General features: G+C 45.6%; 1 protein-coding gene and 1 long non-coding RNA gene across 11 annotated transcripts; one reads left to right on the top strand and one right to left on the bottom strand.

Annotated features, from left to right (window-relative positions):
- The first annotated feature begins 84,710 nt into the window (after nt 1-84,710).
- Nucleotides 84,711-142,489, top strand: HPCAL1 (hippocalcin like 1). 8 transcript variants are annotated; one of them, XM_035542932.2, is made up of 5 exons: nt 84,711-84,961; nt 99,611-99,657; nt 138,163-138,565; nt 139,765-139,870; nt 141,274-142,489. In XM_035542932.2, the coding sequence occupies exons 3-5, from the start codon at nt 138,188-138,190 to the stop codon at nt 141,369-141,371; spliced, it is 582 nt and encodes a 193-aa protein (XP_035398825.1). In that variant the 5' UTR covers nt 84,711-84,961; nt 99,611-99,657; nt 138,163-138,187; the 3' UTR covers nt 141,372-142,489. The 8 variants fall into 8 exon arrangements, with proteins under 8 accessions (XP_035398825.1, XP_035398822.1, XP_035398827.1 ...); XM_035542929.2 differs by having other exon boundaries at nt 84,803-84,961; nt 138,097-138,565; XM_035542934.2 differs by lacking the exons at nt 84,711-84,961; nt 99,611-99,657 and adding an exon at nt 112,778-112,992.
- On the bottom strand, nt 101,819-112,612 carry LOC118246122 (uncharacterized). Of its 3 annotated transcripts, none has more exons than XR_007707975.1 (4): nt 112,050-112,612; nt 111,291-111,473; nt 105,839-106,058; nt 101,819-102,983 (listed from the first exon to the last, which is right to left on the bottom strand). It is a non-coding gene; the product is annotated as an uncharacterized LOC118246122 (long non-coding RNA). The 3 variants fall into 3 exon arrangements; XR_007707976.1 differs by having other exon boundaries at nt 111,291-111,453; nt 112,050-112,611; XR_004778082.2 differs by having other exon boundaries at nt 111,291-112,607.
- Nucleotides 142,490-143,042: the final 553 nt, after the last annotated feature.

Here is a 143,042-nt window from a genome sequence, read left to right as displayed (position 1 = left end):
TCCTTTGGAAAACTAGCCCAAAGTACTGCAGACATCTAAGTATGAAAATGTGTTGTCTTGGTATCCTTAATACAAAAACACTCTGAGCTGAGGGCAGGGATTGAGTCCATATCCTCAGTGATGCCACCAGAGCTGAAGGAACATGTTCAACAAAGCAGTCCTGGCACCTGAAGTTGTCCAATAGCAGCTAACTCATTTGTGTGAAAAATAATCATCTAAGGCTTGTATTTGTCAGCCAGCTCCAGTCTTCAAGGACATGGTTCTTAAAGACACCTGAATTGATTAGTTATCCACGTAAATAGGATTTAAATTCCAGATGTGCTCCTTTATTCAAATGACACAAGGCCATTATGTTGCCAGAATTATTATTATGTCCCCTGTATAGGTAAGGCCTCCAAGTGAAGCAACAGAATACGGATCACATTTCTAAGAAAATCTGTTCCTATAAGCTCCTGCTGATTTAAAGCCACCTGTGATTGTCAGGGATCCAGATTGTCTGAATTACAATCCTACACCTAAGTGAAGACGTGCAAACTTCCAGCCTTGCCAGCAGACAGTTACATTTATATTTTATATACAATATTCTTCCTTGCCTCGGATTTGTTTTCACCTTTGCCACTGCAGGTTCATTGCCGTAAGATACGTGTCCGCGATGGGCCTGAGTTCAGAGGACAGAACTCCAAGCAAACCCAGAGCATTGTAGGATGTAGCAATGTTTTTCTCAACGGGCAAATCTTTCAACACAGATACTGAGTTTTAATAGGGGGGAATGTTTTGCTGCATCCTGTGCATTTCTGATGAGCTGGAGAACTAAATTCTGACTAGCTGTGGCTGTAAATGATCCCATGATGTTTCTGCAAATATCCTCTGCTAATGCAGCTTTCTGCTCAAGGTCCAGCTCATGAATCTTATTCTGCCGTAGCACTTGCAATTGCAGGTGTAAAGAAGATTATTCATTTACTGCTCTCACTTGCTATGTAGGGCTATCAGTCTTGTTAAATCACTGCTTAATATTTCTAAGTGCACATTCAAGCAAATTGCACCTGCATAATCCCTACACAGGTTTCACCACTCATCTTTATCAATGCCCTGGGCTTTAACAATACTTTTTTTTTCCTTTTTTGTTTTTCTTTTCTAGCCATTGCTAAAATTCTTTGAGCATATGTGGCCTGGGTATTTGGATAACACCCTGAAACTCATTTTCCCGTGTGACCTTTTGGACTGGAACACATCTTGCTGAAAAGAAAAATTAATTCATGCCTGAACCTCCAACATATTTTCTGTGACACAAAAGTATATTATTGAGTTGATTTTCTTGACCTCTTTTCAAAGGTATATTTCAGAAAAGCATGACACTGTGACGGTGTAATTTTCCTTTTGCCACATCAAACCTGTGACCGAATTCTGTTGCTTTTATCTATTGCTCTTGTTTTCCTTGCTATTTCACTCCTGGTCTCTTTGGGGAGACAGGGCTAGGAATAGAAGTTGCAGTTTGCAATGACAAAAGCTTGGAGGCAAAGACTGAAAACATGGCTAAACTTTTGACTCAATATTGCATCCTGAGGCTTGCAGATTTATCGGTTATATCCACTAAGGACAACTTGACCTGCAAGGCCAATACATTAACGTGTTGTCATCACAACTGCTTTACTCAATTCTAAAGAGACCCTACTGCCAGCATTGACTTTTAGCCAATTTCCCCTTGCTTTTGAATCCCCAAACCCTTATGGTCTTATTTATTCCTTTCTGATAGGTAGAGTGGGAGAGAGATGAAAAAAAATATATTCCAGAATAGTGTACAGTAGGTGTCCCATGATGAATCATCCTTCCTGCCTATCTACCTCTCCTAAAGTGAGTCATTAGAAGAAGAACACGAGCCCTCTTAAGGGTTAGGCTTTTCTTAGCAAGACAATCATTTGCTGTATTCTCATGTATAAGAAGATCCATTCTATTTAAGCTATTATTGTGCCAACATGAAATAATTGCTCAGATATTTTAGGTATTTGTCTAGTGCAAATATAAGAAGAATCCATAATGTCGGTGCTCTGAGAAAAGGGGAGTTTATGCTTTAGTAAAATACCTTCAACGTATTCAACAGTCCAAGCTTCAGTTGGTTGTTTATTTGTTAAGAAGCTGAAGAGTTCTATCCTATACACAGTTGAACAATGAATAGTGGAAAATAGCAGACAACCAGCCCTTTCTTGAGATCCCACTAGGGCTTCAAGCTGGAGACGACATCTGACCACACTGAGAGCTTCCTAATAGCATTTGTGTCCAAATAAAAAGGCAGAGGGCATTGTACCTGTCTGTGAGTGGCACAATCACATGTACTTTTGTACTGCTTTTTTTGTTACTCAGAAAAATCTAGAGTTGTGTTCACGTCCTGGGAGGGCCTGGCTGTGCCACCACAGTTGCTAGTGATGTGGTATTGAGTGCAATGAAACTTCCAGCCCATTTTAGATGCTGGACTCCCAAATCCTTGCATGACCAATGGAGAGAAAGTGTCATGCTGTAGATTTGTTTCCTTGTTTCTTTTAGTGGCTCTTGTAGAAGTCAGTGATCCCCCTGCTGTCCTTTTGTCTCCTTCATAATACAATTATTGACATACGGTATCTTGAAAAATATTTTGAGCAGGGGAATGTTTACACTGCAAAGAGCATCAGCTTTAAATAAACTAACCATTGTGAAATACCGGAGTTGAAAGTTAAGAAATAACCTTGCATAAGGTGTAGTACTGCGTGGTGGCACCTATCAAAGTCTCTGTCTTCCCTTTCTTCCTTTCTCTAGCTGCTACAGTAATCAGAAGCTAAATCCATATTCATAAATGCACCATGGTGTCATGTGCAATGAATTCATTACAGTGAAATACTCTTGAAGGAACTCAGACGAGAAATGAGAATTCTTAACGAGCTGAACCCTTTCAATCCACAAGTCCCAGCCACAATGGCTGTGAGCATTGTGGCATGGCTGCAGGAGATCACAACTGCACAAGTGAGCTAGCAAGGCTGAAGGCCTGGGTTAAATTTATCTTCAAGCCTTAAACTCGTAATTCCCCCACCAGCCTCCTGTTTAACTTTGTTCTCTTTCAACGTAAAGCTGAAATGCACAGCTGAATGGTGAAGTTCAGCTACAACAATTGTATGATGTTGGCATTCTCTAGCAAGTAAAATGGGAAGCTTTCAATGTGTTTATTGAGCTTTCTGGGATAAAGGTATCTGATGCATCCTAAAATTGTTTTACCTCTTCACCCTTCTTCAAGATAATCTAACTGAACATTAAAGAAAATTGCATGACATTTATTTTTTGTCAAGTTGCTGTGGTACTACTGCATGCTACTGCAGCAGGCAGTGAGGGGAATATTAAAATCTTTTGCCAATCCATTCCCCAAAAACTTCCCAGAGGTATTGCCAGCTTTTGGCAGACTAGGGGTAGTCACCAAAAGCCATGTACCTCCCGCCTACAGTTGTAGAGCTCTGGGAAAGGAGTCTGAAGGTCAGGGAGCGCTCTTGTGGAGGAGCAGGTATGGTTCAAGGTTTGCTTACCGTGGTCAATCCCCAGCTCCACCATCACCATTTGAAGCATGAGCCAGAGCCCAACTCTCCAGGATTTTTCTCCTCCTCCACATCAACCCATGCTGGCTCCTCTACATTTCTCTCTCTACAGAAGGAACAGTGCATTCTTACTTACCATCTCTTCCATAAGACAGCAGATCTCAGTTTTGCCTGGTCTTGCAAGAACCTGCAAGTTGGCCCTGGCCCAAAGCCTAGTTTGTGTTCGTACTGCAGCCCTGTTTCATTTGCCTGGCTTTCACACTCCCATGACCTGCCTGCAGCAACAGAGCAGTACCAACGAGCCTCCTGGTTATTAAGAAGCATATTGTAGAAGTATATCCACATTTTCCAAAGTTTTCTTACTTGTGTTTTTTTTCCAGAGAAATATGAAAAGAAAACAACAACAAAATCTAATAGGAACATGCATCTGCAGACCTAGCCCTCTTAGTCTATGATTATTCTGTGTATAGGACTGATTGTGAAATATTCCCTTGAATATAGTCTCAAAGACAATTAAATTTGAAGTAAAGAAAGGTTTTAATTAAAAAATATTGAAATGCCTCTTGAAAATGTTTTCAACTCTTTTGTTGTCCAAAATCCCTCTTTTTTTTTTTTTCTTTTCTTTTTTTTCTTTTTCTCCCTCTGTGGAGGAAAATGTTGCTATCTGCACTTTTGGAATATCAAAATCTTGTTGATTTCATTTTAAAACCAAAATAATTGTATGTCTGATATGCCAGTAATTAAAAAAAAAAAAAAAATCAGGCAGCTCTCTGTATTTGTCACCATAGCACCAGTAGTCCTGGCAGGGGTCGGGGATTTTTACAGTATGTGCTGTACAAGCAGAGCCTTCAAGGAGGATCTCCTTTAGAGCTTGATTCTCTACTACTGCAACCCACTTTTATGCCATATTCACAGTGAGAAATGATGAGTTACGGAGACAGCTCTCACCATGCAACAAGTGAAGACCAGTCGTAAATCACCAGCTGAAGGCTTGTCTTGTCTGGTTGCAGTAAGGTAAAGCCAACAGAATCTTCTTTCTGCTGGGATTATATGTGGAGATAGGATGGTACCCTGAAGATAGCTGCTGATGTTATCCTTTCTGAAGGAAAAACACATCCTTTCTGAAGTACAGATGTAGGAGCAATGTGATTCCTTAGAAGAACTATTGTCATGCAAAGTTGAACCAGTCAGTGGAAGCTTGGGGAACAAGAGATGACAACAGCAAGAAAGGAGATTAAATCAGTTTGTGGGAGGAAAAGGGAGTTCATTGTTAAGATTCATAGGGAGAACATAGCAGATCTGCTTTTGAACTCTTTCCACTTATCCAGATCTCCCACAAGATTCGCTGTAAAAAGAGAAAGATGCTATGAACCTAGTACTTGAGCATCTTGGATGTGAGCTTGTATAAGCGCACAGGGGAGCACACCCAGTGGGCATGCTGGTGCCCGCCTTTGTCCCAGCTAGACTTCTCACAACCAGTCAATAAAATACCAGAGATTAATCCCTTGATGCCAGAAAAGAGTGCAAGAAGAAGTCGTCGTGGTGTTGTTTGATGCTTCATTTTACCTGACTGCCACGGTTTGCTTCTCTCCCTGCAAGTCTTAAAAACCTCAACAAGCACACGAAGGGCAAATTGGACCATCTCCTTTTCTTCTTTTTCCCTATTGTTGAGGCCTGATTTTTAACACAACGACTCTGAGAACTTCCATTGTCAGGCTCCCTGTTTGGCATTACTAACATCTTTTCATTTGGGTTAATTTAGTCGGTGTTTAACTTTGCTTTCTATGCTTAAGTAACAAGCCGAGCAGAACGTTTGTTACCTTGGGCAACTGGCTGCCAGTAATTTGTTTTTATTCGTTAGCATTTTGTTCCTAAACAGAGCTGAGCAAACAATCAGTAGTAAACAATTCACTCATTTAATTTAGTTCCCCCCCCCTTTTTTTTTTCCTTTCTATTTTCAGATTCCTTTTTATCCAGGCTTGGATCAGATTCTCAGTTGATCTAAATTACCGTTATGGTGCTGCTGCTGCCGTGGTAACTATACAGGTTTATTTCATCCAGACTAGACTTCTTTTTATTAATATGTGAATTACCTATACAAGTTCATATCCACAAAAGCAAACACCTGTAGCTGTTCTCTGGTTAGGATTTCTTCTTTCCATGAACGATTTTGAGCTGTGACTGCTCCTTATTTTCTCACGTTGCATGCGAACGGTCACCTAAATCATGCGGCAGTGTTTCTGCTCCTGACTGAATACCTGCAGCTATGTAAATAGACGGTTGACCCTTCTGGTGTAAGTTGTAGTAGATGTACGTGTTTTTTTGTTTTTTTTTTTGCATGTACAAGTATGCGTACGTAAGCCTGGGTGTTGAAAATGCCTGTATACCTTTCACGCCAACACCACCTCACTTACAATTATTTTTATGGAAAAGTAGGCAAGTATCGCAGAAAACTCAGCCAAGATGCTTGTACTCACATCCAGCCACCACATCCAAAAGCACCATCGCATTGACTTGCATGAGGAAACATTATAAACAGGGAAACATTATAAATTACATAAATTTATGGCATATGTGGTTTACTCTAATCATCTGATGTCCTCAGGAACTCAAAGCCTATCTCTGGCTTCATTCTGTAACCTACCAAAGTTGATTTTGTGCAGGGGTATGTGTTTGGGCTCTGGTACTGCTCCTCCTGCAGAGAATGCTGTGGCATCAGGCAAATTTAATACTCAGACCATTTCTCCATCATCTCCCAAGAACATGCAGCTCAATGCATGTCTGAAGAACGTTTTCAGAGATTTTAGTTGATGGTGTTTAGTAGTGAAATTGGCAACCTGGTAAGTGAAACTGGTAAGGTGGAGAGACGAGTCTATTTATTCCTAGTGACGTAGAGCTGCAGTTTTTAGAAATGCTTTTTTTTTTTTTTTTCTTTCTCTGAAATAATCCAATATTACTCTTATTGTTAACCAGCTCTTTCTTTCTCCCTTTGTCTCCCTTGGCCAGACGTGTCTTGACTCTGCACCAGTCCTGTTTTTAATTATGATTTATTTGTCATTCTCCTTTTCCTTGCACTCACCAACCATTGGGATATGCTTACTTAACAAAACACAAAGAAATAGAAATGCAGCTAGGAGAAAATTTAAGCTCAGGTTCAAATGTTCAACTAGCCTCTATTTATTTAAAAAAAAAATAAAAAATTAAAAGCCTATTTACCTAAATACCCTACATCTATTTCAGAACTGCCAGTCATTAACTATTTACCTGGGACTTAACAACGCTATTTACTAATCAATAGTGAGAACCATGGCAACCCTGGCACTACAGAGCCTGCTATCTTATGGGAACAGTGCTAAAGAAACACAAACTCTCAGTCCTTAATACCTGGTTCTTTTCTGCCAGGTTTCAGAGGAAGGTAAATTTTCCATTTTCCAACTTAATCTTCTTCTTTAAAGAATAAATCTGCTCTTGGCTACTGCTTTTTTTTTTTTTTTTAATCTCTCTTTTAACAACACTATTGTGGCAAGATGGGCATGCTATAGAGGGACCAGGAGAGGAATAATGCAAGGTGAGTGTCTATAGGTTCTTCAGGCTGCATCCGAATCTCTGTAGCATTATGGACTGGGGATCCAACCCTGTAGGGTGTAAAAGCACTACATGGATAACATTTATTTTTCCAGCAGCCTATAGGTTCTCCACAAAACTATTTATTTTCTAGGAAAAAGAATAGAAAAATAAATAAATTTTAAAAAAAGAATCAGATCCTCTGCCACCCTAGGAAAATATCTGCAAGAAAATGTGTTTGGTGCTTCTCCACACCATTGGAAATGGCTTTAGAGGCATTTGCCTTTCTTTCAATGAAAATGTCTGTGAAAAAGAGGCACTTATCATAATGTCTATGAGTCATAGACCAGTTTTCATTAACTGAGAGTTTTGATGGAAAATTTTGAACCAGCCTTAATCATACCTACCAGCAGGTCTGCAAGGATCTCCCTGAGCGTTCGTGCCAGACCCTCATTTTAATACCAGGAAACTGACTGAAATGCTAACTAAAAATAGAATAATAAAATGTTCAAGTACAAATGCCATAAGGACTAGGCAGAAAGGCTTTTGCAAAGAAAATCATGCTTTAGTAGTCTATCTAAAATTCCATCAGCATATTAATAAAATCAGAGCTGAAGCAGGACTGGGTGATGTCATTTATTTGGGGGTCCAAAACCCATTTGATAAAATCTTTCATGTTTTTTGCAATTAAAATTACAGGCAGTTAGAATAACATCAACTGAAATTTAAATAGCAGGAGTACAAAGTTGAATATTACTGTGCAACACACACACGCAAAAAAAACTTAGCAAAATGTAAGAAAAAATGTATTACAGACAGTGATACACTATGGATGATGTTATCTTGACATGTCTATTAATAAAGAGGAGAATGGGGATGAAAGTATTTCCTGGGGCTTCTCCCACTGCTCAGCCTGGAGGGCAGCTCCAAGAGATTGGGCTACAGACTAAATGAAGAATGTTTTGGCTGGAATTACAAAGTTTTAACTGAGATTAATTGTTTCAATTTCCTAATTGTCTTAGGTGAAATGCAATTACAAAAGCAATGGGCTGCCTCTTGCTCCAAGGTTTATCAAGAAAGTGGATGTCTGGTAGAAGGCCACCTGACAGGAGTCATTATCCCTCTCTGGATCCCCTGGCAGGAGATGTGCTCATGTGGGCAACAGGGGTTGGGAAGGATGTGACTGGGGAGAAACTACTGCTCAGGCACAGGGTTTGGGGATTTTCTTCTCCTTACACCCCAGTTTAGGTGAAGGGAAGTTGCTGTAGATGCCTGATGAGGCAGAAGGAAACCTGATCTTAATGCAGGTGAAACCTCGTGGCAGCTTAATTGGGGGGGAGGAGAGTGGGCATGCTGTATGACCTGATACACCTGCAAGGAGCTGGGGAATTCTGATTAAGATCTGAGGCCTTATATTTTACTAAGGAGCAGCAAATATAAAATGGAAGTCCAATGAGATCCAACAAGTTGGATCGATAGCTACAATAGCTATAGATTAAAATGTTAAATAATCTTTATCCTAAGATTTAAAGTACAATAAATTGTAAAATGGGCTCAACAACGCTCTTTCTCACAGGTGGGTGAGCATGTGGAAGCTGCTGGCTCCATGTGTAGCTGGGCTTAAATGTTGTCAAAGCATGCCTATGAATAATAACATACAATCACATGGCCAAGTAAAGTCTTATGGAGACACAAGTAATTCCATGGGTCTAGGAGGTGAGGTCTTGTGCCATAAAATAACCTTCAGAAATGGAGATAAGGAACAAAATTTAATTCTGGCTTAATTCCTGCAGCATTTCTTTTCAGCATTTGGGTACTGATATTAACCTTCAGAAACTAGCTGGAGGGAGCTGGAGTTTTGATCCATTATGGAAATTATCTGTCTTTGTGGGCTAGTATTTGCATAGTGAGGTGCATACCCATTTCTCACCAGCCTACTATCATCTTTTCCTGTGAGCTTAGTGCAAATGGTAAGATATGCTGATAGGGAAAAGGGCCAGCAAGATTGAGGTGTCTAATTTCAGGGTCACAAGTCAAATGTGTTTCCAAATCCAGAAGGCAGACACATATTGCAGGCTAGTTATCACAAAGGAGGCTGTACCTCCTGACTTTCGGTAACTCAAGGAGTGTACAGGCCCGAGCTTCTGCCCACGTGCAAGGAGAGTGAAATACCTACAAGACTGATACGCAGAGACCTGCCACTTGAGCCAGCCAGAAGTAGAGCCCAGGAACAGGCACTTATTATGTGCTATCACAGTACGGGGAACCAACATTTTTTTAACTGAATTATTTGTGTCTTAGCTCCAAGTGAGGCACTTATATCAGCTGCAGAGTTTGGGTGGGAGTGAGGCTGCTTGCCCAATAATGCACTGATTTCTGTCCTCGGTCAAGACCTTAAAGACCCATGGACACCCTCTTGTCTGCGTGATGGGATGTAAACTCTCATTGTCAAGGTCAGTAGTGTATTTCTACAGAAGAGTAAAATAAGGCTGGGGAAACCTGTATATTGTATTGGCAAGCGTGACTTAATGGGCTGTGTGTTTACACAGGAGAGATGGATACCCACCTCCAACTTAAATAGAAATATCTTCTTATGCAAGAGAAATGTCTGAAGGCCCCATTTCAAAATGCATATAACCCAAGGTTAGGGCTTGATGTAAGCAAGACAGGTGGAGGGGAAACCTGAAGCTAGGTTTCATATAACCCTGGTAAATAGCCTAGTAAATGCCTGGCAAGGCACAGTGTTGGTCAAGAGAAGGCCTTCCAAATTTCTGAGAGGCCATAACTTGACCCAAGCACTAAGCTCCAAAGCCAGGATTTTTGCTCTGAATGTGGGTCAAATGGAGATGCCTGGCCAGGGGAAGGGAACTTGACTGTCCCCTTCAGTCATCTTCTGCTAGTACCATGTCTGGCAGTTTCTGCAACCTTGTTCTCTGGATCCTAACTCTCCACATCCATTGCACAGAGGATCTCTAGTTCCTGTTGTGGTGGAAAAGTGTCAAACACTGGCATTTCAGCTCAGTAAATATAACCCAAAAGAACTTTTTCTCTGGTCCAGTGACTAAAGAGTTACCTTCTTGCCTTCCCAATGAGCTAGCTGATTAACATTGGTAAAATGCTCTGGAATTAAGTTCTAAATGTTGGTATATTTATTCATAATGTAGCTCATTTTGCTGCCAAATATTGCTAGTGATGTTTGGCAATGGTCTGGGTGTCTAGAAAAACTTGAATTTTTCATTAAAGGAAACAAGCAGTAATTTTCGAGTCTTGGGCTAATGTTTCTAATGCAAACTCAAAATGGACACATAAAAGAAGTAGGGTTTTTGCAACCAATCATCTTACAAATGAAATTAATATTTTTGAAAGTGTTTTTTTGTTTTCTTTCAACCACTCCTAATAGTCTATCAACAAGTATGAGCTAATTATCAAAAGTCATCTCATCCTACAAAAGCAGGATGAGAAAGTAAATTAGAAATGCCATTGAAACTACAGTAACAAAGGAATTTGATGGAGTAAAAACCTGAAAGGCAGGGAACATTTTATTGTGTTGGTAAACCAGGAGTCTTGGTGTTATATATGCTTTTGAATATTTAACAGCAGTATGAACTTTTATTACTTTTAATATGCCATAGTTAGACTTTTGCCAGATAATGAATCTGCTCTCTCAGCTCAAGCTAAAATACTTATCTCCCACAGCACATGATTTACCAATAGTTTACATTACCACTTACTGCTGAATTTAAACAGAGCCGTAATGCAAACTATGCTCGTAGATGAACATACAGGATATGCTGTGATCTTTCTGAATATTTAGAAGTAATTATTTTCTCTCTACCTGACGCTTGCTGTTTCCAATGCTCTGCTGTCTATGTGACATTCATGGACTAACAGAGGATAACTCAACCTCAAATGTAATTTTTAATGGAACATTGAAAAAATATGGCTGGATGTATGATTGAACTGTATTTGATAAGTAAAACAACAACGACAATGAAAAAATATGTTAAATAATTGATTGAAATGATATGTCATTAATTTGGGTGTCAAAAGATGTTAGATTCCATAAATGCAAGGTGTGTGCTATGGGGATATGACAGGATGGAGCAAGAATCCTGAATCCCTTCCCTCTAGGAAATTCAGTAACGACTGGAGCCCATTATCCTGTAGAAGAAGAGTTTCCAAAAACCCAAAACTCAGATTTGCTGTCTGAGTGCTTGGTCAGCTATCTGTTTTCAGGTGCCCACTGTGATTTTTCAGAAATGCCCATTTGCCTGTCTTCCCCTCCAACGCTGACTTCAGGGTTGTCTAGACTCCTAGACATGTTGAAAATCTGCGAGGTACCTAGGTACCTTTGGACACTTATGTAATTTCAAATTTGTCCTTTCCTGTTGGTGTCTCAGCTCTTGCTGTAGCAAAGAAACACATTTTCTATTCTCTTTCATAAAATCAGTCCATTTGCATTCTGGAAAGATCAAAATTTTGGTTTGGTTTCAACACCCCTCTAAGGGTGGATAAATACTCTTTGATGCAGTGACATATAGAAACACCTGAATTCAGTTCTGTTACTTGAAGATGCAAATGCATTCACCAAGATATAGCTGTGTGGTTTTGTCTACTTTTTCAAGCAGGCACAGATTTGTAAAATAAAATAAAATAAAATAAAAATCATCTGCTTGTTTCATTTCTTTCATTTTTAGAAAAGCTAGGAAGTTTAACTTTCTGACTTGCAGCCCCCACACATAGCAATGATCTGCAAGATGAACAGAGATGAAATGGTTGATCAGTATGCTCTTGTTATAAAAATTCAGAAATGTGGGATAAATAAATGTTTAGTAAAAACAGTGAAATGTTGAAGAAAGAGGAAAAACAGCATGGATCTCAACTGATACAAAAAAGCAGAGCACAATAATGCTCATTTTTTAAAGCCATGATTGATGTCTTTAAAATTTGTGTGATGCTAGGATGCAATAACAAATTCTCATGAGGTAAATTTTCATGTAATCGTGGGCAAAATTCCTAGTTTATGTTGTTCATCCTTAAAATTTTGTTCAGAGCTTCGTTGACGTACCATGTGTCTGAGAAATTGTGTCTGAGAAATTGGTAGCTGTTGGGTCTTTTTGGCTGTGAGGGAGAATCTCCAAGGTGATTCTGATTTAATTAACATTGCAGATATTACCATAATGTCTAAGCATTAACTGAACCTTTCATAGGTTCATCCACAGAAGCAGCACATTTTGGTAGAACTTGCATTCGCTTTTGCCTTCGTTCTAGAGCTTTTGCTTGCAGGATTTGTTGTCTGTACAACATTAATAGTTTCCAGTTCCTCTATTGAAGAAAAGATGTGGTGGATGCGTGGGCAATGGCAAAATTCCCACTGACTTTGATGGGGCCAGGATTTCACTGAGGAAGTTTTGGCCCCCATCCATTTTAGATTAATGGTTTGTTTCCAGTAAATAAATGCAAACTGGAAGTCATCTCTTAAAACGAGCCTCTATTACGTCCTGGGTCCAAGTGAGTCTCTGATATTAGAAAAACATACTCCCTTGGTAACCTTCGAGCACTTAGTGGGCATACATCCGAGATATAAAAGCCATAAAAAAAAGGCAGAAAGAAAGGAGCTGTGTCCTGTTTACACATGTACATGTATGACAAGTTGATGGCTGACTGCTATCTTATTTAGTGTGCCATGGCACCGTTGGCTTAGCAAGTGTGTGGCTGCTGTCCTGTGTGAGGTCTAACACAACCACACAGGGAACCCTGGCTTGTCTGGGGATGGCAGGGGCCAGGCTGGGTAGGTCTGTGCACCTGGAGGTGTAAAAGGAGAAATGAGCCCAGGCTTTTGAGACATGAGTGCTGGGGAAGACCCTCACAAGCACCTGTGTTGTGTGATGGGATGTGGTTAGAGCCCACAGTGCCAGGTTCTGGGTACATCCCCCAACAACACTGCTACCCAAATCCTCATCAAGAGAGAAAGCTGGCCACAGAAAAGGGTGCTTATATATATATATACATACATAAATATATATATATATTTCACCTTAAAGTATTTATCCTCACTCTATCTTACCATTTCCTCCACTTTTGCTGTGAAACAGATCTGATATTGTAGAACAAGAAGAATCCAACAAACAAGAAGAATCCAACAAAAGTCAGAGTGCTCTATTCCTCCCAGGCACTGTTTTTTAAGGACCTAGGAAGGAGGAAATATATTCTGCCAGTCATCAGAGAGTCGGTGTTGGAGCTTGTACTGACAGGTGCTGGCTTTTGGAAGGGAGCAGATGGCAGAGAGACATCCAGCAGGTCTAATTAAGCCATGAGGCACTACAGTAACAATGAAGAAAATGTAAGTCCAGCCCTTTCACACTTGAAAGAAGTTCTGCAAGGGTTCCTTGGAGTTTTGTGGGGAAAAAAAAAAAGTGCATTATTATTATTTATTTAATCAATTCTAGGTCTTCTCGGGTGTATTAATAAAGACATTAGCTGCTCCAACGTACACTCATCTTTGACATCTCATTGGTTCAGATTGGGCAGGTTTTGTTGCCAGCAGCAGCTGGTAGGAATTCAGGAGGTACCAGTGTGAAGGGTGCAGCAGGCATCAGAAGCAAGTTGCTAAACTGTGCCATCCTGGATAGCAGGATGCCTTATGCATGGTTATGCTTCATCCTCTCCTCTCCTCTCCTCTCCTCTCCTCTTCTCTCCTCTCCTCTCCTCTCCTCTCCTCTCCTCTCCTCTCCTCTCCTCTCCTCTCCTCTCCTCTCCTCTCCTCTCCTCTCCTCTCCTCTCCTCTCCTCTCCTCTCCTCAGCTTCAGCCACATGTGGTCAACAGGTTACTGTCTCTGCTCTTTCTCTGCATTATGAAAGCAAAAGATTCAAATTGTTTAAAAGTCTCATTTTCCAAGTTCCACACTGTGAATGCTTGGAAAATGCTAATTATTACATGATAAAAAGAGTTTGCATAAATTATGTGATTTTTTTTTTTTTCCGTCCCAGGAGAATCTAGCTTTTGTTCAAATCTTCTTTATTTTCTTTGAAGCTGCAAACCATTAGGCGCTCTATTCGGATAGTGCATAGCCAGATATTATACTTATAACCAAAATATAATGATTAAAACACCACTTACTAAACAAAGCTCGAAGCTTTCTGTATAAAAACCATTAGGATCACACACATGCACAAGTACCAATTCACAACGTGGTAGGATAATGAGCAATCTAAGGCACACACTAAAGTGTAGATAATGAGACTCCTACTTATTCACATTTCATTAGCAGTATAAAGGATCTAAATCAGCTCTGTCGCTACTCATTCCATAAAGCATTGTCATCACTTTCGTTTAAAAAAACCAGATCTTAGTTCGCTATAATTGCTGCATAGAAGCCCTAGATATTGTTTCCAACAGATCAGGTTTACTTCCCTGAACAAAAATGGGTTTGGACATCATAATGAGCTACGTATCAGCTAGACAGGTTAATTCACCCCCAGAATGGCTCATCTTACTCTGAAAATAAAGGAACTGCTGGCTGACCTTGTGTTTCGGAGTTCACGGGCAGGGAGCCTCCTTCGCAGCGTGGCTGGACTCCACCTCAGAGCTACAGCAGCAGCTGTTAGCTTCAGACAAAATACAGCCACTCAGGTCAAAGTCCCCATGTCTCAGCAGTTCCTGGGGACTGTGAAGTAATGAAGGTGTGAGGAAGAGGAGGTCCTCGCCCCCCCCCAGGACGTCACCACAGGGCCATGAGGCTGTGCCGGTGTTGCAACACCCACACCCTGCAGGTGCATCACTGCATCACTAGCATCCTCCCCAGGCCTCTTGGCTGCGTTACACCAGCAAGGCTCCGTGTCAGGAGGTCTCAGCAGCACGAGGTGCCATCAGGAGCAATGAAGCCAACGCTGACAGCTTGGCACCTCCTGGGAATTAACTGGCCAGGGCTCATGGTCAGCACATGGCCCGTGCACCTAACCAGTAACACCAATCAGGGTGCCACAGGTAAGGGAGTGGTTATCACCTCACGTGCATTTTTAATTGATGAAGTACTTAATGGGTCAAGCACACAGCCATGAGCAGCGTTGTGTGTTCAGTTCATGCTGTGTATATTCAAGATCTTTGAAGGTCCCTTCCAGCTGAGCTATTCTATTGAGTTTTGAGCTGTCAAGGATGAAATATTGATCGCTGTATCCTCCCTGTGCAGTAACCCAAACATCTTCTGTCAACTTGTATTAATTCCTTGGTGGATTACGGACATATGCTGCTCTTTGGGACAATTATCTATTGTGTAGCCCTTCTTGCCACACTCCCTACACCTACATCAACTACCTAGATGAAAAAATAAAATAAAAAATGAGACCTCCCACATTTAGGTTTGCAGAGAAAAAGTGTTGTCCTGTCTCTGGCATGCATTTCCCTTTTGCTCGGGGAAGTCATTTAGCCATGCTGGTTTTATCATTGCAAAGTAGAAAGCAGAAACAATCTGTAAGAAATTCACCTCTCAGGGCTGTGAGGATGAAATAGCTGCTGTGTGAGATGCTCTAAGGTTCTCAGCGTGTCACTGAAGGAAGGAGTGGCCTTCTGTGAAGGCACCAGGTCAGAATCTAGGAGCTCCATGTCCTGCATAATTTCTCTTACAATGCTGAATGGGTCACATTAGTTTTGAGTGATTGTTACACTGAGTCTCATAGTATCTAATGCAACAAATATCTGTACCTTATTTCTGGACAATTACGCTGGCCCCTGTCCTGACTGTTTTCTGCTCTGAGTACTGTTGGTTTGTCCCAATAGCGTGTTCTTGCTAACTTGTGATTCCTTATCTTCAATTTAAGGCACTGTAATACTTACATAAACGTAACCTTATTGTTTCCATCCTTCATCAAACCCATAGCTCTCAAATCTTTTGAGTATAAAAATCTAGAGCAGAGCCTTCTGAGCACTGCCAACCTGACATTTAATAACTTTTATGTACTTTCCTGGCTAGATGTGCTCTACTTAAAAGCAGGATATCTCTTACTTATTCCCATTCAGCATGGTAGTCAATTAACATTTGCTTCACTGATGCTCTTCATCCTCAACCTGCAACTCATAACAGGCATGAATTATTAAGCCCCACTGTATCTATGTAAGAGACATACCTGAAGTGTAGCAACTTTACTTTTGCATGAAGGTCACTCAACATAATGAGTGAAGGACAGGGTTGCCAATTGTCTCCCAGCAGGGTTTTGGCCATGTCCTCTGTCAAACCAGGGAATCTCCAGCTTCAGGCAGAAAACACTGTCCTGGGCTTTTTTTGTGGAGCTCTGTGTGACCGTGTAGGATTAAGGAGGCTACACATTTGTGACATGACTTAATTCAAAATTCATCCTTGTGTCACTGCATCTGAGTAGAGCATGAAAATGCTTGGGTCATGATCATTAGGTGATATGGACTGAAATACCTTCACAGGCTTCACCTGCACTACCACGGCTTGCACCAGTCGGATGACCTGGTAGCTGTGGTTAAGGAAGCTTTGGTAAAAAAACAAAACAAAACAAAACAACAAAACTGAAACTATTGATTCATCAAAATACAGCTGCTGTGCACAGGACTGATAGTTGGAGTCCTGCTTATTAAAGGAAACAGATGAAAGATCACATATATTTTTAGAGAGATGAGCCTGTAAGAGAGTTTTAAAACCTTTTATGAGCACACTTTTTGGATCTTGAACAGCTAGACCTAAACATGTCTATTTTTTTTTCAAGGTGGAAAAAAAAGGAACTATTCCTCCCATACTTTGAAATTTAACCCTTTAAAACTGTCCGAAACCAGGTACAAAATGCTGCTGGGTCTGCATGGGAGGTTTTTTTCCCTCCCGCTTTGTACCAGTGATAATGGCTTCTGGAAATGTTGTCATTAGTAGACCTGTTGTATGTTCCTATCTTCAATGGCAAGTTTCAATAATGAAACAAATGTTGGTGTCCAATTAAATAAGGGAAAGGGGGATTTTGCAGTGATGTTTCCTTTTAACTTACATCAACATTCAGTGCAATTTGAGCAATTTCCAACAGCAGCATGCCAGACAGAGTTTTCTTTTTCCAAACTGAAGGCTGGTCAGGCCAGTAGGGATGTGGTAAGGGGCTTTCAGAGGGGCAGATGATCACTGCTATCCCCCCTCCCTGTGGGCTGTGATGGCTCCTAGCCCCCCTAGTCAAACCTGGATATTCACTCATTTTTGACACCCCAGGACTGCATACTGCCAATGTATGTGTCACGCTGGAATCAAACCGACTCGTACGGTACAGATATGCCTCGACTTCATGCATATCTATGCTGGGAAGTGGTTTCAGCTGATAGGAATGGACTGTGCTGCAAATGATGCTGGTGATCCTGGTCTGCACTAAATGCATCTCAGTATGGGCTTACTCTATCCTGGTCCTGCACACTAAACGCTCTCAGGAGCTGCAATGCTGCTTCCAGTTTAGTTTTGTCCAAAACTGATCCAGCTTGGGCGATCCAGACTATGCTGTAATATGAATTACAGCGCAGTCAGTGGGACTGGGAAACTCCCTTCAGAAGCACGCATGATCCAAACTAAAACATCACAGCTCAGTGCACAGATGTGGGCAGAAATTTCAAGGGGGAAAATCCTGGCCCAAGGGAGAGTGATGGCAAAAAATGCTGATGGCTCCAGAAGACCCAGAATTTCACTGAGGCTTGTCTTGAGAAGGAAGAAAGGAATAACTCCAGGCCAGGGATGTAACAGAGAGTAAACGGTGAAATTTCTAAGAGGTAAATGGATAATAACAGCAAAACCGAGGGGAGAAGAAAAAGAGCAGGCATTTAAGTACATGAGCATTAAAGCTCCTGAGCTCTTATAGCATGTTTAGAAATAGCTTTCCAAATCATAACGTGTTTAATTTCCATACCAACATCATAATGTCAGCCTTAGAAAATATCTATTCTGCTTGATGTCCTGAAATATTGTTAATTGCTTTCTGAATTCTCACCACAATTCACCTTTGTGGAGACAGAGCAATGTATTATTCTGAGACTCCCAGTCAAGCCACATAAACGTGAACCAAATGCTTTTGTAAGGAATTTCTACAACAGGCATGGGAGAGGGCTTAATTTTTATTTTATTTTATTTTTTTTTCCTGGGAAGATATTAAGCAATTGTCCCTTTTACTGTGCAGGATTGTGTTTGGGTCAGAATCTGAACTAAATTTCCATGCTCGTTGTTATTCTGACTGCTTCCACAGTTCAGTAGAGAGTGAATTAAAAAACATAATTACATAACTTCCATTGTTACAATTTAAAGATAGTGACAATACTTCTACCATATTTAGCTTATTCTACTTATTGCCTATTAATCTCTGCCTTTCATAGTAAGTTATAATTGCTCTTTGTAAATCCTTTCCTTCTTATCAGCTAGTTTTTAAGAGTGAGTTATGCTGGCAAGGTTAGATTCCAGCAATTTCTTTACTCTGAGCTGCTTTCAATTCTGCTTATGATTTTTTTTTTTTTTTATGATAGATTGATGATTATGCTTGCATGCCTAGAGAAAGCTTTAAAGCCTGCTGTTTCTTTCTGAAATAAAATACAAACAGAAATACCCCAAACAAACAATAAATAAAATCATTCATTCCTATCCTGTGCCTCTCACTTGATCTTTCTTGCTTATGCTAAATAATGCTTTTTATACCATGAGGTAGGAAAATTGGCACTTTATTCTTCTCCAGGTCTGAATGTAGTCTTTTCTAGTCACCTGATGACTCCACTTCTGAAATCTTTAAATACATCTTAATCCTAAAAGGTACACTGATTGGAGTGCTCCTTCTTTTGTTTGCAATCAGCCTGTGTTTTGTTCCCTGAACTTCAAAGAGCTGATTCCATTGTGTCCTGGCTTCTTCTGGGTCTGCGTTTTGATCCTGCTGATAATGGTGTAAATAGGAAAAACTCGCTTGAAATCATCTGTGTCCTGTCAACAAAAACAAGGTCTGACTTGGATCTTATTAGAAGAGAACTATATTTACTTCATGCTTCACACTCCAATTCTCCATCAGTTTTCTGTCTGCCTCCAGATCCCCTTGCAGAGTATTCATCTAGCATACCAACTGGCCACGAGCTCTAAAGCTTAGCTTTAAGTCATATTTTTCACATTTCTAACTCCTGTTTTTGGTGCTGTTGCCTTGGGCTTGCTCTAGCACCTCTCCATGCCTCCGCAGGTTCTTCACTATCACTTCTTCTCATTTGTCCCTGCATGAGAGATTTGTCCTCTCTCTGTCCTGAGCTACTTAGCTACTTCTGCTGTTTCATCCTCTAAAAATGACTCCAAATCCCATCCATCTTTCTCTTGTAATGCTGAATCTTCTTGCTGTGACTAATCAGGACATTATCTGTCACATGAAATGATGGCTTGCAATCTTACCTGTGGGTCACAACGGTGGCCAAATAATATTCCACAGGCGGTGTTAGACTTCCCTCTTGTTTGCTCCACTTTTATCTTTTCGACACCCTGCAGGGAGAATTGATGCCAGGGTTTTTGTGAAGACAAAATGATCCTTGCTATGGTCCACAGGCAACACAAAGCGAGATAATTTAGATTTCGAAGCCTTTCTCCCGGTGTTATTTTGTGTTTGTGAATTTTGTACCCATAAACACTATGTGACCGGCTTATATCATGGGACTTAGGTGCTTATGTGAATGTGTTCTCCTCACCTGCTCCATGGGAGATTCCAGCCTGTAATACTAACAGACCTCTGATGTGTTTGACAGAGTCTTATCTTTGGTCATTCGCTGAGCTCAATGGGATTTGGGTGAGATTTTTTTAACCCTCCGGAGAAAAAAATATTTCTCCTGTGAATCTTTATTTGTCACAACAGTAACCAAATGTTCATCTCCTGCACAGCACTTTGTTACATCTCTTTTCCAAGAGCCCAGGTGTCAAAACTCCCCGCACCAAGTGGGCTGCAGCCACCTTCACCCCATCTCACAGCCCTCCTGCTCACCGCCCGCCAGCACGGCTGACTTGGTTCTCGCCAGCCACTGCAAGCACTTGTGTGGAAAGCCTACAGCAGGAGGCAATCATATTTTTTTGTTGCCTCTTAATGGCATTTGGCAGCTGAAAATGAGAAGGAGTAGCTAGCACCACGAGGCTAACTGGGGAGAGGAAGAGACCGGTTGAGAACCATTAGAGAACCTCAGCACGGAGCGGGGCAAACTATTTATTTCCTGGAGATGCTTCTCTAATGGAAAAACATTATGAGAAAAAATTCCATCATCTATTGAGAATCAGAAAGCATTCAGAGAAAATGGAGTAATGCAATTTTCCTATGCCTTTTAAAAAGAAGCAAGCGGTAGAAATATTTCATTATTTCCATGAGAGACTCAAATGCATTTGTGTGTGCTGTGGGGATAATGGCATTTCCTGGGTCCCTGAAGGTACGTGGCCTCATCCCATGCCTGGCTATTCAGTGAAAGCTTTCAATTATCCAAGCACAAGGAAAAGGTTTGTTTAAATAATAAGGAGTAACACGAGGCCAGTTCTGCGGAGTTTCTTAGAGTGTTGTCTTGCAAGACCTTTCATGTCTTAATGGTATTCAGCTTTGGTGCTCAGAGGTCAGCCTTGTGAGGCAGCAAACATGTCTGGGACCTGCATTCACCTGGAGCTGCTGGAGAGGATAGAGGGCTTTTGGGGGAAACTGGCAGCTGTGTGTTTTGAAGGTTTGCAGGTATGCTGAATGTTATCCTGTGCAGCTTGAATGTTCAAAGAAAACCCAAAGATGCTATCCTTACTGATCGATGGGGCTGTATTTACCAGGTTTGTGTTCTCCCATCTCCCTAGAAGAACGACAGTAAGATGTTCTCGGAAAAATCTAGGGGAAGTTCTAGCCCTACTGAAGGAAATGGGAGTCCTCCCAGTGGATTCATCTTTATAGTGGGACGGCATCTGCCCAACTGTGGTCTGAAAGCCTGGTGCCTGGTCCTGTGGTCCCCCAGGACCTACCCTAGATGTCTCCCTGCAGCAGGGGCTGGGTGCCCCATGGAGGCGCACATCCTCCCACCGACTGCAGAGGGCCAGCTCAGACCAGACTCCTCACATCTCAATGGCACATGGGTGAGCGGAGTTCTGCTTCCACCAGCTGGGGCCAGATCTTCAAAACAAATTTCACCCTTAAAGGCTCTGCCTAGGGGATCTTCACACCACTCAGCAGGTTAAAAGCCTGTATTCTTTGAAGAACCTATGGAGCTGCTTTTGAAAATTCTCTGCTTTCCAGTCAGCACTATATGCATCTACCAGTTTCCTTTCTTCTTTCTTCCTTCTTTCTTTCTTTTCTTTACTTTTTTGTTTGTTTTAAAATCTGGTTTTAAATCATTTTTCCATCCATGAAGCAGAGAGCAGTATTTCACCTCAAAAAATCCATCCCCAACTCCATTGATGCTAATACTTTCTCCACATGGTCATTTGCCTCACTATGAGCTTCTCTCTGATGGTACTGATAGATTTTGGCTGGGAAGCATAAAATAAATCACAGAAAATTCTAAAGGGAACTAATGTTTGATTTTGTTGGAGAAGGGGGGAGAACTCCCCGTGCTTGTTCGTACATGTGTTGTCAGATTAACTTGACACTGAAGACACTTCCCACAACAAAATAAAAACAAAACAAAACAAAACAAAAAAAATCACCAAACACCCAAACCTCCAGAAACATAAAATCTGAAACTATTATAAATGGTGGCCACCTGCTTCTACACTGTGTCTGTCAGTATGTGTACTGACAGACTTTTTGCACTAATTTCTTTTGTTTGGCATCTCAGCCATAAACTGCACAGATATGAAAAGGAGATGTTCCTGACTTCCCCCAGCAGCGGAGGATGCAGGCAGGGTCTGCACAGCGTTTAGTACAGAGACAAATATTGTATCAAATCACCTGGAGCTTTCTAAACAAGGCCATGAAAGATTTGTGTGAGGGGACACTGATTCACGTTACTCAAAGCTGTTGTCCATAATTTGTTACCTGGCACTCACTGACCAACACAGTATTGCAATAAGGCGTTGGCGAACAGAGGGCAACTCATCCAGACTTTTGTGATGCAGAAATATGAGGAGTTTCACTGGTTTTTGCTAACGATTAGGTTCTAAGGCTGCAGTCTCCGTAATATGAGAGGAGTACCGTGTAAATGTTCATGTCTGGACATTTACTCAGTCCTGATTTTCCTCCAGCAACCCAAAAGGGAGCAGCCATTTCTTAGCATAAGAGTGATCTGATCTATTTAAGGATCTTACCTTCTGAGAGAAACCACTCTAAAAGTATGATTTCTATTGCTGATTATAGTATCCCTGTAGATAACCAGGATGTAGAGATCCACATTTTGTCATATTCAGATAACAGATCCCTGAATATCTTGGATTTTTTGGAAAATGTTGACTTAAGGGATGTAGGAATATGTGGGAGATACAGTTTGGGGAGGAAAGGAGGAAGACTTTCCCATAACTGTTCCTAACTATATCTATCTTATAAATTAAATGAAGTCTTTCCACCAATCCCTTCTATATTTATTTATTTATGTATATATATATATTTTTGTGAACAGTAGACGATTTTCAAACATTGAGGCATTAGTATTGAAAACTGTGGAAGACAAATGTGTTGTGTTTTTTTTTTTAAAAAGTCTTTTTTTTTTTTTGGTAACTGAGAAATACTGAGTCAATGCCAGTCATATGCTAGTCCAAAACCATCCCTCTTTTCTTCTTGTTTCATTTGGAAAAGATGAGCATGTAGTCTCCTCACTTTACTGGAGCTGGCATTGGTGTGGTCTGGAGGCTGGATGAGGATCACAGCTCTCCTGTTCCTCTGGCGGGGTGAGAAAGGGAGCAGCCCACAGGGCAGGCTCAGGCTTCCCCAGTGGTGATAGCAAATTCAGAGACACACAGAGTGGTGAAAGCAAAATTTCTGGTAGCAGTTAACTTAGCTTCCATAATAAAATTTAAGAATATTGGTGACATCCAAAAGAGATGTCAGAGGAATTTGTGGGTGTTGGTTTGGGGTATTTTGATCCTGCTCCTTACTTTAATTCTGCTCTAGAAGAGCAGCCCTGACCTCGCTGTCTGTCCCACAGCCCTGGAGGAAGGAAGATGCTGGACAGCAGGAGCAGCCCGTCCCCACCTGCCCAGGCACGCACAGAGCAGGCAGTCCGAGAGCTGAGCCAAAGCTTTGGTGGAATCATTTGCCTGGGCAATGATTTTTGGTGTGGCACACAAGCAGCATGGCTGGGCAGATGGCTTTGTTCTTTATAATGGAGTTTTTCTTAGCAGACAACCTCACCCAGACTCCCTAAAAGCACCTGGGATGCTGAGGATGAGAACACAGCATTAGCTCAGTGCCTACTGGCTCATGGAAGACCCCCACCAGAGCCAACGGGGTTATTTTTATGAGCAGTGAGCCTCTTGGCAAGGCTTTGCTCTATGGGACAGATGGGTCAGAACAATCTCCAGTCCCACCACCAGCCCTGGCCTTGGTCCCAGGCTGGCTTCTGGAGGACTACAAAACTGCTTATGCAGGTTTGCTTAGCTTGGGAAGTAGTTTTCGGTGTTGCTCTAACTGTTTCTGAGTGTACAGCCTTAATGGTTATTTGTGTTGTAAGAGTGCCTCCAGGTTCATGGAGCCACAAGGGCCTCCCTCCGGTAGGCTCTGCTTGTGCAGCTACTAGGAGATCATCGCCGCCCCGAGAGCTGCCAGAACGAGGACAAATGGGTTGTTATGTGAGCTGTGCAGTTAATGAAGCCTACGTGCAGACAGATTTGAAGCCTGTATGTCGATCCTTTTCCATAGCGTTCTCCCACCAGCCAAACCCTTATGATCCGTTCTTGTTCTTTCTATGGGAGCACCAATTTCTCCTTGCAGGGGCCTCTTCTCCTTCTCTCAACCCCAGCCACAGGTCGGGCTAGAGGCAGCAGATACCCTGGCTGCTTCAGAGCTGTGTGCGTGGTTTGGTCAATTGGTGTGCACATGTTTAATGCCTAGCCATGGGCCATGCTGGGCAGGTAGCTCTAACATTTTCACTAGAGCTTGTCTCCAGTGGAGGCACTCGTTTGGCTTGCTTTTCTGAAGCTGACAGAAAAACAAGACAAACAGCCCTAACGATCAGCTAGATACCTGTTTAAACCATCTTCAGGCCTTTGCCCAACTTTTGTAGCAAACAATCCTTCTCTGCCTTTGGCTTTCTAATTTGCAACTACTCCAGACCCTTAAGAGGAACTCTTTATTGCAGGGAAATGCAGCAGTCCTAAGCTGTGGAAGACTTGTAGTGTAAAAATATCCCTTCCAACTCTGTTTATTGTCATATATCTAGTCACCTTCTCTGTTACTGCTGCAGAGATATTGTACTCCCTTAAAACCACAAGTTAAACAGTCCACAGATTGCTCTGTTACACAGATTTAACACGCTGATGAAGAGGATTTCAGGTGCATCATTTTTCTTACAGTATACGTCTGAGTCCATCACCAAGCCGTGGTGAGGAAAGACACTATGGTGGGATCTCCTTGGTCATCACCAGAGCTGTCATGAGCACAGACTCCATCTCCATGACATTGCCTGCATTCAGCCATGCAGTAGTCTGAGAGTCAAGCAGCATGCTCGGCCCCAGCAGGGACACCTGAAGTCCATGTACGTGTAGGTCAAGCTCTTTGTGGTCTCTGAAGGCATGAGACAGCGTAGTCTGATGCAGAAAGTTGAGTTTAAGAGCCAGTTCGTCTTTGATTCCTACTGGATCTTCTCTGACTTCACTCAGTGTCTTCGAGTTTCAATATTTTTCTGCCTGTCTGCAGGTGCTGCCTGGTAATAAGCAGATTTCCTCATCTTCCTGAGTAGTTACTGAAGACAGAAAAGACCTGGCTCTCCATCTGAAACTGCTTGTCTTCTGTTGTCTCTGTCGTGAGCCCACAGCTTCTGCAAAACTAGTTTACCAACTTAAACACCACATCGGATATACTTAGACTTGACTTTCATTCTCTGTTTGGTTACAGCATTTCACCTCTAAGGAACAAAACATCTCGCTGCGCTACAGGGCTAATTCTGTAGCGCATCCTTTAGGAGGAGAAGAAAGGGAGAGGAGACCAACAGCGATCAGAAAATGAAAACAGAAAGCAGAAAAACAACTTCCCCTCTCCATCGAGGGGTGTCCATGCACCATGTCCTCCCTGCCCACTCATTTCTGCATCACTGTCTGGGGAGCAGTTCCCCCTGCTTTTTTTTTTCTGTTTTCTTTTCTGTTTTTTTTTTTTCTTTCTTTCTTTTTCATTTTCCAGTAGGGCTATAGAAATGAATCCAAGTAAGAAAAGGAAGAGAGCTAACAAAATGATGAAGAGACACTGGCAACAGTCAGGGGGTGGGAGAGAAAGTGTGGGTGTGAATGCTAGAATGAGAAAAAGGGAGAGCTTGCCTTTTGAAAACAGGAAAGAGCTGATAAATAACCCTGCATAAGGCCATGAGAAAAGGAAAGAACAGTGTAGAGATGGATAGCGCAGATCAAAAGTGGAAGGAAATCAATGCAAATGAAGAACGAATAAGAAGAGTAAGGCAAGAAAACTGAGTTTGGATAAGCTGATTTTATTCATACTCATTTTAAACATAAAGAAGACGTTCCCAGGAGACATCGTACATCACAGTTTAAAAAAAAAAAAAAAAAAGTGATGTTGGTCAGACAAGGATGACAACTTGTGCTGCCTGCCTTCAGTCCTCCAGAGAGACATATGCAAACATCTGTACGCCTGAAAATCCTGCTGCAGAAACCCACTCCTGCCACGAGTCCTGCAGGTGCAGCAGCGAGGCTACAGCACCGAAAAACACCTCATCCAGGCATGCCAGGCATGTTTCCCACTTCTGTATCCCACTTCACCTCATGCCACTTGCCTCCTGGTGCAGGCAGACCTACAAAAATGGTTCGGATGACGAGGGAAGATGCACACAACAAACAATTCCTTTAAGAGAAGTCCCTGGCTTATGGCTAAGTGTGTTTATCTCAGCTCCCCGGGGTTTCACACAGATCTTTCCTTCCCCTGTTCCAGCCCTGTCACGCTGCTGCTCTTCCTTGAATGAGCGTGAAGTTACTGCTATGGATCTTTTTAAACACTGACATGAAGCATCCTGCCTGTTGCCTAGTTTATGCTTTTCCTAGGACCCTTTGAATTAGCAGAGCAGGACCGGCTGGGGTTTAGTGGCAATTACTCTGAGGGAAGGAGTGATTGCTTCCCCAGTCTGCCGTCATGCCAAATCAAGCTGGGCAGGGGGAAGAGAGGCTATTTTCTCATCAGGTAACAGTGTTTGACTGAAGATAAGTGGAAACAATCAAAACTAAGCTATAGCTTTTCTGTTTCATGAAGAGAAAGTGGCCTTTCCAACCAATTTTTGCTAAGCTGCAGGAGTTCTGCTCCACACAATTATCTCCTTAATTACTTGCTCCAGACAGGCTGTGGGCATCTGCAGAGCCCATGGAAAAAAAAAAAAAAGAAAATAACATCAGGGAAGGGGGAAGGAACTGACACCCTCTTTCTTCTGGAGGAGTAAAGAGAATGGACAGAATTTTGCAACTATTGGTGAGATGTTGTAGGAAAGAGGAAAACTGAATACTACCCATAAAAGTAAGCAAGACAAGTGTAGAAGCAGAAATTTGTAGTTGAATGGCCCTGATCCTGACAACAGCTTCTCATTAAATGGTGTTTAGCTTGAGAAAAGCTGCAGGGAGTCTAAAATAGAAGGATAAGCCAATCCAGAAGACATACAGTATCTCTTCTGATAACGGCAGGAGATGAGCTGCTCTTAGGTGTGTCCCTATAAGCTTACCTATAGCAATGAGCTGATGCTCATGGAAGTCCAGATAGGTGTTTTTGTGCAGCCTGGTGGTAATGTGCTAAAGCCCCTGACTGTGGCAGGGGAACTCTGCTGTCCTCCTTGTCAGCGACTGCCGGGCCTCTCCTGGGTAAGGAGCATGCAGCAGAGGCTAGGTAGGATGTCTCCTGCTCTTCATGGTGAAGATTTTCTCTAGGCAGTGGCTACAGAATCTGGGTAGCAGATTTTCAGAGCAGTGGCTCTGAATGTGTGCTAACATGCTCCCTGCATGCTGCTGCTAGCTGGGAAGATGTTGGCTAGGACAAGTCGCCATCCAGATTTTTGTTGACTTCAGCGTGTGCCCATCCTTGCAGCATGTTAAATAGTGTGTCTCCTGGGAATTAAAAACCAAGCCCCCAAAAGGCTCATGTTTAACCACTAGGTCCTCCCCCTTCTTGTATTTTAGCAGTCTATTTAAGAGAACATCTGTACATCTTCTGACGTAGTCTGGTGAGCTGAATTTGGGAAGAGCATGTCTCCTAACTATAATTGTTTGGGTTGGTGTCACTGATCAATGCCTTTTCAAAACAATGGGAAGCTGAGATTAGTTGTGTGTGTGATATGAATGGGAGCATATTGACAACATCTTTGTGCTTGGCTTCAGTCCTGTTTTCTGCAGCAGTTACACACGTTAGTCACGTTGCTGTTAAGACTCCCCTCATAGAGCTGGAGGCTCAGGGTCCTGGATTTGGGCAGATGTGCTCAGCATAGGCAAACCGCTCAGAGAGGATGGTCCGTAGGTCGTTGTGAAATAAAGTGTGAAATCAAACAAGTGCCAGCACTAAGACTAGTGGGAGTCCACTATTCTGGAATTCCCAGACGCTCATTTTGTGGCCGGCGTCCTCTGAAAAAATCCTCGCAGGTCCATGTTGATGCCACATGGATGCAGGCAGGAAGGACTCTGCCATTTAGCTCTACATATCAGATGGTGTTGTAGGTTACAGAGTCCAGGTAGACAGCCACGCTTTTATTTTGTTCTTTTTCTTTTTTCTGCACTTATGAAAGACGACTCTTTACCTGGCTTAGCTGCAGTTACCCCTTTTGCTTTTCACCACCCCCTGTATATTGTGCCTTTCCTTATAAGAAAAAAATGAAGATAAGCAGCTAACATTGCCTTTTAATTTCATGAGCTGCAATATTTTCTTGTCTTCATCTACTTCTTTGGATTGTGCTGCAGAAATTTTGCTTTTATGCCACATTTCTTCCTTTCCTTGTGATTCGTCTATTCTTTATATTTGTCCTCCTCAGTCTTTCTGCTGAGGTGTGTCTGGTTTCGTGCTGCACCAAGGTCCTTTGCGAGAGCCCCTACTTTCATATCGTTTTAACATGTATGCTATTTAGCTGACTTCTCTCCGAATTGCAGTTTGTGCTGCCTTCCTCCACGTTGCTGGATTGTGCGTGCAGATAAGGAGCACATTCTTCTAGATACCAAATATCATCGTTTTCCTGACCACAGATGGCTGACTGGGAGATTTCCTTAGAGATTGCTTCAGCAAACTTTGAATGTGGTCTGTGGTGACACTGCATAAGATGCAGATGACATAATGAGCTCTAACAGTGTTGCTGCAGCCTCCACTACTGCAATTATTAAGTAGTCTTGGCCTGTTAGTTACTGTAAACAGGGTAAGCTTGGTGTGGATGAGACCAAAGCAAGTGTAACTGCTAATTGGTTCGCTAAAGTGCACCTAGGATCTTACCATACATTCTGTAATTACCATTTAGGAGCAATCAAAGCTGCTGACAGTGAACCTAATCAACTGAACCCCAATAACTGTGGATGGGGATGTAGCTAGATATTATAAATGCTGGCCTCAGAGACGATACTGAAAGCTGAGCTGCAAAGCCCTGAGCTTTTGAAAATAGTCTGTGATATGAGACTGGCAATAAAGGAGTGAATTCAGAGCTCCTGAAGGTAGGTGGCAATTGGTATGTGATACTAGCCTCAATCTCCTAAATTACAACCTACAGAAATACTATATCCAAACCCGTTCTGTAAGGCCTGTCTTTGCTGGTACATAGAAATAGTCTGTGTCTGACTGCTGAGGCACTCACAGCCTTCTCCTGTCAGCAGACCAGCACGTCTCTACCTGTACTGGGAACTTACCTACGTCCAGACTAAGGAGTGGCTGAGTGGCTGCACAACCTCAGCTTCTCATGGAGAGCTCTGTCATTCTCATGACCCTGCATACCCATCAGGTGGTTGTTTGCCCACTGAAATGCCAGCCGTACCACTGGGGCAAGTCCCTGGGGAGATGGTCCTGTCTGTGCTCTGCTCTGCCACCAACGCCACTTCAAAGAGGGATGTGCACATGCAAAGAGGAGCATCCCTGCCCAGGTATGGAGCTCCTCTCGTTGAGGTCTGACAAACCAAGGGATGGAAAACCCATGATGTTTTTCTTTGTGGAGGGCAGGAAAATCCACTCCTAAGAAACTGAAGAAAGGGGAATAATAGTAATAAGAGCAAGCAAGTGAAACAGATGCTTACAAAACAAGAACTCTTTACCCTATGCCGTCGGAAGAACCAATCGTTTTCTGTATCATAAAGCAATGACAAACTGGCCCTGGTAGGAAATCAGGTTGTGTTCCCTCCATTGTTTCTTGTCATGGGGATGGAGAGAGGGATGTGCGGGGTAAGATGAAGAAGGAGAAGAGCTTAGGTGTGGTCTGGCACCAGCTGGAGAGAAGATCCTAAGCCCACGAAGGATGGTGGTTTAACAGCCTTTTGGTTATTAAAGACAGTATCACTATCTGCCTCCACATGGCATTTGGGTTCTCAACAATTGAAAGCTGAAGTTGAAGTACCAAAAAAGGCTGTGTAAAAATATCAAGCTGCTGTGCTGGCTAATCCCAGGTACTTAAATCAGCGCAGGTATTTCTGCTGCCATGGTCTGCTGGATGGGGGTTTGCCTGGTGCAATGCAGGTTGTAAAAAAAAGCAAGAGTATAGCTTGCTAATGTAGAAATCAGAGGAAGTGTTGGGCTGGCTTTCTCTGGGACAGGAGTGACTAGCTGAAATTAATTGTGCAATGCCAAAGACCACCAGAGCTGGCAGGTTCAAATAATAAGGCAGAAGAGGGGAAACAGCTGGTAGCCACAGGAGTAATCACTACGGTATGATTAACATCATAAGAAGGGGCTGACCCTGTGGGTAGGCTGGATGGAGTTGCTTTCTGCAGTCGCTCGCAGATGAGTGACTTAGGGTATGGCCACGTGTGTGTTGGGACTGTGTGGGTGCAGCTACTGTGCATTGTTTGGTTCTGCCACCATGCATCTCTAAAGCTAACAGCAGATTAACAAAGAATGACAAAATGTGTCTGGCATATCTCCAAATCCCTCCCTCCACCTGTAACTCATTGTGGCTGTATTTTGGGCCAATATTTCCTTCTGGTTGAAAAATTGCCCTGCTGTTTGCTTTACTTCTTTGACCTTTGACCTATGACTTAAAAGGCAGGATCCTTTCCACACTCCTTGTTTGTATGAGCCCTGGCACTTGATGAAGAGCTCTCCAAACAAAACTCTTATGCCTTCATAGATAAATGATATGAGACCAAATAAATCACTTTCTGCTGCACCTTTTTCACCTTTTTTTTTTTGACAAAGTTTATGTAAAATGTAAGATTTATTTATTAAAATGTACCAGGTGTTTTTCTCTTTTATTTATTTATCTTTTTTCTGGAGGCATTCTGCAAGTCTTGCTACAGAGTGTTCTTGTCTGCTGAGTTCCTCTTCATACATTGTTGGAATTTTTCACCCTTTCTGTGCCCTAGATTGCTGCACTCTCCAGCAACTGTTTCATTTCACTCCAGGTGGTTGCAACAAGTGTCTGAAAGCCCATGCAAAAATATATTTGTGCTTCAGTGAACTTGATTGCTATTCAAACATCAACCAACTGTGCTGTTTGTTTTAAGACACTATTGTTAACATGACCCCATTAACTACAAATTTGCTTGTTATGTTCTTAGAAATGTGAACAAGTAACAAGCAAGGGCCATGAACTCTGGGAAAATTCATCTTCTTTGCGTGGAATAGGGAAAGAAAACTGATCTGGCAGGAAGGCCCATGCTACTACAGGTGACTTCCATTTTCTGGAAATCTTCTTTGTGAGATGTTATAACTTTCTTTCTAGGAAACTGGAAAAAATCAGTTTTCATAAAAAAAAAAAACAACAACCAAACAACAAAAAAAAAAACAACATCTATAATGCAAAAGAGAGATAAAGGGAAAAAATGGGAGAAGGAATAAAAGGAATTGATGAGGAAACAAGGAAAAAATCCTGTCTTAAAATATAAGAAGAAAAGATGGTATCAGGGGTCCTAGCTTGTGAAATTTTAGCTGTAAATGGTTAAAGGCAGGAAGGAAAAAAATGTCTTTGTTCCTTTTCTTTACTGAAAACAGTCATAGAGTGAGCTAGTGAACTTGACTGAGAAACGTAGCAATGCTTTCCATGAAAACCTTTTTTATTATAAATTAGGTTTCTGAAAATTCTACTGACCTGTCATGTACAGTTGGTGGGTGGTGGAAAACCAGAAACGTTTCTCCCCATCCTCACAAAATGCTATGTAATACCCTCAAAATTTCACAATAGTGGCAGTGGTGTCATTGTGGTAACTCACACCACCCAGAGGGGCCTTTCTAAACACATTTACAGTGCATCATCACTGAAGCCATCACACATGTTCTTGCTCTGCTCTAGAAATGTTCATATGCAGCAGCTCCTCACAATAAGCACATGCTATTTGGGATTGTGTTAAGTGATGGAACTGATGTTCATCACACATTGTTGGCTCTTCTGTTCTTTTCCATGGTGGGATACTTTGAGAGCAGGAGGTTTTGCATATACATGTAACAAGAGGCTGTTGGAAAGCCTTTGACAGGCTGAACTGTGGCATGAGTGATTAGGGTTTCTTTTTTCCTTTTTTTTTTTTTTTTTTTGTCCAGCAAATACAGTAGACTAAATGAAATTCCATTGCAGTCCTGGCTACAGCAAAAAATAACTGTGCTGTAGACACTGTTGAAAACCATCCTTAGCTTGACTACAACAAAACACATGGATAAATCTACCCAGATTATCTACTGAGATACTGTGCAGCCTCAAAAAGAGATTTCTTACAATCTTTCAGAATCATTCCTCTTTATTTGGGTTGTCTCAATTCTTTACAGTCTTGCAGTTTTCCGTCTGCTGTTGTATATATCAGTATAAACCGCTACACCATGGAGTGCCTGGGATGATAGTGTCATGAATAAATTAGCATAGTTTTCATGAAAATATGAGGAAAGGTTTTTATGGTGAACTTGCCTTGCACTGACCAAAAATAACATGGATCACAATACTAGCTGGAGGTAGCAAGATGCTGGTAATATAGCCAGCAAGACCAGTGTAGAACAGATTTTTTCTTGGGTAGGAAAGGTAAATCATAAAAATGGTTTGGCTTGGCAATATGCATGGTCATAATTTGGATCCTTGTTAGGCCTATCACTGTTCTACGTAAAGGCATTTCTTCCTACCACTCAAACTTTGTCAAACATGACAAATCTAGAGCTAAGTACAATCTGCAGAATTTGTGCGTCTTTTCTATGCAGCCACAGATTTCATCCTCTCAACATAAATACAATATAGATTAAACTTCATGTTGGAAATATATAATCTGTATATCTTAAAGACCCCTTTCTTCTTTTCAGGACCAAATGTCACTTCTGATTACACTTTTCTTTCACTTCCTCACTAAGGACATCACTGTAACAGTCTGAAGGAGATGATGTTCTCGCTTCTAGCCAAATATACAACATATTTAACCCACTTTTGACTTCAGTAGAACACCCATATCTTATAATATTGACATTGCATTACTGTGAGGCTACTGCTGTAAATAACATGGTATGGAAATTTCTATATTTCTTGCTTGAAGACTTCTATCCTGAACTCTGTATCTGGCTAGTAGCTGATGAACAATTATTAGTCGTATGGGATCAGGTGGAAAGAGTCTAACTGATACATCTGATCTTCTTAGCTCACCTCAATAGTTAAAGCTACCTTTCTGATCTGCCGCATTTAAAGGATTTTCACAGTCAACTTCTTCTAAGCATGGCCAGTCCTTTTTCTTATCTTTATACAACAGTAGTAATAAACTGTACAAGTCAGATCAATAAAAGGGGATTTTGAAGAAAGGTGAAAATAAATGTCATACTTCATAATTTCTTTCAAGACATCACTATCTTTATTATTTTCATGCCTACACCTTGCTAAAAATAAGCAGAGGTTAGAAGCCAGAGTTGAATTCATTTTCCGAAATGTCCTTTTCAGGTGTTCTCAAAAAATATACTCAAGAGTGATATGCACCACTGCTGTGCCAAATTGTATATCTTTGGAATCTCAAAGATAAGTCTTCTCCAGACTTCTACCCTAAAGGGTTCGTGACATTGTCACTCACTGTAAAAACCTCTGTAAGCCTTTCACAGACTCAAATCCTCTCGGCAGAGGAACAGTTGTCTGATTCTTAATTTTGGTTGTAAAATTGCTAGTGGCTCCAATCGATTTCCATCTGTATAAACACCTACGGGGGAGGAAGAGGGGAGTAAAGAGGGAGCTAGACTCTTTTCAGTAGGGCCCAGTGACGGGACAAGAAGCAACAGGCACAAGTTAAAACACATGAAATTCCATCTGAACACAAGAAATCACACACACACACACAAACACTCAATGTGATGAGAACCCTTCCAGGCTCATCCATTTTGTGAGTCTCTGATTTCACACACTGGACTCTAGGAGATGCATAGATCTTGCAGGTTGCCTCAGAACATTGAAACAGATAGTGCATTTCAGCATCCCTAAAGTTGCATTATTGCTGTCCTGGAAGAAAGTTTCCTATATGCCTGGGAGTCTCCTTTCACTCGTTCATAGAAATTTTCTTCCTTTGGGAGATGTGTATATACCTCAACACTCACATGGCTCACACTTGAATGGACAAATATAAAAGATAGGAGGGAAGAGGACATCTTGCTGGGCTGCAAGCCTTATTGTGAGCTATAGTCTCCTGTGGTGGTCAATGAAAGTAGAGGGAAGCTTCTTCCTGTTATCAATTACCAGGTCGAATCCTTCATCTGTAAAGAATAAAGTTGTTGAGAGAACCTGCAGAGGTTATATGAGAGTTATGGATTGGAATCCCTCTTGTGACAGCTTGATATCTTTCAATTTACAGGGGCAGCTTATTTATTACATCAGGATTACATTCCTGGAATGGTCTTTGTGATCCAGCTGTTGTGGTGTATTGCAAATGTGTGCTTAAAAACATTGTATGAAAGATCTCAGCTCATTTAAGTGATTTCTTAGCAGTTGCCCTGTCTTTTAGGGAGTATAGGTTACTGTAGGTATATGGATAGTTTTGTTTTAAAAGTGCCTTAGTTATACCTTTATTACAGGCAATTTTATGTGTGATGGGGCAAATTAAAGTTTAGTCAGTCTGAAGGAGAAATGAATGCTATAGAAGCAGCACTTACTGGTGCCTCCTTCATGGACTGCAGTCTGGGATACTGCTGTGTTCAACAGGTTCAGGGGGCTGTTCCCAAAGCAGATGCTGCTTGTGCAAGTACCGGGACTGTGGGGATGTGGAAATTGTCCCCTGCAATGCAAGGGAAGACTTCGAAATGCCTAGGGAGCTCTCCCTTTTTAAGCTTTAGCAGTCATCTGTCTCTGCCCCAACTGAGCCACTCTCTGGTGCATATACAGCATCCTCATGTAGCCCTACAAGCATTCTTCCCTGGACTCGGGGGCGAGGAGCTCCTGCCAGGGCTGGGCCAGCTGAACTTTATTGCTGAGCTTGTAGTAGTGCTAATGCCCTATACCCCCCACTGTAATGGGAATTTCTGCATTTTTCATACATCAAACACTTATTTCAGGTCTTCTAAACCTTGCATGTGACAGGCCGTCAAAACCAGCCTTTAAATAACATCATCAGACAACCTGTGTAACTTTTTTTTTTTTCCTTGTTGAGAAAATCTAATACAGGAGGGCTGCTAAAAAAATAAATAAAATAAAAGAAGTCAGAGACAGGGGATGTGGGGGAGGCTTCAGAGACAGAGTGACTACAGGGAGAAGATGGCTCCAAAGTAAACCTATGTCACTCGTGCTGCCAAAATTTGTGTTTTAAGGTGAAGCTGAAGTTCAGCATGGATGAAGGTGCAATACTCCTGTCCACCTCAACAAAGAACACTGCTATGTCAGAGAGAGGAACTTGGAAGGAATTCAGCAGGTAGCAAGCCCACGAAATGGTCTGAAAATAAAACCTGGTTGAAGAAGCAAAGAGAGCTGGAGCCAACCAGACCAGAGTGGGCTTAAATAAGAATGTCTGAACAGAGATGTGATACCTACAGGGATACAACAGACACAGGAAAGTCAGGAAAAGGGGCAGGGGTATCAGCAGGAGGGAAGGGAGGAGGTAGAAGTTAGGAAGGGCGACCACAGGAGGTGAGTGGTGGGAGATGGACCACATCCAGCCTGCAGCAGCCCAGAATCGGGGCAATTCCTGTTTGCATCCAGCCATTGCAATGGTCAGGCAGTGTAACGTGAAGGCATCTACTGGGCAAGTGAAAATGCCAGGGCTGGTGGTGCTTACAGCATAGCTGGGCACGGCTGGGCAGCCCTGGGCATGGCCTGTGATGGCACCATTTTCCAGCTGCCCACTGTCTCATGCTCCAAAGGAGGGACGTGGGAGGTCAGAGGAAAGTGCTCAGAGTGCTCCCTGGAAGGTGCTTTTCCTCTTGGCCACTTTAGCTGTTTAGGCTTACACTTTCCAAAAGCTTGTTTGCAGCTTCAATAACACTTTCTGTAGCAAGCAATCTTGTCTCACCATTAAACACATCCATTTCTTTAAATGGAGATGCATACTGCTTAGCTCCAGTGCCCCATGTCCTCTGTCGGTAACCATTTATCAGACTACCCCCTTTAAACTATGAAATATTTGTCCTTCTGTTTATGCCTTGTCCTGTGATTTGTTTAGAAGTGCAATTGTATTCCTTCTCACCCATGGTTAGTAAAACAAGCTACCTGAATTCACTCTTGTGTGTGACAAGTTGCAGTTACCTGCCCACCCCAGTTAGCCTCCCTTTACAACTGCCCTGCTTTTAATCCCTCTCTCTTATGTGCAGTGGGCAGAACTGAGCATGTAATTGCAGATTAAGTCTCATTTTCTGGTAATACTGTTTCCTCACCCTTGCAGAAAATGTCCAATGGCTTCCTAGATGTCCTTTGGACTCGTTGTTGAGGCTGATGGGGGCACGTGAAGAGGTCTCATTAGTCTAACTTGAACAGCATAAAAACTTGAGGACAGGTTTTGAAGAAAAGAAGAATTAAAAAGATAGAATAAGGTATGAAGTAAGGGTGGATCATGCTAGATTAATCCAGTCCATCCTTGGTAAATGAGGCCAAGTACCACTGTACTGTGAATATGTGAAATTGTGTTGCAGGGAAAATTGTTAGGGAAGCAGAGGAGTTGGTGCTGCTTCAGGGACTGCACAGCCTGAGAGGAACTGGCTCACGGGAAGGCAGCTGTACTGAGGATGAAAGGTTTGGCAGCAGGCACTTGCTAGAAGAGTTTCCCAAGGTCTTTTCCTCTGGGAAATCACACGGTAATGTTTTCGTTAACAACCCTGGCACAAAAATGAGCGTGCTAATGAACTGTTTTTTTGGCACCGCTAATAAATAAGAATGAAAGATCGTAGAAGAGTAGACCCTAAGAATGAATAAGGTAGGTGGATGAAACAGGGCCATACAAAGGTCAGGATCACACTTTTGGGAGCTATGTAAATATTAATGGAAAGGAACAGAACCTAGAGCTATTGGGGGTCTCACTCTACCAACAGAGCAAGGCAGCAGGAAGGTAACTGGAAGCTCGAATGGGGAGTCTCAGTGGCAGCTAGCAGTGTGTCTGCCTCTGGTTGTAACACTTCACCTTTCCTGCCTTTAAAAGAACTGTTCCTTCTTGGGACGGTACTCCTCCCTGCTAATATATCTCAGCAAGGTGTTATCTGGTCTTTATTTTAAGTCATTCTCAGGATTGTGCATCAATCTAACTACATTCAGGGTATGGTTTTAGGTGGGAAGCATTACTGGGGAGGGGAGGAGTGTAAAACATTTTCTGGCATGTGCATGTGTTTTTTTTTTTTTGTTTGTTTGTTTACTGGATTAAGGGGAAGGAAACTATTAAAGAGGGCCATTAATGGCTGTGCAAACAACAAAGACTTGCTACCAGTGGCTGTTAACATTCTCATTGCAAAGATTTAGTGGGTGCTATGTGTAGGGCAGGACTTGGAGTAAAGGTGGGCACCTAGGGCCTACTGGTAGGGCCAGGCCTTTCGGCAGAGGCTGTAGTGGGGCTGCAGAAACTTTCATCCCGGCTGAGCTGTCCACGGACACGGAGGTGGCTGAGACGTTACTGACTGTTGCAGCTGAGGGGATTGCAGCAGGAGGGTGGTGTGGCCTTGAGATGGAGCCCCCAGTGACCAGGGAGAAGGGAGATGAAAGGCTTATAACCCAAATGAAAACCAAGACACCGCAGGGAAGAGATCCTGGCAGAGCTCCACCAAGGCCGCTGCTGGAAGGCTGAGGAATGTGATCAGGCTCAGGTAAAGACCGGGGACTGACTGATATGCCTCTGGGAGAAGAAATGCTCATTCCTGAATGACTCAGCCTGAAATGTTGTTGCCCATGGCTGCTTTGTTTCCTCAAACAATGGTTTGTGTTTGCACAAAAGTGCATTTAAAATCAGCTGTATGCAGAGGTGATTTTAACAGCCACTAAAAGGCAGAAGGATACACCTAAATTTTTTTTTCCAGTGTGAGTCATCTGCCTAACATTTTATAGCTGAAATGACTGTAACCATTTGATATCTGAATGTGTTATTGACTCACAAACTTGTACCACATCCTCGTTGCTAGCTACATGTGGGACAGCCTCCAGGACCTCCTGGCCTGGAATGAAGAGGGTGCAGAACAGAGAGAGCAATTATAGTCTAGGCTGGAAACTAAGTGTAATTTATACAGACTTAGTCAATAAAATCACAGCCACGCCTAGGTGATGGCCATGAAAATAGTTGTTTCAGCATATGAAGATACGCTTCCTGAAAGAAGAGTTTTACCCTCTTCAGTGAGTTGAGAAATCTTGTAGAGACGTGTAGAAACAGGAATAATTTTCCTGTTTAAGTTCATGCAAATTTTACATACTAATTTCCTCATTATAGGCTGTCAAATGTAAAAGAACGCAACAGGGACACATGATGAGTCTGTTATCTTCTAAGAACTAAACTCTTAAACCTTTTTGCCAAGAAATGTAGAAGTACAAAACTAATGACTTGCAGAAACAATGAAAGGATGCCACAGATTGTTCCACTTTTTTTTATATAGGTCATTTGGTTGTGACAGTAAATTTGAAATAGGTTTTCCTATATTCACCACAGCTCAAGTCACATATAGCAGGACAAAAGCCTCAGAAGAGAATTCATTTTGTCAGTACTTGATCATGTAGAAATGTTAAAGCATGTCCACTTGAAACGTTGTTAAATATTTTCTATCAAAATAGTTTCAGATGAAGCTTACTCACAGCAATATTCATTTTTTCAAAGATTTTCCACCTTCCCTAACCACATCCAAATCCATAGGGATGATGAACAGACACTTTATTACTGAGTACTATTAGCTTTTTCACAATATCCTGAGTGCATTCCTGTTATCATGTTAAATACGGAAAAAAAGAATCACATGCTGAAATTTGACATGAAAAATAAATTGAATCAAAAACTACTGGAAAAATAATCGTTTGATGAGGCACTCATTAGCTTTCATATACTGACTTAACGTTTTCATTTCAACAGTGTTCATATGTTTCAGAAATCTCTGGGTTGGAAGTGATTTGGCATTTTTATCTTCAGCTTCTAGCTGTCTCCGCTTCTTAGAGCTAATAGAAGTTGATGCTTTCATTTCTGTTTGAAAATCAGCAGTTGAGAGACTTTTGTGAATGTGTGTGTTAACAGACTTGGACAGATTATATAAACCTGTAAAATATTGATTCTGCGAATGCTGAGTGTCAAATTGGTTTGAATTATCCCCTTAAAGAGCTTAGGCACTGATTAAATATACTAAATGCCATTTTAAATAATAAATTGATGCTTTGGATAATTGTATATTTTAATATAACTGCATATTTGATGGCGGTAGAGAAGCATGCATGGCAGTAAAAATGCATGCTCTCTTTGCAGCAGTTGCTCTTTAAACAGCTGTTAAGAGCAGTTCCTTGTTCCCACCTTGGAGATGTAAAGCTGTTAGTAGTGAATGATCCATTTAAATGTTTTGGGCAGGAAAAAGTCAGGCAGTCCGAGCCCTCACTCAGCGTAGGGCTGCAGCTGCGTAGCTCTCCTCGCCTATGCCTTGACCCCTTTCTGTGCAGGTCCCCACAGCTGCAGAGGGCTGCCCACCTGGACTCCTTGGAAGGGCAGGGTCCTTTCCATAAAACAGTAAGAAAAACTTCCATATATGCCACGGATTTATCTTGCTGATGCAGCATGAAGACACAGCTGCCTACAAACGCCTCGAGTAGCCGGGCTGGGGTATACCCACCTGTCCCGTGGTGTGAGTGTACGCAGTTGGCTGCCCCAGTTTGGGTTGTAGCAGGGGTGTTGGGGTACTCCTTTCACCACAGCTGAGCTGGAGAGAGCGGCTGGCACCTTTTGGGGATGGGGACAGGCTTTGTTTTCCAGCATGAGGTCATGTGTGCTGCATTTTTAAAGCGCTCTGCTTGCAGGTGTGGACACATAGCATCAATGTTTCCCTGGTCTGTGCAGATGGCGTAGTGCTCATGCAGGAGGCTCTGCATCAGGTCTCAGGTCTCAGTGGGTCCGGCTTCTGGCTGTCCATACACTACTCAAACCCCCCTCCTGTGCTCTGTGCAAGACCTCGTGCTTCCTACTGAAATATCTGGCAGGAGGGAAACCGAGGAGGACCAAGGACAGGAGGCTGAGTTACCTTACAGGTAGCTCTGTAATTAAGTCCAGGGCAAGCTGCAAGCATGAATGCCATGTGATGGGTTTTTATTCAAGCCAGCAGAGCATATCCTGTTACTAGAAAGTTCTGTCGCAATAGATTGCAATGAAAAGATGTTAATCTCTGGTGTTGCCCCTCTGTAGAGCTGTTCCTCTTTTATGATCACGATGTGTGCTTCTGCAATGGCTTCCTGTATGATGCTGAGGTCTCTGTGCTCTTTAAAGTTCTTTAGTGGGTCTTTATAAACAGGAACAGATGTTAAATGTTCCCCTGACTTGGCTTGTTAGCTGTGTTCATGGGTCAGGGGAAAAAATGTCTTTACCACTGGAGTTTTGCCACCGACTTTTCTGTCTTGTGTAGAGCTGCTGGGACATAAGCACATTGGCTGGTCTGACACACAACAGTGGTGCTCTGGTCTGAAACAGAGTGCTGGTACAGGATGTCCTGTCAAATTGGGGTGGAGGGGATGGATTTAGATAACATGGAAATCTTCACAAAAATACACCTGCCTTGTGTTAAACACTTTCTTTCACTTTTTTTTTTTTAATTGTTAGAACAGATTCTTTCATTTCTAGCCCTTGCCTCTTTTTCTATCTACTAAAACATTGTTCCTTAAGCAAATACAAAGAGTTAACGAAGTGATATCCCAGAGTATTTCCTTTCCTTCTGAAGGCCAATTGGAATTTTCTTATACAATCCATATTATCAGGGCCAAAATACCCCTCTGAGTCCCTTCACATATGATATGTTGAAACAATACCAAGCTCATGGCACGTAAGATGTTCCTTTGAGTCACTACTAGAGTCGAGTGAAGGAGATAAAATAAATTATTCAGTGCAATTCAGATTTACTCATGCAAGTAAGTAAGCTCAAAGCTCTTGATTCAGGGCTCTGAAGTGCAGCAGCATTTAGAGGTTCTGCTGCCAGCCTTTCCCTCCTTAAATCACTATGTTGCTCCTCCCTGTATCCAATGTTGCATATAATGTGTACTGGCTGGCAATTAAACATGCAAGGCTGGAAGTAGAGCACCATGTGCACTAAAGTGCTTACCATGCACTTAAGGAGATCTGTAGGGGAGCACTTAGATTCCCTCCTCTTGGAGATGGTCTGTGAGAACTGTGTGTTCAAATCCCACATATCCTCTCTCAGAGGACCTTTGAAGAGACTTATGCTCAGTCCTATTAATGCTGTTTGGCTTTTTTTCCAAGTGATAGATTCTGGAGGCAGGAAAAATTAGGTCTGTGGATCTCAGTAGAGCTGGAGACACCTGCAGGGAGTAGAGATCACCTTCCTGGAGTCCAGGCTTGAAACAAATATAAGGCAGTGAAATAGGTCTTAATTAGAACTTAGAGCAGAGAAAAAGCCAAAGTTCTTTCTCCCATGTGGATTCCAAGGAATTTGTTTTAGAAATCCCCCAAGATGAGGGATAGAGTAGGATTTCAGAGTTAAAGCAGAGATCCAGTAGAAGCTGAAAATGTAATCCAGCATTAAGCAGTTGGCTTACTCTTGCTGAAGAGTGAAGAGATGCATCCTCTGATTTGATCAGAAGAGTCAGCCATTTTCAGGAGCGCTGGGATGAAGCCCTCCAAGATGAGGGGCCTGAAGTGCCTGGAGATCTATGGCTGGTGAGGGAGGCAGCAGCTTAAATGAGGAGGAAAATGAGATATGGAGCTTTGGATTCAAAGACATTAAAGCAGTTATGCCATCATGAATTCCCAAACCTCATACTGACAGCGTTTGCTGAGAATTTAATCACTGAAAACAAAGTTAGTTGAGTAACTACATATCTTCTGAAGATGTAGGCCAAAGACTTTATTACCTCTCTACTGCCTCGTGTGGATGACGTTCTAGTTTAATTCCAGTCTCATTCCAATTTAAGAGGTACAGAATCACGGCTGTAACTGCTGACATTTACTCTTCTTCACAGAGAAGCCAACTACAAGGACCTAATTCAGCGTAGCAGTTAAGTCCAAAGTTTGTCCTCTGCAGAAGTTTGCCGAGCCTGAAGATAACTATGTGTGTGTAGGCTGTGAGAAAGGGAGGTTTCAATTAAGCATTTAATCATGAACCAGAGAGAGGATGAGCACTTGACTTCCACCCCGGGTTAACTGGTCTGAGGCATGCCAGTTTAGTGATGCTGAGAGACATATGGCAGCTTGGCACCCTCTTTAGAAAAGAAGGCATCTTCAGTCTCCAGGGGTGGTGCCTCGGTACTTTTTGCAACATTTAAAGAATTTTTTAAGTACTTTAAGAATTTACAGTAAGCCCTTGAGTTCTTCCACAGGCCACAAATTAATTAGCTTGCTCCGTAAATTCCAGCAAGCTAAGTGGAAATGCTGCAGAGGTTCCTTCCCTGAAAAATGTAAAACATCCTTTGATTAACTCCCCACTTCATGATAATGATGGTCTGGGTTATTTTAAAGAGCTTAATGTGATTTGTAAATTTATTTAAGTATAAGAGTAGGCTTCCAGTTAGTGTTGGAGATTAAACTAGTACTCTACCCAAAGTTAGGGGGGAAAGAAATGAGTTGGCCACCAACAAGGAGAGACCCTTCTGCCATGAGAGACGGAGCGTCCAGCTCTGCCATCTGACTGAGGTGGTCGAGGCAGTCTCCAATAACGAGCAATGTACTCCTTCAGGCTGCAAATGGGGAAGAACCAGAGGCTGGGGCTACCAGCCCTGTGGGTCCCTGGTATTGGCCCCAGGTGTTAGGAATTGTTCTCATTCCTGCCCGTGTTTGTCATGGGTATGGAAAATGAACTCATCAGAGCTCAAGGGTATTCAGAAGAGACCTGCAAACTCTCCCTCCAGACCAGGCCACAGAAGAGTCCTACCAAAGCGTGGCTTGCATTGCCCTGCTGACCAGCCAGCCCTCTTCCTTGCATTTATCTCTGGAAATTTTTTCATCTCCTCCTTTTGCCTTTCCCTTAGTGTATGAACGAGCACTTGTGCATTTTTTCCAACTGCTCTCATTCCCTCAAAGACAGCACTGTTTTTCTTTGGCTTTTGTTTCTAAGGTATGTTCTGCTTCTTGGATCCTCTGGCTCAGGCTGACAGATTTGAAGTGAGATCTCCTTATAGATGACAGTAAAGGAAAATAAATCAATTGCTTAGGTAGCTGCTAAATGCAAAGTTCAGATGAAATCTCAAGGGATTTGAGAGGCTGCAGTGAGAGAACATGATCCTTGGAGCTGCTGAAAACCTTAAATTGCCCAGTCCTGGAGCAAAGAAATCATAATGTCATTCACCTGGAGACAAAATAGTCAGAGGGGAGGTGGGATTTTTTGCAGAGGGCCTAGTTCCAACTGACCAGCAGGGGTGAGTTTGTTGCCAGCTCCTGGGAGTAGGTCCTGTGGTGTGTGGACATTGTGTCTACAGAAATGGACAAGGAGGATGTTTCCCAAGTCCTGATGCCAAAATCTCTTCAGACACGATCTGGAACAACTCCGTGAGGGTGCATTGCAGCAGAGAATTGCCAGCAGGTGCAGATCTGGCATGTCTGTGCCAAAATACACAGCTTCACTGTGAAACAGGCAGCTGAGAGCCATATCTGATCCTCTTGCCAGGGAGTGGCTTCACACAGGATCTGGAGGAGCTGGCACACCTGGTGCAGTTCAAAAATCAACTTTTCCCTATTACAACACAGAATTTCCTGCTCTTGGATTCTCTCTTCAGTGAGAGTCAGAACTGGGGAGAAAACCCCATGGCCTACAATGTCTGTGAACACTTAAAAACTGATATCCCAAGTCCTGGGGTTCCCGGTGCACTCTAACTCAGTTCTGGACATTAAAAGTCTCCCACTGATGTGACAGACATTTTTGCTTTGTATATCCTGAAATCCTTCACGACTGAGAAATATTACACCTTCTTGTGTTGGTGTTTATGTTATGTTGGCACCTGTAAGACCCGATTGTAGGTGATGAAACCGCAGAGGTGGGTGTTGTACAACTAAAGACCAGCTAGCTGAACTTGGGAAATAATGGACTGCAGTTCTTTAAATACTTAATATTTCTGCTTCCCCACAGGATACAAATACACAAGTGCCCCTGTGACTTGAGAAGGCTTGTGCCAGCTGTCTGAACAGCATTTGCATCCTAATCCATCACTGTTCATTTCTCAGCAGGGTCCAGAGTGAGATGTTCCTTTCTCCTCCCTGCCTTTCCTCACCCCGATTCTGGTTTTCTCTCTGTGTGCAGCTGCAGGGATGGCTCAGGCCCAAATCCGTGCCAGCTCACTGAGATTTTGTATTTGCCTGAGGTTCCCAATCTTGGCAATAGTTTTCCACATTTCAAACAATGGGTGGACCCTCAACAGTAAATCTTAGCTGCCTGGCAATAACCTTGTTTTACTTTGTTACCTTGTTTAGTTTAGGCAAAGCAAATCTTGGTCTTGGCTTATTATCCATTTATGATTTTTTTTTTCACTGTGTATAGTGTGCAAGAACCTCTGCAAATTCTGCTGCTGGTTGTGTTTTTAACGTACAAGTCTTCGAAGTGTGATTGCTAAAAATGCTGTGTTGTTTTATGTCACTGGCTGCTTGAGCAATGTTGCTTGCAATGTCTTATTTCTGCATTGGGGTAAATTGGTTGTTTAGCTTTTTTACTTAATCAAACTTCAACTAAAATGGCTTTATATTTACTTCATATGCCACAGTATTAATGATTTACTGATAATCTGGCTCATCGGGGATGAAAGCCGTGTGAGGGAAAAACAATTCTACGTGATCTTTGTTAATAGCTGTGTAACACTTTGTTTTGTTTTTCCAGGGGAAGAAAAGTATACAGCTGTCAAGGGTGAAACATTTGGGCAGAAAGGAGTTGAAGGGAAGGATGAAAGTGTAATCAACTGAAGCCTAATGAAAAGGTGTTCCTAGAGGGTAAACAGAACAATTGCTTTGGCAGCAGGTCATGAAAGTCTGGGAAGGATGACCAGCCCAGCAAAACACTTTATTTTAATGGGATGGTTGTTTCTGTATTACAGTTATTTCATAGAATCACAGGCCTGGTTGGGTTGGGAGAGGCCTTAAAGATCATCTAGTTCCAACCCCCTGCCATGGGCAGGGACACCTCCCACCAGCCTAGGTTGCCCAAAGCCCCATCCAGCCTGGCCTTGAACACCTCCGCGGATGGGGCATCCACAGCTTCTCTGGGCAGCCTGCACCAGTGCCTCACCACCCTCTGAGTGAAGAATTTCTTCATAATATTTAATCTAAATCTACCCTCTTCTAGTATAAAGCCATTAGTCATTGTCCTATCACTATATGCCATTATAAAAAGTCCCTCCCCAGCTTTTCTGTAGCCCCCTTTAGGTGCTGGAAGGCCTCTATAAGGTCTCCTTGTATCCTTCTCTTCTCTAGGCTGAAACCCAACTCCCTCAGCCTGGCTTCATAGGAGAGGTGCTCCAGCCGTCTGAGCATCTTTGTGGCCGTCCTCTGGACTCATTCTAACACATGCGTGTCCTTCTTGTGCTGGAGGCCCCAGACCTGAATGCAGGGCTCCAGGTGGGGTCTCACAAGAGCAGAGCAGAGGGGGAGAATCACCTCCCTCGCCCTGATGGCCACTCTGCTTTTGATGCAGCCCAGGGTATGGTTGGCTTTCTGGGTTGCAAGTGCATGTGGCCGGCTCATGTTGAGCTTCTTATCAACCAACACCCTCAGGTCCTTCTCCTCAGGGCTGCTCTCAAATTTAAATGTTCTCATCCATTATCCAAGTAAAAATAATGTAAAAACTCATATTATTGTAAAAATGTGCTGTTATATTTTTCCTTCAATGAAGACATCGTGGAAAGTTATGAAGCAGAAAACATTGCTTTGTTGCTTCAGGAGAAGCAAGTTCCTCTCCTTCTAATGGCAATTTTACACTCTAATATGTCTGTTTTTCTGTATCAGTTCCTCTTTCTTTGCAACATAGGGCAGTATATGGATTGTGTAGCTCAATGAGTTTATTATCTATGGAGATAACAAGACCCAAAGTAGCTGAAAGCAAACTACTCAACCTCTTTATAAAAGGAAAACTCACAGTGAGTGAGTATGTTGCAAGAAAAGGTGGTTGTACAGTCTCAGAAAGTAGGTTAGGATACCCAAGAGACAATTTAAATGAGCTAGTAAGGAGAAACAGATCTGGAACTATTGTAAGACATTCCTCTCCGTTAGTATTGTAGGAATGAGTAAATCCAAGGGAGAAAAAAAATCACACCTCATATATACTGTTTCATGTTGTGCTGATTTTTTAACACCCCCAATGAATCATCTATAGCTAAACTCTGCGGGAGGAGAGGGTGCCAGGAGGAGACTAACATGTGTGATCCAGTGTAATAGCATTATGTTCAAATTTATGAGGGAAGACTGGATTTTGTTTTCCATGAGTAAATGTAGGGTAATATTTGGGGGGGCTTTGTTTTTGTCATGCATTTTATGTATCCATGCTAAGCTGTTATTTTTGCTGTCAACAAGCAAGAATAAAAGTCTAACCTGACTGGGATGCCACTGTTTAGCAATATATACAACAGGAGTTAACATGATTAATTGGGATGTTGACAGACAGGAGTGAATCATGATGGCACAAGTGATATGAGGACTATGAACAGCAGCTCTTGGGCTGGGAAAGGCCAAGAACCTGCCCTGGGCATTGTACCTGGGGCTTCTGCAGTGGTGCCTGATGCAGAAGCTCACACGGAGCAAATAGCAAGTGGTGCACTGCAAAATGTAAGCTGCCAGTTTGGGCTCTTGCTAGTCAATGGCAAATCTTATGCCTGAGGCTGCTAATAGAAGGGGCTGCAGTCAGCTCCTGCTGTGGTTAACATGGCTCTGAGCACATTGGGAGGGTCTGGCTTCCTGGATGCTCTCATTTTACCATCCCATAAAGAGTATGCAACAGGGTCAAGCCTCAAATCTCTTCAATCTGCAAGCTGGTAACTTTCTTTCCTAGTGTAGAAGGGATTCTCCATTTTAAGCACACTAAATTACTGAGAGGCAGAATATCCATTGGACTTAGCGGAGCTTTTATGCCTTTGTTCAGTTACGCTCCAGTTGTTCCTTCAGCTGAGAACTTGCCATAGGGGAAAATACCACTTACGCCCTGTCCTTATACCTTCTTAGCACCCCCAGGTGAACAATGCAGTTAAAATATATTCGCTATTACCTTCTATCTTCTTTATGACATGGGTCACTCACCTGAAAATAAAACCTTATTCTTTGGTAAAATTAGAAACCTCCGTGTGAAGTCAAAATTATTTCAATAGCGGTTTGTAGCTATACTTTACTTAGTTCATTTGGGATTCAATTCTGCAATCTCCAAAGCCGTAACTGTGAACGCTAGCGAACCTTATGCAGCAGAACTGCAATTCTAACCCCATTACAGTCTATAGTGAAACCACCAGGGACTTGGCTGGAACCAGGATTACAACACTGGAGTAGCAACAATATACAGATTTTCCCCCAGATGTTTCCAGTTCAAATCGTCTTGTAACATCACTACAGCAGAAGAAAGGCTGTAACCATACAAGTTGGCTTGAAAATGTCTGTACAGATACAGAAAATAGTACTCCAAAATCCAAATAAAAATCTTGAGAAAAAAAAAGGGATTAAAGAATAGAGGAGAAGCCCTGCTCATCAGCAATGGAAGACAATCAGCCTAACCTTTCATCCCTCAGGATTTCCAGAATCAAGTGCTGTTCATATTTCTACTATAAGAAGAGAAAAAAATGAACAAACTAGCAACCAAACAAAAAAAATAGACAGTTTTGTGTGTTCTGATGGAGCCCGGTTTCTTGTGGATTTGTCTCCTCATTGACAGTTGACACCAATAACTGCCTTCTTCCTAGGGAACAGAGGGACCTCATAAAACGGCTCACGTAGTCGGTGTTGATTGTGTGAACTTGGGCTACTGCTTTTCTGTTCATCAAGGCAGTACTCTTTCTGTCCACACTACTCTCTCAGTCCCCTGTGCTCATGAAGCTTGAGGAACTAGATTACCTCTGAGTCTTGCTCTTCTTCTGCCAACTTATGGTTGGGATGAGCCAAAGGCTTTGGAAGTTAGTAGGAGGAGATGAGAAGGCAGTGTGACTTCTTTAAGCCTTGTTCCCATAGAAACATGTCTAAAAAGTGTGTTAATCTTCAAATGGCAGGAGCAGAGAGCTGCAGGGGATGGCTCCCTGTTCCTGAGAGCTTGGCTGTGGGCAGAGTGGGATGTGGTTGACGTTCAGTTTGTAGCTTCTTGTGTTTGATCCTGTGCTTTGTCAGAAGTTCATAGCTGGGCAACAGGGAGGAAGACTCCTTGGTTGCCTTCTGGATTCTGATCCTGGGTGAGATGGAAAGATTTTTTGGGAAAAGGCACATGGTAGCAAGGCACATCATGATTCTATGATTCTGTGTGCACCCATGGAAGGCATGTGTTCAACACAGCCTCCCAGAGAGCCAGGAAGCCCATCAAAGACACTGAGAAACTCTTGAGAAAAGCATGATCCTAGCTGGACTTCACAAAAAAAGGGAAAGTCAGAGTTTTCCTTAGGGCTCAGAAGGACTGTACAGGGCTGGCTGCAAACTAGAAGCCCTATTGAATTGACCAAAGGTCAACCCAGGAGCTGGGATCTGCCCTGCAAATCTAAGGATGTCAAGGAAGAGATCTGTTTCCATCCATTTCATTTTATTTTGTCTGACATAGTTGAGATTCTCTACATAAAAGCTTATTTTTTTCAAGTAAAGCATAGCCTTAGAGAGGTGAGGCTCTCTTAGTGTTTTTGAGTGTTTACATTGGATCCACCTCTTAGTTTTCACCATTTCATGGTGAACCAACTGTCACATCATCAATGGCTTGCTACCATGTGGTTTCACTGCAGCACACAGGTTTGCTATAGCAAAAGTTGTGTAGCAGCAGAGAAGAGCTGCTCTGAGCTGAGAGGGGATGATTTCACTGCGTCTCAGTGACAAGGACCAAGCAGGATGCTACAGCATGGGAATGCAACTTTTGAAGCCAAGGTCCTCCCGGGTTAGTTCTCCGTGCCACACACAAAACGTCCTGAAGCATCTTGACTTGCTTTGCATGCTAAGGGTGTTCAAACTCCTGACCAGCTGCATGTCCTGGGTCACCAGGCAAACTGACAGCGTGATGGTGAACTCTTGAGGACGTGGGTTGTCAATTCAGTGGGCAAGACCCTACTGGGTTTGCAGAAAAAGTACCTTCTGCAAAATCTGTGCAGCATCTTCCCTGAGCATTGGTCATGGGGTTGAGGAAGAAAGGAGAAAAAAATAAAAAATAAAAAAAATAACAGACAAAATCCCCACTAGGAACACCCTATTTGGGGCTAAATCCATTGCTTTTGCTGAATAGTTCTTTCCAAGTAGTTACTAAACCATTCTGGGACCACATCCTGCTCAGTAGAGCTCCTCTTTTTGACTTTTTTTTTTTTTCTCACTGCGACTGTGTTGCAGCCTGGTGATGATCCAAGCTGGCAGGGTTGAAATGCCAGCCATTCCTAACCTTCTTATTGTAATGCTGCACCCAAAATGATGAAAAGGTCTTCTGTATATGTATGTGGAGTAGTGGCTGAGTGGTGAGGAGTCAGCGTTCTGGTAAAGGCCTGATAATGCTGAGCCAATTAGAGATAATTCAGGATACTTAGATTCTGATTCAGTAACTGCAGGCTAAGAACAGCCTTTTCAGAAAATGAATACATTCTCCTCCTCAGCTGTTCAGTTTTCAGAGAGTTTTGTTTTATATTTTAGGCAACTTTCTTAAGCATTGATCTTTTTTTCCTTCATGTCACTTGAATCTGGTAGCTGCACGCTTACTTGGGTAACACAAGCTAAGGGCAATTATTTCTTCTTTAAGTTGAAGTACCTATGTCATAACTTATTTTCCGTTGGTCTCCTTGAAATTGAATTTGTTTGTTTGTTTGTTTTTGTAACACACCTAAACTTGAGGATCTGGTGAAGATGAGCAAATTAAATGTGCTTGGAGGAGGACTGGGTCAAAATTTTGACCTAAAATGTGCAGCTGCTTTTTTTTTTAGCTTATTTCCCTTTGTTATGTCTTCTGAAAGATTGGAATGGAAATCTTCAGGCTTTCAGAATGGCATTTTATATGCACAATGCTTTTTTAAACGTCAACAGTTGTTTGTGGGTGTAGCTCGCAGATTTTGGAAAACTAGCTCCCTGTCTTCCATCAGAAAATGTCTTTATTATTACATATGTTGAATTCAGTAAATTGCACCTTCCATGATAATGTAGGCCGATGTGAGATCTTTCCTAGACTACACCCAACCACCTTTCTACATAAGGCTTGGTTGTTTCACTTTTGACAAATGTACTTTCTCTCCTTCTCTCCTGTGCTTCCAAAATTACATATATACACATGTAGACATTTTACAGAGTTCACTTCTTTTTTTTCTTTTCTCTCCATGTTAGTATTTTGGGTTCACCATAATGCTCTTCACCGAATGAATGCTCTTAGTTACCTGAACAAGTTTTTTGCAACTGAACATCCCTTCTAAATATATATATATATTCATATATATATATAGGTAAGCTTTGTCTACACCGACTTTTCTAAATAGTGTCAATCCCTAACCAGCCCTGCAGGAATCAGTGGTTTGCCTATCTCTTGCTCTGGTTGGTTTTTATTTCCACCCATCAGAGAGAAGCAGGTTCTGTGGGTGCCCAGAGCCATGGCATTGCTGTTGCATGTGCTCCAAAAGCAGATCCAAGGCAGTTGTTGAAGGGGACAGGGTTGAAGGCAAAACCAGGCATGAGGTCACCTTTGATGCAGAAACCCAAGGACACCTGCTGTTGGCCAGCATTTCTGTTTAGAGGCTGAATTTCACAGAAAGTTTGGACCTCAAGGTTCCCCAAACTGTATCAGCACAGCTGTCACTTTATTAGAAAATCCCTTCATGTAATCCTCCTCTGCTTTGGACTCATATCCAATTTAATAAACACTCACTATCAAGAAAGGAAGGTCTTGAACTGTATAAGACTTCCTTGCACTTCATTTACATGCACTCATTGGAATTACCTCTGAATGATCACTCAATAAAGTGCAAACCTGGATGAACAACAATTCCTGCATTTACAAGGACCACCTCATGCTGACAATCTGTTGCCCGTGCTAAAACAGGGCAGGAACAAGATGTTCTCTGCTCCACAGAACAAATGTTTTGGAGAAACCACATGGCTTCCACCGTATACTTTTTGGAGAACTAAGCCAAAGGTCAGTAAGTGAAATTTTGGGCTATGGGAAACCTGCACTGGAAACTTGAAAATGCTGCTGATACGACTTCTCTAGAAAATAACAAATACTTAAAATATCGATTTTAAAAGCCAGGCCAGTGAAAAAAGCTCTGGATACTTTCGTATCCATAAAGAACCCATGAAGAATAAATCCCTGCTCTCCACAAACAGCTGTTTCAGTTTTAAAGGAAAACGACAATTCTCTAACATTTTAACAATGGAAAGATTCAGGGTACCATTGAGGAAGCTTTAAACTCTCTTAACCCCCAAATTTTGCTTCTGTGAAGATGAGAACAGGATGTAAAAGGTATAAATACTTTTTGTTGTTTTTAGAAGAAATTTTAGCTTGCTGTAGTGGTCAGTTTTCTTGTTCTTTTCCATTTCCATTTCATTTTCTCCCTTCATAACAAATGAAGCATTTATAGAGGTACAGAATAAGCTTAGAAAATGAAGGCTGATTTAATTAGCTCCTGTATTTGTTAGATTGTAGGTGCTTGACCAGCATATCTCAGGGTCTGCTTACCTCACTGCAATTGTTCCGTTTCTCACTTTCTTATATAAAGAGGAATGAGAAGAAAGCACTTTCTTCCATTGCTGCCACAGTGAATAATTTTTGAGGGAAAGAGCAATAAAAGCTTCAAAGAAATAGATGGCAGAAATATCTTAGTTCTGCAAATGTATACAACACTGTGTTATTCTTATTCCTGAAACAAATTCAGGCACTAAATTTGTGAGGTCCAGGGGTGGTGTTCCCTGACTTCTAGCAGTAAAAATTTGAAAGCATCATAAATTATCTGATGGGAATGAGAGAAGAAAAGCATCTTAGAGATGGGTTAGCGAGGAAATAGCAGAAAGCTATAGAAAGCTGGGGCCTGAGGGGGGAAGATAGGCTTGCAATTAGGCAGCATGTTGAGACTCCAGTCTCAAATCAGTGCCTGGCTCTGTCACAGTCTTTTTTTAAGCTTGGGAAAATTAATTGGTTTCCATCCCTCAATTTCCAGTCCATAAAATGTCCCCAGAATATTTGGCAGGAACTCAGGCACTATTGTTACAGGCTCTCTGTAAAAACCGAGGTATTTGAGGTTTAGGCTGAGTTTTTGACAATGCAGGAATCTTACCCAATCCATGTTTCTTACAGTACTGTTACTTCAAAAGGTGCCAGAAAACAGCCTCATCTTTTCCTGTAAACTTCAGGAATTTAATTTGGATGCCCCTTCATCAATGAGAACTAACAAAGGCCAGAATTTAAAGTTCTAATTTTAGTTCATCCCTACTACAAAGTCAAGGTTTTCTGTTTTTTTTTTTCTTTATTTTTTTTCCTTTATTTTGTTTTTAATGGAAATTCTTCCCAAGATATGTCAGTGATGAAGGGAGTCGGATGCAATGCACAGCACGGAGGATGCGATAGCAGCTGCTCTCAGCCCAGGCAGAAATGCTCACTTCCCCCAGTAGCTGGTTGCTGCAGAGCGATTAATAAACCCCAAGAGCAACTGGCTGGGCTGAGGGAGAGCATGATGCGGTGGTAACACAACCATGTCATATCAATAAATAAATAAATAAATAAATGTAGAAAGAAAAAAAAAAAACAGCAGCTTTCTTGTTTTCCTTCAGGCACAATCCCACAGCAGTTTGTGCTTGGGGTGTCTGTTTTTCTTCTGCGTGGAACTTGGATTAAAAGAGATGCTGCAAAACATAATTTTTACAGTTTGCAATGGATTGGAGTGCAAAGAGAGGGGAAAAAATGCAAAGACTGAACTGATGGACTGCTGAAATGGCATGGTTTAGTTCTGCCCATGGTATGGGAGATTAGTGTGTTATAGATTTCACTTCATGTATGCACAATAAAAATTTATCACCAAGCATTCACTGAGCGATAAACCTCCCCACACTCCAGACAACCCAGGATTTGAGCTTTTCCGTCCTTTCTCTGGAGTTCTTTGCGTGAGTCATCTGTTAGGAACAGGTATCTGAATCCCAGATAATTAATCTCTTGTGATTATGGTGGTCTCATTGCATCTTCATCCGTCTCTCATGTAAAAAAAATCATTGCTTATTAAAGTAACCAACAGAAGAGATGAGGCTGGGGGCAATGGGACCAAGAACCAGAGGAGTGAATTAAAGTTTTGTATATATATAAAAAAACACATATATACGTGTATTTATGTAGATAGACTGTTAGTTATCAAGCAAGTGCAGTGCCTTTGAATACAGAAAAAGCCTAGATTAGACTTTGGCATCGTGTTAGTGATCAGCCACAGCAGAGTTAGGAGGGATGCAAGGGAGGCTATGTGAGCAGGGTTCAGATTTCAAGGGCTAACAAGGATTTCAGTTTCTTTAAAAAAAAGTAAAAAAGAGAGGTAGGCTGTTATGAAAAAGCACGGTCTGCCTTCCTCTGCACTTTTCCCTAATGAGTTTGCTGTTATTCTGAGATGTCAGGCACAGGAACTGAACTTTCCTTTTTCCTTCCCTTTTTTCTATTTTCAGTGGCTTTTTGCCTTTTGTACCTGAAGTTCTCTTTTTCAATCATAGGTAAAGCTTTCTTGGCCTGTGGTGTGAGCAGCTGGCAGGGAGCGATGGGGTAAGAGGAATACGTGTCCCAGTGATGGGTCAAGGCCAAGCACTAAAGTGATTACAGCCATCACTTCTGCTCAGCGCTCCCGTGAGTGGCAGCAAGTTGCAAAATCCGGAAAGTCCTGTCCTCCTCCTCTCCCTAAAGTCACAACGGCAACAGCAGACTGAACGTAGAGGTTTTTTGAAGAGACAGGAGTTGTGGATTGCAGGTGATGCTATCAAGTGAAGACAGCTGGCTTGGGTGTAACGTGGAGCCTGCGTAACTGCTGACGTGTTGGAGTACTGTCAGTCTCTGTCATCCCCTATCACCTGGAAAAGCTCCTCGTGCAATTCGGCTGTAGCTCGTGCCAAGCACTTTATAGTCATTACCAAAATGATGATCTGTTGGCTTCGGTTTCCTCATGTAATGAAATGCAAGGCGAATACTGGGGAGGAAACTCTTGTACAGTGTGATGGGGTCGCCTGTGGTTGTGCTATCAGTTGCAGATCTGGGACCAGTCCTGGGGTCTAGAGGGTCCAACCAAGGCAGCTCAGTCCCTTTCCTAGCTTAAAATGACTGCTTTCAACCCCAGTTTCCAGCTGGAAAAAAAAAAAAGTTTCTGTTTCTATCCTGGCGTGCTTCCTGGGATAGTGGCAACCTTGCAGGGCTGAGGACAATGCCCCGTGAATGCAAAGTTTGTGTCATTTACTGGCACATTAAGCAGTTTTCCTGTTAAGGGGTTTGCTGTGTGATCCATGCATTTCTGACTGAATATAGCCCAGGACACAGAGTATAAGCATTTCTACCCACAAACATCTTCAGTCTCCGCTTAGAAATGGGAACTATTTAAAAACAGGCTGTGAATACAGATTCAGTGATGTTGTTGTAATTACTGTACTAGATGAGATGGCTCATTTTAGGATGGGGAAAGTAGTAGTTACTAATACAGCATCTCGTAAAAGAGACTTTAATTAAGTCAAGAGGCAAAATATAACAACAGTCTGCTTATAGTAGGCATACTGTATCAAAGATCCCCAGACTGAGGGGAGGATTAAGCTGGTTTTGGTTCCCCTATCAGCATAATTCTTGATTTCAGCACTTGCCAAAATAAAGCCTGCATCATAAAATAGGTGAGTTCCCATACAGCAACCTGTGGAAAGTTTTCAGCATTTTTTTTTTAATTGAGATGAAAGAGTTACATTTAGATTGAATGGGTTAATGCCATGTGCATTTGTATAATGAGAGATAGAAGATCCTTAAAATAATGGAAATGACCCAGATTCTACTTCAGTTCTTCCCAATACAATTAAGTGCTGGGCACTTTTATACATATATAGAGTGCTATTCATTTATACAGTGCTGTTCATATTTGTCATTCCTGGCAGCAGTTTCAGTGGCTTTTCCCCTGTCCCGTCGAGTCCCTCAGTGGTGGCCCTGTGAGGCTGCTCCCCAGTAAAACCCTCTGATGACCTTCCCCAAGCTCCCCAGCCCTTGTGCCTCCCTGGGGCTGGCTCTGCTCCCTACCCCAGCTTGTCCATGCTTGCAAACTTCTCCTGCAAGGAGAGAAGGGGTGACCTTCTAAGTCATCCCAGGATGACCCCTCGACCTATTCTCCGTCCCTTCAAGGCACCAGGCCGTTTTTTCAGGCTGGCCTTCAGCTCTGGGATGCAGCATGTCAAATACTTTTCGTGACCTTCTTCTCTGAGTAAACAGCAGCTTCCCTGTGCAGGCGATGCAGCCCTTCTCAGGCGCACTGAAATCACATATCAAACGAAAATTGGCAGGGACACTAATAACGAAATGGCAAAGCAGAGGGTGAACAGTTATAGCCGAAATGTAATGGGTCTGAAGATATGCATTCAAAGGATTCTTTTTGTTCTTTTGAATAATGCAAACATATTGGCTTTTGGATTAGAGAAGTGCTCAAATAGATTAACTTGCAGTCCAATTAGTAGTCATGTATATTAATTTAAACTAGCATTTCTGAGTATATCGATTTCAGTCTCTAACTCCCTTGAGCGTTTTTCACTTTAGGAAAAGGATGTTTTTTTATTGCTGACTGTTGTTCTGCTGTAAAACCAAAGTGTGAGAATTTTTTTACAGTTTGAGGGGAAGGGTTAGTGACTTGGTATCCATAACAAGGGGATTCCCCATAAGCATGGGAACTTTCAGGTTTATGTTTTGTAATGAGTAAGGGCCCAATATCAGCTGCTGAGATTTCCTTGTTCGTGATGTAGAAGAGACACGATCAGTTCAAAAGCTGTGGTTAACAGTAATGGTTTTATGGCATTTTGGCTCTACTGTGTGCTCTCCTCACTGCGTTTCATCCACTGACTGTCTCAGCTACTGGAAGCCATCACTGTTCTGTTTGCAGTACCCCCCATCCATGTAAGGTGCAACCAATCTGTGCCCAGTTTGGAAAGCTGGGGTGTGCTGGCTTGATCCCTAGTGCTGCACTTGGAGCAGATGGTCCATCTGGGCTTGTTCATGGACATCCCCTCTGCTTCCATGCCATGACTGAAGCCCCTGGTTTATCCTGCATCAGGTGGGAACATCAGGGGCTAATGCTTAAACTTGTACCACGGGCTTTGAAGGAAAGGGTGGGTTTTTCTGACCACATAAACATCAGGTACCTCTGTGGGCCTGTGCTGCTGAGTACTTAAGACCTTAGACTGAAATCAAAGAGGCATCAGTTCCTATATCTGCCGTAGATTTTTCTTTCCAACTCAGGTAGGTCCATGCCAGTAAATAAAATTTTAAGAGCTTGACTCCACTTGGAATGTTATTTATTTCTGTTTTACTTCAGTGTGACTTAAGCACTTGGATTTAGATCTTCTCTATTTCTGGAATGTGGATCCTTTGTCCCTTATTTGCTGAGCCTGGTAAGTCTGCTCCCCAAAGAGGTAACTCTGTGTACATTAAATACTTAGTATAATGGGACAAGGCTATGAACAGTCATAAAACTATTAATTTTCAGTAAAACTGTGGCACAGAAGTAGTAAACAAGAGTTGAAGATCCCCTTCTGCTTATACAACTTCATTGGAACTTTAAAGCGGGGAGCAGAGCAAGAATATGGTGGCATAGACTAGACTGTAACTCCTGATAATTTTGTTTATAATGGTCCTTTTGAATGAAAGATATTTTGTGAATGTTATTTGTAATCATTCAATACTTCAGAGCTACCCTGCTATTCCTGTCATTAATGGGAAAAAAAGAAGACTTTTTGGAATTCAAATGAGATGCAGAGAGCATCATTCAGTGGGCTGACTCCACTTTTGTTGGCAATCTATCAAATACGCTGCCAGTGGGAGTCCGATTCTGCAAGATGAAGAAGAGTCAAATCCCCTGGCCCTGCTGCAGCCCATGCTGGTTTTCAGCCAGGTTTGGAGACGAGTTACTAAACATCCATTCTCAGCCACAGCTGGTGGTGGGGCTGATCGTGGCTGCCTGAAATTCTCTCCAAGGTGGGAATGTTTCACTGGTGACAGGAGAGCCACTGAAGGCTCCTGGACCAGTGTCTGCAACATCATCAGCATTTTAATCAAAAAGATCCTCAGAAAAATATTGCTTCTACCTGTAACATTTTTGTAGCCTTGCAGCCTGTGTGGTTTTTTGTTTTTTACTTATACTTTTCTTTTCTTTTTCTTTTTTTTTTTTTTCCTCAGGCTTATTGCCAGTTTTTAATAATGACACAAATGTCATCTGTTTGCATTCACACTATATGCATGTACATTCTTGGGGTCAAGTAACCCTGTCTGGTTTGCTGTTTTCTTCCATCCTCTTTATCTTTCACCTAACTAGGAAACTGCAGGGTATTGGCTTGTTTTGGGGCCAGAAAGCAGTTTCCCAGGGCCAAGGTTATCTGCCCATGCGTTCGGGTCTGCTGCCTGGGCACAGTCCCACAGGTGGGGATGCTCTATAGGGACATCCAGACAAAGCTGCTATAGCTTTTATGGTCCTACTCTTTAATGCAAAGGCTGCTCAGAAGCACTCCATCCTGGGCTGCCTGAGAGATCCCTCCTCATTTTGACTGCTCTGCATCTTTCAGAGGCATCCCTCAGATGCTTGGCTTCAGTTCTGGTACTGGGCACACCAACAGCATCAGTCTCCTGCCCTCCTCGGGAGCCCACAGGCTCCAGCTTTGTATTTCACTGCTGTCCCAGGGCTCCCTGCCTTCCTGCTCGTGCTTTCGTTGTGAGCATAATTCCTATCCCCAGCTGAGGTTTTCAACACAGAATAGGAAGAGAACAGGATAGAGGCTAGTTCCTGGAGCTAAGAGTTCATTCTTCTTCCGCCTTTGAAGATAAAGCGATGAGAGGACCACGAGGGATGGATGAGGAAGCCCGGGGGCCTGCAGATATACCAAAGAGAAAGTGAAGGAAATGACTTACAGATGAGTCAGCTGAAGGTACCTTCCCCCCACCCAAGTGCCAGGGGAACAACAGACTGCTGGAAAGCACCTGGAAGGGCTGCAGGAGACAGGTAGCGGCAGATACATTCTGTTCTTAAAAACTCCCGTGTACTTTCTTTTATAGTCCGGTAAAAGCCAATGTGCCCAAGGGAAAAAAATAGGTATCAGAAATACTGTCCCCAGATTTTGGAGTGCTGTGTCTGACCAGGAAGGGTTGAACCTGGAAGGGGAATGGTAAGGGTTCACTTCAAAATGAAATGAAGTTTTTACTTGGGCATTACTGCACCCATCCTGGACAGGGTTTTGCTCTTGTGTTCTTCAGTGACCACCTGGATGACAGGAGCAAGGCGGTCTGAGCTTGTTAATTTGCAGACAAGACACAAGCAGTATTAGCTGCAAGTGCTTCAGGGGGGAGGGTGAGACTTCAGAATAACCTTAAAGAAAGGAAAAAAAAAGGAAAAAAAAGGAAAAAAAAAAACACAACAACATACTAAATCCATAGGAGGTGAGTCAACGACAGCAAGGATGGGGGAAGATGAGGACCCTGAGTGTGGGTGGCAGCCCTGCGTCAAGGGAGGGCTGGCAGAGGCACAGGCTCAGGGTGACCCCTGGCATGAGGCTGCTGGGGGAGGTGGAAAAGAAAGGAGAAATCAGTTCTTGGTGGATAAGATGAGGAGTTTAAATTTGTAGGAAAAAAATTGAGGTTACACATTAGAAAGAAACTCCCAAACCACTGGGAAAGCAAGGTTGTGGCAAAGCAGGAGGAGGAAATATTTTCATTTTTTATGTCTCCATTCTGTCAACCACCAAATTATTAACAGCTGAACTATTTCCGATGGTGGACGGTCTTGTTCATCCGAATTGGTTTCAGGCGAGCGTCTCTTGTTTTTCAGAACAAAGGGCAGAGATCAGCGCTGTCTGTCTCCATGACAGCAAAACACTTATTTTGTGGGGAGGGGAACAGTCGGGGAGATCTAAATCAGGAACCTTTCGGCTCTTGGAGCCTTGTGGATAAACACTGTTTTTGCTCCTGGCAGATGTCCTTAGCACTGCCCTTAAAGAAAACGAGATGCATGTTGGGCTGTAAGTGAGTGCAGGGGCGGTGCAGGGTGATGCACTGGGTGATGCGGTCCCAAAAAGGGGTTGGAGGAGAGGTGACTGCCTCTCCTTGCAAAGTGCTTGAGGACTAATGAAAACAAGGGCTAAATAAGAACCTGGTGCTGGTGTTAGTGTTATAAATGCACCTGGTGTGCATTAAAAGGAGTGTGGCCAGCAGGTCAAGGGAGGTGATCCTCCCCCTCTACTCTGCCCTGGTCAGGCCTCACCTGGAGTACTGTGTCCAGTTCTGGGCTCCCCGGTACAAAAAAGACAGGGAACTCCTGGAAAGAGTCCAGCGGAGGGCCACAAAGATGATACGGGGCCTGGAGCATCTTCCCTATGAGGAAAGGCTGAGAGACCTGGGTCTGTTCAGCCTGGAGAAGAGAAGACTGAGAGGGGATCTCATCAATGTGTATAAATACCTGAGGTATGGGAGACAGTGGGATTTGGCCAACCTCTTTCCAGTGGTTTGTGGGGACAGGACAAGGGGCAATGGCCACAAAATGGAGCACAGGAAGTTCCGCACCAACATGAGAAAGAACTTCTTCACGGTGAGGGTGACGGAGCACTGGGACAGGCTGCCCAGGAAGGTTGTGGGGTCTCCTTCTCTGGAGATATTCAAGGCCCGTCTGGACACCTACCTGGGCAGCCTGCTCTAGGGAACCTGCTTTGGCAGGGGGGTTGGACCTTGGTGGTCTCTGGAGGTCCCTTCCAACTCCTATAGTTCTGTGATTCTGTGTGATTCTGTGATAAATGAGATGTTAAGCCAGAAAAATAGAGAAACTGAGTCATTCCTCATCCCTTACCCTCTACTTGCCATCCTGAGCTTGTTCTGCTCATCATGCCCACCCCTCACATCCAGCCACATCCTGTAACAAGTGTCTGCTGGGGGTGCATTCCCAAGGGGCCCTTCAGGTACAGTGAATGCCTGGCGAGGTGAAAGGCAGTGTTGGGTTTCTGTTGTTTTACATTCATTCAAAGTTTCTGTGAAATTGGAGATTTAAATAAGACATGTGGGTGGATTTCCAGTCAAGTTGTAGAGGTGCCATCTGAATGCTAAGTGTCAGGGTTGAAGTCTGGGCCTCAGAGATGCTGAAATGCGTTTTGTGAGATGGAGTCAGCCAGTGGTCAAGTACACTTGAATCTTTTATGACTTGTTTGATAAATGAGTCTTCCATTGCTATTCTCGTAATCAGGCTAATAGATTGAGTTTTTGGATTGCTTTCCAATATCAGTTAGCAATTCCAAATGTCCAAGCTCAGGTTCTGTTACTCACAACACCAGAATTAAATATCTCAAACAGAAATGTAAATCTTGCTTGCTTCTCCATGAGAAGCATTTCCTATTTAATTTCCGAGATGTTACCAGTATCTACGTGATTGTTCAGGTGCATATCCCTGCCTTTATGATGATACAGCCCTTCCCAGAAATACTGTGATTTGAGGAGTCGTAGAGGAGTGAGGGAACAGTGAGCATGTGGCAACATGTTCCCACCTTCCTCACGCTGTAACCAGTAGCAAGGAGCTCCAGAGATATTTCATAGTCAGATATTTTCTGCATGCTCACCATTTCATCCAGTACAAGAGCTGGAGAGCATTAAACCTGCTAGGAGACAGCTTCAACAACAGTCACCTCATTTACCCAATTCTACTTTGTGGCTCTCAGCTTCACTGTCCTCCTCTGCATCTCTCCCAGCTCCAATCTAGGCTGCTGGAGTTGGAGGACCCTTGACCCATGTGCCAGGAGATATTTCCTGCATGGCTCCAGTCATGCCAGGGCAATTCCTTTTGTGTTCTTTGCTTCTCTCCTTAATTTTATGTTTCTATTTGTAACAGCTGCTGTGCTGATTGTTTCTCAAAAACTCCCATCTATTAAACATATGGAAAAAGATCATTTAAAATTCATTGTTGATTCATTGTAGGATTTGGATTTTTTTTCCATGTGTGTCACTTCAAATTTATCCATAAATTAACTACCAACTTGCTGCCCAGGTGCTGCTGTGAGGTCCTCCCAAAACTCCTCTGTTGTCTTCCAATTTTTCTGTTCTAAATAACTCTGTATCATCAGCAACATTTTTCACACCATTAATCAAACTCTTTACAGCTCATTACATTTATTATAATTTTAGGATTTTTTTCCTCAGTGGTAATGGTTTGTTCAGAAACCACTATAACAGAAGTAAAGCAAGAACAGTTCTTCTCATGTTTATTTATTCACAGTGAATTTAATTTTTCATTATAGAAAATCATGTTGCTTTAAAAAACAGAAGATATTTAAAACAGATTTTGTTCAGAAACAAACTTAAAATTAAACTACAATAATGAAACTGATGATCTGTTTTAAGACATGAAAGGATGACAAGTGTGTTGAGGCCATAATATCTGAAAATTTAAGTAGACATAAATAAAACATAATATTTAAGAATGACATTGCTTATTTCCAAAGTTTGAAAAAGAAAGAGCATTAAGCTCATAAAAGTAATCATACAAACATCTAAAACAAGCTTTTTGTCACAATAATAATACAGTTTTACAGCTATTTCATCTCAGCAGGAATTCAGTGGAGTTTTTGTTTCAGCACGTTGATCTAGTTCCACTCAATGACGAGTTAATTGAAAGCTGAAAATCTGTTTGGAAATAGGAAAAGCAAAGTGATTTTCTGCACTAACACAGAAGTAAAAGCGAGATGTTAGGAGACTATCTCTACTGGTTTTAATGTCTTAAATGACCTTGTTATTAGTACTGACCAGGCCAGTTCATGGAGTTATAGAATGGCTTCAATTTGGTCCAATGGTTTCTATTCAGTTCAGTTCTCTCACTTTAGAAAAATATGTGTGCTAATAAATGAGACACTTTTTAATAGCAATTGCTATTTAAGATTTAAATCATTTCATATTTAAATAATATACAATGAAAATAATCACATTTTAAATGTTGTTTTGTGCTTTCTATCTATTTTTAGCCAAATACTGCTTGACCTAATTTACCCAGAAAAAAAGTCACAAGCAAATAGAAAATCTTTAACTTACACTTTATAACAGGAAATTATGAACTACAGAAAAAAACTGGCACTCTGGATGTCCAAATGCAGTCTACCCTCCAATCCTCAGAAAGCACCATGTGTATCTGCATCTTTTATTACGTTGCAAAATGTTGTATCATCATGGGTGAGAGATAATAGGATTATTTTTTTTTTTAAGTTCGAGTAAAATATGCAAAGTATGATTGAAATTGATTTGTTTCTATCTGCAATTGGCAGAACTAGTTGAAATGGTGAAAATTGCAGGTGGTCAGTCAGCTCTTTAAGGAGAACTGTTGCTGTATGCATACTTCAGAGTCTCAGCCAGGGCAAATTTGTGTAGCCCCAGTGGCTTCAAAGGAGCAGCCGTGGGCTTGGTCTTGTTTATGCACATACATGTCTTTTAACTCTGATATAAAGGAAATGTAGTAATTGTTCCTGTTGATAATGGCCTCCCTCCTTCACCTGCCCCCTCCGAGGTATGAATTAGCTTTCTTCCTTCTTCTCTGATGAGCTAAACAGGGTGGCCCTCTCAAAGGAGGATTCAATTAACATGCAAATATCAGATTGTGCAGAGAATAGCTGACACCTCTGTCTAGACCTTGGTGAACTCAATTCACAAAGCATTGTAAGCAAAATAATTGCTTCTTTTCGGAGGCAGTAATAGCTGAGCACATTATGCTCCATGTTCAGGAAGAAATTATCACTGCGCTATCAGACAAAAAAATCAGAAATTAATGAGAAACACACAATTTTATGTCAAGGAAATACAAAACAAGGTCATGTAATTTCTGCACATAATTGTAATAATGTAAGGCCTAATTCTGCAGGACCATGAAATTCACTCACTGAAAAGGAGTCCTGATCATGAGGGCAATTCAGGAGTGGGCTCCTATTAAAATAACAGTAGTGAATAACACTCCTAACTAGATTTAAGTTGGGGTAACAAAACACTGCAGTAAGCATTTAGATAACACACACATTAGATTCAATCATAAGATGCACATGTGGATAATGACATTTAAAAGTTTCAGGGAGCCAGCAGACTGGATTTTATCAGGTGTAGCTTTTTAAAGCTAACTATAAAAGTCATCCTGATCAGGGGAATAGCATCTCAGATGCTGATTTGAGGCAGAGTTTTAGAGTAGGTACTCTCACTCCAAATCAGTGGTCTGCTACAATCAGGCAGATTTCTTTTGACTATGCTATTTTTGTGGATGGATGAGATCAAGGAGACAGAGCTAGTCTAAAGGCAGACAAAAATGTAGCAAATAAATAAATAAATAAATAAATAAATTGCTTCTTAGCAAAGAAGATATGTTAGAAAGGGAGGATGTCAGATGCTAAAATACATACTAAACTTGTCTGAACAAAATGTCTGCAATAGGGTTATCAGTGCCAAAACAAAGCTTACATCAGTAGCGTGGTGCTGTGAGCTGGTGCTCTGTTCCTGGGGCAGCTTAAGCAGATTGCTAACAAAGCTAATCCTTCAAAACGTAAGGAGAGGAGGAAAAAAATGTCTCTTAGCATGTTAATGGCATGCGGTATAAAACAAGAGACAAAGCTGAGCATCGTTGCTGCATGCTGCCTGCCCTCAGGGCTCAGAGCAAGTCACCATGCTCTTCTTTTTGGGAGGCTGGCAGGACAGGGCAGGGCTCGCTCGTCATGCTCTGCCCTGGGTGATGACAAGGTGAGGTGCTTGGCAAGGGTGGACGAGGGTTCTGCATGTCCCCATCCATGCCACAGAAGTCAGTCTGCAACAGCAGCTGAGAGCCAGCAGCTAGTGTGACCTGGTGTCCTGTACTAAGCCCCCTGTTGTAGTGCAAAAACACGCTTCTGTCCACGTGTGAAGCACAGAAGTGTTCTGGCTGCATTCATTTTGAAAGGAGGTAGTAAGGCCTCCATACCCACTCTCTGTTAATGCACCTCAGTGATGTTGATGGAAGTGTGCAGGGGCTTGCCGTGCGCTGGGTGAGGGAGTACGCAAGCTCTGACACAACTGCTGTGCAACGGGATGAGTTTTTCTTTGCTATGAGACTAATGTAGTTATGCTCGCTTGTGCCTGGCATTTCTAGGTGCATTCAAATGAAGGAAAGGAGTTCTCCATTCCTAGGATCCACTTACTGCCTTGCTCTTCCCTGCCCTCCACTCTTTGTTGGTGTCCAGGCTGAGCAGCCCCAACCTTTGTCAGCTAAATCTGCAGCTTCTCACACCACGGGACCCCAGGTCAGGGCATCTGGGTGCTACCATAGGGTAAACAACAGCATACAGGTGGTAGTTTGTTACATCAGCTATGGGAGAAAGAGATGTCAATATGATTATGAGACACTGACCATTACAGTCCTGAATTTCAGAAATGAATGTCTTCTTCATATGCATGCCACTCTGTACCTGGGATTACTGGCAGAATTTTAATTTATATGTTAAATACAATGCATTCAGAGTGATGGTGTGATATTGCAGCAATCTTCTTATCTTTCCTGATCAACATCAGAAACAAAGAATACATTATGCTGGCATCTTCATTATTTATAAGATGTTTTCCTTATTCATCACAATAATTTAATTTCTTCTCCCCTTCCACGTGCATATGCAACATATCAGCAGGGTTTCACTATTTTCTCTCTTATTGTTCAAGATTAAATTTCTTAGAATTCTATTTTCTCTACCAAATAAGACTGACCATGCAGTCTGATATTGCTTCTTTTCTGAGAGTATTAGATTTCTCAACAGATAAAATATGGATGCTATTAGATGGCATTGACTTTTTTAAAGCTGTAAGTAGTAACTGATACAATCAGTAACACAGACCATTTTAAGCAACCTTTCATCTTGTTCTGATATTCCTAATAATTCTTTAGCTCAGTCTGATACGGAAATTAATTTTACATAATGGGTAAAGACATATTTATGGAGTCTTGAAAGAGCATAGCTTCTTCTGAGTTATTGAGGAGAGTAGCTCTATTTTCTTCTTGAAGTTTGTGTCATTCTTTCTGGTAAATGACTAATGGTGCTATTCGGCTCCATGTGTTAACATTTTGTGCCGTGGAAGATCTGGACAATATGAAGAATAGTTATTACAGTCACTCTGTGCAAAGTTTCTATCTCCGTGAAGGTCTGGAAGAGGAAATATCCAGTCCTTCACCGGGCCTGTGACAGCAACCGTAGGAAGGGTGTGTGGCTGGGGATGAGGATGGTGTGATGAAGAAGTCTTGCCTGGCAGCTGGCTTGTCTAGATAGGTTCAGAGTCAACTTGAGCACACGCATTTGGGGTTGTTCCGGTAGCTTGATATCTGTAAGGAGAAAGGTTCATGTGAAGACCTAAAACACCCCCAAACCAGAGGCACCATTTTTTCCTCCCTTACCATAGGGAGAACAGATCCCCAAGGCCAGGTTAACTAGTGCCAGAGGCTCCTGCAAAAAGGATCCGCAGATGCTCCCCTTGTTCAGAGGTGAATATCTATGTCTGCATGTGGGAAAGAGGAGGTGTGGAGGTAGAAGAATGGCTGGTGGGAAAACTGTGCTGGTAATAGAGGTGTAATGCTGTTGATTCATAATGCTGTAACACTCAAAGGGCAAAGCTTGGGGCTCTGCTGCGTTGAGTGCTAGGTAAACACGTAATTGCCGTGACCAAATGAGAGCAAATGTCAGCTTTGTTTTGAGGTGAGAACCCCTTTCTAATTAAGAGTAAACTAAAACCTTTGACAGGCCCAAATTACTTGGAAATGTCATGTTCTGAAGCCTGGTTCAGGGTAACATAGAGATCTACTTTTGGGGTAATAGAGAAAGGGATTCCTGAGTTATAATGTACAGTCATGAAAGGTGTTCTTTCATCTTGTAACTCAATCTTGCATTTTTTGTCTTTCAGAAGCTTGAACTGAGGATTTAGGAGGCACTCTAAACGTTCACTGGCAACAAAACTTGACATTTTTCTGGCACTTAATGTAGATAAAGCTTGTATAGTCTTTAATTTTATGTTACCAAATATGAAAACTATTAGAGAGAACCTGTATTTCATCAAGGTTTGTATTTTCTCTGTGCCTCCAGATTCTTAAAAGAGAAGGACATTTAAAGTACTGCAGCCATGTAGACTTAGAGTTACTCAATAATTTCCATTCTCAAGTTTGGCTTTCAGCTGCTTGTGCCTTGTCAAAGGAGATTGGATCCAAGTGGATTAGGTATTACATTGCCTATTCTCAGAGCTGGTTAATTTGCAAGTTTCAGCAAATCTGATCTAGCAAATTTGGAAAAAGTCTGACACAAACAAGTTTAATTTCCTTAAGTCAGAATTCTTGGAGCTCTTGTGCCCAAACTGTAGTGCCTCATTTTTGAGCAGGAATTGAAGCTCAGAAGGAGGATCTGATTCAAGACTGGATCAGTTATCAGTTTTCCCTCTCACCTAAGTCTGGCGAAGATACAAACCTCTGAAAAACACACTGCTTCATGTACCCTTTAGATATCTGGTGGAGTGGGTAAGTTCTTGGATGATTTCATCTCCAAACCCAAGGCTCCAGCCCAGTTTAATCTCGGGAGTTCTTCCTCTGTAACTGAGCACTGAAGCCAAGAGCAAAGAAATGCTATGCTTGCAGCAGAAGCATATGGATGCATGAAGAAGAGCTGTGAAGAGCAGACAAAGACTAGGCAGACTAGTGAGTGGGGAACGGATGTAAAGGTCACAGGGGTGACCTGGCTGGTAGGAACAAGGGCAGAGAAAAAACACAGGGAAGACCTGGGACTTGAGCCATGAGAAGGTGGTGGGCAGGCAGGTAGGTCTGTAACCATTGGGGCATATGACCTTCCAAGATCTAGTTCAGGGCGAACGGGTTTCTTAGCATCCTCCTCAACAAATGGACTGGAAATAACAAGCAAAACATGAATATCTTCCTGCAAGGTGAGAGTCTGCTGTAACTGCTCCACCAGGTTAATTTGAGGGGATCCACGGATCAAAACAGTCCAGTTTGGGTAAGAACTAATGAAAGGCACCTGTGGTGCCCCATAAATGCATGTAACAATAGGCCATTACCTCAGAGGGAAGCAGAAAAGTTTTGAGACATTTCATAGGAAAGCCTCCTCGGTCACTGCTGCTGGACAAGGCCACCTCGGACAAACATGGCTGCAGCATTAGGCAGACAAGTCTCCAGTGACAGCGTTTAAGCAACGCTATCAAATTGCTGGCAGGCGTGTTTAAGAGCACTCTAATATCTTATATAATACCAGCCAAGGACTGAATTGCTTTGCCAAGCTTCATCATCGCAACTGGGACAGATTGGCAGAGCACATCACACCGCAGCGTGCGTGATACTTCACGAGAGAAAGGTGCAGGAGGGAAGAGATGTTGAACTTCATAACTTCTGCATCAACGCCAGCTACAGAAAATGGAGAGCTCTGCACGGTTCAAAGCCCAGTCTGAAGGAGTCCATTTGCCATCCTGTGGTGAACCTTTCCGCTTACTTGCTGTCTAGGTTAAGGGCTTATGACAGAGAGGAGAGACAACTTGGGTCTCAAAGAAAGGGCTGCAAAGGGTTGTCAGCGTTTGCATCCCCACAGTGACTCTGCTCGGTGAAAAGCCTAGGACCCAGCAGACAATAAACTAGTGGGTAGCCGAGGGGCACAGATCACAGGGAAGCATCAGTCCCACAGCTTGAGCACGGGCCGGGTGTGAAAACCTTCGCCGAGAGGGGAAGGCTGGGGAAGAGGCGGGGGCTGCCGCTGAGTCACGAAGGGAGGAGGACGGGGTGCGGGGGGTGCTTTGTGCTCCCATTCAGAGCCGGGGAGCTGTGAGCAACAGCACTGCCGTTGTGAATGACTGATGTGGGCTTGTTTTGAAGAAGCAGCCTGATGCCTCTGCGACACATTTGTTGCTTGTAACGTTAGCAAGAGGAATGCGTTTCCAATGTGAGCTTAGTGGTCTTGGGATGTCTTGCCGTGCAGAGAGCCCAAGGGTGCACCCTCATGGGGTGTGGGGGCTGTGAGAGCACCCGGCAGCCTGGGCAGAGCCCCTGAGGAGCAGCACAAGGGGATGTGGCTCTCAGAGCTGTCTGAGTGCTGCCGTGACACTGATACCTATGGGGGACCTGCCTCTGTTCCCCAAGTTTGGCCACCGTGATGGGCTGCCATGCCAATGGTACCACGGTTGTCAAGTCTGTAGAGCTGCTAGAAAATAGTAATGGATTTGCAAGAGTAAACTCAAATAATTGAATTTATTCATTTGGAAAATTTTTCTGAAGCCTTTTTTGACTTCTGCACACTTTTAACATATGCATATACTGTAAGTGCTAGGAGATACTCTCTATGCAGGTCATGAAACAGACCTTTGGATGGCTTCTCAGGGAAATGTGGGGATATTTAAAACAAGGCTGAAAAAGTACTCCTCTGGGGCATTGCTTTTCTGGCAGAGAGATGGTTTAAATGGCTTTTTTGACCACCATATCAACATGAAAAAGTGTTTCAGAGTCTTACTTTTAAAGCAGGATAGACTTAAAAACTCTCAAATATTGAATTTAGCAGAAATATATCATTTAACAATATAATGTAAGTAATATATTAGCATACATTTCATTTTGAGGGCTGCTTCATCCACACTTTGAGTCCAAAATGAGGGACGGGTTTGTGGTCCAGTCGCCTGCAGCCTTGATTCACCAAAGGGAAGAGTGGGCCCCTACCCTGGTCCATGGACCTGAGTAATGTTTGGGTTCCTCTACATCAAACAGAACCTATCAAGCATTGCACGCATCACAGAAGGCTTTTTCTAGCTTTACAAAAGTCCACATAATAGAAGTTAGCCTTGAGACACTTTCAGCAGAGAAAGGATGTGCTTAGCACGCATGGGGAGCTTCAGCTGCATGCATAAAATTTCCTGGAAACACATTTTTAATGGGACAGCCTTTTCAGTCAGTGCTAATGATTTACCTTGGAAATATGACTCTATAACTCTACTCAAGTTCTTTGTATATGTAACAAAAGATAAATTACGAGCTTCAGAGTGAGTCAGTGCCGGCTGGTGGTGTCTGAGAGGGTCTGCAAACCAGTTCCAGCGGTGACTGCATCATATTTCTATAAAGGCTGGATCCAGTGCTGATGCTGCCAACATCATACGTGCCCATTACAGCAGCAATCTGTATCCACAATTAAAAACAAAAGCAGGAGCTTGAAGCTGAATTTGGTTTTCCTCTTCTTTTAAGCTCATTATTTTTTTATCTTGTTGAATTCTCAGGTCACCACTCAGGAGCTCCTGTGGGATGTTTTGTCTCCTCCTCCTCCTGGGAGGAAGGTTATACCAGGAGTTTCCAGCTGTGCTCAAATGCTGTGCAAATATAAACTTTAAAAAAAAAATCCATCTTTTTAAAAGGTGAGAGCCAGGCATCTGTGCACAGAGCTGCAGGAAACGATGGATGAAGTTGGGAAGCTTGCTACAAACACGAGTGGTTCTGCAACTCAATCTATTTGTTTTGCGCTTAATTGTGGCTTAGTTTTTAATGAAGCTAAATGCCAGCACTGTCAGTCTAGCACAGAAACGGTGCAAAACATGGAAATCTGGCTGTGAAATTCACGTCGCTCAAGGCAACCTGCATTTGTAGTCGGAGGGAAAGGCATCCCATCTCGCTGCCCCTGCAACACACACAGTCAGCTGTTGGGGTGATGTATATGCTGCTGTCTACTGTAAGTGCTGGTGATACTTCCCATGTAGAAAATTCCATCAGTGTGACATATATCCTCTGCCAACACATCGAAAAGGAAAGCCTGCTGCAATCCTAATAGAAATATCCTCGGAGACTCTCAGCTCTGTTGAATTAAGGAAGGAAGAATAGATCAAATGTTTTTTTCTAAGCCCGGTTAACTCCACCAGAACAGGACACAGCTGTGAATCCCTTGAAGGCAGCACACATTGTCTGCCAAGTTAGAAGGCAAGTATTCTTCATAAATCTGTCTTTTTAAATTCAAGTGGATCGATTGCCTCGTCTATCCTTTCCCTGTGCGAGCACCCGGAAAGGCTCTTTGGACACCACCTCCGACAAAGTACCCCGCTTATCAGAGAGCCACACCACGGAGGCAATGACAGCCCCATCAGCCCTGCCTATCCCTTTATAACCATGGATATTAAGGTACGTTCGGGTTTGAAAGGTTTTAACCAAGAAATTTCTGTGCTGTTTTTAAACATTATCTTGGCTCTGGGTATCTGACCTCCATGCAAAGAAATAGGACACTCCTACCAATTTATTTTCTAGCTAATAGGCAGAAAAGTGTTGCAAGGAAGCAGGAGAGTCTCCTTGCACATGCTGTCATGGTTGCATCAGCGTAGGGCTCCTGGAGTTGTGCTAACTTGGCTCGGTTACAAGACAGTCATCATCTAATAGCCCTGTTTTGCCACATCACCCTGGCTCTGAGTGTCAAAATGGTTTCTGCCCTGCCACTGCCGGGCATTCAGCAGGCAGAGAGAAGGAAAAATGGCCTGGTGCAGATGTGAGCAATGCCTGCGTTAAAACATGGGGAAGGCTTGCGAGGCTGGGTGTGTTCAGGGCTTCAAGGCGCTCACTGTGATTTGAGTAAGACACTAGTCTTGATGTTTTCCCCCTTTTTGTTCAGGTAGGGATGATGTCTTGCAGTCTTTGTAAGGTGCTTTTTGGGGCCGTGCTGATGACACCCACTACTGCTGTGGTGTGTCTTCTCTGGCTGCCATTCGGTGGATTTACTAAGGCCCTGAAAAATCAATAAACACTATGAGAATGGGAGAGGAATTAGCATAAATTGTCCTCTCCCACGCTGCAGAGGGACAGCGATGAAAGAAAGGACGTTCATTTATCTTTTTTTTTTTCTTTTTCCTAAGACCATATCAGTATATGTACCCTATTTGCATTCCACTGTAATGAAACAAGGCAGGTAAATGAGATGTTTGTCTTTATCGAGCAGCCTGGAGCTTAGCAGCAGAGATGAGCCAAGGATGTGGTGTGCAATAGACTCAGCAGCAAGCCCTGGGCTGGCTGCTTGGGGGCACTGGGTAGGACTGGGGCAGCCTGGGGACAAATGCCAATTGTTGCACACTTTTTCAAGGGAAAGCGTGTTTTAGGCATTAAGAAGTATGGGAAATTCTTCTGTTGCTTGGGAAACTCCTGTTTTACCTCTGTTTTCATTGTAGAAAGGTCCTCTGGGGTCTTAGAGCCACCCCTGATCCCAGTACAGCTGACCTCAAAGCTAGGAGAGGTTGCCCAGGGTCAGTGCCAGTAAGGTTTGAAACGCCAGGATGGAGATACCGCAGATTCTCTTGGCAACATTTTCTAGTGCTTGACCCTTGTGATGGAAATATTTCCCTAGTTTCTATTCAGAATTTCCTTTGCTGCATCTGTGACCTCTGTCCCTCATCCTCTTGTGCACCTGTGTGAAAAGAAAACCTAGATGAAGAAACCTAGATGCACAACAACAAAGCTGAACTGAAATACTACTCTGATTTTGACCGTCTGTAATTTTTTGCTGATATTTTATGTGTGATGCCTTTACAGCTCCTGAGGAGATTGGAGCACAGCGTGCTGGGGACTTGGTGTGGGTTTTGCTCCACCTGGATGTCCCCTGGTGTAGGCAGGAGTGTCTCCGTTTCCTCCCAGCATCTTCACTGCGGGGCTGGCCAGCTGAGCTGCGTTTTAAACCCTAAATGTGGGAAACTCTAGCTGTGAATCCTCTGATAAATCATAGAAAAAACAAGGCTGGAAAGATTCGCAGGGGCTCATTTAATCTTTTCTCCGGCCTCAAGGCAGGTTGTGCTGCTTTATCATCTCTAACCACCACTTGTCTGACCTGTTGGTAGCGTGATGGAAATTTCAATCCCCCCCCAGCCGTCCAGTCTGGCCGTTTTCTGCCCTTACCTGCCGATATTTCTTTCCCCACACAACACAGGCATCCCCCTCCACTTAAGACAACACGTTACACAGCTGGAGGATGATGTTTCCCTCCAGGTTTTGCATCCTGAGGCTGCCAGCCCCCGCTCACATCCTGCAGCCAGGCTCAGTGCAAATGCCACTCCACGAGCCCTGGTGCAAAACCCTGACTGGTGTGGAAGGGTAATTTCATGTTTTATAGGCTCTTGCTCCTCCTTTATGTGCCCTGAAACATCTGGCATTTCCACAGCAACAGTGACACTGTTGATTCATGCTCCATGTGCAATCCACAGCTGCCCTCTCAGACCTTTTTTTTTTTTTGGCAGAGCTGCTGCAGCTGAACCCAGTCTGTGTTTGCACAGCTGCTCGTCCCTGTCTACCTTGCATGCATCTTCAGGGAGCTTCTCCCTTTTCTCCAAGCCTTTTCCCCAACTTGGCAGTATTGCTTTTGGTTGTCATTGAGCCCTCCCCTGTGCTCCCACTTGCTTGATGTCGCCTAAAAGGTAGTAAGGATAGGCTCCATCTTCATCATCTGTACCCATCTGTACCCTGACCACATGCTCATCTTTTCAACTGGCCCTAATGGGGCAGAGCAGGATGCGTTTCTGGCTGGCACCCCAATCCTTGCTTCCTCCCTTCGGTTGCTGTGTGTCGTGACAAACGGCTGCCGCGCTTGGAAGTGATGGAGACAATAGCTGCTCGCACCACGTGCCTTCTCTTAAGCACTTCTTAAGTTCAAGGAGTGACATGAGCTTACAGGAGAGCCCTTTACCTTGGAGGATGCCTGTGCTCTTAATAAACAAAGTATATAGGAGATCGTTGCTCACCACTATGGAAACAGCACTTGTTTAGCAGTGTGCTGTGACTGTGCCCAATAACTTCACATGGGGAATGAATAATGCTGTAACAGAGGTCATGGAAATGTGAGCTAACACAGGACAAGAGAGTTAATGAAGGCTGCCCATCATAGAACTGTTGTGGGATCTTTAATTAACACAGGTGATTCCCATTTGCCTCAAAGTCTTCTTGCCTTGTGAATCCATGCAACCTAAAAACAATCTGCAGATCAGCCAGCAGCCAGGCAGGAAGGTAATGGTCTTTTTCTAGATGTAACTCATAGAATCCCAGAACCATACGACAGCCCAAGTTGGAAGGGACCTGGAAAGGTCATCAGGTCCAAGCTTTCATGGGAAAAGAGAGCCTGGGTGAGATTGCCTTGCGCCCTGTCCAGTTGCATCCTAAAAACCTCCAGTGATGGGGATTCTGCCACATCCCTGGGGAGGTTATTCTGGTGAGTGAGTGTTCTCACTGTTAAAAATGTCTTTCTTATATCAAGATGAAACCTCTCCTGATGCAGGTTGTACCCATTGTCCTTTGTCTTCCCCCCTTGAGAAGAGAGAGCCTCCGTCCTGTTTGTAGCTGCCCTGTAAGAACTGGAATACTGTGATGAGGTCTCCTTGAGCCTTCTCTTCTTCTGGGTGAAAATACCTAACTCCTTCAATCTTTATTCATGGTTCTCCAGCCCTCTGGTCATCTTCATGGCCTCCTTTGGACCCTCTCCAAGCTATCCATGCCTTTTTGAACTGTGGGACCAGAACTGGGCGCAGCACTCCAGGTGCAGCCTGACAAATGCAGTGGGATGATCACACCTCTGTCTCTGCCAGAAATGCCCAGTTACCTGTGTTTGTTGTGTAGCACGAGCTGTGTACTCAGGAAACACTTTAGGGAGCATGAACTGGCACATCAAGTCCTTCCTTAATTTGCTGGATTTATTGCATGAGGCCATAAGCTTCAGGGGAGCACCAGTGCTCCCCTGTAATGGGGTTTTTTGCACTATCTGGGTGCTCTTTGGAGTCAGGCAGGCCCTTCTGCCACTCAGCACGTGCCTTTGACCAGGAGGTAAAGGACCCAGCACCTCGAATTGGACACTACAAAGCAATGACTTGCTTAAAAACTGGAAATCTGGAAGAAAACGTGCATTTGCTTGCTGGTGACACAGTGCTCGGTGTTAATGTTTTCAAACTTCCCATGCGAAATACGGACCAGAAACATAGCCGCTATGAAAAGTGAAGGTCTGCTTTCTCCAGCAACATGTGAGTTCCAGCATCTGGAGTTCGGAGAGCCCCGAAGTGACAAGGTCTGCAAACAAACTGGGATTTTATAGGGCCAGTTGTAATGCAGTAGGTGTGATAATACGGGATGGGGGGCAGGGGCACTTAAAGCAGTGTCATAACAAAATATTTTGGAAAATATCCCTCCCCATTTACACCCAGGGCATGAATGCTAACCTGAAATAATTTCCCTCGTTTCAATGTCTTCTATATTAAGAAGTGGTATTTTAGATTTCTACTCACTTCGTCTATCCAAGTGCAGGGGCTGCTTTGGCTCCCCAGGCTGAGTCTGTCTCGGAAGAGCTCTGCAGAAGGCTCTGCAGTGCTGCCGAGCATGAATTTGACCCACTGCGCTCAGCTGTCCTACTAATACATCTGTCTTGGGTCCAAGTGTTCTCCCGATTTGTGCTATAATTATCCTAAAACTAGATTTTTCTAAATTCCATTCCCTCGTAGCTTTTTATAGCTCTGGGAGTTAATTATTCAGAGCCGTGGAAGTTCTCAGCAGCACTTTGCCCAGGCGTTTTTGGACACTTGAGGCTGGGACGAGGGAATGGCTTTGGCCAAATGTCCAACCCACTGCTTTTGGTGTTTTCTTCTCGGAAGGCATCTCCTTGAATCTTTGGGAGGCACTGATGGTCTCTGAGCCTGCTGTGGGCTGCATTCACACGCTTTAACATCCCAGGGATGGGAATAAAGCAGAGCAGGGATGCAGAGGGGAGGCTGGAGGAGCTGGGGAGAAGTCAGCAGTGTCATTTGGGTGGCTGGGGGCTCGGAGCAGCACCCCACTGCCCTTGTGGTTGGCTCTGCAGAGGCAATCCAGCAGCGGCAAATGAGGCTGAGCCCCTCCTGCCTCCCACATCCTTGCTCGGGTAAGTGCAGGGAGTTTGTACTTTAATTAGCGATGATACATGAGGGAGACAGGAGATGAAGCAACGTTCAAATTAAGTATCTGCAGAGCTGGTGAGAAGGCAAATATGAGCTCCCAGACTTGAGGGATTATTTTTTTTTTCAGTCCCTTCTTCCGCAGCAATGGTTTGGATTTTAATTCAAAAAGCAAAGGAGCTGTTGCAGGGGGAGGGCGACGGATGGCCACACGTCACCACTGTCAGCGAGTCGTAAAGCAAACCCTGTAGGTTTGGGGTCTTTCCTCGGGGGTGGAGGCTTCAGCAGAGCCCCACTCCTCTCCCCCATGCCGTGGTGAACCTTCCAATGAACAGGTTAACCTTCCGTTACGAACCTGTTTTTTAACATCCCATGTTCCCCATATGACAGAATTTTTGTTAGCCATTGTAAATAAACAGTATTTAAATGTTGGGTAAAGGGTGCTGCATGGTGCAATATGGCTTATAGTGTGTTTAAATGGGTAAATACCAACCATTCACAGCCTCTTTTGCTACAATTTTACTTTAATAATGACTTTGGAGTTTCGCTATGAGTCAGGCAACAACACAGGAATCGCTGAAGAAATTTCCCTGAAAACCTCTCTGAAAAACCAGTTATGAGTCAGAGGAAGCAGCAGCATGTCACTGGTTCAGGTCCTGCCTGTTTGGCTCCGTGCAATTTCTGAAAACAGATCCCCCACCTAGATCCAGTGTTTTGTTTTGGTTTATTCTCTCCCAGCCGGCGCAGCTTGGTTACCATTTACCTTCTACCGAAAACCGAGCCTTGCACGCCGTTAGGGGCTGGCAGTTCCCAGCAGGAGCCCAAAGCAAAGCGGCATTTGTTTGTGTTGCTGGTGGGAGGTCACAGCTGCAAGGGCAGACGTGCGCTCTTTGCACGGCTGAGGCCAAACCAAGTTAATTAGGCAGCGCAGCAATGCCACTGCTCTATGCAAAAGGTGTCCCCGTCCAGTGCTTTTTAGGAGCTCATCCAGTAAAAAGGGTTTTACTTCTTAATCTGCCAGCATGAAGGAGCAGAAAAGATGTCTCTAAAAGTCGACCAGAGCTAATGTGGTTCGGATACCCCAGCACGGGACCAGCAACCAGACTTTTCCAACTTGCCTGGATATCACTTTATATGAACAGGGCGCCTGCTACTGTGATCATAAGAAAAATGGAGCAGCATTTGCACGGGCAGGCAGAGAGGGCACTGACCCTACATCGCTCCCTGTCACAGCCAACCCCAGAGGCTTCCCCAGAGCCTCCGCTACGTCCCACAGCTTGCCACGGCCTTGCAGGACCGCACATCCTGCTCTCCAGCAGATGGTAAATGCACACGGATGTTTTTCAAGCTGAGGCCAGCGAGTGAAATGTGGCTGTCTGCATGCTTGAAATTAAGCATATTTTTCACTGCTTTAAATCAAGGCTCGAGACTGCAGAACTGGGATGTCCATGCAATAGCATGGGGGAACTGGTGATTATCTGAATGTGCAGTCAATACCCCCATTTAATTATTAGCGTGCATTTCTCAAATGCCCAACAATGTGATTACCCTATTAAAGTATTTTCTCCAGGCATAAACCTCCTTTTTAAGAAAAATTACTTTCTTCTTATTTAAAAAGTTGTTAATTAATACTTTTATTGTCCTCCCCTGTGATTTGCTTTCTCTTAATTACCAACAGGAGCAATACAAGAGCACTCCATTGCCTATGTCAAAATTAACCTGGCTTCCTCTACATTGCACTGAATGATCCACATGGTTTTGCCTTCGGATACAAATCAGGAGACCCTGACCCCATGAGAAATGATGCTGGGACCCTCTGATTTCAGGGTGGATTTGTGCAGCTGGCAGGAAGGTTTCCAAATCCAGCAGCTGTCTGCGAGCGCTGGACGAGGGCTGCAGCCCCAGCGTCCTGACACCGCCGTGCTGGCTCTGGACAGCATCCCAGAGCACGCAGCATGGCACAGCACTAAAATAGCATCTTGTTGGCTCAAACATCCCAGAAAGCCCTGCCGGGTTTCCTTCTTCTCTTCTTGCTCAGCCACAGGGAAAAAAGTGATCTCAGGAAAACTGAAAGTTGCAGTGGGGAAACATTGGTTTTGCTATATTATTATTTATTGCCCTGATTGAACCAAAGCGTTATGTTCTGTTTTGCTTTTTAAAGCTTTTGTAATGCCAGGCTAAAACATTAATTTTCATTTAAACACACCGGTATTTTTCATGCTTAATTTCTGGTTTTGTTCATTTCCCTTTTGTGGTTCAGAATAGAAACAAGTATGATATTTTCTGCAGCGTGGAAACACTCGACTTTGCTTAATCCATCCCACCTCTCTCAGCAAAGGTCTGATGTTTTGGACCACAAACACCGAGTCGATTATATTACATCTCATGGATTACATCTCATGGATTACATCTCATGTATGTTCTGGTGCTCCTGTGCTGATACAGGAACCCTTGCGCATGGGCCCATGGGATAACCAGGCTCTGGATAGCTGCAGCTGGAAATAAGCACATGCAGGTGATGGAGGAGAGGAAATTATGGTTATTTTCAGTAGTTATAGTTAAAACACCACCACCACCATACACACCCACCCACATCCCACCACCCCATGCTTTGTTTGCTGGCACATCCCAGTGTGGCCAAGCACTGCAGTACAAAACTACAGTGAAGCACCATGGAGAGAAATGAGGCTTTTTAATTTTCCCTATTTAGCAAGGCTTTTCTCTTTCTGTGCAAGAAGATTTAATATTAAAATCTTATCTAAAACATCTAACTTTAGTGTCTAGCATAGCAACTGCAGCCTTGGAGGCAAAATCAAGTCCCTTTTAGATTCCCATGTAATAAACTGGTAGACAACAGTAAATGAAATGAAAATGTGCTGTTTTAATTCATAAATTCTTCACCTCTGCCAGTCCTGTATTTTTTTTCCTGTATTTCCTCACTCAGTCATTCTATTATTTGAGAGTAAAGCCAGGCAGCCAAATTTCCTTTATGTCGTTTAATCATTGCTCTCTCTGACTTTGAAAAGGACACCAAGTGTTCCTATATATGTAAATGTACCCGATGTTTTTGCCGTTCATATGCGAAGTCACACGTAGGCACTGTGGTATCCCTGGGGCAACCTGAATACAAAGGTAGGTAGCAAAGTGCATTTTTGTCTTTGTCCAGCTGTGCAGGCTCACATCTGCTGTTCCTAGCCTTGCTGCCAATCATCACAGCTCTCACTATTCATTTTTCCTCAGAGGGGAAGAAAGCACCCAAGACAATCTCCTGCTAAGAGAAAGAAGAGCCATCATACAATGATGGAGTATTGCCACCGTTTTTGTTACCTTTTTCTCTCTTTTTTTTTTTAACATCTATCTGGTGTTACTGGCACAGCAGGCATAGCAAGCAGGTTGCAGAGGAAAAAGCATGCAAAAACGGCATTAAATATTGTGTTGTAGCTACGTTCTCTGAACTTCCGCTTGCTCCATGTTACATTATTCAAACCAGACACAGGCTCTCTAGGGTACGGGCAGATTCCACCTTCCCATCTCTCCCCACCCTCCAAGGTCATTTAAAACAGGGCAGGAAAATGCAGTAGAAGATAGTGCAGGGAACAAGCCTGCTTCAGCAGGGAAACACGCCGTAAAAACCTACCTGCTGTTTTCCACCTCTGGTTTCTGGGATCCGAAGGACTGGCAAACCCCCTTCTATTTGCTTTGGTAGTACATTAAATACTGGCTCTGCCTGTCGGAGCGATGCTCCTGCCCATGCTGTGGGTGAGAGCAAGGTGTGCAGCTGGCGTTTCCCAAGCACATTTGTTTGCACGATAAGTCCTAGCTGGGAGCGCAAAGGAAAGGAGCTCAAAGGAGGGTTAGGCTGATGCAGGCACAGATTTGAGCCCCAGCAGCTGGTAGCAAAAATCATGAGGCTTTATAGATGGGCATCCAGGCTTTCATTACCGGAAAACCAGACTTGTCACAGAAAATAGTTGTGATAAACCATTTGCCTCCACGTTTCCCCAACAACCTGCCATCCAGCTTGGCTTTATCACAGCGCAGTACCAATGGCTGCGGTTCCCTCGTTTCTACTTTCCTATAAACTTCTCTAACATGATTCCTCGGTGAAAGCAAGAGAGAAATGGGATGAAAAAATAATCTGGTGAAGCTCCAGTGAAGCTGTCCTGCCCATGGCCCCACCAGCGGGACTTCCTGCAGTCTCCTGCATCCAAGAGGGCAGCACAGGGGGGAGGACCAGGCTCTCCCAGGCTGAATGTGGCCCCAGTTCAGACCCGAAAGGTTTACTTCTGCTCTCAGTATCTGCATCAGAGGCAACTCTGTGTTCTAGACACTCCAATCCATCCTGAAAGCAGCTGGAGCAATTGGCTGCCTTCAAGGAGGGAGGCTTGAATCCCCACAACCATCACAAGTGTCAGGAGATCAAGAGGGGAGGAACAGTGTGAGCCTTTAATCCTTGCCAGCAGTTTCCTCTGGTGCTTTTTTGGTAGAGGTAACAGGAACTGGAATCCCCGGCAGCACACGGTGCTCCAGGTCAGGCTGATGAACTGCTCAAAAAAGGTAAATATTGCTTTAATGTCTCCCCAGAGTCAATCACGTCAAGCCCCAGGAAGGCAGGTAATAATTCAAGATTAGCAATAGCCTTCATACTGCCACTAAAGCTCACGTTATTATGGCAGATATTTAAGGAATAGCAGTGTGCCACACAACTCAACTACTTTTGTTTCCATCTAATCCCTTAGTGATTAAGCACCAGCCAGCAGAAGGAATTTCACACGGTATTTTCAGATTCAGCAGAGCTGGAGTGATCCAGATGAATCTAATTCAATCCCTCTTTGTTCCTCTCTTCCCACTGTGGAAATGAAATGAAAAGCAGAAAGAAAATCAGACGAGAGGTGGGATGACAAAGCAGCTATGGCAGTGCAGTTGGTGAAGGACCACGCCAGATCAGCAAAGGATTATTAGATAGACTTAATGAGCATAGGACATTAAAAGAAGAACCCCACATAATCCAGGTTCACCCAATGGGCCTAGTCTTGCAAACATGCCAACCTCTGGCCATTAAGTTCTTGAATTAAGAGGTACTCCTCATCCCATGGGCAGTTTGGGAGCAGCCCACAGCTTTGGAAAGCTCTCCTTCCTTCCAAGTTGTTCCCCAGGAGATTGCTGTAAATCAGGGATTGCTCCTTCCAGCCTCCTCGCCGGCAGGGCAGTGTGAGAAACTGAAAAGTCTTTGACTCAGTGTAAGCACTGCTCTGCAACAATTAAAACAAGTAGGAGGCATTTCTTCTCAGAAAGAGCAGTCAGGCATTGGAACGGGTTGCCCAGGGAGGTGGTGGCATCACTGTCCCTGGGGTGTTCAAGGAAAGGTTGGACATGGTGCCTGGGGGCATGGTTTAGTGGGTGACATTGGTAGCAGGGTGATGGTTGGACCAGATGGTCTTGAAGGTCTTTTCCAACCTTGATGATTCTGTGTTACGCTGATGAGAGGCTACAGTCTGAGCTGGAAAACTTCATGTGGAATGTGTGGAACAAGGTAGATAAGGATGCAATTTGCTAGGTCTTGCATTTCTGCCACCTAACCTTGCCCATAAAAGTGGCCTAGAAGAAAGCTGGAGAGGGACTCTATCAGGGAGTGTAGCCATGGAACCAGAAATAATGGCTTTCAACCAATGGAGGGGAGATTTGGATTAGATGTGACGTGAGGAAGAAATTCGTCACATGGAGCACAAAGCACACATGGGAATTAGGGCTGAAGATGCACCTTGCTTCTGTTCTTTTCCATAAAGAATAGAATGAAATTACCTAAAAACCAGTGTTAAAAATAAACCCAGGGCACAGGATGGGAGGTGCAGGGCAGTCCCTGTGGCCGAGGGGCACCCTTTCTCTCTGGCAAGCCAAATGGCCCGGGGGAGCCAGCCCCAGAAAAGGGGCCCTCAGTCCCCCCCAACCCTCCTCCTTGTCCACGTGAGGGCATCTTCCAGGCCGCTCCCAACACAGGTGCCTTTGGCCACGTGTGGACCACTCCATCACAGACGCTTGCTGAGGTCACAGTGGCCACCACTGCCCGGGGCCCTATAAAACAGGCCCCCTGCAGCTGGCCCAGCACTCGCTGAGCATCTAGGCCCTCTGACTGCCAGCTCGTGCGGCAGGAAGGAGACTAGGAGAGCAAGGCGAGTGGCAGGCCTCCTTGGTGTGCGAGGACAGCCATGCAGTCCGGTGAAGCACCAAGAAGGAATGCACCTGAGCAGAAGGAGATGTGTCGTGGGTGGAGGGATAGCGCCGGTGGCACAAGAGACACCAGTGCCCAAGGGACTTCTGGCGCCTGGCCCACAGACAGATACAGGCGGTACCATCGGCACCGCAACGATGCGGGGAACAGGCCGGCCCCTCAAACACCCAGAGACAGGGGGCCTGGGCCTTACCTTAGGAGCAACGGTGACATGGGGTGAAGGTGGGAGCGTCAGACAGACAGCCGCAGGGAGCAGAGGCGTGCCCATAGTCTGGAGCACAGTGCGGGACCCAGTAATGGCCATAAACCAGACAGCAGCGTTGGACCCATGTATGAAAATCAAGCCAACAGTGGCATGGGACCGACGCATGGAACTGGGCAACCCCTTGGTTTGGCACCCTGGCCCGAGAACATTCCGGATGGAAGGCATCCCATTTGGGCAGTCCTGGGCAAGGACTGGCTTAGCCTTCTGCCCAGCACTGTGGAGCCCATGGAGCTGGATCCACCAGATGTGGAGGAAATGATGGAAGTGGATCCACCTCAGCCAGATCAGACCTGGGACTACTGCGGCATGTCTTTGTGCTCTGCCATCCGACAGCACCAACAGCATCACAGGAGTGCCCGGCGAGCCCCCTACTCGTTGCTCAGGCTCCATCGCAAGCACTAGATTGGAGCCACCAAACACCACAGACATCCCGCAGGCTTGCCTGCAAGATGTCCCGGCAATAAACAGCTCTTGCCAATTCTCTGGGGTTGTGTGAGTGCTTCTTTTTTTGGGGGGGAATGGGCTAAAGTTGCGCCAGGGGAGGTTTAGGTTTGATATTAGGAAGAACTTCTTTAGTGAAAGGGTTGTTAGGCATTGGAATGGGCTGCCCAGGGAAGTGGTTGAGTCACCATCCCTGGAGGTCTTTAAAAGACGTTTAGATGTAAAGCTTAGTGATGTGGTTTAGTGGAGGACTTGTTAGTGTTAGGTCAGAGGTTGGACTCGGTGATCTTGGAGGTCTCTTCCAACCTAGATGATTCTGTGATTCTGTGAAAATCACCTGAAATCTTGGTGGCGGTGATTTGATTGGCATCTTGTTTCAGGTCACAACTGGAAGGGTGCAGTTCTTGAAAACAGAAGCTGTGTGTAACTGATGGTAATGTCTTGTTTGGTTCTTGTTGTGTGCTCCTTAGGAATAGCTGAATCCAAAATTATTTTAAATACTTCTCTGACTAATCACAGGATAGGATGCCGAATGCTAGACAGCTCGAAGAGATGAGTTTGGTATTGGGCTGAGCAGCCTGGGCACTTCTCGAAGTAATTACCCACTGACTATAAAACGTCCCCAATTCTCCTAGCATGGGCATGGGGCCCTGAGAGCTGTAAATCTCGGGGGAGACCTCAAGCAGGTATTTGCTTGGTTGCCACCAAGGGCTGGGCAGAGGCTGCTGCCGTCACCTGTGTCACCCAAGGGCTGGCAGGGAAATCGAGAGGGTTGCTCACCCCTAATCATCTCCCGCCAGGAAAAGTGGGCTTCAAGCACGTGAGGTTGGCGGTGGCGGTGCTTGCGTACAGTTTTCCACTGTGCCTTCCCATTCAAGTCGCTTCGGGTTTAACTGTGCAGTTCCTCAGTTTCCGAGCTTGTTTTTTGCCTTGGGCTGACTTTTATTACTCTTATTTTATTTATTTATTTTTTTTAAGCTGGCAAAACGGTTGAACTATTCTGAAAGGGGGTGGAGAAAAGGGGTATTGTTTAGTAACATTTTCAGCTTTGCATCAATAATTTCAGTGTATCCCAGCTTTGCAGTAGGTGTGAAAGGTGTTTTCATTTCTTCCTGTCCTTAAAAAAAATCTGCTGGATTTAATGCAGAGATAAGCTTTGAAAACCTGCTGTTTTGGTGGTGGTGGGCTTTTTCTCTTTGTTCCCCCCCTTGCCTCCCAAGGTTTGTTGCTAAAATCTCTAAAAATCTCTAAATATCTTTCTTTTTTTTTTTTTTTTTTTTTCCTGGTGTGGCCTTGATTTCAGCTCTGTTTGGCTCTTATCTTGCGACTGCACCGAACGTGCTCACTTAGTCTCCCGTACAGGCAGGCAGAGTGAGAGCTACTGATAAGGCACACTGGCAACTGCATTATACTCTCCATACGTTTCTGACTTGAAAATGTGCTGGGCAGGAGCTGGGGAGAAAATAAAAAAATCCTAACAGGAGGATTCATTCCTTTGTCTGCTCTGCAGGCCTTATTTCTGAGCAGTCACCTCCCTCGGGAAGCAGACTAGCATCAATCCCTAAATCCCCTCCATTTTGCCACGGGGTCTGCCGCGAGCTCAGCGCCTGCCTCTGGCCAGGTGGCAGAGCCCCCATCCACTGCCTCCACTGTCACCTGTACCACATTCACCTGCAAGGCCACCGGCCTTTCGGGGGTACAGCTGGGACACGGGGGACACTTTGGGTGGCACGGGTGCGTGCCAGCATCGCCTGCTTGGCAGCGAGGTGTGTGGTGTGGGGCTGTGGCCCTCGCTTTCCTCCCCTCCACAAAACTTGGTGTTATGGAGTGTAGGGCCTAGTGAGAGATGGTGCCATGGTGGGGTGCCTGTTTATTTGTTTGGGGGTTAAAAACAGGGGATGGGATGGGATGGGATGGGATGGGAAGGGATGGGAAGGGAAGGGAAGGGAAGGGAAGGGAAGGGAAGGGAAGGGAAGGGAAGGGAAGGGAAGGGAAGGGAAGGGAAGGGAAGGGAAGGGAAGAAGTAAAAGGGGAAAGGAAAGAAACAGGAAAGGAAAGGAAAGGAAAGGAAAGGAAAGGAAAGGAAAGGAAAGGAAAGGAAAGGAAAGGAAAGGAAAGGACAGGAAAAAGGAAAAAGGAGGGAAAAGAGAAAAAGAAAAAGAAAAAAAAGAAGAAAAAGAAAAAGAAAAAGAAAAAGAAAAAGAAAAAGAAAAAGAAAAAGAAAAAGAAAAAGAAAAAGAAAGAGAAAAAAAGAAGGAAAGAAAAAGAAAGGGAAAAACGAAGGAAAGTAAAAGGAAAGGGGAAAAGAAGAAGGAAAGAAGGAGGAAAAAAGAGGGAAAGAAACGGGAGAAAAAAAAAAAAAAAAGGAAGTGAAGGGAAAGGAAAGAAGAAGGAAAGAGAAAGAAAGGGGAAAACCAGCCAAACTTTCTCCCAGCCGCGGCCCCTCCCGCAGCTCCCCGCGGTGCGGTGCCGGCCCCGCACTTCCTGCCCGGCGGGGGGGGGGGGGGGGGGGGGTTCGGGGCAGGCGGCGGCCGGGGCGGCCCCAAATGGCGGCGGCCGCGGGCGGGCGGCCCCGCGGGGCCCAGCGCGCTCCGCCCCCGGCGCTGCCGAGCCGCTGCCCCGGCGGGGAAGCGGAGCCCGGTGGCTGGCTCCCCGCGGTCCCTCGGCGGCGGCTCCTTCCTCCCCGTCCCTCCTCCTCCTCCTCCTCCTCCTCCTCGTCCTCCTCCCTCCTCCTCCTCCTCCTCCTCCTCCGTCCCTCCCCGCCGAGCGCCTCCCGCTCATTTCCTCTTTTTCCTCGCCGCCGCTCCGCAGGCGTGCGGCTCGCCCGGGAGGAGCTCGCCGGCAGCCGCCGAGGGGGACCCCCGGGTAAGGCAGGGGTGGGTCTGGGGGGGGAGGATTTTGGGGAAGAGGGAGGGAGATTCGGGGGATTTGGGTCCCGCTTTCCTCTCGCCCCCATCCCCCGGTGGCAGCGCCCGGCTGGCTGCAGCCCCGCGGAGGGGCCGGGAGGATGTCGGTGTGTCCGTCCGTGTGTCCGTCCGTGTCTGTCCGTCCGTGTGTCCGCGGCCTCTCCCGCAGCGCTGGGGGGAGGCTGCGGGGCTGGCTGCGGCGGCGGGTTAATGGTTTACCCGGCGAAGTTCCCGCCGGCCGAGCCTCGCAGGGCGCTTTTGAGTCAACTCCCTGAAATCCGGACTTCCTATTTGCCACCTCCTCGAGCGGCCCCTCTCGAAATAAAAGCTCTCCGGCCGCCGGGGAAGAGGCTCCGGTGCTCGCTGCCTGCTCCCCTGGGAGATGGAGGCCGGCTGGGGGAAGCTGGGGTCACCCCAGTGCCCCCCCCTGCCCTGGACGGGCTGTGCACCCGCAAGGATTTGCGAGCGGCTTTCTGCTCGGATAAGTTTCTGCGGGCTTTGGGAAAAAAGGTCGCGTAACGCAGCATCCGAAATGAAAGGTCTGCCGGGGAGAGCAGCTGGCCGCTCGGTAGCTCCGTGTCTCCCGCTGGCAGCTGGATAATCTGCTCCTTTATGGCAAAATCCTTTTTTATTTTTTTTTTTTTTTTCTGCAGTGATACTTAGAGGTGAGCGCTGGAACCGAACGTTATGCCGTAGTCCCATTCACAAATGCAAGCGCGGTAGGGATGTGGAGTTTTCTCTGCGGGGAAAACAAAGGAGGAAGCAATTATTCCCTCCCCAAAATATTCTGCAATTTTCCCATTCGGAGCCGTTTGCTGTTGGCTGCGGGTTCCAGAGCTCCTCATGCCTGAGACGAAGCCCTGGGGACGTGTCGGTTACCCTGAAAGCACTGCTCTGGGTGGGGAGCCCAGCTCGGTGCCGTGCATCCCGCGGTGGGGTCGGGGACCGCATCGCACCTCTCTCCTCCTGCCTCCGCTCCTCCTCGGGAGCCCATCAAAGGAGAGGGTCCGACAGCAGCTTTTGATTGCCTTTGATTCCACCCCGAGCTGTGAGGCTCGGAAAAAAGGGAGGTAATCCATCCACAGCTTCGCTGAGGTTAGATGGAGAGGTACCGGCCAGCCCGTTGCCTCTTTGCGCCACCTGTTTTCTTCTCTTTGTTTTTGCCCTAAATGCAATGTTGGTCTCTGCGTATAACTGTAGGAAGCCGTGGGGGGTGTGCCACTATAGAACGGGTGTCGCAATGCTGGCAGCAGCTCTGCTCTGGTGTCAGCTGTGCCAGCCAAAAAAGTGCTTTTTGTTGGCACGGCTTCGTCTGTTCAGGGAGGCGATGGAGGCAGCGTAGGGAAGAATTCGTCCAGCTGTAGCGGGGGGGATTCACTGCTACAGCTGGACGCTCGTAACTTGTCAGCCTAGAGGAACATCTCTGCTCGGGCTGTCAGGGCAGGCAGCTCGGCATCGGGCAGCTCCTGCTGCCCAAATTCAGGGGCACGACTCTATAAAAAGGAAAAAAAAAAAGAAGCATGCGATCTGTGATTAGAAGTGGTTGTGATTAAAAGTGTTCACGCAGCATGATTTATTGTGTTTTCCAAGCAAGACAATACTCTTTTCAGTGCTGATTGCATTGCCTCGAGTGAGACAGGAATGCTGGTAGACCAAGTGGGCGATCTAATTTAAAATTCTATATTATAGGCTTCTTCTCTTGCTTGTAGTGACATGAGGCTTTAAGGAATGAGGTTGTGCTGTCTGTGCGTGCGAGATGCACTGATACTCACGGGAAGAGGATCGCTCACTCTTGCAGAGCGGCTGGTCTTCCCTTCAGACATGACTCTTAGGTCAGAACCAGTAACAAATGCAATATGTTTTCCAGTGAATTTAAGAAAAACAGACTTTTTTTTTTAATATGTTTTTTTCTCTTCTTCCTAGTATGCTTCCCATAGTGTTTGTGTGTGGGACCCGTTTCTTTGTTCACTGTCTGTGTTAGAAAATAGTTGCAGTGCCCAACTTGAGTATCTTCGTGGGGCTTAACTCAAACTGAAGTTAATTTCTGTTGGCAAGAGCTGATTTATCATAGCTCATGTTGACTGTATTGTGCGGGATCCTACGCCATTGGTTTCGGGAGGATTTGCTCTTGCGAAATTGTTGGGTTTTAGCTTTAATGAGCAGAAAATGTTTTAAATCAATGTCTGAAATTTCCATCGTTCCAATAATCCTCTACCAGCCCCGAGAGTATAACAAACGCAAACAATTATCTTCACCTTATCAGCCGTTTGGTGAATAAAAGCCTTCACGGGTCAGTTGTATTTTGCTAACCTACTAATTAACTCATTGATTTCTGCATTTCTTGACTTTCCCAGATAAATATCTGCCTATTGTCACGCTCCAGTGGCAAAGTCATCATGAATCTTTAAACAATGGGGCCAAATACTCCACGAAGGAGCTCCTGCTTCTTGTAGCAGTGAGGAGACTAAATTCTTCAGCCGAATCTCCCGGAAACGTTAGCTTTCTGGAAGTTCAGTGTCAATGACTTGGAGACCCATAGGATCCACCGCGCGATGAATTATGCATTCCCTTGCCTTGTCCATGCTGGAATTAGAAGGCAGGAGCCGAGGCCGGATCCAGCTCGTAATCTGAGAAATATTGCACTTCTTCTGGACTGCATTGCATGAAATACGCCATTATCAGTAAGAAGTGCTCCTTGTAATTAGCGTAGTGGGTTTGTAGGTACGCGGGGATAACCAGGGCGGAAGAGAGAGCAAATGGTGCTTTGTGGCTATTCAATCCACACGCCTGGTAGGGGTGTTTCTTTTTAAAGTCAAAGAAAGAAGCAAGGAGTTTAATGAATTCTCCTTGGTGGCTTCTGTTCGTTGAGAAAACCTGCATTGGCAATATTTTGTGCAAAGGATGCCAGGTACAACCTGGTCGGCTTTTCTCTTCTCTTGCATGCTCAATCGTTTTTCCCGATGATCGCACTACTTATTTTGAGCAACACAGTCTACTTCAAATCTGTCCGGGGAAAAAGCAGGACCAAAACTTAGATGAGCTGTAGTAGCATACAGTTAACGCACCATCTTTCGAGACCTTTGATTTTTTGGGGTGATTTTTACAAATACAATTTTAGGAGGCCCTCTTTTCTGCCCAATCTTTCCAAAGGGGATAAGGCTGGCTGAATGGGAAATGGTGCAGCCAGATAAATGGACACTTGCCAGTATTTTGGTTGCTGTAGTCTTAACGTCTTCAGAAAGGTGTTTGAGGTTGATGGCAAGTCTTCAAAACTCTGTCCGTGTTGGAGAACACTGGATCTGGGTGACAGGGACGACTGGAGACTTCGAGGGTGGGAGGCTGAATATCAGCAGCGTGGTTTGCACCTACAGAGATGCTTGCTGGAAATGAGGCGTACCGAGATCCTGATGGGTGTGCCAGGAGCCACGGCCGAACACAGGCAGCTGCTTTTGCAATTTGATTGTGTTTTTGTTTCAGACAATGTGTTTATCTAACCCGTGTACTAGTCAGAGTGGCAAAGGTGTTTGTTTTTGATTCCCCAGCCATGCAGCATGCCAGCATCGGGAACATAATTCCCACCAGTGGAAGTGCAGGAAACATTTCGTAGTGAACGCCGGGGGAGAGGGAGTGCATACGTGTGTGCTCTTGTGCAAATGCTAAACTCTTGTGTTCTGAAGGAATTACGAGCATTGCTTTTGACTGTGATGGATAGTGTAGCTTGGGCATGGGCTGAGGAAATACGTCTTGCTGATGCTTGGAAGTCAGCACGTGGCTCCTGCAAAGTCATTTTAACATAGGTGGGGGCGGCAGAGGTGGGAGGAGGGTGAGGAAAAAAAGCCAGCTGGGGGCCAGGAGCGGGCGGCACGGAGGTGCTGCGAGCCGTGCTTCTAGTTCACCTCTGCTCCACACGGCCCGGCGTGTCTGCGCAGAATGGATGCTTTTCATTGCTCCAAGGTAGCAGGCTTTTTTTCCCTATTTCTTTTTTCTAAAGGGCATTGTGAGCAGGATTCTCTCTTCTTGGCAGCGCTCCCGTTGTGCGAAGGGAGAGAGCTTGCTGCTGCTGGTCGTGCTGCAGCTAGCCACCGTCAGAGCAGTTCGCATTGGCAGGGCATCATTTCCTTTTTCTCTTTATCCAGGCTTTTTTTTTTCTTTTTTTTTTTTCTGGCAGGTAAATGGTGTTTCTCGAAAGGTCTCATTTTGTATGTCGTAGAAGAAAGCTTATCCTGGGGGAGCGAAGCAAACTTCAGCTCGGAGGCCGGGGAGCAGTTTGGGGCTGATTGAAGGAGCTGCGTGCGTGCGTGCGAGAGGGGAGTGGGAGTCAGCAGGGAGGACGTTGTGCACGCACAGCCAGCTGCACGGAGCTTAATTATTAAATGTGCGCTCGAAAGAAAGCAAGCAGAGAGCAAGCATACTTCACGGTGCTTCGGAAAGGGCCTAGAAGCAACATCTGTTAAATATATTAGAAGACACTGGAAAACCCTTTATCCCCTTCACCAGAGCTGAAGGGAACTCAGCAGCTTAAAACTTTGGTTTGGGAGCAGCCGCCTGGAAGGAGCTGCCTGGTCAGGCAGCATCGCAGGCGGCTTCGTTTCCAAATCCTCCCTGCGGAGTAGCCACGGGGCCAGCCTGGAGCAAGCTGGGGCTTTTGCTCCTGCTGTTGCCTCCAGCTCCCAGTCTGAGTGTCTTCTGAAATGGTTAATACCCCTCTGTTTGTGCCACCGCTTGGTTTTAGTTTCCTCTCCTTGGTATCTGCCCTTGTAACGCTCTTGTGAAGAGATGGCTACAGTTGCTGTGTGGAGGAGAGGGAAGAAGAAAGTGAAATCGGCATAAAAGGCTCTCGGTGATTAGGCACTGCTTTGATTTTTGCTGGGCTGAGTTTTATCGCTCTTGAGTTAATACATGTCAGGTTTGCTTCAGAGGGATGCTGAGGAGCTTTCCAGAAAACCGATGATCCTTCGTGTAGGAGTTTATTTTTTAAAAAAAGCACTTACACAAAATAAAAAAGGGGTCGGAAATGCAGATACTTCAGTCACCTTTTTGTGACCAGTCCTCGAAAGCCAGCACCCTGTAAATGGGAAGGAGCATGTGCCTGTGTCAACCCTCTTTCCTGTCTGTGTGCAGGAAGGCCTTGGTGGTTACATCCAGCAGAGGAGTGCAGTGAGGAGGGGTAACAAACCAAGGCTGGCACTGCAAGGCATACGTAAGGAGCCTAATTCCCCAAATCCCATGGCAAAAGTGAGGAGTCTTGTTCCCTGTGGCTTAGGCTTGATGTGGAGTAAACCCACCGAGGTGGGAAGGTCTTCTGCAGCTGGCCAACTCGGTCATGTTGGCTCTGGTGCTGCTCGGTGGTGGGCGAGCTGGGGCTGGCCAGGGCTGGGCCTTTGGTGGCCACGGGGAGCCATGCACAGGCCATCGGGCACGGGCAAGAGCTTTGGTGGCCCACGGGGAAGGAAGGACACGCTCCTCGGCACCAGGCCGGGCCAGGCTGGGGCTCTCCGCGGTTGTCAGGAGGTGGATCAGAGGGGTTTTACTTATTTATTTTTAAATGGAAATTGGATTTCATTCCAGCTGAGGGTAATTGGAGTTGTGGTGATGGTCTGAAAGCAAATGAGAGTGAGCTCTGTAGACTCCAGTCACAACTTTCTGTTCTGCTGGTGGCGTGCATCTTAAAACGGCGTTTGTCCCTAAATGTGGCCCTAATGCTGTTCCTAAGAGCTGCATGTCTCTCAGGTGATACACAAAGTAAGGGAAGACTGCTGTCCAGTTTGAATTTGTCCCTCAGACCGCATCTCATCGCTGCAGGGATGCCCAGGAGCTGTGGGCTGACTTGCATGGTCAGGCTGGTGCCCCTGGGGAGCCTTCCTCCTCCTGCTCAGGTGGCAACCAGCAACAGCTGCCCGGTCACTTTCCAGCAGCCGAGTTCTTTCCCTGTTTGGGAAGGAGCATCTCTGATTCCAAGAGTTTCTCACTGCTCAGCCAGGAGGAGCAGAGGAGACTTTGCAGGAGATGACTGCCCATTGCCGAAGACTGTTGTGGTCCTGTTGGGTTCTCAAGAATTGACGGGGTGGGGACTCTCCTGACAAAATGGTGGGGAGGCACGTTTCTAGCAAAAATGCTCCACATTACTTGCTCAAGGGGTTCACGAAAGCATTTCAGAAAGTTCTATTCTTGTTCTACTGCAGGTTGAGCTGTATGCGTATAGGCTGGGCTATTTAGTATGTCTCCTCAGGGGCATTTAACCAGAGTGTGTGCTGGCGTAACAGCCATTATATGGAAATATAAAGCATCAGTGGCCTCTAAGTATCTCCAAGGGTAGCACTGTGCCCCTTGCTCTCCATGCGATTGTGCTCTCCGTCTCTTGCCCTTTGCCTGGGGAGTCTCCCTCCCAGAAAACCTACGGGAGCAGGCACAGGGCTCGCTGCCACCTGGGTGTATGATGGTGCTTGTGAGAAGCCTGTGGCTTCTGGTTGAAGCTTGTCAAGATGGTCTCAAGTTACACCAGGGGTCTTTAGTTTGGACATTAATAAGAATTTCTTTACGGAGAGGGTGTTGAAGCATTGGAAGGGACTGCGCGAGGAAGTGGTGGAGTCCCCATGCCTGGAGGTACTCAAGAGATGTATGGATGTGGCACAGGATTTAGTGATGGGACTTGGTAGGTCAGGTTGATGGTTTGACTTGATGAAATTAAAGGTCTTTTCTAACACGGGTAGTTCTATGATTCTGTGATGCAGGATGTGAAGGGCTGAGGTACCCATCTGTTACCACTTCACACTTTTTATCCCATGCCAGCTGCCCAGGGCCCCAGTACCCTGTGTGGAGGAGCTGCTGCTGTAGCTGGTGGAGAAGGAGCAAGTCCTCCCATCACCCTGTGCCCTGGCATTGCTCTCCTCCTTGTGCTGCTGGGGACCGTGCTGGTCCCTCTCCTCCACTGTCACTTCTTCAAGCTCACCGTGCTGTCAGCGTTGTGCCAGAGGGACAGCAGGCTCCTGCTTCCTGCTATTAGGCTCAGTTCAAACCTGAGCTTGGCCACAAGGTTTCTGAACATCAGTCAGAAGTGGATGCAGCGAAAAAAATACCCAACCAGAGTGGCAGTGTTGACACGTCCCAAAGCACAGACTTCAAGGTGGTCTCCCATCAGGTGCCAGGCTTCATGCAGGTCATGGCTCCCACCAAATCTCCCTCAGTGAGATCCCACCAAATCATGGATCACACCAAATCTCCCCAGTACAAAGATAGGGGACTTCAGTGCTGTCACCTGCGTGTCCTCATGGCTCTTGGGAAGGGCGTCACCCGGCTGGGTGAGCCCCATCTCCACGTCCCCAAACAAGGCACTTGGAGGTGGGACAGCCTGTGCCGAGGTGTGCCGTGGGGTGAGGGCAGCAGACAAGCAGAGAAACCCTTCGGCCTCATCCTCACATTGATATTTTACAGTCTGTAAGGCAATGATGGAAGTGTACAGGGAGTTCTGTTCTTAAAGCTGCTTTTCTGGCTCTCTGGAGGGTTAGCGAGCCACCGGTGCCTCTGGTTTTTGCTTTGCTTTCAAGGTGGTTTTCCCCTTGTAATTATAAAGGCAAGAATGTGTAATTTTTAAAATGAACAAATGATCTGTCCAGGAGCACTAGTTTGTGATGAACCCAATTTAAACTCAGCTGCGTATTCCACAACTGGAGAGTGCAGGGAATCTGCATTTTTATGTAGCATAAAATAGCCTGAGTATGCAGAGGCAGTTAAGGTTATATGCAGCACCACACCTGTACCTTAACAGCATCGATCCTTGTAATTTGTTTTTTGAATAAATTCATGCTTCATTCAGTCCTTGGAAACTTTCTGAACTCTTTTGACTACTGCTGTGTTGCATCTCTTCACCCAATATCTTAGCTGATGCAAATTTGCAATCTCCTTTAATAAAACTCAGTTGACACTGTGCCCTGTGTGTCTGCTAAAATAAGATTTGCTAAGCAGCTACCTCCCTTCCCATGACCTCCCCTATTTTCTCCATTCCTCCCAAGTCTGTATAGTGTAACTTGAATGTAATGTTTAGTTTAGAGCATCCTGTGAAGAAGGGAAATGCAAATGAAAAGCAAGACTGAAAGGGGAAGACAGAGATAAACTTCCCGGGCAATGAATGTGCAGTGACATAATTCTGTTAACTGCATTGGGAAAAAGTTGAAAAGAGGAAATAGAGTAGATAATCGAATGGTTGGCACTGTTCTGTCCCCAGCTGCCTACGTCCTTTTTAGTTGTCAGCTGATCACTTGTGTCCAAGCACGACCAGGCAGTATGTGGCATCTGTCAGGAGTGTTTCTTGGGGGGAAAAAAAAGAAGGGAAAGAAACTCTGCAGTTCAGAAAGAGAAAAATATTTAATTGCGAATAATTTATCTTGTTCTGACACTTTAAATTAGATTTAATAAAATTCAATGTGTGTAGTCACAGTAGAGTATTAGAATTCCCATACCTTCCTTCCCTTCTTTTATATGCACGCAGCTTCTCTGGGAATTGAGTGCAGTTTGTGAACTTACACAACTTACTTTGGGAAGCAAATACATGATAACATCAATTTACCCAGCTTGGCTTCCAGTCTTAGCTCTGGTGCTGCCCTAAGAAAGCCTTCCTTGCCTTTGAATTTGTAAAGCTTCCGTATGCCGTTGTGCTTTCCTTTGTGTTGCTTGTGTGGAAACCAAGTTCAGGATGTGTTTAATAAGCTGAATAGTTTTTCTTGCATGAAACTGGGCCAAGGGCTGCAAATGCTGATTACTCGATGACTTGGAGAGGTATTTGTATGGCACCCTCATTGCTGTGGAGTGGGTACGGTCATCCTTGGTGGCCAACTTGTGAGCGTTGACCTTGGCAGGATGTAAGCGAGCTAAATACGACGCGTAACACAAAAATGCAATCTTCATCTTTTGGTTGAAGTGAGCAAAACCCCTCTGAGCCAGGGGAATTGCAGCTGCCTCCGGTGAGATTATTGTGGTGCTGTGCAGTCTGTTGGCATGCAGGTTTTCCCTTTGCATGGGCTTTCTGTTTTCCTTGGTTCCCCTGTCGTCCTCCCGAGCCTGGCACGGACAATTGTTTGTGTTGCGATAGCATCAGCTGGAGATAAGATTCTTGTAGTCTCTTCAGGCTGTTCTTCACCCCGTGCTTTAACCACTCCAGTGCAGCTATGTTCAATAAATAAACCTTCGGGGATGCTCAGAGTGTGTCTTTTTGGAGGTGGAACAACAGTAACTCACACCAGACCTCGTTTTCTACCAATTTAGGTGCAAGCTTTTTGGTTTATATGGGAAGTGCCTGCACTGTTAATAGCACTCCAGCACAGCAGACGTGCAGTGGAGCGTGGTTGGGTGGCTTGGGCTATTAAAACTTCACAATAAAAATGAAGGTGATGGATGGGGTCACCTCACGGGACTTTGGTGACCGCTGTGCTCCCAGCTGCGATGTTTCACAGTGAGGCATGGTGCTCCTGCTGCAGTTGGAGCACGAGCCGCAGGCAAGGTCTTCCAGACAGGGAGGTGGGTCCTGTCCTCACCTGGAGAGCTGGCATCTAAGCACACAGGTAGACAACTTGCCATGCCGTCAGGGCTTGTTGGCTAACCCATGTACCCAAATGCCAAAGGAAACCCAAGCAAAGCAGCGTGCCAGGGCAGAGGTGACACCTCCAAGCCCAGCAGCCCCACTCTCCCTGTTGTTTTTAGCGATACAATATTCACGTTTCTTGTCTGCCTTCTCTGCTGAGAGGTGCACCTGGCTTTCCCCTCACTCCACCACCACTGCAGGTTAAGTTCACCAAGCAGTCTCAGGATGGCTCCGTGAGCAGCTGTAGGTACCGGTGATGCTGCAAGGTGCTGCAGGTGGCACAAATTTGGGTTGGAAAGCTGTCCAAATCATCCGCAGAGGGAGAAAGCCTGAAGGGAGAGAGCCAGCAGGAGGTGGACATCTGAAGACGCAGGCTGCTTTACAGCATGAGAAATCAAAGTAGCCTGGGAAGCCAGGCGTGCTCAGGCAGTAGGTGCACGAGGAGAGCACACAAGGAACGTTTTGTTCCCCTCCCCATTGCTGCTGCCTGCTGCACGCGGTGCTTGGGGTTTCCTTCGTGCTCTGCCAGCCGTCTGGCTCGGATCTGCCTTCCGAAAAGCTGTGCTCAGCTGCAGTGACCATGGGGAGCTTTCACTGAGAATTTTTGGGTTGTGGGATGGTGTTTGCCTCGGTGTATGCACCCAGGTTGGTGTGTGCAAGTTGAGATGCACTGGTGGTATGGTCATGGTGAAGGCTGAAACAGGGATGGGACCCATGTCCTCTCTGCTACCAGAACTGGGGGGCTTGTGGCTGGGCTTTAAGGAGTGAAATTCAACCTCCAACTTAACCATACGCTCCTGCGGTGCGCCAGGGGATGCTGCCGGGTCTCCACATATCAATTTTCCATTGCAGTGCGTGCATCGTAGTGCTCTTGTGGGGCTGTTGCAAGCACACAGCTTAGGTGAAGTGGTGATGGGAGAGGTGCCAGTAGCAGCATCCGAAGCAGAGGAAGGAGGGACGACACTTCAGTCTGCTGAAACACAACGGAAATTCCTCTGAGCAGTACCAGCCCCTCAGGGGACATACAGACTGAGGTATATCCGCACCACAGTCAGGGCAGGATATCGGAGAGAACTCTTGAATTAGCTTTTAAATGAGCCTAAATCTGTAGCGGTAGCAGCCTGGAGCTCGGTATGGGCTGCAAAACCTGCCCAGGAGCCAAGGAGAATCAGCCTGCACCAGGCCAGCTGGGAGCTGTGAGTACTATGAGCAGTGTGAGTGATCCCCGGGATTTAGGTGGGTTGGAAATGAGCCTGGGGAGCGAAAATCCTCCGACAGACAGGGGGAAGTGACTGACTCCTCTTATTTGATCTACGGGCGTCAAAGAAAACAAAGCAACCTGGCGGATAGAGCCCTCTGAGAGTTTCCTCACACTGTAAAAAGAGGAAAAAAAACCACAACACGTTTTAATAAAACAGCAGATTCCGGTTGAAAAAGAAATTGTAAGTACGGGAGCACTGCTAACAGCGCAGTGCCGGGGGTTATTTCCATGGCTATTTGCAGGCAGGTGACACCGTTCACAAACAGGGCAACGTTAATATCAGTATTGATTTTTCTTAATGCAGTTATGAAAGCTGAACTTTGGAGGTGTGGGTGGGCATCGTCAGCGATCGGCACTGAGATTAATCAAGAACAACATCAGGCAGAGGGAAATGAAGGGAAATTCCAACCGAGCAGGGCGGGAGGGTGGCCATTAGAGGAGGAGAAGTATCCAAAACACTTGAGGCTCCTCCGTTGTGTAGAAAGAAACCTGCTCCGTATATAATGTCTGAGAAATGAAGGAATGGAAAAAGGTTAAATTCAACTTGGAAAATGAGGCCAAAAGGAAAAAAAAAGATGTGTACAGCCGTGTTGGTGCAAGCTAAGGCAAGTCCGAGCACACTGCAGGAGACGGCTCAGGTGGATGACTGCAGGCTGGATGGGGCTTTGGGCAACCTGGTCTGGTGGGAGGTGTCCCTGCCCATGGCAGGGGGTTGGAATTAGATGGGCTTTAAGGTCCCTTCCAACCCAAACCGCTCTGTGATTCTGTGATTCTGTGTCTCCTCCTCCTTAAGCTTTCTTCTGACAGCTCTGAAAATAGTAGATGGATGCACTCGCCTCTTCCTGCCCAGCCTCCAAAAGTTACTGACATCTCTTCCTTTAATTCTGCTTTGTAATTGAATTTCTGCCATAAGTTGCTTCTGCTAATTCAATTATACCTTACTTTTAATTGGCAGTGGATTTAAATACTTCTTGTGTTGTTAACACAGAGATTAACATGTGTTGGGCAGTTAGCCTCTGCTCCACCAGGCTGGAACAAAGGTTTTGGGTGATTATAAGCAGCCTTTTTTTTTTTGTTTCCCCAAAGTCTTTGGAATGCAAAAATGTAGGTAAGGGCTGGAAAATGGTATTTCTTTTGAACATATAAATGCAGCCAAACAGTCTTGGTGCACTATTCCATAAGGTCTGTTGAATGTGACATGCACGGGGAAGGCACAGTACTTTGTACCAGCACCACAGAAGAGAAATAAGAGGTGCTTCTGGGTTGTGTCTCCTCTTCTGCCAGTGACCTGGTCCAGTTCTTATGTTGCCTTTCCGTTGGGTTTCATTGGGTCAGCAGCTTGCAGTGATTTTAACATCCATTCTGGCAAAAAATGGGGATAGTAGGTTTTCTTCCTAAGATTTTGAAGCTAAAATTCTTTATTTAAATGCTCGTATTGCTGCCAGCGTGCAACATTTGTGAGTGCCTGCCTGGCCATCTCAAGAGCAATAGAAACTTTTGTGAAGTCCTGATCTTCCTTCCTGTGAGCAGAAGACTGATGGAGTTAACATCTGCACAGAAAGGGGAAGATACCGGCATAAAATAGGAAAAGAACCATTTAAGAAGCACTCACATAAGGTTTATTATTATTATTATTTTTCCTTCCAGATTCTCTAGCCCATAGGGAAGGGTTTGTATATAATATAATCCTCCAGCTGCTAGAAGGACATGTGTAGGAGGGTTGGGTCTTAAGTAGAAGCTGGTCAACCAGCACCACCAGTGATGGGGCCAGAGGGCACGTCCAAAGGGTGGCTGGTGGCCCCTGGTCCGGCAGGATGCTCCGACCTCGCAGCCGTGCCAGTTGTCTCTTTCTCATGATTTGTGGAAAGAGCCTGATTTTAACAGGCTGCTTGGCTTCAGTGCTTTTCAATTTCTTCGTGGTGACTATTTCTGACGACCTGAAGAGAATTTGTGAGGTTCCCATAACTATGAGAAAGCAAAAATAGAGAGCTACAATTTTTTAAAAGGCGGAGATGGAGTTACAGTACAGCCTGATTTTTATTACAGGATTTTCCTGGAAGTTAATAAATTATTTCCTACCTAAGCATCTTCTGGGTGCTTATGAGTAACAGTCAGCATGGATTAGTCTGGAACAAATCATGTCAGACATGCTAATTGCCTTCTACAGCAGGGTAACTGGTTGTGTGGATAGCAGGAGAGCAGATGATATGATGTGCTTTGATCCTACTTGGGTTTTTGCCACTGCTCTGATACTGTCAAAAGGAAGCTACGGGAGAAAAAATTTGGTGAACCTTTTGCCTTATGGGTGGTGCAAAGAAAGTGTGCTACTTATACTCCAGGCTTTGCTCTGGTATGTGGTCAGGCTGAAACAGGCGTTGGGTAGGGGTTTGCAGAGGTGGACCTCGTGGCTTGGGTCAGTAAATTATCAGCATTATAACTGGTGCTTTTGGTACGATATGGTGGAGACTCAACAGGTAGCGTCGAACTAGGGGAGGTTACCAGCACTTGGGAGAGGGGGTTAGATTGTCAACCAGCTTCGGACAAAACCAGAATATGAACCAAGAGAGTAAGAACGGGACCCAAAAGGAAAACTGGGAAGGAGTGGGTTTGTATGGTCTGGGGAGAAGACCAAGGAGTGGCACAACGGGTTTGAAGTACATAGGAGACTGCTGCAAGGGGGCAAATATGAAACCTCTGCCCCATGTCTGTAGAAGGGGTAATGGTACCGCAAAAGGAAGGAATTCCTACTTGTAGGGATGGCACACTGTTGAAGAAGAAGGCTTTGTTGATTTTTTGGGTCTCTGTGGCAGGGGTTTTGCATTGGGAAGGCCAAATGTGTTACTTAGGGGTGGAGTGGAGCATCCAGAAGTAGGGTCCCAAGCCCAGCAGGGTATTTTTCCCAGACGTTGTGGGGTTGCTGGGTCAGACAAGGGTCTCACAGGAAAGACAGAGGTGTGGTGTGTCTGGAGGCATCAGGCTGGAGGAGATGAGCAGTGGGGGAGATCGTGGATGGCTCTGTGGGAATTGAAGCGAGTCACTTGTTTTCGGTTGCCTGATCCACAGACTTTGGGAGATTACGAATCGCAGGAGCGGGTGAGCTCACTCCTGGTGCTCTTCTCTGTGACTTCTTAAATGCTGATGAACCACAGCATTCGTAGCTGGCAGATGCTGAAGGGATGCAAATTATTATACTCTGCTTTTTCGAGAAGCATGCTCAACTGATAGAGAATTGATTCCTACCCTTTTCGAGCAGTGCTTAATGGCTCTAGAAATCCTGAAACGGGCTTCCTCATATTTCAGTTCTTTTTCTCCTGTTTTCAGATCTTGGCACAACAGTATTTTGAGGCATAAGCCAAGCAAACCTTTCCACTGTGGCATTTTGATATAATCGGAAGATGATTCTTGCCTATTTTGAAAGATGAGTTTTACAGAAAGATGAGTTCTGTGTTCTGTGAATTTTACAAAAAGATGTTAGGCAGGCAGGATGGTTTCGGCAGATTTTTGAATGCCAGGAGAGTTTGCTGTCCAAATTTGAGTGAAATCTGTGCATTTTTCAGGACAAATACTAAAATACAAATGCAGGTGGTAAAGTTGCAGTTGTTGCTCAGTTTAGAGAAAAAAATTGAACCAGAGCTTTTGCATGTTTAGACAAATTCTGATTTATTTTTCAGCAGGGAAAATTGGTCTGTAGAGAATAGGGTAAGAGATGGGAAGGTCGTTGATTAGAAGAAAACTAACGTAAAGTATGTTTGCTTTGTGTTTTCTCCTTTCAGGCAATTGAGCCCTGTGGACTTTCTCTGAAGAGGTTCCAAGATAGGTGGTGAGTACTTTCCAGACCCTGCTCCTTTCAAGGCATGTGTTAAATGGGAATGACAGAAAATATAAAGCGTTGGCCTTTGTTGGTTGGGCAGCTGGTGCAGGAGTTTGCATTATCTGAGCCTGTGCTGCCCGTTAGAGCTGGCAGGCTGATCTCTGAGTGTGGGGTTGCCATCCATATGTGAAACGTTACCTTTGTGCCGGAATGGACTTCCTGAGACTTGATTAGTCAAATGCTTAAAAAAATGTAAAATGTATCTGACTGCAGGAGGGAAAACCTGTAGTAATGATGCTGTATTTTGTACTGAAAGCCCACACAGCCCAGTGGGGCAGTGTTTTGCATCTGAGAGAACAACCTGCTTAGTTTTTTTTTCTCCTTTTGTTCTGGCCATCTGCGTTAATCCAAAGGAATGCAGTTTCCAGAGGTTCAGATGACCTGCATAACTCGGGCTAATCTCTGCTGCGTGTGACGGGTTCTGCTCTGGCCGGTACCCAAGGCTTGCATTTGTATGCACTTCATTAGTTTCTTATTTGTAAGTAAATGAAACATTAAATCAGTCAGGGGCTGCAGGAGCGTAAGATTGATCAGAAACACTGGTGTCGTGGCATTACAGCCAGCGACCCGGCTTGGACACCGACGTCGATCAGCGCGGCCTCTGCTCCCTGTGGAGCCGGTCTCTTCCGGGCACTGCCCGCCAGGCCGCAGCACCCTTTGCAGGCTGTTTTTGTTGTTTCTGGAGAAATACACACTCTGTTTCCTCTTTCGATTCTAGATTCTTTCCAATGAGATTAACAAAATTATATCATTAGACATTAATTGCTCAGGAAGTTTATTCTTTAGTTGCATTTCCCTAGTGCACAGGATACAAGCTATTAGAGCTCTTGTGCGTTCAGACTGACTAATGAACCACAGTTGAGTGCCCAAAGCCTTTAATGGACTTCTCCATCTTTTAAATAAATGTATTTCCCATAGATAAGGTGCCTTTCAAAACAGATGATCCCAGGTTAATTTGAGGTGTCCGTACAGCGTGTGGCTGAAATGTGTCAGGGGAGGGTGCTGGGGAGTGGTATGCTGTACTGAGCGCGTGTCCACCTTAAGTATGTCTTCATTTTGGCCAGAAAATGCTTACATTAATTTAATTCTCCCTCCAGTGTATTCGTTATCAATTACATCTTTCATCAACAAAAGTATCCCTTACTTAACAAATGGTATTATCTACGTTTTCTATATAATGAGAGCTCCGTTAACCCCCAGACAGTCCTACTAAGGCCTACATCCATACAACACGAGTCTTTGAGGGCCAAGTTATGAATCCCATGCGCCTTTTGCAAATGTTCATGTGAGTAATAGCTTATGAACCTCTCCTCTTCCCCCACCCCTGCAGCTGCTGTGAATCTTTATTATAAACCTGCACGCTATTTGTACTAATAATTGCTATATTGGGACCTGAATCATCAGTTGATCTTTCTGAGATGTTGAGAGATGAATCGAACACTCTTCCCAAGGGCAGAGGCGAGCATGGGGCTGGTGACTGTAACACCGTACATTTAAAGGCCAGGTAATTTCCAGCTGTCGGTTTAAATTGCACTTGCAATTGGATTTTCTTTTGTTGTTGTTTCAGGTAGCACTTAAATAGGTTGTAAGTAAAAAAAACTTGCTAATACTCTAAAATAGACTTACCAGAGTGAATGGTTTTTCTCCTGTGTAGTCCCTTTGGCAGTGCTCTCAAAGGCATGAAAGCCCTGTGGTCTTGGGGTGAAACTTGGACTTCTGCAAACAGAACGTGGAGGTGTTGGGTGTTTGTGCATCACGGTTTTGCTGCTTTGGTGGTCTGTGTTTGTCCTTGCCTTTTCAAGTTCAGAAAGGTCCTTTGTTCCGATTTGGGAATTTAAATGATCTGTAGCAATATTAAGGTAATTATACTGCGTGTCACAGTTTCTGCATGGGGTTTATGGTGGTGTTGGTTCCTGTTCAGTGTGTGGGAGAGATGGAGAGGCAGGACTGAAGGTAGGTTGGTGCTGAGCCTGCTGGGCAGTTTTCAAATGCAGTGTGCTATCTGTGGCACGGGGGTGGCTGCAGAGCGAGATGAGCCTCATGAAAAATACAAAAGTGCCTGAAGTAGCTTGGATTTCACCCATGCTGAGCGCTCTCGGAGGGCAGGGTGCCCACAGGAGCCACTCGGGTGGGTGTTGGGAGGCCCAAGGTGCACCCTCATCTTCAGCTGGGTGCTTGAGTGCGGTGGCCTCATCCAGGGTGGGGACAACACACGCTTCGGTGCTCTCCTGATGGGGTACTGCGGGCTCTGATGGAGCAAGCTACTTAGCTGTAGTGCTGCCTGTAAGCAGATAAGCAGCTCCGGGCACAGGGGCGCTGGCTGCCCTGGCCAGCAGAAACTGCACGTGATGGGAGATGTGCCCGAATTGGGGCCGCTGAGGGCAGGACGGCAGAATTGGCACCCTTGTGGCCCTGGCGGCTGTGCCAGGAGGCTGAAGGTGTGATGATGCAGTGAGAGTAGCTCTGGTCCTGGGTGGCAGCTGGGGTGGCAGTGTGGTGGTGCCACTGGGTGTCCTCTGCACGGGTGTCTTCTTCGCCAGTCAGGGCATGGACTTGGTGGCTAAAGCCACACGCTTTTCTATGGGGTGGCAGCAAAAGGGGAGCAGAGATGTGTGCAGGAGTGGGAGGATGGGTGTGGGATGGGGTGAGGCGCAGACAAAGCTGCCTGTTGCTTGCACGGGCATGGGTCCGAATCAGGGCTCCATGCTCTGGAGCAGCATCAGTATGTACTGCTGGGATGTCAGGACTTGAATCCTAAAGTAGGGAATTGAATTTTTTTGCAGCCAAAGATCTCTGCTATTGAACTTTGAGAAATATTTTATTTTTAAACTGGAAACGAGCTGAAACCTGTGCAAGCTTTGTTTCCAAGGGAAGGTGGCTCCCATCGAGCGGGAGATCTCATGAAGCATTGAGGGCTCATGGAGGTGCCTCAGGACCACCTATGGCTTGTCATGGAAATCAGTGAGTACTCTTGCAGTTGGTGCTCAGGGGGTTTTGGGAATACTCCCGCACATATAGGAGTGCAGGACCATGGGCACCTCCCCATGTCCTGGCTGGGCTGACCCCTCTCCTGTTGGCATGTGAGATCTCCCTCACCGAGACCTCCTCCATCACCAGGACCTCCTTCATCACTTGGACGTCCGCAATCTGGAGCACCAGGACGGTAGAGGAGGGAGCCTGCAGGGGTGATGAGGAAATTGTGGCTGTTTCCCACTTTCTCTGGGCATCCTCTGTGTTACAGCCTTGAAAAGCTCGCTGGTCTGAGGACTCAAATCCTGTTGGGGAGAGACCTTTCAGCAGCATTACCTTGTTCTCTTACCTTTCCCCAGTCTGATAAAACCCTCTGGGGGAGTCTGCAAGGTGTCTATTGTACATACCAATACGCTGCAGCAAGGAAAAAAAAAAGTGCAATGAACTGGAAAACCTGTCTTAAAAAAGCACAGAAGGGGAGCACAATAGCAAGTGAAGTACCTTGTATGCGTCTCTTATGTAACAAAGCAATTAAGAAGAATTTATTATGGTTTAAAACGTGTCACTAATCAAAGCTTACATTTTGCTCCTTTTCCTGTAACCAGCTTTAAAAACTGCTATTTGAGGCTTTCTTGTCTTCTACGTTTTTATTATAAAGTGGTTTTATTAGCATTTTCACTGCTGAGGCATTTCAGTGCTGTATTGCCTATTTGCTTACCGTACATGCTGTTTGCTCATTCAGGGGTATTTTAAAAAAACAGAATGAATGTGCAGCACTGCTGTTCATCTGCTTTTGCTTTTATGAATGAATCTTCTGTCTGAGTGCACACGGGCTTCATGGCTGCCCAGTTTGCGAGAAGTTCTGAAAATCAAACTTTTCAGTCAATTCCTTACAGCGATGGGGAAAATTTAAAAGCAGGCTTGCCTTTAAGAATGTGAGTCACTAGCCAGGATTTCAGAACTGGAAGATAGTGGGGTGCAGGGCTTGGGTTATCCTATAATAGCACTGTTTTCCCCGCCGTGTGCTGTGCCTCCTACGACCACCACCTGCCTTCTGCACTTTGTAGAAATGTTGCTATACAGCCAGGGAAAACGGGCGTCTCCAAAGGCAAGTATCTCATGTTGATTCACTACTATACAAATGTTCATCCTCTAATAGTGCGGGATTACGAAGCATTATCATCCTCAGATTGACTCAGGTAGTGCTATTTTTATTTAATCTGTATTACGGTATCATTGTGAATCTTTGGTCTTGCAGCATGGGGGTAATACGATTTACTATTTTTATAAAAAATCAACATGGCTGTACAAATCCTGCCCGTACCAAGAGCTGCAAAGATTAGTCATGAGCTCAGCACGTCTTTCTTTTTATTATTATGATTATTTCTTCCTTTACAGCGCATCGTTAAATTTTTAATTTTCCTGTGGCCTCAACCAAGTTGGCCAGGCTCGGAATAAAACACGAGGCTGTTCTGGCTCATGGCCCTTCCTGGGAAAGGCGTCGATTGCCAAGATGTGCAAGGAGCAATCGATGCAGACCTGCCCGAGTTGTTCTTTTTAGGGGGGAGGCGCCCTTTGCCGGGTGGCAGGAGCGGGTCTGTGGAGGCACGAGGCGCCTGGCGATGGGATTTTTGGCAACCGCGGCTCTGCACCGAGGGGGTGTGGTGGGTTTGGGGAGGCTGAGCGCTCGCAGGGCTGGCTGGCTAATTCCAGCAAGTGAGAGAGACCTCCCGTGGATGGCGGCACCCGCATCCCTCTGCCTTGCTGGGATCGGGCCCTGCCCCTCTCGGCAGAATGTGCCAAAATTCGGTGGCTCCTTCCCTCGCTCGCCTCCTGCTTGTCACCCAGCCGCGGCCCGTGGCCCTGATAAAGCAGATGTGAACGCGTGCCGTGCCGTTGAGGTTAGCCTGAGGGAGCTAATACAGGCAGCACGTCTGTCCGGCCGGGTTCCTGTGCCTCAGACGGACAGACGGACACCACCGCGGTGTCCCTGCCGCCCGAACCGCTGGTGCCTTAGGGCTGGCTTAGGAGAGCTGGCTTAGTTAGCAAGGATATGCACGCGTAGGTACGTGCAGGACTCCAGCCCATTAAAAAATCATAGACCCATCCAGGCTGGAAAAGACCTTCAGGATCATCGCTTCCAGCCATCAGCCTGACCTGCCGAGCCCCGTCACTAAACCTTGTCCCTTAGTGCCACGTTTTGCAAGCATTTCTATCTCCTTCAAGCCTTCGTCTGCAGTGAAGCAGATACACAGCAATGGGAAGTTTTACAGCGTTCTCTTTAGTTCTCAGGGGTACAGAAGTGCCTGTCCTTTCAGTAAGTACCTAATTGGTACCATACACAGAAAAAAAACAATAGTCAGGGTGGCTGCAGGGCTCCGCAGCTCACTGTGGGCAATGCAGCACGCCCGTTGTAAGGCGTGTCTAGCACTTGGAGGTTGTGAAGATGCTGTAGGTTTTCCAGCGGAGCATTTCTCACAAAGTCTTTCAGCCCTGTTCCTGCTAACAGCGATCTCTTTGACGCCGTTTAGGGTAGATGAACATAAACTGTCGATTTTGCCGTAAGAAAATAACGTGAATAATTTTGACTCGGGATGCATGCTGGGTTTGAGAACAGCGAGGCTCGAAGGCGGTGGGAAGTTTCTTAACACTAATTGAAAGGTTTTTTTGAAGTGAAGGCTGAAAACCCCATCCTATACAGAGAGGTTTCGATCTATCTAATGTATTTATCTCTTCAAAATGAACAACACCCACCCTGTTCCTTGTACCCCTTTCACCTTGAATGTGTATTTCAGCTGTACTTAAGTGTTTCAGTAGCAAAGTTAACCATTTAGCTAGCTAACCACACACAGACCCACGGGGCTCAGCATTTTGCTGCAGCTTCGTTGCTGCATTCCTGCTGCAGCCAGGGGCTTGGCCTCCATCGCTTTGCAAACCGTATGCTTTGGGCTTTTTTTTCTCCCTCTCTTAAACAACCACCGACTGGTGTGGGGTCAGGACATCTCTGCTCCCCTGCACGATGCCCTGGAGAAGCTCCAGCAGAGCGTTTGTCGGGTGCCAGCTGGTTGTGCCACGCTGCAGTCCGCCTGACTTTGTACGAGTGAAGTGGGACGGTGTTTCCTCCTCCCTCTAATTGCCTCTTAGCAATCAAAATACCGACCTATTTTTGCAAGTTTCCTGGCCGTGGTTATTTCAGCTGTAGGATTGCCGTGCCCTTTCCAAGGTGGGGCTCGAGGCGGACACTGGTGGGGTGCGAGTGCCAGGGAAAACAACGGCGCTTGCTGGCCCCTTGGCGGGATGTGGTTGCGGTCTGGGATGAAGCATCGGGGCAGAGAGCTGGAAGGGGGCCGGCCTGCAGGTCCAGGATGGTGCCTCTGATCCTGCAAAAGGGTTGGGATGTTCTCATTTCACACACACGCACAAAAAAGAATTTGGTCATTCTTGAATGTGCAGGGGGGAAATATGACTTGGCATTTTCTTGTGAAATGCCAGAAAATTCATTTAGGAAAAAAATGTCATTTTTTTGTCATTTGTTGGGGAAATTTCACATTAGGGATTTACCATCATTAGATTATTTCATGCCATGTCAGTACTAAGGCATGTATTAAGTGGTGTGCATCATGGTTCATTGTTTGTTAAGTACCATTACTGCCTGTACACCAGAATAGGTAATTATCTAGTTCTGATCACTTATACTTGAATTATTAAGGCAGTTTGTTCTGAAATCTCCTTCAAGGTTAAAATGCCTTCTCTCTGTATTATAATGAAGTATTTTAACTCCCTATCAAGGAGCACAATAGATATAGAAAAGCAAGAGCATGAAGATGGAAACCTCAGAATTCAAAACCTTGAACAGATTGTTTCCAGAATATCCTAGGGGACCTTCACTGAGCTTGTGTGTTTTCTAAGGATTTTGAGTCTGAGGAGAAGAGCTTTTTCTTTTTGTTCTGCTTGGGTTTGGGTTTTGGTTGTTTTTGTTCTAAGTTTGACCAGATGTGTTTGACAGACTCTGCTCCTCACTCCGACAGTCAGGTAAGAGGATTGAGTGGTCCCTGTTCTCCACTACAAAGATAGTGGGAGATGAATTTACCTGCAAAATGACAGTTGAATGGAGGACTGAGGGATGATAGCGTGTACAAAGGATGTTTCAAGGCAGGCAGGTACTAAACGCTGAATTTTGTAGAGTACCTCCAAAATGACTGCAGATTGTCCTCTTGAGTCAGCGTGCTTTTAAAGATCATAGGCAGGATCTCTAAGGGAAAGAGTTTGATTTTCCAGGCTGGCTGGCTCTTCACTTGTTTCCAGACAGCTACAAACTCTGTGGTTGCATTCCCCTCCAGCCAAATGCTTTCTCTGCACCCTACCCTAACAGGACAGTGGGCGTTATGTTCTCCATCCTTCCCAAACTCCCTCCCTAGCAAGAGAGTCATTCTATTTCTAGCTAAACAAAGGTAAATTTTGGTTTTATTTCTCACTGCCTCTCAAGCACCCTTCTCCCTGCAGCCTCCCGTGCTCTGCGAGGTGGTCGGGGTGGGGAAGGCTCTGCCTGGAGCCCCCAGCACCCCGTGGTGTGGTGGGAGCAGGGGAGCATCCTCCTCCACGGCAGCGCCCGTTCCTCCCTGCCCAGGCAGGATCCCGGGTTTATTATGCCTAAATGCAAGTGAAAACCTGCAAGAAGTGGTTTAATAATGGGAATGTCAGCAGACTCCTGAGTACAATGATGCTGCTAGATGCTTTCATAAATCTATGGTTTAGGGACAACAGTTATGATGCATGGCAGTGGGAGCATGTGAAACTGCAGTCATTAAACAAAAATGGGCTTTTAAACTAATGGCAGCTGCCTAAACAGTTTTGCAGTGAAACCAATTCCCCTAGGCTACCATTCTTCAAATTATACAGGTCCTGTTGACTTTTGAAAGCAGGAAAATATTTTGTTTTGGTGCTGTAGCAGTGCTTTTACGTTCATCCCAAAGGTCACGCTGCTGAGCTTTCGCTAGGTTTTAAGCTGGAGGTGTTAGGAAATGATGAATGTCAATATTTCTAGGTAATTCATTCATCATCGTTCCCCCACATTAAGCCACCTGCAATACCAAATATTCGCACCTGTTCTTGGCTGGGTTTTCAAGCCAGTGTGGGGGCAATTCTCTCCACCCGAACTCAGCTGCATTTAACCCAGTAGGTAGTTCAGTACGATGCCTCTACTACACAGAATTTTATCCAAATAACTCTATCAAAACCTCATTCCAGCTCCCACCGTTTCAAAATGGCACGCAATAAAGCCGAGTGTCGCCCTGCCTCCTTTGAAGCCGTCGTTCCAGCCTAGAGCCAGAGGTATTTAGGCTGCACATATTACCTTCTCCCTGGTGCCAGACAGGACCTGATGGGTGGCGCTCCCCATGCTCTGAAGCACGTTGGCCAGTCCCTTCCAGGGGCATTTCAAGAGCATCTGGTGGTTGCAGAAGGCCGACCCCTTATCAGCCATCCGCTTTCACAAGCTTCCCCTACCCAGGCTTGGTCTCTTCCTGAAAATAACGTGTTTTGGCTCTGTCTCCCTGTCCCTTTTGTTCTTCAGTTTGATCAGAACTCATATATATATACATATATATATATATATATATATTCTATTACAAGGAATAGAGGAGAAGACACAGTAACCCTGCCTGTGAAAGGATGACAAACAGCAGAATTTGGTTGTTTTGTGTCATCTCTCTTCATATCCTACACAGCTCAAGCCCAGTTGTCTCCATGTAAGCCTTGGGTTGGCCATGCTTGCTGAGCAACTCCAGATATTTTTACTTTTAAACATACATATAAATATTTACAAATATATATTTTTATATATATATATATATATATCTTGAAGCAAACAATTTCATTAGAAATACATGTGACTGAGACCAGCTGTGTTTCACGTGGAAGCTCTCTGTGTTGGGAGATGACCTTTTAGAGTGGGACATCATAACACTCCCTAGTTTTTCTAGGAGCCCTGCAGGACCAAGCAGAGGTTGGGAGGGACGGGCAGGAAGCACACTGGAGGTCTTCTGCTGCACCTGGACGTTGGGTGCAGCTTCCAGGCCCTGATGAGTTCGCTCCCAAATGTCACCTGTAGTCCCAGCTCCCCGTGGGTTTTGGTTGTCTTGTGAGGGCTGGGTAACATACTGCTTCCTCCCACCACATCTTTTTTTTGTTTGTTTCTGTAGTCTGCCCTAGCCAAAAATGTGTCTTCTGTGGGTAGCTCCTCGCGGAAGAGGAGAGCCAACTGCTCTGACTTAGGCGATCCTTTCTATGTCCCGTGAAATATGTTCGAGTCAGGGGAGAGGAGTGGAAGAAGAAAGGTTAGATTAACTGTAGCATGAACATTTGAACAGATGGCTGACCTTTATAACACCAAGAACCGTTCAATTTTAGAAATTTGCAGGCTGTTTAAAGTTTGACAGGCTCTTTGCAGCCATCGGAGTGCAGATAGGCGACACGATTTATTAGCCCATCACCAGGCTTTGTCACCTAATTTCCCTGCTGTTTGAACCGCTGAACTTTATGGGGAATAAGCAAAAGGGAGAGGTGGCTTTTTTTTTTTTTTTTTTTTTTTTTTTGTGTGTTGCAGGAGCATCAATGGCACCAAAGCCCTGGCTGCTGCGGGAGGAGGGATGCTGCTGGTCGGATGCTCCTGAGAGCTCAGCCCCAGCCCAGGCGAGGGGCAGGGAATGGTTAATTGTGGACAGGGAGGAGACAGCTGATCATCCTGCCCCAAATCACTTAACCGTCTTAAGGGTCTACCTTTGTCTGCCTGAGCGAGCCAACTAATCTTTCAGTGAGCTGCACAAGTGGGCTCTCAGCTATATAGGGTACCCGGAGAGAAGTGACACAAAACGAGCATTTCCTCCATCCCACCTCTCCCCAAAAAGCTGCACAGGATGTGCCTGATTAACAGTGAAAGAAAATCGACGTTTAGAGCAGATTATTTCAGGCTATGGTAGGTTTTCTGTGCTCTGGGGGCTTTTAGGTCAGGGTCGCATATCTTCTGAAAAATACGCGTGGCAGGCAAAACGGGGCGGGTGGCTTGATGCAGAAATTCATGGAGATATTTGTTGAGTCGAGAGGTATCGGACTGGATCAGCTGTTCTCAGCCTCACACTTCTTGTGAGATGCCAGCGAATTCCCAGGGGCTGCACGCTGGACAGCTGTTTGGCAATTCGGAAGAGCCCATACCTGCGTGATGTCCTTGGTGTCCTCCTGGAGAGCCGCTGGGATAAGTGATGCCAAGAGCCCTATTTAGGATTCGGTGGCATCACCAAGGGTGGAGGAATGACCGTGAGACGCTCAGAAATGGTTTGTAAGGTGTGCATGGCGTCAGCCCATCGAAAAGCAAAGAGAGGAAAGGATCTCTATCCATTCAGTGTGTATTTCTCTTCTGGCTTTTTACTACGATTGGCTTTCCTTAATTACTGCTAATGCTTCTGCAGGCTCAGCTGCCGCGGAGATGGGATGCGGCTCACCCAAAGTCAGGGTGAGGAGGCTTTTGTCAGGGCCACGCGGAGACAGGCCATCTGCAAGACGGATTTGTTTTCTTATTCATCTTCTCTAAATACAAATGTGACGCCGTGAGAATGTCTGTTCAGCCCTATTGCTTCACCCCACCAAAGTTGCCATTTTCTGACAAACTGTTAGAGAAAGTTATATTTGGCAAATGGCTGTTTACTCAACTCCTCTGCTGCTTGTCTGGGAGATGCAGATCCCTTTGCTTGCAAGTTCAGCTGTAGTTCAGTTCAGAGAATTCTGTAAACCCGTGTGGCTTTCTACCCTCTTTGCTTTTTTAGCATCATTTCTCTCATGATGAAGGAGCTGCAGTTACTGAGGAAGGCAAACACGGTACCTTCAGAGCCAGCAGCTGTCAGACCCCACAGCAGCCCCATGGTCAGGTTTCCTTCCTTTCCCCTAAGTGCTTAAGCTTTCAACACCCTTGGCACATCGCAGTTGTGATGAAGAGAGCCTAAAGGAGGGGTAAGATTTGCAGGGGTGAGTTTCTTCTGCCTTCAGCAAACCATGCGAGGCTCCACGCAGGAGCAGCGCCCCGCATCCCCCAGTGCTGCTGGCGTGGATGCTCAGCCACCAAGGGACTCTTCTCCGTAATTGCTTCCAGCAAGGTTGGTTTGCCAGGAACATTTGGGAGGGTTAGCTTTTATTTTTTTCTTTTTTAAGAAAAGTGATTTCCGTGGGCTTGGTGCCCTCTCTGAAGCGAACGTAGCTGTTTGGGACACAAGGTTTGGTTTTTCTTTTCTAAGTAAATTACTCCTTCATCACGGAGCACTGTGTAAAGCTGTTCAAATCGCAGGGGAAGAAGGAAGCGTCTCTCCATGACCAGGCTGTTGCAGGGTTTTCCTGAAGCTGCTAAACTTCAGGCTGCCCCTGGCACAGCGAGCTGAGTAACTATGTGCAAAGCTAAAGTGTTTTGCACATAGTTACTGCCATATAGCTAGAATTGGCTACCATAGCCTAGCAGTGGGTGTTTGTGGAAGAAGGTGGAGTGCCGGGACTGTAGTTATAAAGGGAAACACAATTACACAAGCAAAAGGGCAAACAGTTGTTCGTAATCTATAAAAATTGATACTCACTGCCCTCAGGTTTTCCTTTCTTGCCTTAAGGTTTCCTCATTAGAAGCAGTTTCTGTGAATACCATCCCGTGGAGAGATTTGCAGTGGCTGGGCCGGAGTTGTTGTCTGGGTAATCAATAAACTTTCAGCTGCGTGACATTTTTTTCCTTGAAGTTGGTCCTTTCTGCAGCAGAGATAACAAGTCTAAAACAGATGTAAAATGAAGAGCCAGATTCGACTTGAGTCACTATACGCTCTTGTAATTTTGCAATATTCCAAAACAATTACATTTATGTTAAGCGGGCAATGGATGATTAATCTGCTAGCAGACAGCCAGTGCAGTAGTGTCTTTGAAATAATTTTTGAGCCTCTTTCCTGCTGTTCTTTCCCTGCAAGAATGGTTTAAAGATAAGACGCTGACAGTGAAATAATTTGTGATTTGTAGCCTGGTTCTCTTCCAGTCTACTCCTTTTTTTTCGGCGTTGTGATTTTGTCTTGCACTGGAAACCATATAATGAAAGGGGTTTAAAGTATGCCCTGAGCCAGAAGAACATTCAATCTTGTATTTCATTTTAGACATATGCTTAAATTATCATGGGGTTGGCTGGATTTATTCATGCCGTGCCTAATCTGGGTCAAAAAAAAAGATGCTTTGAGAGCTTTTGTTGATCTGAGGTCACAAGTGCTCTTCATTGTTAGTTGGTGGCATCATGCAGAGCATGTGAAAATACTCACTGATCATCTTTTTACGGCCTGGAATAGCCCTCATAAGGGGAATACCTGCTTATGTCCTGGTTTTCCTTTCAGAAGGTCCCTGGTTGTGCCTGCATGGTGCAGGGGAAGAACTTCCCAGCGCTTGGTTAAGAGCGGTCCGATTCGCAGCCGAATTTAGGAAGATGACTAAACGCACTAAAATGCAATGATTTGTGAGAGAAAAGGCAAGAGAGAACCGTAAGGCTGCAGAGGAGGCTTCGGTTTGGTTTGTGATGCATTCTGGAAACTTGGCCATTTCTCACATTTTTGCAGCTACAAGTCATAGCGCTGCGCACTGCGTTGCCTCGGGACGGCTGGCACGGAAAAAACCTCCAGCATCTGTCCGCGCAGGGAACGTGCGTATGCGCTGGTTCTGGTTTTAATTGTCGTTTCGTCTGGGGAGATGTTCCTCGGAGTATTTCTGCAGGTTGGAGGTCAAGCTGTGGTTCATTCCTTTGAGCAGCAGTGACGTTCGGCCATGCGCTCGGTTGGAGGTGGCGAGCAGCGGCAGGGCTGGGCATGACACATGGAGTTACTCATAGCTTTTTACCCTTTCCTTAAGTTATTCTGGTTACAGTTGTTCCAGCAACACCCGTCTTTTTTTCCTGGTAAGCTGGACAATAATAGGGTTGCTGTGCTGACTTGCGTGGTGGGAATTCTCTTGTTGCTCAGGCTTTAACTCTCGCAGAGCTGCAGACACGAAGCTGGTGACTGCGTGCCTGGCTGAACACTGGCTTGGTGCAGCTACAAAGCAGGTCCCACCCCTGCTCCCTGAAGTGTGGTGGAGCTTGTTGAAAAGCAATTGGTGTCAGTCTGTGGAAGAACCATGTCTCCTTTCTGGGAATATCTTCTCCGTCCCTAAAAGCAGCCCCGTGCTCTGATGGTGACACGTGTGCTGGAGAGGGAGGTGGTTTAAAAACTGTTTCACCCTGCAGTTTTTGTTTTAATCCCAAGAAGAAACAGCTCTCAGGTAAACGGATCACCTTTTTCTTAATTTCATGCGGAGAAGAAGGAGTCCTGACGGTGCTTATAAATGATGTGTGTTGCTTCTGCTCGGGATGCTGCAGCTCGGGGATGAACTCCAGGCAGACAGCTGTGTGACATTAGGGCTGTTCAGAGCAATGCTTGTTTGCAGTCGTGGCATATTTGCTACCAAAGTTTGGTAGGTAAACACAAGCCGGACTGCCCCCACCCAGCAACAGCCGGGATTGTTTTGGTCCTGCTTGCAAGCCTGTCCCAAAAGGGATCGGATTATCGGTGGTCATAAATAAACACCCTCCCCTGCTCCAGCCCTCCAGGTGTGGAGCCTCCGTGCAGCTCCTGCCAAAGGAGATCAGGCAGGGTTGATGTGCTGAGGTCCCAAATGGGATGTGAAGGAGAGCACCGACAGCAGTCTTGACTGGGGGTGCTGAGTGATGAAGCCACAGGTGGCAATTATCTCATTTAATCTTATTTATAAGATGCTTTTCTCCATGCATCGTGAGACTCTTTCACCATCCTGTCATTTAGGTTTCCCTGCGAGGTGGTGGTGGTTAGCACGGTTAAAAATAGCAGCTTTCGAGAATCTGTGCTGATCGCAAAGTCCAGCCTCGTGCTGGTGCGGTGAGTGGACTTCCAGCCTGAAAAAAACAAGCCGGTCCCCTCTGGGGACCATTCTGGCCCTGTTGGGAGGCTGTTCACCTCCCTCTCTGATCAGAAACTGCCCCACTTTCAGTGTAACTTACAGGCAGTTCTAATAGGTTTGGGTTTTTTTTGGTCAGCGTTGTGGTTTGCTTGTTTTTTTCCCCATCTACTATTTGCCATCCTGATGCAGGTCCAGCAAAAACTCCTCTCCCTTCTTCTGCTTCCATTTTAAGAGGCACCAGCCTCGTTCTGCCGGACTGCCACTTTCCTTACTTGCTCTCTTTTATTTTTTTAATTTGTATCACTGAAGAACATTTTGGACTTTGCTCTTTATTTTTATTTGGGTGATCTAATTCAGCTCGACTTTGGCAATTTCTCTTTACCCCTTTGCTTCCTGACCTCCGCGACACAGCTGTCTCTGCTGAGCAGCCCTTTCATTCCACTCCTTGTAGGCACTCTGCTGAGTCCCAGTATCCCTTTTTGGGTGATTTTTTTTTTAGCCAGTCAGATTGGGAATCATTCCCAGGAAGTCACCCCCACTTTGCTTGGGGTTATAAGTACCAGCTGTTTCTGTTTGTTTGTTTTTTTACATCTTTGCCAAAAAGAGACACCACGCTTCTTAAAAGTTTGTCCTTGAGCGCTTCTGCCCGGTTGACTTCCATACCGAGTTCCTTTGATTCCTCAAAGCTTATGGAAAATTGAAAATGCTAATTTCTGTGTTACATTTCAGAGTATTCTTCTACTTAAACCATTGCTCCATGCTTGTGGTCATCTCCAGAGTTACTTTCTGTGAGTACTTTCAGTGTCTTAAGTTAACATCACCCTTTTCTGCTTCAGCAGCTGGAGGATTAAATCCGCTCTCTGCTGCTTCCAAGAATATCCATGGCCAGTTCTTAATATTAGGTTCTTCAGTTTAATGTTTTGGGCAGTTACAGTTCCCAGTAAGATGACCCCTGCTAGCATTTTTGTCTCACCAAACCTTGAGCTCTGTGGTGCGGTCCCACACAACGCTGCAGGGCTGCCCCGAAGCTGCCACCCCGCACCGATACCCCTCCTGCTCCAGGGTTTCTTGTCCTTCTAATATCTTCTTCTGCCTTCTGGCTTCTCCATTCCTGGCTCTTCCGCTGTATTGCCCTGGCTCCCAGTATTCGTGTGTTAACACTTGGTCTCCTTTCTTACTCATCATCTGTGAATTTCTGGCCGATTATCCACCATCCTGTCTGCCTGTCGCTGTCGATGTTAATACGTCCTTTGTTCTCTGAAGTTCAGATGACACTGTGTGCTTTTTTGTCCACATTTACCAATTCTCCTGTTTATTAAAACCAGATGTGGAAATTAACTGATTTTCCTGATTATCCTCTCTCTGGAGTTTTTTTTTTTTCCTTTAGTTTAAAACTCTCAGCTGTGCCTGCTGTGATCACAGGCGACCGTATCTCCTCCACTGAAAAACGTCTTTTTTTTCCATGAATGCCTTCTGGGCATTAAGAACATCCTAAAACTTCCTTTGCAGTATCTTGAACCATATGGATGACATTAACTTACAATGGCTCTTCCTTCCTTCTGTGCGGTCGAAAGAAGGCCCCTGGGGATGCTGCTCGGAGGCCAAGCCTGGTCTCCCCAGGCTTCCCCTGCAGCCTGGAGGGAGGTGGGCACCTCTGGGGAGCTTCTAAAACAGGCTCCTGCTCCGGATTGCCCTCCTGGTCTACTCCTCCCCACTGGCACAGAGAGCGTCCTCTTTCGAGCCAGATTTAGCCCCATTCTTCAGCCTGCGGCTGAGCTCTCCATCTGCACGCTGAGGGCAAGAGCACTTCATATTTTGCCAGAAGGCCGAAACTAATCCTCTCGGAGAATAAGGAGATCGAATACTCTAATAACAAGGACCGGATAAAGTGGTGAAAATAAACAAGAGAGCTGAGACCGGTGCGGTGGAGGAGCCAGGGGCACGAGATGGAAAAGGAGATGGAGGAGCAGCGTACGAGGGAGGAAAGTCAGCCCCCAGCACGTGAGCTGTGGCTTTGCAGTCCAAAGCAGCTGAAGGACTTCCTTGGTGCAAACCCATCTTGCAGCTTGTCGCCGAGCAGGAAGAATGGGTCCAGATTGCTGTGTCTACAGAGAGCGCTTGTTTTATTTCCCATTAAGAGGGTAGACACAAAATCAGATTTCCACTCTGCGTTGTCTTATATTTTTAGCCTGTGATTGGATTGCAAATGCACGCTGGATATTTACGTTTCTGGAAGCAGGCTCTGGTGCTGTTTTCTTAACCAGGATCCAAGTTAATTTGCTGAGCTTCCAGATGGAAGCCATTTGTTCCTCTATTACAAATTCACAGGAATGCTTAATTTAATCTAGATTTTCTAGCCGAGTAGTTTGCCTAATCTAACATTCAAGCATTTTCCTTACCTCTCATTCTGCTTTGTTTTCCCCTCCCCCTGCGCTGAATTACCACTCGTGCATAAATAAATAATAAATAATAAAGAAAATGGGTTTTGCAGAAGGAGCCACCAGTCTGTCATCTACCCTGACTGGAGCTCTTAGGGAGCAGATTGCCCTTCCATCTGCTCCAGAAAGTTTCCTGAGAAGAGGAATAGGCACAAGGTATAAATGGTGAAGCCTCTTAGCACTGTTTCACTTGGTTTGTTGAGGCTTCTTAAATTTTGCCAGGCTCTTTGCTTTAAGCTGTTCAGTGATCACCTTATTCTGGCCTAGTACATGTGCTGAATAAAGAAGTCCAGCTGCTGTTGCGGGTAGGTAAGGAGATTTTCAGGGGGAGGCTCATAATTTTCCTTGGCAACACTCAGCCTCCAGTGAATTGAGTGACTTTTGATTTTATTATAGTCATTTCTTTAATGAAATTTTAAACTACATGCCTCTTTTACAATCACTTCTGCCTGGGGTTTCTAAATATCCATGCAAACACTGTGTACATGATTTCAGTGTCGTGCAGTACATGCTGAAGAAGCAGATGCAGGGCAGACAGGTGAGGTTAGCTCATGAGCCGGCCCCTTTCTTCACTAATGCATTTTCCATAACAGTTAAGGCTGTGGTAGGAAAAAATGATGCGTCACGTCTTTGCTACTTCAGTTTCAGAATGAGTGTACCGAACCGGCTTGAGGTCAACTTAATTATTTCTTCTTCTGTGTTACAAATTCCCAGTGCTCCCAGTAGCCAGACCTCATCCCAGAAAAGCACGGAAGTGCTGCATGGAGGGACAGCATCCCTAAGCCTTGGAGACACAGCACGCTTGGAGCAACGGGCTTGCTGGAGAGCTCATCCTGAGCCAGCAGCATGCAGTACCCAATGTGTGGATGGGTATTTGCAGTCAACAGTGTGATAAGGTACCAGGAAACGTCTTTTTGATCTGCCCGTGTCCAATAGAAAGTATTGCTGCGGTCCTGTCCAGGAAGGCACCGCAGCTCAGCATCGGGAGCAGGGACGGTGGCTACATCTTGTAGGTGCTCTAAGGGTCAAGGCAAGACCTGGGTATGATTCTCAGCACCACCAGAAGCTGTGAAACACCACAGAGTCGAAGGCGGTGTGGTAGACATGATACAGAGTAAAAGATTATTTGTTTGGTTACCGGTACTCAGGTTAACAGGTAGTAACCCAAATGGGAGGATTTCTTTATTAGGAATACAAGTAATGTAAGAGAGGTTTAAATTCTTATCTTACACAGTTGTTTGGACAACATAATGACTCATTAGTGGGAGAATTGGTTTTGTTTGCTTAACAGGCAGCGAGATGACATAATGAACTAGAGTAGGGAAACAATCTAGTATTTTAAGTTACTTGAAATGATATAAAGGGTTCTATAATGCATATTTTTTTTTTGTTTTCCTTCTTGTTCTGCCATCATAGAAAAGGGTGACTAGAAAGGAGAAAGAAATAGCATTTGTATTAGAAATGGAACAATCTGTAACTTACCCGTGAGGTAAGCTTGTTACTTTGAAAGTTTTCTCCACCTGCAAACTCCCAGAGACCCTTTCAGGAGTTTCTCACAGTATTCTCCTGCCTTAGTGTGAATGGGACACCAAAAATGTGCGATCGTGCCCACGTGCATGAGTTGTGAAGATGCTGCTTCGGCGCTCGACAAGGCTGCCCTGCACAGGCAGAACTGGTTCAGGCTACCCAGCAAATCCTATTAAGTCAGTAGTGTCAATGCAGCGTATAAAACGTTGGTTCAGAGGGGCGTATTTATAGCTGCATTAAGAGTATTGTGTACACAGGGCTTCTCTTTCACTCCTAATCTGGGACCTTGGCAGATTTGCTATCCCCTTTACCTGTGCAGCAGTTCAGGTGTCAGACCTCCAGGAACACTGGTGTTTTATCTGGAAGTCCCGGTCATCCTTTAAAGCCACCTGAGGGCCATCATGGAGTAGGGACTCATGATTTTCTACCTGCCTCTTTGTCCAGCATCTCCTCCTCTCCTGGCTCACTCGCTCACCTCGTTCACTAGGTTCTTGTGGTGTGTAGTGTCCGCAGCCACTGCAGGTGAGGGGAGATGAAGAGATGGGATGTATTGAAATGATCTCATTAAACTTCTCCAGTGATGAGGGAGCTTTCTGAAACACGAAACACGGAACAGCCCATGTTGGAAGGGACCTTGAAAGATCATCAGGTCCAACCTTTTGTGAGAAAAGGGAACCTGGATGAAATTATTTAGTATCTTGTCCAATTGCATCTTGAGGACTTCCAGTGATGGGGATTCTACCACATCCCTGGGAAGGTTGTTTTGGGAGTAAGGTGTATGATTGTGTGTGTAGGATCGGGAGTTCAAAGGGATCAAATGTAGCAGAGCTGCAAAGACCTCCCTTGCAAGCATCTTCACACTTTTTTTAGTTCAGGCTTTGGCACTGTGTGAGTGAACTCATGGTATGTCAAAGAACTGTCACTAATGCTGTTTTAAAATATCACACTGTTGTTGGAGCACAAAGAGCAGAGACCAGCAAGAATGTGGACAGACGTCTCGTGCTCAAGTTGGGGACCCCCCAGCACTGCCAGCCCCCAGGATGCTGCCGCAAAGTGCAAACAAATGCGTTAATAAAGTGTGAGAGCTTTCTGCACACTTACTGCATTACCCTGAGCTACTTGATTACAGGGATTGTTTATTTTATGGCTTTTTTTATATTCTTATTGGGAGCCATTTGTCAGTCTGCATGGAAATCTGATTAGCTTAGAATTGCTAGCTCTCTGGTATATGTTGACCTATAAAGTGAAGGATGCAGCAATAAACACAGTCCATTAGGCTGCTGCTGGAGAAGTCTGTAGACTTTGTTGGAAGTTGGAAAGGACAGGGCTTGGTGCATGAATGCCAGAGCACTTGAATGCGTGGCCATTCAAGGGGCAGGGGGCATGGGGGCAGAGCAAATATGGCTCCCATTGCCCTAGATCAAATAATGTTATTTTTTTTAAGCAACCTGGTATATGTCTTTTTGACTGATCTTGGTACAGGATGCCTTGTTGCATTTCCAGAGGGTGTTGAATGGGCAGTGTGCAAAAGCTGATAAAATACTGACAAGGTGACTAAATGACACCTGCAGCCTTGCCGTGATATTTGTGTGAAATGTCTTCAGTACAGCTAAAGCCCAGGGCCATTCTAGACACTTTTTTTTTTCTTAATTACAATAAAATAACATTTTTAAATTAATAAATCAAAATAAATATTAAATTAAAATTAATTAATAAAATAAAACCCTGGGTATTACCACGGATTTGTTGGATTGGGCTGCGAAAAGATATTCGTGAGTTCAGCTCTGCTGCTTAAAATGCACAGAAATATTTTCCAGCTTTAACAGAAGATACTCTATGATTCCTGAACTATTAAAGATATATAAATGGCTTCAGTGAGTCTACGTTTTGTCCTAGTGTGGAGGACCATTGAATGGTTGGAGTGGCCTAAGTGTCTTAGATTCCACCTTCTTATATTCTTAAATAGGAATATAAGTTCATAATATTACTAAATAGAGGCATCCATTAATTTTATATTCATTGATATTCAGAATTCAACAAGTTACTGTTGTTGAGGTTCTGGAAGCAACACCTATGCGTCTGACAGCCGCTTGGTATACTTGAAGATGCCCTGTCCTTCCTAGAGCACTGGTACAATGACATAGCTACTGAATTTCTCTTGTCTTGGAGGTAAAAAAAAAAAAAACAAACAATAGACACAGACACAGACACAGATTTCTAGGTTGGAAGAGACCTCAAGATCATCGAGTCCAACCTCCGACCTAACACTAAGTACTCCACTAAACCATATCGCTAAGCTCTACATCTAAACGTCTTTTAAAGACCTCCAGGGATGGTGACTCCACCACCTCCCTGGGCAGCCCGTTCCAATGCTTAATAACCCTTTCGGTAAAGAAGTACTTCCTAACATCCAACCTAAAACTCCCCTGTCGCAACTTTCGCCCATTCCCCCTCGTCCTGTCACCAGGCATGTGGGAGAACAGACCAACCCCCACCTCACTACAGCCTCCTTTAAGGTAACTGTAGAGAGCGATAAGGTCTCCCCTGAGCCTCCTCTTCTCCAGGCTGAACAAGCCCAGCTCCCTCAGCCGCTCCTCGTAAGACTTGTTCTCCAGACCCCTCACCAGCTTGGTCGCCCTTCTCTGGACTCGCTCGAGCACGTCCATGTCCTTCCTGTAGCGAGGGGCCCAAAACTGAACACAGTACTCGAGGTGCGGCCTCACCAGAGCCGAGTGCAGGGGGACCATCACTTCCCCAGACCTGCTGGCCACACTGCTTCTTATACAGGCCAGGGTGCTGTTGGCCTTCTTGGCCACCTGAGCACACTGCTGGCTCATATTCAGCTGCCTATCAACCAGTACTCCCAGGTCCTTCTCGGCCAGGCAGCCTTCCAGCCACTCATCTCCCAGCCTGTAGCTCTGCTTGGGGTTGTTGCGCCCCAGGTGCAGGACCCGGCACTTGGCCTTGTTGAACTTCATACAGTTGACCTCAGCCCATCGCTCCAGCCTATCCAGATCCTCCTGCAGAGCCTTCCTGCCCTCGAGCAGATCGACACACGCACTTAGCTTGGTGTCATCTGCAAACTTACTGAGGGTGCACTGGACGCCCTCATCCAGATCATCGATAAAGATATTAAAGAGGACCGGCCCCAGTACCGAGCCCTGGGGGACACCACTTGTGACCAGAAAAAAAAATAGTGAGATACTAAAACCAAGGCAGACACCTTCTTGCAATTTTAAGTGACTCAGTTGTATGTTTCAAGTTCACTGTCATCCAAATGCTGTCTGACACATGCTGTCCAAGCAGCATGTGCCCACCAAGCAGTGAGTGTGTGTAGCTGGTGCTGCACATCAGGGCAAACTGTAGAGGAACCAGCACAGCATTTGTTAATCATTGGTCTTAGAAACAGCGCCATGATTTACTGGGGTTTTCAGAGCTCTGAAACAGTTATTCCTCTTTTATAATGTCCCTGTCTAAGTGGCCTGCTTCTGGCATGGGGCTTCTCTTTGAGGTGAAACTGAAGCTGTCTGTAAAATGGGTGATTTTGCGGTTATAGCCTGGTAGTGTAGCCACATCAATCCATAGGTACAAATATAAAAATATACTTTCCCTTGAGGGTTTTGCTCTCTTTAATGCAGACATCTTGCTGATGTAGGTATATGTATACACTAACCTAGTGCGCCCCTCTTTCTTTTTTTTTAAAGTACTGTGCATTTCTGGTAGATTTTCTGACGGTCTTGGAAAATAAAGGGATCTTGACTCCCTTGAGGGTAGAAAGGCCTTGCAGAGAGACCTTGACAAATTAGAGGGCTGGGCAATCACAAACTGCTTGAAAATTAACAAGAGCAAGTGTTGGATTCTGCACCTGGATGGTGCAACCCTGGCTGTACGTACAGACTGGGGGATGAGAGGCTGGAGAGCAGCCCCACAAAAGAGACCTGGGGGTTCTGGTTGACAACAAGTTGAGTATGAGCCAACAGAGCACCATGGCCACCAGGAGGTCCAGCCATAGCCTGGGGTACATCAGGCACAGCATTGCTAGTTGGATGAGGGAAGGGATTGTCCGGTTCTGCTCTGCGCTGGTGTGGCCTCACCTTGAGCACTGTGTGCAGTTTGGGGTGTCACAATATAAGAAAGACATAAAACTATTAGAGAGTGTTCAAAGGAGGGCTACAAAGATGCTGAAGGAAGTGGAGGGCAAGATGTGAGGAGCAGCTGAGGTCCCTTGGTTTGTCCAGCCCAGAGCAGAGCAGGCTGAGGGGAGGCCTCATGGCGGCCTGCAGCTCCCTCACGAGGGGAGCGGAGAGGCAGGCGCTGAGCTCTGCTCTCTGGGGACAGGGACAGGACCCGAGGGAACGGCATGGAGCTGGGACAGGGGAGGGTCAGGCTGGGTGTTAGGGAAAGGTTCTGCACCCAGAGAGCGGTCGGGCACTGGGACAGGCTCCCCAGGGCAGTGGGCACAGCACTGAGCCTAATGGAGTTCAAGAAGTGTTTGGACAGCGCTCTCAGATATATGGTCTGATAGGGTGTGTGTGGAGCCAAGAGTTGGATTCAGTGATCCTTGTGGGTGCCTTCCAACTCAGGATATTGTATAATTTCGAATTTTTGTGCTTATTCTACTGTAGAGGGAAGCTAAGTGTTGTACCAGCAATTCCCATTGAACCCATATGTGAACCCATATTCCCATATAAGCCCTGTGGTCCCACCACATCTGAAATCCAGCCTGGGCAGCAGCCAGCAGCAAAGTCCTCGATTGCTTCAGAAACCTTCAGCTTGTGCCTCTGAAATGAAAGTTTGGGGCTTCTCCTTGGGCTTTCACAGCACCACAGCATGCAGTTCCTCACAGAATATTTGGTTTCAGAGGCTCCTGCTTTGTCTGCGTGGGAATGGGGCTTCTAAAGGTGATGATGCAAATATATGGGATCTTATGGTTCCTTCCAAATTCTGACTATAGTAAGAAAGTAAAATGTGAAACCCATTGCTGGGCGGAGTGAGAATGAACAAGTGGCTTTGTACATTTAAAAAAAAAAAAAAAAAGAAGAAGAAGAATCTAAAAATAGGCTCCCCACAAGCCTGCACTTCCTGGTGAGCGCAGGGCTGTGGTGGTTGGGGCAGCCGGAGCCATGGGCCGTCTGTGTCAGCCTCGAGAAGCCCCCTCCTGACCCAGGGACACCGAGGGGACAGGTGAGGGGCGAGCAGAGCGGCAGGTGTCCCCCCTGGGCCGGGGTGAAGCAGGTCAGTAACACAGCAATGGCGCAGCGATCAGAAATCCACCCAAATCAAAGAACCGGCAGCCTCCGGTGCTAACGTAGCCTTGTGGCAGCGGATCCGATGCAGTTGGGTGCTCTGACCCCTCTAGCACCGAGGCTTTGAAACCGCTGCCAAAGGGAAGTGAGAAAGGCAGCGCCCGATCGAAACTGCGGGGAATGCGAGGGCAGGTGGGGGGACATGCTGGGAGCTTCACTTTCAGTTGTGGCACTGCACCGTTCCCTACCGTGTTGCTTCATTCATTTATCTATTTCTTCATTTTTTTTAAGGAAACGTAATGGCGCAGTGGGCACACATGCTGAAAACGTTTGTAATAATCAGGTGCTTACGAATAAGCTGATAAATGCAGTAGCAAGTTGCATCGTTTTGGCTGCCCCATACACGCAGGAATGAGACTTCCCTTGCTTAGTCAGTGCCTGTGGTCAGTGAGATGTTGCAGAGAAATTCAGACAGCACAGAGCTCTGTCCAAGCTGCCAGCAGGGACCCTTTCTTTCTTATCCCTGGGAGCTAAGTGAATTTTACTCTGTGCATTGCTCTGCCTTGCTTCTCTCAAATCCAGAAGCCAATGATTTGGAAAGATTGCTCTGAAACCCCTTCTAAGTTTTATCAACGATTTCTCATCATAACTCGGTTCCTGCTGGCATATATATCAGCTGTATATTTACGTCGCATGTTTCTACTTCACAGCTCACCAGCTCTTTGCGGGTTAGCTGCTTCCCATGGCCTTCCCCGTGTGTCTGTTGCACTCTGCAAAGCTTTATGCTGAGCAAGGAAGTGAGGTGGCTTCATTCAGTTGCTCACCGCCTCATTTTACAGAGCGGTACCGATGTGCTTCTGTGTTTCCCCCCAAAAAAGCCTGAGAAGCCGTGACTTTGTGTGCTGCCTGGCCCTGTGCTTCATAGGGGTGCATCCACCAGCACTGGGTGCCAACGTGCGGGGAGGAGATGCTCCCTCAGTGGCATGACTGGGGACATTTGGGACAGACCTGGGCAGGGAGGGATGCCTGTTGAACCAGAGTCACAGAGCAGAGGTGGATTTTTATGGAAGGTGAGTAATTCATCCACTTGGTTTTCCTCTTTGGGTGGGAGGAACAGCACGGGGATGCTCTCAGGCGCATCCAGCGGTTTTAACTCATGCTGAACTTTTGTGACTAATTGCAATCCAATTTGGCATGTGAAACCAGCGCCGCAGTCACACTTACAGGATGGCAGGGGGATAAAGTAATTTTTCTGTTTGGCTTCTCTGGAGGCTTCTCATCTGTCCGGTTGGGCCAGTTTTGTTGTTAGTCAGTTGTTGTTTTTTGATATTTTGGGGTGTGTTGTGTGTTTTTGTTATTAAAGAAAAGACTACGCAATCGCTCCGTGCCTCTTTAATGTACTGTAATTAGACATGGAGCAGGCTATTGAACAGTTGTGGCTAAAGCTGTGAAAAAGAAAAATTTTAACTGCTGTTACATGAAAAATCTCCTTTTTTATGCTTTTATGATCACTGCCCATTTATGTTTTAGCATCTGATCCTGTATACGAATGTAGAAGGAAATGAGCTGGCTCAGCAGAAACTGAAACCCAGACTAATCTCATGCTATAATAAGAGCTTAACAGCATCATTGTCCGTGGGCACTTCAGCAGCAAACTAAGAAAACAAAAATAAATCAGCATTAAAAAACAGAGTGCAGGGAAAGCATCGACGCCTGTTTTGGGGCCTGCTCCAGCGGGATGGCTGGTTCCTGCCAAAGCTCTTTATCAGCTTTCAGAAGCTCGCGGCCGTCCGTCCCGCAGCGTCCTCCTGTCCTTTCACCCCATGCCTCCCCACTTACATAACTGACTTAGGCATTACCTCCCCTGCTCTCCTTGATGTGTCTTTAGCACCTCTGCATCACTTGGCCCCTGCATTTCGATGCATAACTTTCCCTGCAAATCTGCTCCTTAGGCAAGGCTGGTAGTAGTTAGAAGCAGAGACAGTAGGTTTAAGTTGTTGCATATTTAATTTTTCAGATCTGTTTAATTACCTAAACCCAGTGGATTTCTTTACCAAAAATATATGGAGAATAACATTTCTAATTAAAAAAGTCCCCGTAGCTTTTGAACTCTTGAAACTTTCTCCAGCCAGAAACTGAAAGTGGAATGGATTTTTTTTGTATTTATTATCAGACTGAGAGAAAAGTAGAGATTAGCAGAGCATAAACAGAAGGATGTGAAGTTGTCCTCAAGTGCACTAATGATCTGAGTAGCCAATTTGGTTAGTGGGAGAGTTGTGACTGAGCCTGAAATTGGACACTTAGGGTTTCAATTTGTTAAATAAAAATAAAGCAGGGAAGTGGATTTTCTAGAAATTATGCATCAGCCTAGTCATGCCTATGTACAGCCTGCTCCAGTCCTTGGAGAAGCACAGGAGACGTTAGTCCACGCAGGTCACCAGCTTCTCCTTGTGGGTTGCTGTGCTGTGCTTTAGCTCGTTCCTGTGAGGACCGGTGCCAAAATCTGCATTTGCTTGTTGCCAAAGGCTGCGATGTTTCTTAGCTGCTCTTTATACAGTGCTTGAACAACTTTTGGCACTGCTGCTTGATGAAGGTAAGCAAAATTCCTGTGTCCACAGGGGGAAAAGTGTTATTCAAGTTAAAGACATAAGGCATCTAGTGTTTTCAGTCTGGATAAATCGAATGATGTTTTATGGGCTGCGAGGCAATTTTCTGCAAGCTTTCGAAGCAGAGCAAGCAGGCACTGCGTTGTTTAGCCTTACCACGTGCTGCTGTTTGTCAGGCACCTCCTCTTTGTCCCTGGCTCCTCTCCTCGGATGCCCGGGATGGATTTGGAGGGGGCCTCCAGCTTGCTGAGGGATGCTGATGGCACCGGGCGTTCAGCACCTCCCTGGGGTGCTCCCCAGCTGTCCGCGGGCACTGCAGTGCCCAGGTCCTGTTATCTGCCCTTCCACTTGAATTCCCAGCTTTTTGGCATGGCGATGGGCTCTTTTCAGCCAGGGTGCCCACTGGTGAGGGCGCACACACGCTCCTGATTCGTAAAGGCAAGTTGCATGCATGGAAAGGCTTGCTGGAAAGAGCAGCTCCTCTTGAGACATACAGCCACGCTGCACAGGGGAAGTAGATCTATGGATTTGGACTATTTCTACATACGCATTTTATTAAGCAGCATGCTGAAGCCTGTGGGTTTTCAAAGCTCTTTCAAGACCTGTGTGTTGGAAGCCACCGGAGCTGAGCAGCCGGGCTTGCTTCTGGCTGCTCCTGGCCGAAGCCACCTGCGTGGTGCCCCGTAACCCACATCCAGGTGGCGCTCCCCAGTTTTTGGTGGACGATCAGACTTCAGGGTACTTCAGCAGTTTCTCCCCATCCGTTTGCTCTCCTGGTGCCCCTCTCTGATGTCTTCATGTTTTCCAGAGGGTGTGAAGTGCAGCTGCTTTTGGCTACCACAGGGGAGGGTCTGCGCCTGTGCCACCACTGTCATGGCCATGGGGAGAAGCAGCTAAGGGCACATTTCTCTTGGCTATCAAAAGGAAAAGCACTTTTTTTTTTTTTTTTTCTGCACTCCTCCTGTCTGCAAGTGCCCTGTGTGTGTAAGCGTGCATGAGAACAGCAGCTCCCAGCACACCCCAGCCTGCCAGTAGCACTCGGTGGTATTTTCAGCAACCTTTTCCCTTTTCGCTGCTCTAGCAAAGGGACGTTTTTATTTCCCAAGCAAACTGCCTGATGGCCTCTCTGCTCGTTACAGCTGTTCCTCTGGTAGGGCAGGTCTGAATCTCCCACTTAAGAAATAAAAAAAAAACCCAACCACAACAACAGCTGGATTATGTATAAAATACAAATATGTGGATGTGAGGAGCTGCACTTGCTGAGAATGTTTTCCAGTACACAGATCCAACCAAACAGCAAACAGAGAGTGATTGTGGTCTCCCATAGCTAAGGCTGTGGTTAGATTTGTTTGTTTGTTTTCGTACAAGCCTGGGTGTTGGCTTTTTATTTATTTATTTATTTTAAACAAATGCACCACTATTGCCTGCCCTCGCAGTGGCAAATGGGGTCCTCCCTGGTCGAGGGACACTTGGAGCTGGAGAAGGGACTGGAAACTCCTTGTGTAACTCGTACTGCATGTGGAGATGTTCCAGAAACAAGCTGGAACATTATTTCTTACGCTGTTTTTCCACTGAGCTTCGCATCTCTTCCATTAGACCTTATCAGAGGATCAGCGTAGCTGCACTTGGGAGGGAACGGAGCAAATGTCTGATGCCACGGAGTTGCCATTAACGTAAAAGAAGGTCGGGATGTTTTGAGAGAGGTGGTTAACCCTGGGCATGGAAGTCAGAAGATGCACAGAATTTGGGGGAAGTCTGTGCCGTCCAGCTAATGCGCCTAGGGATGGGCAGCCGGCACCCCTGCCTGTAACCGGGGGAGAAGCTGCTCAGCTGGAAGCACAGCGAAGAGCCTGGCTACAGCCGAGCACAGGCTGACCCAAGCCACCGGGGTGAGGCTTCCCTGGAAAAGCCAAATCCCCTTCTTGGATGGGTTCCCAGTGCAGTCAAGGAGACTCGGTGCCACTGGGCAAGCAGGGGCGAGACCTCGTCCAAGGTGGTGCGGGCGGTCTTGGTGGCCGGGGACGCAGAGAAAGGAACACATCTTAATGGGAGGGGGATGAGGAGCCTGGTCGGTAAGGCAGGAGAGCTAAAAGTGACGTGGGAGTGATGGTGCTCTGTAACCGTGCATAGCAGAGGGTAAATTCTATACAAGGTGATGCTGGGACCAGATCAAACGCTGTAACGAGCAGTGGGTACCTTTGGGCTGGACGTTGGGAAGTGATTTTGAGCTGTCAGAGGAATTAGATCCCGTGAAAGCCTGACTGGGGTGACTGTGTGTTAGCCCTTGGCACTCACACCTCCCTGCCTCTCGCCCAGCCACGAATTTGGTGTTGCCGCGGGCTGTTTCTTGTTGTGCTTTGTCTAATTTCAGCACACCAAAGCTGCCTCCTCGGCTGAGCGCTCACGGTATTGCCCTAATACGAATTACTGGAGATAACCTGGGAGTTTTATAACTACTGCACTTTTACAAAGTGCACTTTGTTGTCCAGTGAACCCAGACCCGGGCAGATAATTGCTATGACAAATAGTTCGAACTCCTTCTCTCCCTTGTAAAACCGGGGAGGAGCAGATAACTAATCTCTCCCGGTTTTGGAACGAGTGCAGCTTTGATGGCTATCTTGGCAGGTTGAAACCACAGCCGTCTGTTCCAAGCCGGTGGGTAATTGCTTTGTGCAAAGCCATTCATGAACTAATTTTTTCCTCCGGGAAGCTGAAGTTTGTTTGTTCAATTCCATGTCAAAGCAGCGTCGTTCCTTTCCAGAGAGCGAGGCAGGGTTGTGTGCACAGCTCTGCTCTTTCTGACCTGCCTCTATCTTTGTTTTTGTTTCTTGAATATAATTTGGAATAGATTTTTCCCACATTGCTTCTCAAGCTGTCTAGCCCGATGTTTTCCAAACCTGTGGTTTCCTTCCTATTTCTCCCTCATTTCACATTATTAAATCTTCCAGCCCACTGAAGGCGCCTGAGAAGTAGATTTCAACAGCTTGGGCACAGCTCAAGTCCTCCTCTATCGGGCAGTGTGTGCTCCAGTACACTAAACGTGCTGGATACCAACAAACCAGGGCTGGTGCTCAGGACGGAGAATAGGGCATGCGAGCAGTGCAACAGCCAAGCACGCGCACTGAGTCCCGCGGCAGGGCTCCCTCACCCGCACAGCTCCCAGATGTTCAGAGGGAACCTCCTCCAGCTTCAGGTCAGATCAGATAACCGATGCCATAACATACAGAGAAAAGACCTGGGTGGTCTGCAAATCCACATTTCTGCACTCTGTGATCCCGTTGTGTCCAACCGAAGCAAGTATTCCAGGGATATTCATCAGGGAAAGGGTGTTATTTTGCTCAACGCCAATTCTTTTCATATCAGTGCTGTGCCCCCGGGTTGCCAGACCTACCCGTTGTGCTGCTCGGGTGGCTATGGTCCACGCGTGGCCACACGGGAGTTAGAAGGATGTGGAGGTGGGGAGCTCCAAGAGGGATGAGTGGAGCAGGGGAATGCCTCCATGCTTTAGGATAAATGGGGCTGAGGAACCGTGTGATGTTGGGATGGCATTGCTGAAGGTAACTGTAGGGCTTTTTCCAGCTTCTGCCCCGATCCGTGTTTTTTCTTGTCCAACAGAGGATGTTCTTGGGGGGTCCAAGCCTGGCTCTGGACCTTAGGACTCTCTTTCGATGACAACCCTTTTGGTCTTCAGCAGCGCTCTGGAGGAGGGCTATTTAAAGCTCTCGTCCTTTCTGTGGGCTGTAGGATGGAGGAAGCGCTTCCTCCACGCAGATCTCTATCCCAACCCCACAGACGCTTTTGTCTGCTTCCGTACAGTCCCCACCCTGCTTGGAGTCGCTCCAAAGCCGAGCGCGCCGGGGCAGCACGCTATTGTTCGCCAGGGCCGTCCTTAGATGTGTCTCCTTTCCTTTCCCAAAGCAGAGCGTTTCTGCACCAAAACGCCCGAGATTGGTGTCTGGAGTATCAGAATAAATGTCCGTCTGTCCTCGCCGCCCCTCGTGCCGTTGGAAATGTTGGCGTTGCAGAGAGGAAATAGAGGGGCTGACCTTCCTTCGGGAGCACGATTGATGTTTGCTGCTGCTGTTGTGGTAGTCGTGAATGTTTGAGGGGGGACAGGGAGGTCCCTGGATAAACTTGGCAAGTCATGATCTGTCTTCTTTGGGTCAAGGAGCTAAAAAAATAAAATATTGACCACGAGGGGATGAGTACCCGAAATGCTTTTAAGGTATTGTCTATTCTTACATGACTCCAAATATTTATATCAATTTGCGGCTGACTTTCCTGGTCCCAGAGGTTGGATGTTCACTGGCCTTCCCCTTTTAACGTGCATCCTACAAGCAAAGTGCTCTTCGCAGGCTTCAAGGCTAAGGGAAGCAGCCTCGCTCTGGTGTGCTGAAAGGAGATGTCTGCAGATGTTGGGAGAACGCACCACTTCAGAAACTTCCAGTCAGTACCCTACCCTCCATCAGCACTCCCCTCCTTTCAACCACCGCCACGTCCTTTAAACACTTTTTTCCTGTTTCTCCAAAGAGGAAAAAATAAATGATAAATTATTGCATTGATGTTGCGCAAACGGGCCGCTTGCGGAAAGGTCTTGTTGACAGGGCTTCTCACACAGGATACCTTCTCCTCGCGCAGAAAAGTCGCTGCAAATTTCCAGGAAAACACAAATGCCATCCTTGGGAAAGGGGACATTAAAAAAATGTCATCCTGGTGGCTAGGGTGGATCTTGGATTGTGAAAGATGTAGTGCAGAAGTGGGTAAAATGTTGGGTTTGGTAGGGTTAGAAGTGGAGCTGACCAGTGGTTGACATCAGGCATAGCCCAGTGGCTCGTCAGAGACCAGAATAATTAATGGAAAATCAAAAACCAGCAGAGGGCAGTACTCTGGCATGGCTGGACCCAGAAGAGCTTGTCTGTCCAGGGCCTGATGCAGTAAAACCTAACCGCACACGTTATTTATCTTTGCTACAACAAAGATCGTGCTATCTGAGTGGGAGATCTTAGGGGGTAACTCTCTCATGAGTCCCATTCAAGTGTTGAACGCTGCACAGAAATGCCAGAGGAGAGAGAGGATTTTCACCTGCGTGCTCTTTGTCCCCCTAAAAATGTCGTAAGGGGCCTGGATTAGGGGGTTCCCAGCTGATCCCTCTGGTTTGGAGCTCTCCCTTTCTTGTAGGCTGCCAGGAGGGTCCAGCAGACGTCTTCTGCCTGAGCTCTGTGGGCTCCGGCCGTGCTGGTGGGATGCTTCTCTCATTAGTTAGTTTACAGAGCTGTTATTTTATGGGGTTTTCTGCAAGAAAAAAAGTTAAACACTCAGTTTGCTTTCAGATTTTTTGACTTAGGTATTTTTTCATTCAGTAGACAGGAAAATAAAGGTGTGAAACAATTAGGTTAGTGGATTAAGGGGAACGAGAACAGACAGTGTTTTGAGAAGGATTTGTTCACTGTGGAGTGTGTCTTTTCAAGCAAGTTAACCAGTGGCTTTTGTCCTCTATTAAAATGGTGATATATTAGAAAAAAGGAAAAAAAAAACAAAAAACAACACAAAAACACCCCACCACCACCAAAAAATGGCAGTGGAGAGAAAGTTTGTTTAGAAAGCCAGATGAATAAAAGAAATGGATGCGGTTTTATTAGATTGGAGGTTTGGGGAACCAGAAATTGAATAGTAGAAATTGTTAGCAATAACCGTGTTATTTGGTCAATGAAAATGTTAGTGACAAGCAGTATTTCTCTCTTTATTTTTTTCCCCCCAGTGGTTCAGTATTTTTAATTAAGCATCTAAACAAATGTCAGCTGAATTTTTGTTCGAGGTAGCCAGTTGGCGTACCTCCAAAACCACAGTTTTCATCATCGTCTTAGTAAGCATAACTCTTATGTAAGATAAAGGGAGGCTTTTTTTTAAAAAAAAAAAAAAAAAAGAAAAAAGTTTCTTTCCACTCTTTGAAAGAAGACAACCTCGATTAGCTACCCCGAGATCCACCTGGCTCCTCAAAGCCCCCCGTCTCAGCACGGTACCTGCGGCTAGGGAGAGGCAGGATGTCAGATCTCATTTTTATTTCCGTTTAAGCACCATTAGCAGCGATGATGATCTCGCAGACCAGCCTCTGAGGGCTGATTATCGTCTGTCACTATCTCTTTTGCAAGTGTCTTTGTCCCCAAACTCTTCATCTTCTCCGCGTGAGCGGCTCCGATGCGACGGGCTTTGCTCAGGTGCAGTCGTCAGGCACTTGGCGCTGCCACATTTCGGCTAATTCTTGCGATGCAGAAGGAGGAATTGGATCCAGCTTCCTTCCTCCCGGTGCCGTGATCGTTCTGCAGAGAGGACAGACGCGTAAAGAAGCGGGACGCTGACATTTGTCATTCGGATGAGCACGTACACACCCTTTAATGCAAGCCAACCTGACTTTTACAAAGTCAATATTGGAAATCCTATAACGTTTGAGGGACTTTCTGCTGGTGGCTCAGCACACCAGAGGAGAAGAGCCCAAGCTGTTGCCTCCTTCCTAGTGCAGCAAGGCGTTCAGCATGGGGCCTGACATGGGCTGTGGCAGGTGGATGGAGGGCTCTGTGGTGGACTGCTGCACGAAGGAAGCTTTTGGGGGTGGCCAGCACCGGGGCTGGATGTGATTTAGCTTAATCAGTTAACAAATGCCTCACGTGAAACTTGTAAAATCCAACAACGAGCCTGCCAAGTCCGTGATTTGGATTTTATCGCTCCGTCTGCCCTGCCCTGCGCTGTTTTTTGTCACTTTTCTTCCTTCCCTCCCTGACCTTTGGGAACCGTGCGGTTGCAACATTTCCCTCGTTTCCCGGTTCGTGGCAGGCACCTCTCCTGCAAGCCCGTGCTCCCGGAGGTTTATTTTAATTTACCTATCACAATTGTACCTTACCTTAAGGTGACGTGGGTTTTTCCCCGTGCAGCCCAACCTGCTCAGAAAAAGACCTTGTATGCTAAGACGCTGTGCTGACACGTTCTCCTCGCAGTGTAATCCTGTGTAAACAAACTGTATTTTTTTTTAAGCCTTGCCAACTTCACACAGCATCTGAAGACAGAAGAAGGCTGCCTCCTTCTCCCTTGGTTTCATTAAAAAGAAAAAAAAAAAAAAGGGCAAAGGGAGGAGAAGAGGAAAATCCACTCATGGTTTTCTTTTCCTGTCTCAAATAACAAGCTGCGTCCCTGCCCGAACTGCTCCCACCCAAATTAACCTAATTTCCTAATTTGCTCGAAATATTTCTGTGCTTTTCTTATTGCATTGGGGAATATTTGCCCTTTACAGTAACAAGCTCTCCTTTCTGAGCTGGAAACCGTTATAGAGAGCTCCCGAGGAGCTGCCAGATTTGCTGGTCCTAGCGCAGGTCTCCCTTTCTGCCCGCAGCCCGTTTTTAATTTGTTTTGCAGCAATTTGGGGGTTTCTGTCGGCGTGCCCTCAGTGGGGTGATGGGGTCGCACTGCAGGCAGGCAGCTTGAACCCCAAATGGCTCTCGGCTTGATGCTCGATGTCCACAGCCTAAGTGATTTCCTGCGTTAATCAGGAATATAATCCCGAGGAAAGCGACTTGAAGAGACACGAGGAATCCAGAGCCCTCTAAGTGAATTTCTAAGGTTTCAGTGCAGCTGGCCCCATGAAATCAATGTGCCATCCTGCAGTGTTCCTCTCGCATAGCTGTTCGCAGGATTGGAGCCTTCGTAATTATATCTTTCTCGGGAGAGCTGGCAGTGGGTTATCTATAGCTCTTGTCCGTTTGCCTTCCCAGAATTGGGTTTGCAAGGGCGCGTTGCCAGTGCCTGTGTGTGTGTTGATGGTGAAACTTTCACAGCGGCGGGGCTCTGCGTACATCGCTCTGCCTTTCCGAAGGGCGTTCGTCCTGAAAATACCGCTGGGTTTTCCGAAACTGGAAGTGGGGGTGATGCAGGTGGGGGTTACTTCCCTCCGACCGCTTTTAAATGAGCTTTTGGAAAAGGCTTAGCTCAAAAATAAGTTGCGAGTAAGCGGCGTTGCTCGTTTAGATAAAAGAGTGATTAGTCATTGAAAGTAAAAAAAAGTGGAAAAGCCCGTTTATTTGTTTAGCTCTGTTTGTTCTGGGCTTGCTAGGTTTCCCTTTTGCCTTTCCCTTCGCTAGGTCTCGCGGCGAGGAAGTAACCGCAGCTCCTCCTGCAGCCAGGCCTTGCTGTCCCTGCTCCGCAGGCTGCAGGGGAATGTTCGGCGTTTTATTGAGTTTCTTCCGCCCAGCTGCTCCCGTTATTAACTTCGAGAGACGTGGAGATGCTCCTCGTCACCCTGCAGCTCCGTCGTGAGGTGCTGCTCCCGGCCCCGAGCCCGCCACCGGTGAGGCCGAGGCCGAGGCCGCGGGGCAGGAGCGGGGCTCACGTGAGCGTGCCCGGCAGGGCCGGATAGCTGTAGCAACGTGCTGTGCATCCTGCCCCTCCTCTGCTGCAGTGCTCGTTGCTTAGGATACTGCCGTTAAAACATCCAACACAAGCTGCTCCTCGCCGCGGAGTTCGTTGTCTGTCCCAGGCCCGGGCAGCCGGACATTTCTCCACACGGCTCAGGTGGCCGTCCCCGGGCAAAACGAGGTCTGGAGGACTCCTTTACGTTCCCACTTGCAGCGCTGTTTGCTCTGGGATCTTCCTGAGCTTTCTTAAATCCGTGTGTGCATTAAATGGGCTGGTGGGAGCTGGAGAAGCCCCTCTCCACGCCACGCCAGCAGTGCAGGGTGAGCCAGCGGGGCATCGGCAAGGAGACGGGAGGGCTTCCTCCTAACCAGAAGGTTATATATATATAATAAGCTGACGAAGAGTCCAATGCATTTTTCACTCAAGGGTGTGTCCGTGACGTGTGACAGCACAGGCCTTTAGGGACTGAAGCTTTTAGTTGGGCTTCCTGCCCTTTTTTAACATAAGGATCAAATTGCAGTGGAGAACCCAGCCTCGGAAAACAGCTGCTGGCTTTTTGAGGCACGGCAGTTGTTGAAGTGCCCCACGGGGCAGGACCTCCCCATGGCTCCCGTCTTTACCTGGCAATGGGAAAAAGGATACGGAAGCTAGTTCATGGAGTCACAGGATGGCTGAGGTTGGTAAAAACCTCTGGAGATCACCCAGTCCAATCCCCCTGCTCCAGCAGGGCCACCCAGAGCAGTAAAACAGTGTCTCCAAGCAAAACCTCTCGTAGCACGAAGCTCACAATATCCCTCCGGGCTGATCCTTTTGTCTCTCCAGGGCAGAAGGCATCAGTGACCGATCCGACGCTTTGGCTGTTGTAATAAAAAAATCTTTCACCCATATGGGAGCGGTTCTTGCGTGTCAGCCCATCTCAGGGCAGTAGAGCAGCACTGGCTGCCTGGCTGATGCTGTTCATTTGCTCGGGGCTCCCGCAGTCCCCAGGGCACCGTGCTACAGATTCAGGACCATAATGGGTCTCGGACACGCTTGTTCTGTTCTGTAAGCGAGCACGGCAAGACAAATGGTGCAAAATTTACCCCTGTGAAGCAGGCAGCTCAGATGATATAAGGAGTGTTTATTATATTTCACCATGCTCTTTCTCTGCTGAAGAGCACCACTGCCCTACAGATAGGCGCATCGCACATTTTCCCCTTTTTATTAACACCGAGTCCACTCCCAAGGAGGTTTGAACCAGGCAGGGCATCTCTACGGAGCCGTTCCTTCTCTTGCAGCCCTAACTGATGCGCTGAGAGCATCCCGTCAGGAGCTCTGCTCACAGGGGTTTGCACCCCTTCAGAAGGTTTGCGGTGAAAAACCCAGGCTGCTCTCTGCTGTTTGGGTGACGTGCGCTGGGAACATTGCTTCTGGCAGTAACTGGTGGTAGGTATACAGAGGGCTCGTGGCAAAGTGGCACGCACCGAGCTTTCTGGCTTGGCCTCGGTGAGTAAAAGACCTTTTGCTCATTGCTGGGATTTTGCTGTGAGCCCAGAAGGACAGAAGATATTCGTGCTCAGGTAGGACTCAGGGGCATTTCTGTACTTATTTTTGCTCCTCTGGGGAATCCAGCCATCACAATCGTGCTGGAAGCCCCAAACATCTCCTGCTCCTGGCTTTGCTGGCAGCGTGATGTCTCAGGCTCGCAAGAGGTTCAGCTGGCACAAGCTCTTGGAAAAAAAAAAAAAACACACCACCACGACAACCCACTGCCCTAATCACAGCACTGACCTGAGCATCCCGAGCCCGCTCCCTGCAATTTCCATTAGCAGCCGTCCTCCGAGTGGTCTCGCAGCTAAATCAGCCGATGAGCCTCTGGAAAGTGATTTGATGAAAGCATTTTACAGCAATCGAGTGAAATGTCAGCTGGGTGCCAGCAGCGGGGGGGGGGGCTGTCATGATTAATGAGCTGTTTAGGCGTTTCGTTTTGTAGGAGCTACCTGAAACACAATTCACGTCGAAGGTGGTTTTTAGACCTGCTTTAATAAATTAATGTTAATGCTGGTTGTTTAATGATTCTTAACAAATTGGTTACAACAACTGCGGGGTTATATTTGGGTTGAACACATTAGCGAGCCTTTCAGAAAGCTCATATGCAAAAAAAGGGTTATGTTTAGATCATTGCACATCACTTTTCTGATATAACATGACCCAAAAGAGGAGGGAGGGTTGAAATAACCTGTAATTTGTTGAATGCAAAGACTACTGCGGCATAAAGCTTTTGGGGATGATACTAAATGAGCATCCGTCCAAATATCAGGATACATCTTACCGCGATTAGAAGCATTGAAATCCAATAAAGGAGGGTAACTTCTTGCCTCTCTGCTGGCGAGGGGCCTCTCTTTTTAAGGGAACGGGAATAATAAAGGTATTTTAGGAAAAGGGGGAATGGCCCCGGGCATTCCTGCAGGGGATGCTGGCAGAGACCAGGAGCTTCCCCGCACGCTGGGGGTGAGCAGAGGTATGGGACCCGCAGAAAACTGCCCTGCAAAGAGCAGAAATAAAGCTTCGGAGCTGAAATAATTGCAGCTTTCTAGAAAACAGAAGCGCTGATGATAACAGAGTTTTCTGCCTAGCCTGATGCATTGTACTAATGAGCAGCTGGCTGGTTTCTTGTCTCCGAGCATCAAGTCACAGGGCAGGACGGGGATTTTTTACATTGCTCAGGCGACAGAGAGAATAAGTGGGATACAGATAAAATGAGGTTAAATTCAGCTGGTGAAAAGCCCTCTGCTGCACAGCAACTTATTTTTTGCTGACCTTTAACATTTTTTTAGGTTCTTATGCATGCCTGGGATTTTTTACTCTTTGGGAAGCGCTTAGCCCCTGTTACATTTTTCCCTGGTATTCGTTTCTGCATGCTTTGTTGCTCGGCTCTTGCTGTTTCCCGGGGCTGAGGAGCGGTGCTGTGAAGCCACACGGGTGCTGGGCTCGTCCTGACCTGCCTTCTGCCCTGGTTTTGGGCAAGCGTAGCAGGGACGTCGAGTAAGGCGGTGGACCAGGGACGTCAAGGAAGGCATTTGTGCTGGGCTCAGTCCTCCCTGTTGTAGGGGCTCGGACGTAACTCTGTACAAACCGTGTGGAAACGCCCTGGTAATTACTTGGGGTTGTTACACGTAGGAGCACCCCCTAGTGAGGCTGTCCCAGGCTGTGGTTCTGTCCTGCTGGACATTTGGGGCTCGGGATGGGAGATGCTCCTCAACCTCTTTGTGGATCTGCAGAGAGGCGGCAGCATCGCCCTGCCTGGGTATTGCTGGGAGGCCACAAAAAAGGCTGGAAGGGATAAGATCCAAAAATCCATCGTGATACCCATTTTGTTTCCTCTCCTAAATACACACTGACTGTCTTTTGCTGTGTCAAAGGCTCTTGCTTGTTGCTGGGCCTGTGCAGGCCACCCGCACATCACGGGCACTGTCACAGGAGGGGACAATCCTCCCCCCTCCTAAAAACCCTGATAAAAGCATGACGTTCGCCTTTTGCCCGTGCTGTGGAGTAATGAACTTACTGAACAAGCTTGCAGAGGCGCACAAGCCCCAATAAAGGTGGAAGGAGTTGCTCTGCCAACCCCGTCTCACTGGGGCCCTGTGACACTGCTGCGGAGAGGAACGGGGAGGGAGGAGATGCTCCCACATCATATTAACTGCGAGGGTTAAACAAAATGGGGTGCTTTCCTAGTAGGACAGGCAAATCCAGCATCTGGAAAGAGTCCAGCGGGGGGCCACAAAGATGATACGGGGCCTGGAGCATCTTCCCTGTGAGGAAAGGCTGCGAGACCTGGGTCTGTTCTGCCTTGAGAAGAGAAGACTGAGAGGGGATCTCATCAATGTGTATAAATACCTGAGGTGTGGGAGACAGAGGGATTTGGCCAACCTCTTTCCAGTGGTTTGTGGGGACAGGACAAGGGGCAATGGCCACAAAATGGAGCACAGGAAGTTCCGCACCAACATGAGAAAGAACTTCTTCACGGTGAGGGTGACGGAGCACTGGGACAGGCTGCCCAGGGAGGTTGTGGGGTCTCCTTCTCTGGAGATATTCAAGGCCCGTCTGGACGCCTACCTGGGCAGCCTGCTCTAGGGAACCTGCTTTGGCAGGGGGGTTGGACCCGATGATCTTTCGAGGTCCCTTCCAACCCCTACAATCCTGTCATTCTGTGATCTCATCCTCCCTCTGCCCTTGTCCCCTTGCCCCGTACAGGGTCTGCACCAGGCAGGCAGGCTCGCGCGGGGCTGGAGCTGACGCGGGTGCTCTCTCGCTTGGCAGCAGCTGAGCCGGGCTCCGGGAGAGGATGGGGAAGCAGAACAGCAAGCTGCGCCCCGAGGTGCTGCAGGACCTGCGCGAGAACACCGAGTTCACGGACCACGAGCTGCAGGAGTGGTACAAGGGCTTCCTAAAAGATTGCCCGACGGGCCATTTGACTGTGGAGGAGTTCAAAAAAATCTACGCCAACTTCTTCCCCTACGGCGACGCGTCCAAGTTCGCCGAGCACGTGTTCCGCACCTTCGACACCAACGGCGACGGGACGATCGACTTCAGGGAATTCATCATCGCGCTGAGCGTCACCTCGCGGGGCAAGCTCGAGCAGAAGCTCAAGTGGGCGTTCAGCATGTACGACCTGGACGGCAACGGGTACATCAGCCGCGGGGAAATGCTGGAAATCGTGCAGGTGAGGAGGCTCTGTCTTTTATTTTATGTTCGTTGTTGTAACTTCTTGGCTTGAGACATTTGGAGCTGGAGACGTTCGGTGTGTGGAGCTGGGTCCCTCCCGTGTCCCCAAGGGGCAGTTTGGGGCCACGATGGGACCTAGGAGGTGCAAAGGTCCTGAGAGATAAATGAGGCTCCATGCAACTGCAGCAAGGCCAAGGTCTTGCAGCTCTCCCTGAGGATTCCTTGGTGGGGTTTTGGTGGGGCCATAAAGACCTAAATGCAAATTCTACTCACCTGGTTAATCTCAAAATCGATACCACAGGCTCTGAAACTTCAAATCTGAGTCAACGTGAGCTCAAAATTAAAGACTGTATCATGTCTTCATCGCCTGAAGGCTGGGAGCATGGCCCCACGGCTGGCTCTGGGGCCAGTGGCACCTGCCCCGGCAGTGGGATGTTCTCCATCCTGATACACAGGAGCACCTCTGAACACCAGGGGCCACTTCTTACTGTGCAGGTGGCCGAGCACTGGAGCAGGTTCCCAGAGAGGTGCTGGGGTCTCCCTCCTTGGGAGAGATACTCAGAAGTCACTTGGGCATAGAATCATAGAATAAAATCATACCGTCGTCTAGGCTGGAAAAGATCTTCAGGATCATCAAATCCAACCATCAACCTGACCTGCTGAGTCCCGTCACTAAAGCATGGTCCTGGGCAACCTCCTGTAGGTGTCCCTGCTTGGGCAGAGGTAGGACCAGATGCCTCCAGAGGTCCCTTCCCACCCCAGCCACCCTGTGACCCTGTGGTCCAGCCCGTAGCTGAGGTGTGTCCAAACCAGCTTGGTGTCCCCAGTGCATTCCAATAGGATAAAAGAGGTCTCATCTCCGAAAGCAGAGCGGTGCACTGCTGCTTTGCTCCCGTATTTTGTCTCAGACCTGCTTGCACGTTAGCCTAAACCCCAACTTTCTCTTAAACTGACCCAGCAGCGTGGGTGCTTCTTTGAAGTGCAAGTGAACACAGGAAAGAAAAATAAAAAAACCCTGCAGTCAGAAATTTGTATTTGTTTTGGTTTGTAAAGTCCCGCAGCTGCCTGCTGGGGTCAGCTGCCTTTTTTTATTGCTGCAGGCTTAAATTATTTTTCTCAGTCCTGATGCTTTGTAGTTTGGGTCATGTTTTTCCTATGTCCTTTTTTTTTTTTTTTTTTTTTTTTTCTAATACTCAGGCAATCTACAAAATGGTTTCATCAGTAATGAAAATGCCAGAAGACGAATCCACTCCAGAGAAGCGGACAGACAAGATCTTCAGACAGATGGACACAAACAATGACGGTACGGTCTCAGCCTCGTCCTGCTCGAGGGGGAGATGCTCAGCGGGGCGAGGATGTGGTTCTCATGCTGGTACAGAGACCTGTAACAATATGGCTTTACGTCTAGAAAGGCTATTTCTGATTTAAGAGCGTCTCATGACAAAATATACAGCAAAACCTGCTCTGTGCATCCTCCATCTCTGCACCTTGTCGCTGAGATAAAGTCAGCTCGTTCCTGGTAAAATATCGCCCCGTGAGCCGCGCGCTGCCAAACAATAAAATCTGCACGGGGGAAAGGTAACAGAGAGAGGCTGCTGCAGGCTCCCACGTTAGCAATGCTCGCTCCCTGCCAGGGAGCCTAGGGAGCCAGGGATGGATCTCCCGCTCCTCTCGGTGGCTTGAAATGCTTCTTCTGCCCCACTCAGCTGTGGGACACAGCTAATAGCTTCTCCTTTGTGCGCTGCTTTTAAGCATTGCGAGGAAAGGGAAACGCTAATAAACTTCGTGATAGTTAGGAGTGCTCTTTTTCAGACTGACAAAAAGTTAAGAAAACAATTTTTTTTTTGGAGACGTTAGCCAGAAACTAGGATTGAACCCTGAGCTAGGGGGTTTAATGAACAGCAGAGAGGAACCCTGACGCTGAGCATCTCCCACAGCTGAAACCTTCCCTTTGGGATGCCCCTCACACTGTGGAGGTATCAGAGCTCAGCAAAAGGTTTAACATCAGTGATGCTTCTGCATCAGGACACGGTGTGAGAGAGGCAGCAAACGCTCATCTCCTCCTTCCTGTGACACCCAGACACATTTTTGGGAGCGAGGAGCTGCATTTCCAGCAGGAACTGGCACGGGTGGGTAGGGCAGTAGTGGCTCCCAACCCTGCAAACACTCACACATGGTTTCAGCAGGGTCCTGAAGGAAGAGCTCTTGGAGCAGGAGGGAGGCAGCGAGGGGCTTGGAGGGGCAGCAGGGGCTGCCACTGCTCACATCAAGCCCCGGCGGTGAAAGCAGAGAGATTTGGCACGTTTGGGTTGAAAACAGCATAGCACTGTGAGCATCGCATGCAAAGCACACACACGTGCAGGTACCAAGCCTCCTGTTCATGTTCCGTGCTATTTGTACGGCCCAGTTCTGGGACAGAAAGCTGCTGATATTAGAACCGTTGTATTTTTTATTTTATTTTTAATTTGGTACTGTCTTTTTAAATAAGAAACGACAGGGTTTTATGCTAGATTGTTTTGCAGAAGAAAGATGCATCCAGGCTTAAGGGCTTGAGCGGGATTTGGCTGCTCTGCGTTGCACTAAATTCCCCGAGATGCATTTGCAATAGATTAAATATACGTGCATTGTTTTTTGTAAGCTACAGTGAGTGGCAGCAATGAATGACTGTTTTTTTTTCTCTTCTGTTTTGCCTTTCCTCCTTTGAAGGTAAACTGTCCCTGGAGGAGTTCATCAAAGGTGCCAAGAGCGATCCCTCCATCGTGCGGTTGTTACAGTGCGACCCCAGCAGCGCGAGTCAATTCTGATACAAAGCGGACAGTTTGCAACGAGAATCTCGGCTTGTCCTTCAAGCTTTGCTCGCAAATGGATGCCTTCTCAATCATTCCTCAACAGTTAGTGGATAAGATACCATTGCCAGATTGTGTGTGTCTGAGTGAAAACAGCCCTCGCTCCCCTCACTAACACCAGTGCAGCTCTCCTTCGGCAGCTCCATTTCTGCTTTCCCGTAATGTTTTGGTTCACTCTGCACGTGTTAACGGTAAATGAAAGGTATGTTTACATGCAGATCCGAAGGGTTCAGATTTCCCGTGAGATACCACTTCGCTTAGTCTGGGAGGAAGAATGGTGTTCCCGTTGTCCCAGGAAGACGCTAGGTAGGACTTTGACCCAACGTAGCAGATGGCAGGTAATTTATTTTGCTTCGGAAATGACTATGTTAAAAAAAAATAAAAAATGAAAAAAAAAAAAAAGGGGGACTGAATGGAGTAGAAAGTTTAAAAAAAAAAAAAAGGAAAAAAAAAAAACAACAAAACAAAACGCAGCTTTCCTGGGCATGGTTCCAATTTTCTTTTTGAGGAAAATTGCTTGCACTTATCTAATGGTCTTTACTTTCTTTTAATATATATATAAATTATATATATATGGTGAAGTAAAATTTTAAATATTTAGGTCATCTATTTAAGGCATACAATAGAATTCAAGCTTTGTTTCTTCTAGTTGTCTGTGATTTATTCCGATCTTGGAGATGATTGTTTTTTGTGGTATTTATGCATTAGCCAATCGCCGTTCCAAAAGAGATGCATGACTAGCAGTTTGTGGATACTTCACTCTGTTTAATTACTGAATGCAAATCTTCGTTCGTTTTTACTGTCGGTTGTTCCAGCGTTACTGTATTAACGGCAGACCTGAAAGGAGCAATCCTCATTTTGTATTTCTCAGTGGAGTCCTACTTTATGGTGGTCGCTGCGTTAAATGGCTTCTGAGTGAAATGAGGTGACGTGACTCGCACCGCTCTTCTCGACCTCGCTGCACCTCCTCCCTCTTGCTGTCAATACGTTACTAGTCTCGTGCATTCCAGTGTTATTTAATATCTGCCTAATGCCAAGAAATATCAATTGAAATAAAAGACTACTTTTCTTGTCAATAGCTGTCTTCTTTTCACCCCTGCAGCAAATCTGTGTCGTCACCTATTTGGTGGAAGGTGGAGGCTGGCTCCCTGTCCCTGCTCTCTCTGGGACACATTTTGGCTGCTTTGAATTTCACTATTAAATAAAAAAGATGTGTTTGCGCTATATCCAAATAGAAATGCACCGGTAGGTCAGACCCAGTACAAAGTACAGCCTTATGTCAGTGCTGCCGAGCAGAGGAGCGCATTCATTATTTTTTTTCCACAGAAATTCAGATTTGAGCCATTAAACCAACCTTCCTTTCAACTGCAACGCCCTGCGGATGAGCGCAGCCCTGAAAGCGGAGTTATTTGAGAATCTGCAAGCCAAGAAAAAAAAAAAAAGGTATTGGGGAAAAAAAAAAAAAACACACAAGAAGTCTGGTGGTTGCTTTCAGCCCATCGGCAGCCTCGCTGCTCATGCAGGGAAGTGCTGCAGCACTGAATTCACCATAGATGAGCTTCCACAAGCGGCTCTTCTCACAGGGGATGGGTGGCTGGGGGTTGGAGGTCCCGAGGGGACCCCAGGGTC

The sequence above is a fragment of the Cygnus atratus genome, chromosome 3 (assembly GCF_013377495.2).
Source record: "Cygnus atratus isolate AKBS03 ecotype Queensland, Australia chromosome 3, CAtr_DNAZoo_HiC_assembly, whole genome shotgun sequence".
NCBI lineage: Eukaryota > Metazoa > Chordata > Aves > Anseriformes > Anatidae > Cygnus > Cygnus atratus.
Note: the sequence above shows the minus strand (reverse complement) of the source record. Positions and strands in the feature narration are given on the sequence as shown.

Bases quoted from the DNA above. Each gene is read 5' to 3' on its own strand.
- HPCAL1 (XM_035542932.2), top strand. From the start codon at position 138,188: ATGGGGAAGCAGAACAGCAAGCTGCGCCCCGAGGTGCTGCAGGACCTG. The intron at 138,566-139,764 runs GTGAGGAGGCTC...TCTAATACTCAG, and splicing joins AAATGCTGGAAATCGTGCAG to GCAATCTACAAAATGGTTTC. The intron at 139,871-141,273 runs GTACGGTCTCAG...CCTCCTTTGAAG, and splicing joins GATGGACACAAACAATGACG to GTAAACTGTCCCTGGAGGAG.